Source organism: Xenopus laevis, chromosome 3S (assembly GCF_017654675.1).
Source record: "Xenopus laevis strain J_2021 chromosome 3S, Xenopus_laevis_v10.1, whole genome shotgun sequence".
NCBI classification, from domain to species: Eukaryota; Metazoa; Chordata; class Amphibia; order Anura; family Pipidae; genus Xenopus; species Xenopus laevis.
The window spans coordinates 99,458,680-99,576,642 of NC_054376.1; the positions used below are offsets into that span (position 1 = coordinate 99,458,680).

General features: G+C 39.8%; 7 protein-coding genes and 1 long non-coding RNA gene across 12 annotated transcripts; 2 read left to right on the top strand and 6 right to left on the bottom strand.

Moving 5' to 3' along the window:
• Positions 1 to 6,471: 6,471 nt before the first annotated feature.
• On the bottom strand, positions 6,472 to 17,604 carry b4galt7.S (xylosylprotein beta 1,4-galactosyltransferase, polypeptide 7 S homeolog). 2 transcript variants are annotated; one of them, XM_018254372.2, is made up of 6 exons: positions 17,487 to 17,604; positions 12,191 to 12,541; positions 10,426 to 10,651; positions 8,695 to 8,778; positions 8,470 to 8,574; positions 6,472 to 6,877 (listed from the first exon to the last, which is right to left on the bottom strand). In XM_018254372.2, exons 1-6 carry the CDS (start codon positions 17,522 to 17,524, stop codon positions 6,722 to 6,724), a joined length of 960 nt encoding a protein of 319 aa, XP_018109861.1. In that variant the 5' UTR covers positions 17,525 to 17,604; the 3' UTR covers positions 6,472 to 6,721.
• A 2,586-nt stretch (positions 17,605 to 20,190) lies between these two features.
• On the bottom strand, positions 20,191 to 25,355 carry tmed9.S (transmembrane p24 trafficking protein 9 S homeolog). The gene is given in 5 exon segments (NM_001094622.1): positions 20,191 to 21,288; positions 22,041 to 22,187; positions 23,116 to 23,243; positions 23,776 to 23,872; positions 25,202 to 25,355. Coding segments are annotated over 4 exon segments (429 nt in total). The 5' UTR covers positions 23,780 to 23,872; positions 25,202 to 25,355; the 3' UTR covers positions 20,191 to 21,138.
• A 4,525-nt stretch (positions 25,356 to 29,880) lies between these two features.
• lman2.S (lectin, mannose-binding 2 S homeolog) lies at positions 29,881 to 40,586 on the bottom strand. Its single transcript, XM_018256089.2, has 8 exons — positions 40,454 to 40,586; positions 38,787 to 38,905; positions 38,592 to 38,709; positions 38,425 to 38,504; positions 37,615 to 37,776; positions 37,408 to 37,522; positions 37,166 to 37,285; positions 29,881 to 30,731 (listed from the first exon to the last, which is right to left on the bottom strand). Exons 1-8 carry the CDS (start codon positions 40,578 to 40,580, stop codon positions 30,571 to 30,573), a joined length of 1,002 nt encoding a protein of 333 aa, XP_018111578.1. The 5' UTR covers positions 40,581 to 40,586; the 3' UTR covers positions 29,881 to 30,570.
• LOC121402203 lies at positions 33,117 to 37,159 on the bottom strand. The gene is made up of 2 exons (XR_005966689.1): positions 36,261 to 37,159; positions 33,117 to 36,161 (listed from the first exon to the last, which is right to left on the bottom strand). It is a non-coding gene; the product is annotated as an uncharacterized LOC121402203 (long non-coding RNA).
• A 55-nt stretch (positions 40,587 to 40,641) lies between the features above and the next one.
• Positions 40,642 to 46,475, top strand: higd2a.S (HIG1 hypoxia inducible domain family member 2A S homeolog). Its single transcript, NM_001094359.1, is given in 2 exon segments — positions 40,642 to 41,205; positions 46,130 to 46,475. Coding segments are annotated over 2 exon segments (282 nt in total). The 5' UTR covers positions 40,642 to 41,099; the 3' UTR covers positions 46,306 to 46,475.
• A 2,415-nt stretch (positions 46,476 to 48,890) lies between these two features.
• On the bottom strand, positions 48,891 to 66,918 carry XB5729191.S (uncharacterized XB5729191 S homeolog). 3 transcript variants are annotated; one of them, NM_001095924.1, is given in 7 exon segments: positions 48,891 to 51,168; positions 53,076 to 53,186; positions 58,907 to 58,975; positions 60,469 to 60,588; positions 61,275 to 61,370; positions 62,977 to 63,103; positions 66,240 to 66,415. In NM_001095924.1, coding segments are annotated over 7 exon segments (810 nt in total). In that variant the 5' UTR covers positions 66,264 to 66,415; the 3' UTR covers positions 48,891 to 50,905.
• A 7,095-nt stretch (positions 66,919 to 74,013) lies between these two features.
• cltb.S (clathrin, light chain B S homeolog) lies at positions 74,014 to 92,469 on the bottom strand. Of its 2 annotated transcripts, XM_041587634.1 has the most exons (6): positions 92,099 to 92,469; positions 77,911 to 77,960; positions 77,487 to 77,604; positions 77,059 to 77,170; positions 75,568 to 75,621; positions 74,723 to 75,190 (listed from the first exon to the last, which is right to left on the bottom strand). In XM_041587634.1, the coding sequence occupies exons 1-6, from the start codon at positions 92,262 to 92,264 to the stop codon at positions 75,019 to 75,021; spliced, it is 672 nt and encodes a 223-aa protein (XP_041443568.1). In that variant the 5' UTR covers positions 92,265 to 92,469; the 3' UTR covers positions 74,723 to 75,018.
• Positions 92,470 to 97,461: 4,992 nt separating this feature from the next.
• On the top strand, positions 97,462 to 108,964 carry faf2.S (Fas associated factor family member 2 S homeolog). Its single transcript, NM_001093644.1, is given in 11 exon segments — positions 97,462 to 97,530; positions 102,818 to 102,886; positions 103,081 to 103,215; positions 103,292 to 103,368; positions 103,459 to 103,597; positions 105,331 to 105,416; positions 105,507 to 105,598; positions 105,685 to 105,862; positions 107,252 to 107,423; positions 107,590 to 107,733; positions 108,729 to 108,964. Coding segments are annotated over 11 exon segments (1,338 nt in total). The 5' UTR covers positions 97,462 to 97,467; the 3' UTR covers positions 108,912 to 108,964.
• Positions 108,965 to 117,963: the final 8,999 nt, after the last annotated feature.

Below are 117,963 nucleotides of genomic sequence, written 5' to 3' on the forward strand. Positions count from 1 at the left end.
ATAAGCCGAGTTTTTCAGCATCCAAAATGTGCTGAAAAAGTCTACCTCGGCTTATACTCGGGTCAGCGGGCAGTAGCTGAGATTGCAGTCTCTTAATCATTCCTATACCAACAGTTCACTTGGGGAGAGACTGCAATATCCCACAATGCCCTCTGTTGGTTATATGAAAGAATAACAGTGCGCCCTCTGTTGGTTATATGAAAGAATAACAGGGACTGCAATATCACACAGCGCCATCTGTTGGTTATATGAAAGAATAACAGTGACTGCAATATCACACAGCGCCCTCTGTTGGTTATATAAAAGAATAACAGTGCGCCCTCTGTTGGTTATATGAAAGATTAACAGTGACTGCAATATCACACAGCGCCCTCTGTTGGTTATATGAAATAATAACAGTGACTGCAATATCACATAGCGCCCTCTGTTGGTTATATGAAATAATAACAGTGACTGCAATATCACTCAGCGCCCTCTGTTGGTTATATTAAAGAATAACAGTGACTGCAATATCACACAGCACCCTCTGTTGGTTATATGAAGGATTAACAGTGATGGCAATATCACACAGCGCCCTCTGTTGGTTATATGAAGGATTAACAGTGATGGCAATATCACACAGCGCCCTCTGTTGGTTATATGAAAGATTAACATTGATGGCAATATCACACAGCACCCTCTGCACATGGTAGTGGGACAGTGGGACAATGCACACAGTAATCTGTTTGGCAATTCTCTGTCACCATCAACTTTGCAAAGAAGTCCGGTTGATCGCTGGGGGGGTCGCTTTGGCAGAATGTGCGCTGCTGGGAGACAGGGCTGTAGTTGTGTCTAGGCTTATACTCGAGTCAATAAGTTTTCCCAGTTTTCGTAGGTAAAATTAGGTACCTCGGCTTATACTCGGGTCGGCTTATACTCGAGTATATACGGTATACTAAATATAAACATGAACTTACTGCACCACAAGCCTAATCAAACAAATAATTTATGCTTTCAAAGTTGGCTACAGGGGGTCACCATCTTGTAACTTTGTTAAACATCTTTGCAAGACTAAGACTGTGCACATGCTCAGTGTGGTCTGGGCTGCTTAGGGATCGTCATAAACAAAGCTGCTTGAGTTCTGTATGGCTGGGAAGTAAGGCCGGGGCTCCCCCTGCTGTTCATAAGTATGATTGTTTCCCTGCTCAGCAGTTGGGGACCATCTGACAATTCCTATCCACAGTAAATGAAGGGAGAATTTCACTGCATATAGTCAGGTTTCTTATAAAAATGGTTAACATTTTTTAATTAGAAGTATATTGGTTTCTTTTTCATTAAAGAAAGTAAAAATGGGATTTTATTTTTTTGCCTTTACATGCCCTTTAAGGGAACAGTCAGGTGCTTCTCCCTGAAAAACAGGCAGTTCATGTAGGTTTAATATAACAAAAAAAAACATTGTTTTCTTAATCCCTGCGTGATGCGCTTGTGTCTCCAAAATGAGCTAGAAAGGAACTTGTTAACCAATCAAGCACAAACTGGCTCATGGCAAAGTCATTAAAGGAGCAGTAACACCAAAAAGTGAAAGTATTTTAAAGGAATGACAATATAATATAGTCCTGCTCTGCACTGGTACAACTGGTGTGTTTGCTTCAGAAACTCTACAATAATTTATATAAACAAGCTGCTGTGTAGCCATGGGGACAGCCATTCAACGATGAAAAAGGAGAAAGGGCAAAGGATACACAGCCAATAACAGATAAATTCTGTAGTATACATTGGGATTCTTCAGAACGTATCTTTTATCTACTGTGTATCCTGGCTGCCTCCATGGCTACACAGCTGCTTGTTTATATAAACTATAGTTGTGTTTCCGAAGCAAACACACTAGTTTTATCATAGTTACATAGTTAAATTGGGTTGAAAAAAGACAAAGTCCATCAAGTTCAACCCCTCCAAATGAAAACCCAGCCTCCATACACACACCCCTCCCTACTTTTAATTAAATTCTAACTATAGAGCTTAGTATCACAATAGCCTTTGATTTTATGTCTGTCCAAAAAATCATCCAAGCCATTCTTAAAGGCATTGAACAATGCAACAATATATTGTATTGTTATTCCTTTAAAACACTATATTTTTGGTGGTACTGTGAATGGTCAACAAAGTTCCCCTCTTGAACACCTCTAATCACTATAATCTTAAATTAACAAATTAAATTAAAGTAGCTGGTCATATTTAAGGGTGAGATAGAAACACTTTGTTTTACAAATACACTGTGTGGAATTGTGCTCCCTCTGCTGTACAGACTTCCCATTACAGTTAACATTTTTTCAAGTTAATTTAAATAGTTACCTACCTGCAATTATATTACCATAGAGCATTAAGTAGAAACTGAAGTCAAGGAAAACTATACCCCCAAACAATATAGGTCTCTATAAAAATATATTGCATAAAACAGTTCATATGTAAATACATGCTTCATCTAAATTAACCATTTACCACTAGGTAACCATAAAGAATGTATAGAGTTTGTATTTATTCCTTATACCAAAAAGTTTGTTGTTTGTCCAAATATCAGAACTACAGTATAACACTTTAACATTAAAAAGGTGTGGGATTAAGGTAATCCAGAATGTAAAAAATAAAATACAAAATGAAGTCCAATAGCTCCTTTTGCCAGAAGAGGTATTAGAGCTCACTCTATTCAAATCACTAGAAATCCTGTCTCTCTACATGCAGGACTTGTGCAAAAGGCAGTTATTTTGTTAGATTTTGTTTGTACTGGAATCAGTTATTTGAGTGAGCTCTAATTCATCTGCTATAAGATATATTGGATCATTCATCTGACACCCAACTGCTGCATGAAGAAAGAATGAAGAGAAACAGAGAGGAATAGTAAATATAAACTTGATTATTTCAGAAACAATGCAGATTTTTTTAATTGATTGTATTTACAAAGTTACTTCAGTATGAGGATGCTTATATTAAATTTTCATTTTTGCGATAGTTCCCCTTTAAGAAGCACAATGTTCCTTCTAACGAATACCTGGATATGTGTTCTGTATATTAGCTCTAGGCAAAGCTTCTTGTGGTTTGTAGCACCCCATACCCACCCCTTTAAACAAATGGTGATCCTATGCTTTTAAAAAATGGGCGTTGGTTTGGGCAATCACTCTCTCTTAAAAGCCGCAAAAACCAGTGGCGGGGGAGGATCTAGCCCTCACACTGAAAGCAAGGTTCAGGAGACACTTACTCCAAGTAATGCTACTATGCAGAGAGGTACAACCTTTTATATTATGACCGGAGGTAAACAAGATAGGGACCACCGTGTGGGGTTTACCTTGACGTGGTATGGTGGCTTATCAACTTTATGATCATAACTTTGTAACTAAAAACCCCTGTTTTTGTAAACACATGCACTTGCATACAGTATATACTGAATTACTTATGAGACAGGGGACCAGGGAATGTGCATTGATTAATTGGCCAAATCACTAGCAGTTCCATTGTATTTAAACATATTTTAACTTAGCCTTGGAGTGCAACCACCTTCTCTGTATATTAGCTCACACAAGGTTAATGCTAAAGTCTAGGAAGGGTCAGGGCAGTTGGCTGCTGCAACCAATTTTAGCCAAATACAGCGGTGTTCAGAAGAATAGCAGTCCAACATCACTAACCTAATCAATCAATGTTTTTGGTAGAGGCAAATAATTTACAAGTAGGTGTAGTAGAATAATATAAAACCAACAGACCCAACAGTAATGAAATGCATGCCGCTGATTCTGCGTAATTGAATCATTAATTGAGGCTTTTGCCAAATAATAATAACTTGTTCCAAATAATAGCAGCTTGGAGTTCAATTAGTGAGGTCATTCATTCTGGGAAAATACAGGTGTCAATTATGACCCTTATTTAAGGAAGGAAGGCAGCAAATGTTGTGCATGCTGGTTAATGTACATTTTTCTAAGCAAAATGGGTGGTTCCAGACATTGTTCAGAAGAACAGCATGCTTTGAGTAAAAAGTTGATTGGAGAGGGGAAAACATATAAAGTGATAGGCTGCTCAGCTAAAATTATCTCAAATGCTTTAAAATGGCAAAATTAATCCTGCAAGATGTGGAAGAAAATGAAAAACTACCAATCGAGTGGATAGAAAAATAGCCAAAATGGAAAAGACTCAGCCAGTGATCAGCTCCAGGAAGATTAAAGAAGGTCTAAAGTTACCTGTGATACTGTTAAGGTGGCCATAGACACACGGATCCTATCGTACGAATCGAGGATTTTCGGAGATCGGTCGTTTGGTCGATTGGTCAGGTTTGATTTTGACCCGACCGATCCCGCCGGAGCCCATGGCACATCGTAATCGGATCGTTCGGCCATACGGCCGAACAATCAGATTACCCCCGATATAGCCATGTTTGTTAATGGAATATAGGGGAAAGATCCGCTCGTTTGGCGATGTGGCCAAACGAGCGGATCTTTGCATCTATGGCCAACTTTACAAAGTCCCATTGATGAAACAAAGACGTTACTTTTAGTATGTTCTAGAATGGGAAACTTTTCCATTGGTCAGCATAGTTTTTGAATATTTGCCTTATTTTGACTCTTTCCAGATTTCGAATGGGGGTCACTGACCCCATCTTAAAAATAAGTGTTCTGTAAGGCTACACATTTCGGGGCAGTTTTATAAAGGGTTGAATTTTGAATTTTTTTAATAACTCCCTAAACTCCCATAAATTCAAATTGACCCTAGCTATTTGGACCCTAGCAACCAGATTGCTGAAATTGAAAACTGGAGAGCTGCTGAATAAAAAGCTAAATAACTCAAACAACACAAATAAAAAAATGAAAACCAAATGCAAATTGTCTCAGAATATCCCTCTCTACATCATACTAAAGGTTTACTCAAACATGAAACGGTGCCACATTTTGTGGACGGATGAAAGCAAGATTGTTCTTTTTGGGTCTAGGGGCCACAGACAGTTTGTTAGACAACTCCCAAACACGGAATTCAAGGCACTGTCACATCATGATATGGGTATGTTTCTCATACTGTGATTTTGGGGCTATTTATCACATTCCAGGGATCATGGATCAGTTTCAATGAGATCTGACTGCAGCAGGCATCCTTTTCTTGGCTGAGCCGTTCCAGTGCCAATGGTATATATACTAGGGGCTCGGGTGGGGGGTAGGACCCACCAAGTGGTGACCTCCATGCAAAAGCCAGATGCACAAACGGGAGTTTACCTGTCTCTGCTCCATGTCTATCAACCAGGGAACTTTCCACTAAACACGGATAGCGCAGGAGGTTGTAGCCGCGGTGGGCGGTGGGCTTTGGGCCAGAAGAAAACAGCATGTGCAGGCGTGAGCACGGACGTAGACACATGCCCGTGCACACAGCCGGCGCAGGGAGGGGGGCCCTGAGGTGGCAGCCCCGGTGGGCCTTGCCCCCCCCAGTCCGACCCTGAATAAGCAACATCTTGGTTACAGACAACAAGATTGACGTTACGTGTGGCCAGCCCAATCCCTGTACCTTAATCCAATAGAAAACTTGTGGGGTGACATGAAATATACTGTTTCTGAGGCAAAACCAAGAAATGCAGAAGAATTGTGGAATGTAACAGGTGCCAGAAGTTGGTCGACTCCATACATCACAGATGTGCAGCAGTTCTCAGAAACACTGATTATACAACTAAATATCAGTTCAGTGATTCAAAGGAAAGCAAAATCTTGAAACATTTTTCAGTTTATACAGTAAATGTTAGAGTTTGTAAAGAAGAATGCAGACACTGCTATTTTTTTGGAACAGCCTAATATTCCCCTTTCTTCACTTTCTGTAAAGGAATAACACAAATGTGATAAATGTTTTTTCATGTTTTGATTTGGAATAGAATGTGCAGTGTTCCCAATGCATTTGTGTGTATGGAAATAAAATCTATTAAAAGGATGTTCAGCTTTATTCACTTTTTTTTTAAATATATTTGTATTATTCTGAACACAACTGTATGTCAATTACAGATCCCTGAAACAGGCCTGGACTGGGATTCAGCGATGGGCCCAAACCACCCTCCCCCCACTAGCCCACTAAATAGTGACTGTCTATGGCACCTTAGAGCAGCACCTCTGGCATTTGCCAGAATCCTGGAATTCTAGCCTGGGAGTTACAGATGTGTTGGGTTCACCAGCTAGATGTCTGTTTCTTACCCCATAGGGGTAATCTGTTTATTGCCTCAAAGCTGCTAAAGATCACGAGGGCTAACAATTTAGCAATGCAGTTCAAGTATTTGGAATATTTACCTTTATCAGTTTTAATATTGCCTGAATATTTTTTACACTAAGGGGCATATTTATTGACAAACATCATTGGTGATGTTGCCCATAGCAACCAATTAGATATTTGCTTATGTTAACGTTTAGGTGACTGTTTAAATCTAATTGCAGATTGGTTAAACATGTTCGTCGCCAATGTTAATAAATACACAAATCTTTTTTATAAAGTAACAGTCTTTTTACCAAACAGAATGGCAAGGCAACTTTCATGTAGACATTAATCCCGTAAATAAACGGTTTTCCTTCATTGTTGGATACTTGCAGGTCCATGTGGTAGGTCATTTGGTGTAAAATCCCAAATAAAATATGAGCACTCTGTAGAATTGGGTGCTGTTTATTATTGTATAAAAAATGTCTCGGAGTTCATTATTGGCTAAAATTTCATCAGACTTGTTGGAAATAGCTGTCGGGCCTCAGTTAAAGACACACCATGGTGTGTGCCCCAAGTCACATTCCAGGAGAACATTCAGTACTGTGCAAGGGGCTCCACTGATGGTGACCTCTGACCTTGATTCCACACGATACTTAACACTGTGCAAACCTCCTGCCCGATCCACTTTAAACTGCTCCTGTGGTACACCAGAAAAGAAGGAAAGGATCAGTGAAGCAGCAAATGAATCAAAAAGAGATACAAACTACATAAAATATCTTGATAAACATAGTTAACAATCCCATGGCATGTGATATCTTATAAAGTCAAACTCATTAAAGGAGAATAAAACCCTAAAAATGAAGATGGCTAAAAATGCCATATTTGTATCAGCCTAAAGTTTCAGCTTGTCAATAGCAGCAATGATCCAGGACTTCAAACTTGTCACAGGGGGTCACCATCTTGGAAAGTTTCTGTGACACTCACATGCTCAGTGGGCTCTGAGCAGCTGTTGAGAAGCTAAGCTTAGGGGTTGTCGCACATTTTCAAGCAGAAAATTAAGTTTATCTGTAATATACAGTAAACTGATACTGCAGGGCTGATTATTAAATTGTGATGCTAATTGCACTTGCTTCTTTGCTGCTGCGTAGTAATTATCTGTATTAATTACTAATCAGCCTTATATTGTGACATTTATATTCTATGTGTACTGTATATTGTGAGTGGGTCCTTAAGCTTAGTAAGTGACAGTCTGTGTAGTTTATGCACTCTAAAGCTGGCCATAGACGCAAAGATCCGATCGTACAAATCAACGTACGATTGGACTTTCCCATTGCCCGACCCTCCACTAACCATTCAGATCAAAGTCTTACCATTCAGATCAAATAAAGAAGTTAAAGAACAGATCAGCCGATGTTCTGCCCCTGACAGCAATCGTACGATATATATGTCTGACAAAGCTAGTGACAGTCTCCCACTGAAAATCATAGGATCGGCAATATACGCAGAGATGTTATCAGCAGCCGATAATATTATTTTCTAACCTGTCCGATCTCCGCCGGACGAAAAATGTCGGGACTCTCCACACACTGTCCGAAAATCATACGAATCGGATCGTTGCGTCTATGGCCAGCTTAAGGCTTAAACAGTCAAGGCCCCAACTCAGTCAATTTTCACAGAGAATTACACATGTACATAAGTCATAGCTCCCAACATTTTGAAAAAAAAAAAAAAAGAGGGACAAAAAAGTTGCCGTGCGTAGCGCATCGAAAATGTGTTTGGGCACGCCCATTTTTTGTGGCCACACCCCCTAATTACCATGTTCATTTTACAAAATGTGTCAGGTTATGAAAGTTTGAACATATTTCTGTAGGTTTTTTCAGTTATTAAAGTTTTGCTAAAGAAGGTGAATTGCCCTTTAAGATGTGAGTCTAACTTTTCCCAAGGGACCGGTTATCTTATATTGTTACAAATACTTATTTGCTTATCTTGAAATTGTTACAAAATTTTGGTATATTCTGCTGTTGCTGTTCTGGGCTCTCTGCCAAAAGCCAATTAAGTTAGAAATGAAGTTTATTTTTCTAGTTGTTCACTGCATAGAAAAACGGGACTTTTCAGTACAAATGAGGGACTGCAGATTGAGCTGTCAAAAGAGGGGCCGTCCCTCTAAAAACGGGACAGTTGGGAGGTATGAGTAAGTGTAATATGCCCACAAAGAGAATTCATATTCCCCTAACAGAATGTTTCATTTGGCATATTCATTTTTAAATTCAAAACTCTCCTGTGCTTCACCTGCTTCTGAGCAGCAATCCTCTTCTGGTCTCGCTTCCTCCATGCAGGGTCATGTATGTGACGGAAAGTTTTGTATCCTGTGCTTATTCCTGTCGGACGAAAGAGCTGCAAAAAGACACAGATGTCAGAACACTATAACAAGCATGAAGTCAACTTACAATGAAACAGGGAAAATTGGATCTTTTCTATAAGGTGCAATCACAAATCATACAAAACTAAGATCACCTCTAGTTCAGCTCCTTTTATCCTTCTGTAAAACTCGTCATCTTCCCTACCCCATCCCCAGAATCGATTGGACATTCCATTGCACTAAAATAAAAGTAAAAAAAAAAAGAACAATGTTGAAAGGACAAGGAAAAGCAAATAAATAAAATCCAGTTTTTACTTTCTTTAATGAAAAGGAAACTTATCTCCAATATACTTTCATTAAAAAATGTGTACCATTTTTATAAGAAACCTGACTGCATGCTAGAGTCCTGCAGCGGGTCGGGTACCCGCGGGTTACCCGCAAAAACCTGCGGTACCTTTCAGGTTAAGGGGAGACGTTCTGGGTGCGGGTAAAGACGCGGGTCGGTGGTTCTGCGGGTTTGCAGGTCTACTAAATAGCGATATTTACTCCTTTTTTCTGGTCTCGGCTATTTCATGAGTAAACAGGATTATGCATGAGTGAGTGGGAGTGAGCGGGATTATGCATTAGTGAGCAGGATTATGCATGAGTGAGCAGGATTATGCACGAGTGAGTGGGATTATGACGGATTATACATGAGTGAGTGGGATTATGCATGAGTGAGTGGGAGTGAGTGGTATTATGCACAAGTGAGCGGGAGCATCCATCCTTACTGTTAACCTTTTAACAACCAGAGTGGCAGTTCAGTTATCTTAAGATTTCAAAGAGGCGTTCACTGATTACATTTTTATGGGGGGGGGGGGTTAACATGTCCTTTAAACAATACAAAAACTATAAAATCCACATTAGATTACATGACAACACAGGACCCAGTGCAGTCTGTATATTCTGATTATTAATCAGTCTTGCTGTATCGGCTTCTGACAGATATTATTTGACTTGTGCTCTTTTGATAATTTATGACGATCCCTAAGCAGCCCAGAACACACTGAGCATGTGCACAGTCTTGTCTTGCAAAGATGTACTGTATCACAAAGTTACAAGATGACAGCCCCCTGTGGCCAACTCTGAAAGCATTAATCATTTGTTTGATTAGGCTTGTGGTGCAGTAAGTTCATGCTTATGTTTAGTATACAAAATACAGCATTTCTAGCCTTATTCTATATTACACTTTCCTTGTTACAAACAATAAAGTAGACAACTCGATCAAGTACATGACCAGAATTAAATCAACAAGCAATGCAAACATATCAATATGCCAAGAAGGGATATCTTAATTAGCACTTCATGAGAAACTGAGGAGATGTTTTGAAGTTCTACATGGGTATAATATTTCTACAGAAACAATAAGTTTATCACACTGAGCCTATAAAACTCATAACAGTCTATCTAACAAACTGCTGAGCAAACTGTTATTTCCCAAAATTGCAAACAGTGAAAAATGAAGACCATTTCTAGACTAAAGGTGGCCATACACGGAGAGATCCGCTCGTTTGGCGATGTCGCCCAACGAACAGATGCGGCCGCGATCCGACGGGATTATTAGTCTCATCCGATCGAGATCTGGCCGACTTTCAGCCAGACCTCGATCGGGGAAGCCCGTCGGGGGGGACCCCATACATGAGCCAATAAGCTGCCGACTCGGTCTATCGGCAGCTTTTATCGTCCCGTGTATGGCCACCTTAAATCATACTGAAAGGCAGCACAGTGGTTCAGGATGCCATCTTGGGAGCTGTCTGCAACTGAACTGTTTTATGGCAGCCAGGTTATTTTGTATAATACTTGTTTTCATTTATACAAATCCATTTGCAATGATTTATTGAACTCACCATTTCATAATGCTGTTTGGTGAGCAGCAGAATCCCTCCCACATATGTCTTGTAATGATAAAGTGGGTGCAGCTCTGGGGAGGCCACGTGGAACGGTCCCTTATCCGGGAAGCCATAATCCAAATCAAGGTTAAGAGGCAACAGGTCCACATCATGCATTGCTATGTAATCCGTTTCATTCCCGCTCTCCAGGAAGCCCACATTAATCAGAGAAGCTCTATTAAATCTGCATACAGAATAATAAAACATAAAAATATTCTCAGTTTCGCGTATATGATCAGTATACTATTGCAGTAGTATTCAGGGCCTCATTTTGCAAGGGATTTAAAATACAAATGCTGCACAGGCAGGGCACTGAGTTCCCAGCACATGGCCCAACTCATCTTGCATGAGAGTATGGTGCTCTGTTTTCAAACTATGGGAAACCTTCCACCATGTCTGATGAGTTTCCTGGCAGAGGGAGGGCAGATACTACAGCTGCACATTACAGGCACTGCAGTTATAAAAGTTCATAGCCATGAAAGGTGTCCTCAATCCATAACCTACTAATCAGCAGTCTTACAACATTGTTTCAGGAGTCAAGCTGCACAGAATATAAAGAGCAAACAAGGACTATAAACTAAATTTTTCAAATAAAGTTGAAACTATTGAAAACAATATTTATTCATTAATGTATATTGGAAAGTTGCTTAAAATTACATTTTCTTTCACTATAAAAAAAAAAGGAGTTTTTTGTCGGAGGACTCCTTTAAAGGAGACATAGCATAACTAAATTGCCCATGGAGAAAAAGTCTGTTTTCCAGATCAACAAAAGAAAGCGCCAATGCCATCAAAACATAATCTTTACATTATGTTTAATTTCGAACTAACCATGTTTCTCATATTCTTTAGAAATTGCCCAGCAAGGTAGCTATATCCCTAGGACAATACCCCATACATAGAGAAACCTCAAGAAAAATGTTGCAAGGCCATTTTAGGGAGATACAAGTTACATTCACACTGCAGTGCTAGACAAATAACTAAAGAGAAATGTGCTCATCTGGTTTACATTCAGCTACAAGATTTACTCTTTACTGCTTTCCTTCCAAATCCACTATGAAATAAACATTATAAATTAAATTACGTCAGTCATCCTGCAAAATCATAACTATTATTAAAAATATTGGAAAGCTGCGTACAGTTCCAAAAATGCATTGTCTGGGTTTGCATCCCTTTTACCTGGCTCCGTTTTATGCAGCTTACCTATGCAATATAACAGCAGAAATCAGAATGGATGATGCCAAAAAGGCAGCCTTGTGTGTTTACTGTGACTGGCTGCTTTAGAATGAACTGGTAGTTGCCCTGTCTGAACACATATCTAGTAGTCCCACGGTCCATAAACCGGAATCAACTCAATTAATTTTACTAGTGAGAGGCAGGTCGTGCCAAGACATAAACTGAAATCAGAGTGCTCATGTGTTTCACATTAGCAGGAAAGGTTTCAGGAGAGACTGTGCAGATAATGGGCAACTGATCCTTCTCTGTATCTTGTAAGAGAAGTGCTCTGATCCTGAGTGTATATTAATATCAGAAAGCAAGACACCTTATCTGATGTTTTTGTGAGAAATAAACCTCATGCAAACAACTTCTAAACAAAACAATAAACATTACTTTAAGTTAAACCATTTTGAAAGTAGTATATCATGTCAAAGGGTGACTCTTGTTATAAATAAAAAGAGAACAATCACAATCACGGCACTCTAGAAAAATTCAACTGCATACATACCGAAAATGATCCACTTGATTGATGATGAAAATATGATGAAGGATTTTTTTCTGTATCAAGTACTGATGCATATGAGGAACAAAGCTCATAAGTTCTTCAAATCGCTCCCGAAAAGGGATCAGCAAAGCAAGCCGGTGAGGACCCCATGAGGGATCTTCATTCACAGTCCTAGGAATCTGGGGGCAGGACTTCTGAGAAGAGACTTCATCCTGAATTGCTCTCTTGTTCACATCACCACCAGTACAGCTGAGTTGCAACCAGAGCATAGATAGAAAACCCAGGATCAAGCAAGTCAGGAACAAATTAAAAATGCTGCATTTCCGAGGCAGAAACCCCAAAAACAAGCTTGATCTGAAAAAAGGGAAATTAGTGAATCATTCCAGCATCTTTGACAGAAATAGTATGTGTTTAAACAAGTAACTGCTGCTGTGCCAGGTGTCATATTTGATGGTGGGATGAGAGGCAACACAGAATATGACATCAAACACAAAAATTACCACTTTTTATCAACAAAATGATCTAATGCTTGATATATGGAACCTTATTTACTAACCATTGGACAAACCATGAATAGTTACAATAAGCAATGGCAACCAGTAAGCAGTGGTGGATTTTTATCTGGTGCTGCCAAAGGCACTTGCCCGCCCTTCTCGTACATAACTTGTCACTTGCCCAGTGCAGTCTGTGTATACGCACCAATGATATAGGAAAAACAATGCCCCCCTCAGGTCAGGTGCAAGACTTAAATGTAAGTGTCTGGCGGCAAGGCATTCAGATTTTTAAATCATTCCGACAGAAGTGCTGCCTTAGTCACAGACCCTTTAAACATGGCCATGGCACTTAACTTTGAGTGATCTAGTTGCAGCTACAATAACAGCAGCAAATAAGTATTTGCTTTGATTTACTGCACCAGTGCAAGTTTATATATGAGGGCCATAGATAGTTGACACATATCATCAATCAACCCACAGATTACTAAAATGATGTCAACTGTCCTAAAAAAAAAAAAATTGTAAGTCTGCGATTGCCCTTATGCCTTGTTCAAAAGTGAATTATAAAATCCAACTTCGTTGGGTGTCAGAATGAGATGGTTTGCATTTTCCGTTTAGCTTGTTGTACAGGTATGGGATCCATTATCTGGAAACCCATTATCCAGAAAGCTCAGAATTACAGAAATGCCGTCTCCCAAAGACTCCATTTTATCCAAATAATCAAGATTTTTTAAAATGATTTCCTTTTTCTCTGTAATAATACAGTACCTTTAACTTGATCCAAGCTAAGATATAATTAATCCTTATTGGAAGCAAAACCAGCCTATTGGATTTATTTAATGTTTACATGATTTTCTAGTAGACTTAAAGGAGAAGCAAACCCTAAAGTTAAAAACCCCTACCACCCTACCCTACATAGACCTCCCTCCTCCTCCCTCCCTCCTCCTGTTACCCTTGGCAAATGCCCCTAAGTCTTTACTTACCCCTCTGTGCGAGTTCAAGGGCACCATCTTCTTTTCTTCTGTAATCATTGGAAAATGAGTGCCGTATTGGCGTATGCGTAGTTGGAACAATTTTCTGTTTTGCGACAACTGCGCATGCACCAAAACTCACGGAAATTGCCGAAGCGCAGGGAAAAGACCTGAAGATTACCTAAGTGGCTGAAGATGGCGCTCGAGAACTCCGCTGGACAGAATCTGCAGCGAGGGGTAAGTAAAGACTTAGGGGCATTTGACTGGGGAAGCAGCTAGGTTGGGGGGACGAGGGAGGGGGTCTATGTAGGGTAGGGGGTAGGGTTTTTTTAACTTTAAGGTTTGCTTCCCCTTTAAAGGGGACCTGTCACCTTAAAAAAATATTCCAAATCCTATTTTATCACGTTAGTCAAGCAAAATAAACTTTAATTACACTATATAAATTATGTGAATCTTGTTTCCTTCGGTCTGGGAATTCATATTTATTCATAATACATAATTATTCATAATTATAACAAGTAGGCACGAGCCATTTTGTGGACACTGTTATTTAGAAAAGCCTTGCATCATCTCAGAATCTTGTTTCCTTCGGTCTGGGAATTCATATTTATTCATAATACATAATTATTCATAATTATAACAAGTAGGCACGAGCCATTTTATGGACACTGTTATTTAGAAAAGCCTTGCATCATCTCAGAATCTTGTTTGTGCACCAGAATGGGGAACCTGATGTCCATCCCCATGCACTGGCTACACAATTAAATGATAAAGAGAGAGGGGAAATGTGGGGAGAGCAGTGAGATCTAGGAAGCACTGAATATAAAGTGAAAGTAATTGCAGCTGCGCCTCTATGAATTGATTGACAGCTGAAATTTTTAAACGAGTTTACAACAGCTATGAATGGTTTAATAAAATAAAAAAAAAATGGATTTCATGTTTAATTTGAAAAGGACTTTTATTATACAGCTTTTTATGTCTGGATGACAGGTCCCCTTTAAGGTATGAAGATCCAAATTACAGAAAGATCCGTTATGCGGAAAACACAGGTCCCGAGCATTCTGGATAACAGGTCCCATACCTGTATGAATACAAGTATGTGTATCTATTATCCATAATAGCACGTGATGTTCTAGATTGGAGCTTTTTCTTCTTGATTTCGATTGCTATGTGCAGAGAGAGGTGATAGACTCCCTATGTAAATGATGACCAGTTTAATGAGGCTGTATTCTTAAATCCCCCCCCCATTTATATTTAATATTTTGCCTACAGAGGAGTTTTTTTTATTCCTTTCTGCCTTGTGCCTCAATGTCATTTGTATTTAGTGAAATAGTATAACAGTGTTTCATTGAATCTTGTCAACCTTACAGACACTAATCAAATACAGTTGTGGTGAACAGGTTTCCTTACCTGCTGTCCTCTCTGAGGTACAGAGCTGGCTTTCTCCGTGTCATATACATCTTCCTCTGACAAGTCACAGTCCTCTCCCACTTCATAAATAACAGTTTCTTAAAGCGTTTTCATAATAACCCTCCAAGCTCAACCCTAAAGGCATTGCACAGAGTGGCCTGTATGTACAAATGAACAGCATCGCCTCCCACGGACTGTACCACTTGTCATCAAGCGCCATAACCGTAACATTGTATATTTTTAATATAAAAAATAAAAACGAATACTACCCCATCCAAATAATACCCATGTCCTACAACATTTTACTCTCCGTGTTCTGTAATGAGTTTTAATACTGCTGTGAAGCTACGTGCCCCCCGACGTCTTTTCTCCTCACAGGAAATCCGGCTGTAACCGGAAGTCAGTCTGCAGTACACCGGGGGGATTCACATGTGGCGCTTTAGTTCTCCCTCTTGTGGAACGTAGTTTACTTTTGGGCTGGGGGAGGGAAAGGCTGTGTCAGTTAAAGGCTGGGGGAGGGAAAGGGAAGCAAGGAAGGAGCCACTGATTATACTAAAGTCCTGCGGCCCATTCACCATTCACTCAGGCGGTCAATGCCTCTGCTTTTTGTTATTTACATTTGTTGCTGGAGTTTTTCAATGGCTACTGGTCCTGTTAAAGCCAGAGAGGAGTGAGGGCAGTAAATCCTGTAAAATAACTGTGCCACCCTGCTATAAATTCTGGGGGTATTAATACATGGAATTGCCTCTGTTCCATCTTGTTATGGGTTTGGGGTATTTATACAGACAATTGCCCCTGTGTCATCCTTTGTTTTAGTAAAGTGGGTGTGGCATTTAGGATTGTGGTCAAAGTGGGTGTGGTTTAAACATCCTTTGCTGAATGTTTTGGGGCCCACCTTTTGGATCTTTGCCCAGGGCCCAACAAGGCCTTTAAATGGCCCCCGCTGATAGGAAGGCTTTGTACATGGAAAGGCTGTGTGTAACAACAACACTGTCTGAGGGTTAGGCTTTTTAGAGTGAAAGGCTGGGGAGGGGGGAGAAGCTGTTTGAGGGAAATGCTGTGTGAAGGGGAACCCTGTGGGTGAAGGTTGTTTGAGGGGAAATGCAAAATCATTATTTGGGATGTACTGTATCCTGTCAGTAAGTAAAGATCCCTTATCCAGAAAGCTCCATGTTAAAGGAAGGCCATATAGACTCCATTTTATCCAAATAATCCAAATTTGTAAAAATGATTTACTTTTTCTCTGTAATAATAAAACAGTAGCTTGTACATGATCCAAACTAAGATATAAGTAATCCTTATTGGAAGCAAAACCAGCCTATTGGGCTTATTTAAAGTTGAAATGATTTTCTAGTAGATTTAAGGTATGAGATCGCCCGGGAAACCCCAGGCCCGAGCACTCCGGATAACCATTCCCAGACCTGTATTGTTCAGTGGGTCCAATAACATGTATTGGACAGCTAAAAAGAGTGTTTGCTCTTTGCCTTATTGTCATTGGAACTTTTTTTTTCTTTGTATACTTATATACTAGGGATGCACTGAATCCAGAATCCTTCTGCCTGGCCGAAGCAAATCCTAATTTGCATATGCAAATTAGGGTCTGGGATGGAAATCGCATAACGTTTTCTGTCCCTAGCATTAAATATCAATATTACACCTTCTCCTTTCATATGGATACAGTTGTGTGCCACGTGATCCTGTACTACACACACACACACACACACACACACACATATATATATATATATAAATAATAAATATATATAGTAGCACATATACATATAGTAGCATTGCCTCACAAAACCATGAGAAACTGTGCAGAAATACTGCATGCATACTGATACTTGTATTTCCACTTATATAGATATACACTCATACTCGTTTAATAAGAGGTATGACTGTGAAGTCAGGGTCGTTAAGGCAAATACAATGTAATATTGTATTTTTAATACGTTTTTTAGCTTTGCATCTGTTTGCTGAACTACATTTTTTCTCACCATTAGGTGATATTTCCGTTGTACACCATCTGTCCAGAGGTAGTGCCTGGATAGACATCAAGGGGTATATTTATAAAAGAGTGAAGTTAGAGATCACCACAGTCCGCTGCAGTTCCTCCACTCTCCATTGATTTCTATGGAATGAAAGTGAAAGTACATACTTTGAAACGATGTCTTTAAAAAATCCCATAGAAATGAATGGAGAGTGGCGGAATTTCACTCTAGCAGACTGTGGTGATCTCTAACTTCACTCTTTGATAATTATACCCCCTGTGTTTACATTTTCCACTAGAACAGCATTGTAGTTTTTGTAAGAAAAAGTTACAAATGAGAATCAGTGATCCATTTTTACCAACACCTTTGCTCTGCGAAAATACAAAACAGAAAATATCCTCTGCCAGTAGTTCAAATATAAATGTCTACTTACTTCAAAGGAAACTCTGCTAGAAGTGCTTGTCGAGGCATGGAGAAGTCCACGGTGCAATAACCACATGTAATGGAGGAAGAGTTTTTGGTTCAGGTAAAGAAAAGGACATTTACTTACTGGAAATACCTGTTATTCTAGTCTTTCAACCAGCACTGTTACTTGTGAGTAAGGGTTACTCTTCCAAACAGAAAAACAAAATATTACTTCCCTTTCCCCATCTTCTATATTTGCAATGTCTTTTACAATAATACACCTGAAATTCTTAAGGGGAATTATCGCAAAAATTTAAATTTAATATTACCTTCATCATACTGAAATAAGAAACTTTCTAAATACCGTGCAATCAATTAAAAATTCTGTACCGTTTCTGAAATAATCAAGTTTATCTTTTTTCTTATCTTATTCCTCTCTCAGCATCGGTTTCTCTACATTCTCTCTTCATGCAGCAGTTGGGTGTCAGATGAAGGATCCAATATATCTTGTAAGGGGCTCCTTCTGAATAGAAGATGTATAAGAGCTTATTCTATTAAAATCACCAGAAATCATGTCTCTCTACATGCAGTATTTGAGCAAAAGGCAGTTATTTTGTTAGATTTTGTTTGTACTGGTATCAATTATTTGAGTGAGCTCTAATACATAATACAAAATAATTTTATTAAGGAAGGTTAATTTACTGTATATTTATCAGTCTAGGCAGCTTTGAGGTCTTTGCACTTTTATTTGTGATATTACCTGGCTACCCCCTGCTGCCCTTCTTATTCCTCAATGCACCATGCTGCATCAGCTATTTTTTCAAGGGATTATTTTTGCAGCCTATGGGAAGGGATGGGATCAGAAAACCCTTATAAGGCGTAGAGAGGGCTGAACAAATGGAACAAAATTGTAAATGCAAATTCAACTGGACATTTTGCAAGGACTGGAGTGATATGCCCTATGATAAGCAAATTAATTGGATTCCTGTGTAAAGGTGGTCATACACTGGCCAATAAAAGCTGCTGAAAGACAAATCAATGTTCAGGCAGGCTTATAATTCCCATTTGATCAGGGACCACATTGGTTGTTGCACTTATCGATCCTACCGCCTGCATTTATGGCCTTGTGATCCAATTGTTGGGCCCTAGGGCCCATGATCAGATCAGTCTGATATCTCCCACTCACAGTAGGCATATTGGTGCAGATCCGATCGTTTGGCAACTTCCCCAAATGAGCGGATCTACCCATGTATGGCCACCTGCTGTGCCGTTTAGCCCTATTTTAACTTGAATGGCTGCCCCGTGTCTACACAGCTTCTGCAGCTTATTTTTATAAACTATTGCATGAGAATGCACCATTCAGACCTATATTTTACGTAGAGCTTATCTAGACCCGTGACCCTACAACATTTTCACAGAGACACAGATCTGCGTTGCCCTGGATGCCACTCTGACTGCCCTAATAGTTATCACCTAATCTGGTCCTTACTACATCCTGGCAACAAGTGATCAAGTTCATACATCATGTGATGGGCTCCTCAAGACAATCCTAAAAAATTGATGGGCTCCTGGAGACAATCCTTAAAAATTATGTTTTGAAGGATTGTACTGATTGTGTTTAGGGGAAAGATACTATCCCAACCAGTCACCAACCAAACCTTTATCATCTGGGTGTTTCGGATCTGCCCTCTTTCCCCATTGAGAGCAGGGCAGCATAGTTGGCAACTGCCAGGCTTCCCAAGTCCATCTGTCCCCACACTTCTGCCCGGCTCACTCGCATCTGTTTCCCCCTTGCAGAATTAAATCTCCTGCATGCCCAATTTTGCAATATTGGTAGAAAAGGTAGAAGTGGCATGCCACTCAAGGCCTGGGCCTTTCCACAAATCTGGGCCTTGCAACTGCCATGTTTGTTCGCGTCAAATCCCCTGGCAGTGATACCAGAGCAGGAGTATTCACACTGGTAGCCAAACTGGAAGTTTTCACTTTCCAGAATCACTGTGACTATCTGATGCTATTACACAAGGGAACATTGCATGTGGAAATTCTTAGAAAACTTCACTAGTTGCTTGGGGAACACAGAATTCTTATGACTGTTATTTGACTGAAGACAACTACAAGGGACAGAGCCACATGCTTGTTCCTGAAAAATGCAGATGAGGTTGTGTAGCTTGTGACATCTTGATTTGCTTATTCTGCAAAAAGCTGGAGCACAGTTAGGCCTAGTCCATAAATGCATGGAACAGTAACTTACACAGAACTGGAGTGCAGGCAGGGGCAACGGGTAGTCATACTGATGCAAATTTATTACCACTATTACTTGGGTTGACCTTTACATTTATTTAAAGAGTTGACGATTCCAACAATGGTACCAGAAGGAATAATGAAAGCAGTAACATTTTAAAGATGCACAATTAGGAGTATGAACTTTGCCTAATTCCCTTCATTGGCCTATTTGCAACTAAGATAATAACTACATATACATAGTGAGCAATGTTCCCTCTAATTCCTTCTCGGCTATGCGAGCAAAACAATAATGTTGTGCGCACATTTCAAACTTGTGTGCTCATTCTTTAAAAACTGAGAACACAAGTTTTAAAACGGTGATAGAATTGATATGTTTTGTGTTTTTACAAAATTCTTTGTGTGCATTTTGCTGTGTGTGTGTGCTGGCCTCAAAATGTATGTGCACACCTATGGTGATTCATCAATAGTGACTATAATGTAGACGCAAATTTAAATTAAACACAGGTTAAAACAAATCTTTATTATTTAAAGCCAAATTTATATATTTTTTTTAAAAAAAGAGGAGATCAGTAACAATAGGATCCATGTAATTGTTAGACCCCAGTGGCTAAAATCCCTGAAAACAATTGAAGCCCACTTTATGGCAGTCCTCTGAGCCCTACTGTGAGTGGCTTAAGTACTTGGCAAGTGCAATGACTCCAGAGATAAAGCTTTGAATCTCACTGTGACATAAAAAAGGAGCAGCATCGGAGATAGGAAACTGCATTTTTCACTTGGTCGGTGACAAGCAACCTTTGGAACTTCTGGGTCTGGGAAGCTATAACCCATAGCATAGGGAATGCTGGGGATTGTAGTTCCTTAACAGCTGGAGCACCAAAAGTTTTCACATAAAACAGTGCAAAGGACTATATAAAGGACTTAGTTCTGGACTTTCTTTCTTCCACTGCCTTGATATCTACTGTACAAAGTCATCAGGTAGCAAAGAGTTCATGACAAAATAAAATAAATCAACAACCCACATACCCATATATCATTTGTTAAATTACATGAAATAAAATTACAGAAACCTTCCTCACCCTGTAGAAAAAAAGATCCCCTGCACACAGATTGGGCAGAAGGTGTAAGCGGTTTGGGTACCTCCAGCTGAAGAATGCAAGGCAGTATATAGGGATTTAACTTTATAAAGTTGGTTTTCTGTAGGATGTAAAAAAGGGAATAGCAGGCATCTAATACTAGCAGTGCAGGGGAGAAAAGGTACAATCTCATTCTAAAAATGGCAAACATAAAATCCAAACTGGGTGACTGTAACACATTGTTCTGTTTCCACAAACCGGTGTCACCCAGCCTTACAATCCCATCCTGAGAAATCCTGCCAATGATGGAAGACACAGGATTAAAGAAAGGCCAAGCCCTTCTGTAAGAAGCCCAAGGTGAGTTTATACAAGTTTCTTCGCTTCAAAGAAGCCCTTTAGATGTTTCATCTGCCAAACGCCAATAGTCACTAGGATTAAAGTCTGAGCGATGGACCACCAAAGGACCCGCTGACTGGTGCTGTCACTTGTCTGTCGGAACCTCTCCTCTCGCCACTGAAGGGGGGAAATGACAAAGAAGAATATAATTGAGAACCAATGCAGAATGCCAAGAAAATGTACTAATCTACAGAGAGTATTTTCCATATTTATATGCAAGCATGAGATCTTACTCTTGCTTTAGTATGCAACTATGAACTGTAACAAAAATGTATTGGTTTCAATATATTTAATATATAATATATCACCTTCACTAAAAAGTGTCATTGCAATGACCCCAGTGAGGCTCAGTCTATAATTGCACAAATCGTAAGTTATTACGCATTGGAAAAAAATTGTATCTTCATGAGTTTCGCTGACCCCCCTCTGTTTTGATACCGTTATCTCTAGCTTGATGCCAACAGACAATTTGCAATTGGCAATTACTATATTTAGATTTTTTTGTTTTGGTTTGGTTTGTCCCAAACATTTGTTTCAATGTCTGAGAGAAGTATAAATAGCAGATAGCCAAATAATTCACTGATTCTATCAACAAGAGAGCAGTATAATTTCATATTGAAATTAAACGGCCGAGATCTTTAAAAGAAAAGACCCAACAAAAGGAACACACAATACCTGAACATGGAAGCTAGAAGAAGAGTTTCCCCTGTGTTTATTAGGCCAGGGGATAGTCACATTTCAAGACTCCCCTTGTACTTGCTTCCATGTATTAATAGGATTACTTTTGCCTATATCCCAGTTATAAAACAGTACTGGACATGCAATCACTAGGAAAGTGCTCATTGGCTTCCTAATAGTCATTTCCTTACTCTCTGGTAATTCTGTTCCTTCTGAATCTGTTCCACTTGCTCTACGAGTTGCCTGACACGTAATTGTAATGTGTTTAGCTTGTCCTTGGCAGCAATATCCACATAATCATTGGCATGCTCCCCAACCTGGATATCAAGGTGAACTCGCTGAAAAAAATAAAGAGTACATTTGAGGACAACATTAATTGTATTTGTATGTATATTTTACAAAATTGGGTGCACTCACTGAGAATTCACCAGCCTTCTCACAACTGAAACACGAGTGTGATACGAGTACATGAAATATTTTGCTGTAAACTATAGTTTATCCCCATATCAATGACGCATAACTAGTTAGTGTGTGCAGGGATATCTGGATTGTTACAAGAAAAGCTTTGCATCCATTCGACATGATAAATAGATATTGTGCATTTCATACTTGCAAATTAGACCACAGGAAATGACTGCATTGTAACCACAAAACTTGTAAAATGTAGATTTCCTTTTTCAATCACAAGTCTTTGCATTTACCTTGATACAGAGCTGCAAAGCATATTCACATCAGCACCATGTAACTGTATTTAGATCTTATCTAGCTCTATTCTAACACTGTCTGTCATTATGTCCATGTACACAGATTCTCAAAGGAGACATTTTGTGTAAAAAATAAGAACGTACCAGTGCGTTATAATCATTTAGATATAGAAGAATTGTGCTTAAAAAATTAGTGTTTCAGGCTGATTTATTGAATATTTCTGCATAAACCCTAATAATCCCTCCCTTCCTGGCACTGTAGGACAGGAACCAATCAGCAGCTAGCAGGACCTGATAGGGAACTGAAGCCTGTGCTTGTGTGACTGCAGGGCTGTGATTGGCTGTCCCCCTCCTACTGTGCTTCTGGCAAGGACTGTTAGGACACACCCACCCCTCATTTGAAACAGGGACCAGTGAACATCTATAGGGAACTCCAATAAAGAGGCTATTTTAAACATAGTATTCATTTTTAGCACCATGTAAAAGCAACACCATATATTACTCATAATTGCCTATAAAATTAGTTTTTTTATTTATCCTATATGTCGCCTTCAATACTTACCAGCATACCTCCAGCAAAGAGGGCAAACTTAGTGGAGTTAGAATGCAGACAGATCTGATGCTCTCCAGGAGTATGAGAAGTAAAAGTGAAACGTCCTTCAGAGCCATACTGGCGAGAGAGAATGACCTAAAGAAAAAAAAAAAAAAGTCATAACATTGTTGTATTCTTTTTGATTGGCTACTGGTCTTAGGTCCACATGGGAAATACTCTGACTGCTTTCAGTCCTACTGCGGCCTCAGCTCGGCAATGAGCCAATTCAATGCGGTAAAGAGAGGAAGCTACTGCCTGTGACTGGGATAAAATCAAGCTTGTGATTAAGTGTCAGATGGACACGAAATGTGTAAAGCTCGAAATGTTGGTCTAAATAAAGGTTTTTCAATTTTTAACAAATACCTTTTATTGTTCTATACGGATTGACCTGGGCCACTTCTCTACCTTGGTGAGTTCTCTACTGGGAATAGATAGATTTGTGCTTGCTCTTCCATTTTGGACTGGGCTGAAATCAGCCATTGTATTTCAGCTAACTTATTTCAGTCCTTTGTGGACCTAGCCTAAGGCAGCTCCATGTTCCTTGTCAAGATGCATAAGCAGACAAGCTTGGTTTATAGCTAAGGCATAATAGAACTGCACACAATCAAACCCTAACATGCTCTTACCTTATCATCCGGATCCTTCACCTCTACAAACATGCCAAGTCCAGGTGTTGCCGGCAGATACTCCTCTCTCTGCTTATCGTACAACTGGGTGCGATAATTCCCTGCAATGCCAAAGACACAGATGAGATCATCTATAATATACAGGGTAGAGTAAATGATGCCACAAAATGTTGTATGATTATGTGTGTTTATAGTGTTTACTAGCCGTACTAATTAATCAGATCAGAATGCCTCCTGTGTCACTACCCTAAATATCTTGTGTTTTAATGTTTCACGATGATCAGATAGTAGAAGCAGAAGTAGCTGAATAAAGGGGTTGTTCACCTTTATATTAACTTTTAGTATGATGTAGAGCAGGGATCCCCAACCTTTTTAAACTGTGAGCTGCATTCAAATGTAGAAAGAGTTGGGGAGCAACACAAGCATAAAAAGTGCCAAATAAGAGCTATGATTGGCTGTTTGGTAGCCTCTATGTGGAGTGGCAGCCTACAAGAGGTTCTGCTTGGCACTATACTTAGTTTTTATGCAATTAAAACTTGCTTTCAAGCTTGGAATTCAAAAATGATCACCTGCTATGAGAATCAACATCCAATTGGTTGGAGAGCAACATGTTGCTCACAAGCTACTGTTTGGAAATCACTAATGTACAGTGATATTTGGAGGCAATTTTCAATTGGTTTTCATTTTTTAACTATTGGTGCTTTTTGATGTATTTCGCTTTTTATTCAGCAGCTCTCCAGTTTGCAGTTTCAGCAATTTGGTCGCTAGGGCCCAAATTAACCTAGCAACCATGCACTGATTTGAATAAGAGACTGGAATAAGAATAGGAGAGGACCTCAATAAAAAGACGAGCAATAAAAAGTAGCAATAACAATAAATGTGTCGCTTTACAGAGCATTTGCTTTTCAGATGGGGCGAGTGACCTCCCCATTTGAAAGCTGGAACAAGTCAGAGGACAAACTTCTGCTACATTGTTTCAAGAGTCAGAACCAGAGAAGAAAAAGAGTATAAACAAACAATGTTCCATTAAAAAAACAAATAGCTTTAAAACCATTGAGAATGTGTGTAATTAATATAGAATTCATTTAAATTACATCTTTTATTACGTGCAAAAAAAAGGTATTTCCCTTTGAAGACTTCTCAGACCTCAGTAGATTGGAAAGAAGAAAAATCCAGTCTTTAAAGGACAAGTCTTTTCTAATTGAATAGGTAGTAACACAAGGAGTAATGCTAAGAGCCCAGAGCCCATCATTATCTGACTCATGGGATTTGACAAGCCTTCATCACAGATACTTAGAAGCAGCACCTATACAAGTCCCAGTATTTCCTGTAGCTTTAGTTCCATAGTTGTTCTTGATAAAGCAAACAGGACGAATGTATAACGTGTAAGAGCCTTGTGCACAAGCTTTCCCCTTCCCAAGAGGACTCACCTACGACCATAGTCTCATCGGGAATCTCTTCTATAAAACATTTCTTTTCGGTCTCCCCTATATGGAAATAGAGAGAAAAGGCCGGGCCAAAGCAGGCAGCGAGAAGCAGCAATAATCCAGCAGCCGCCATCTTCAACTGGAGGCGGAAGCCCACAATGCAATGCGGCTCGCCGGCTGCCACGTCCTCCTTTGGAACCAATCAACGAAGGCCGCGCAGGGGGATCTCGGGAAGTGTAGTTTATACTCACACAAACGCGTCCTCGCTGTCAGTCAAAGTATATCCTGCTGTCAGCCTCTATCATCATTTGCAGGAATTTATAAATTTATACCATCTGACGTGACATATTTAATACAATCACTTTCAGGTGGAATAGAACTCTATGTAATTTATTTTTAATTACTTTGAAGGATGCTTCTTATAAAAACAATTGCATTTTTACCATGCTAAGTCCCTCATGAATAGCGTCCCTTTACAGAGGCCCTGCCACAGTTATTGTTTGAAAAGACCTTTATTTGGCTTACCCACTTAACTATTCTGTTCTGTTCTAGGTAGGGTTGCCACATGCCACTAGGGTTGCCACCTTTTCTGGAAAAAAATACCTATATATTTATCTTCTTTCCCAATTAATAACATTGGGATCAGCCCTCATTTTTACCGGCCAGGCAGGACCCTGGACCAACAGGATTATCATAAAGTAGTAGTGGCCTAAATACAGTTTTGTGTTTTGCCCCTACTTCTATATGCAGGGTCGCCATCAGGGGGGCACAGGGTTGAGTGTTGTCCCAGGCCTGAGCAAATTTGGGTTCTAAGGGGGGCCCGGTAGTGCGACAGAAGAAGCTCTGGAAAAGAACGTAGAAAAGCCCTCCGGAAAAGAACAAAGAAGAATGCTCCGGCAAAGAACGAAGAAGCCGGGATGGAAAAGAACGAAGAAGCCGGGATGGAAAAGAACGAAGAAGCCGCAACAGAGAAGAATGAAGAAGCCATGACAGAAAAGAACGAAGAAGCCGGGATGGAAAATAACAAAGAAGCCGCAACAGAGAAGAATGAAGAAGCCACGATGGCAAAGAACGAAGAAGCCGCAACAGAGAACAACGAAAAAGCCACGACGGAAAAGAACGAAGAAGCCGGGATGGAAAAGAACAAAGAAGCCGCAACAGAAAAGAATGAAGAAACCACGACGGAAAAGAACAAAGAAGATGCGAGGGAAAAGAACAAAGAAGCAACAAGGGAAAATAGCGAAGAAGACCGCTCCGGAGAAGAATTAAGAAGCCGCAACAGAAAAGAACGAAGGCAACATGTCTGCTGGTGGGCCACCATGACATTGTGGGTCCTGGGCTAATGCCCCTTTTGCATATTAAAACGGCCCTGACTATAGCTGTAATTCTGAAGCAGAGTTTTTACCAGTTCAGGCTAACAGTAAATTATCTTTCAGTGCATAAAGTAATGCTCATTATTAAGTGTTAGAAGTGCTTAAGGAAGAATAAAGTGCTGTGTGGGCACAATGAACACCATAGCTGAGAATCGAGGTGCGAAAAAGCCCAGAAATGCCCCAACAAACTTGTATTGGAATTGCTAGAAAAACACCTGTGTCAGCACTTGTCAGGTGATAATTACCTGGAAATCCTGGAACATATTGAATGACAAGTGCTAGCACAGGTGTTTGTTGGTCTACATAAGGGCTCTTACACATGGGTGTTCTGGGCTGAGCTCTCCTGCATTCTGTTTAAAGTCATTTGACCGCAGGGGAGTGCAGGCCCAGAGGCACTCAATTCTTACCTTTGGTGCTGTCCTCACAACCTATATAAGCACTTACTTGCATTGAGGACTGAAGCATAGGTAAGAATTGGGTGTCTGAGCCACTGTAGTTGAACAGCTTAAAGGAGAATTCAACCTGTGGGAAAAAAACCCTGTACCACAAACCCAGGTAGACCCCCCCACCCTCCTCCCCCCAGGCTAACTGCCCCCCTGAGGAAATGCCCCATACTTTATACTTAACCCTCGGCGCAGATTCTTCCAGTGGAGTTGCAGGCATCCATCTTCCGGCTCCACTGTAAGCTGCTTCGGAGATCGGCAGTTCCGCGCATTCGCAGTTGTCGCAAACCAGCAAACTACTCCAACTGCGCAGAAATATCTCCCAGTCAGCTTACTAAGGTGCCGGAAGATGGATGCGTGCAACTCCACTGGAAGAATCTGCGCCAAGGGGGTAAGTATAAAGTATGGGGCATTTCCCCAGGGGGGTTAGTTAGCCTGGGGGGGGGTCTACCTGGGGTGGGGGAAGGAGGGTTTTTTTTCCCACAGGTGGAATTCTCCTTTAAAAAGGAACACAGGGGAGCACAGCCCAGAACACCAGTGTGTAAGGGCCCTAAAAAACAGTGGCAGATTAATGAGATGTGAGGCTCCTAAACGAAATTTTCCACAGGCACCCCTATGCTATCCTGATCTGGAAGTATAAGTTAAATGTTAAGTGGACCTTTACAGCCTCTGTAGCAAGCAGGAAAGGGTGGATTAGGGTTTTTACTTAAGGGTATTTTTGCCCTGCCCTGCGTTCCATTTAAAGCGCAAGATTAGACACATCCAATTCTTACTTATGGGTGCATACTCAGAACACCACATGTAAGTGCAGAACACGGGTAAAACGCAGCATGTTACATCCCACCAGTGTTCGACATTTAAGTCATGAGTAAGTGCCAATAAATAAGAATCAGGTGCGTTTAGTCCTGCGCTCTCCTGCGGCTGAACAGATTAAAACAGAACACAGGAGTGCAGGGCAAAAACGCCCTAAATTTCAGTAAAGGACTCATTCTGTCTTCTTTCATTTGAGCAGGTCAGGGACATGGGTGCACCTGGAGACACAAGAAGCCTCTCTAGCTCCATTTATTATTTGTATTTATATTATTTTCTCATTCTTTTATATTTATTTTTATCTAAGCTGCTGAGCAGGGGTCACGAGTATACCAGGAGTCACAAGAGGTCATCTAGGTTTTTTCAATTATTATTTTCTCTTCTTTTATTTTACTTTTATATTTATTCATATCTGCACTTGCACTTGCCAAACCCAAGAACAAGACTACAAGTTGCTGCCTTCCCTTTGCCTAATCTTCTCCCAGTAAACAGGTACTAACCATGCACAGCACCCGACCTAGGCCCAGCAAAGCTAAAAATAAAATTTTTAAAGAAAATAAAAATAATAATTGAAATAGCTAGATGGGCCTCTAGGCCCAACCCAGTTAAAACATTGTGTTCAAAGCTCCTAAAAAAAGCCAAATGCAATAAATCTAAAGATTCAGATTTCATATTTTTATATGATCGCATAATTATACTTATAATCACACATTGAGCAATTCCAGTAACACTGCTGGTGAAAGGCCAAGCACTGGGAATTACTCCAAACTGATGTCAAAGGCAGTTGCCTGTCTCCCAAATGCTCTCAAGGGTCAAATATTCTGACCAGTGATAACAATGGTGACATTGGATTACAGAAAAGATATAGGTATAGGATATGGAATGCAAGTGTACTGGAATCTTCTAAAGCCTTGAGACAAGGTATGGGCCGAATTGAAAAATTTTAATTTTCAAGATTTTTTTATGGTCAAAACGGTCAAATTCGACAATGAAGTTATTCAAATTCGATTCGAGTTTTTTTAAAAAATTTGAATTTGATTTTCGAGATTTATCAAACTTAAATTTAACTATTCGCCACCTAAAACCTGCTGAATTGCTGTTTAAGTCAAGTCAAGTCTAGGGATCAATTTGGAGTTCTTTGCAGCCTTCCTGACAAAAAACTCGAATAGAGTTTGATAGAGTTTGAGTTGAAAAATAATAGATTTTGATAATAAATTTCGATTGGTCAAGTTTATGGGCGTTTTAAAAAAAAAACACGAAATTTGACCTTTGATAAATGTGCCTCCCAAAGTCAACTGTTATTTGAATAATTGTTCAGTAGTAGAATATGCATTTTTTTTTTGCAGTATAGTGGCTATGATTGGGGCTTTTTCGCATCGTAATATTCATGTTCTTTGGTTTGTGCTGTCGCAAATACACAATTGTGGCCATTAGTTTGCCTGGTGAAAAACCACCTGAAATCACCCCACATGTATTTCTATGCATTCCCCATCAGATCTTGTTTATTCTCAAATCATCATTATCCGTGAAAACTTTTCCAGACTTTTATTTCTATACATTGTATAGATACTTGTATACATTTACTTTTAATCATAATAATGTCAGGGACAGGTGGGAGACATTATGTAAGGATGTAGCACAGCTAGAAATTCTCTAGAACTCCCATGCAGGGTCCCTTTCGCTGAAGTGCTCCTATATATGTTCTGGTATTTCTTACAATTTGTTAGGCTGCTGGTAACAGAAAGAGAACTTTTTCTAATATGCACAGGGAGTGGGCTCATAGCAATAGGTTGTACTGCCAAGTGTCATGGTGCAGTCCATCACTCACTCACATTTATAAGGTCCAGTTCTAGCCATAGAGTCAGCAATTGTCATTAGCACTTTGGCATTAGCCCAGAGACTAATGTATGCAGCCCTTCCTGTGAGGGTCTCAGCTGACACTCATACTGCAGTCATAGAAACAGTTTTGGAGGAGAATTCAAAGTTTCCAGTCTGGCTGGGTTAAACATTGCATTTTGTTTTGTCAAGCAAAAAAGAAAAAAAGCGAAGAAAATGGTTTGTTTTCCTCTTTTCTTTAATTGGCAACAATCTCAGTCACAGTCCAACTGTCCATACTTTTACTAGACTCACCTCCATTCATTTTCTTAAAAACATAAAGCCCGTCCCCAAAAAGCTTGCATTGCATCTAGTGGCTTCAAATCATTCCCAGGATATTGAAGGAATATGTAGTGCAGACAAAAGCTGAAAGTCCTTTTCCCCAATTCATTTCATGTAAACATTTTGCCACCAGCAAAAAACCAGAAGAGGACTGAACAGCCAAGCCTTTCTCCATGAAGGTTCCAGGGATGAATTTGTGCTTTCCATAACTTGCTCAATCCGAGCAGCAATATCCACAAAATTCTGCTGCTGGGAAGCTGAATTACAGAGCAGGTGGTACATGAGTTGCATGTAAAGAATGTAGCAACATCTAACTGCAAAGCTGGCATTTCCTTTTGCTTGTCCAAGAGAGTTTCATAGCAAATGCAAGTAAAATGTAGGTTGTCAATATATAATCAAAATGGATCAAATAAAACAGAAAAAACAGCTCAGCTCGAGCCTTTCCCACCCCCTTCTTAATATTATGATTCTTTCAACCATCAATGAAAAGTTATGACGATACATTATTTTTTAGCCTACTTAAGAAATCTGTCCAATCCATATGTTCACATTTGCATTATGGGCATTTACTTCATCTGCCAGAGTCTGATCAGTAGAATCTTTTGTTCCTTTCCTGACGTTTTTGGAACACAACAGCTCCTACAACAGCGCACACAATAATACCCAGAAGGGCAGCAAGCAGTAGCAAGAAAACCTTCCAGCCTGTCAGTGGGCCACTGCGGTAATTCCCAGTTGGGTCATCGACATTATCTAAAGAAAATAAAACACGGGTAAGTTATTACAAACATGGAAACGTGTATATAAGCATGTGTACCTCTCATGTAAAGAGGTACACATGACACCAGGCTGCAGTGATTTTCCCACACACCCCTCCCAATATTAATTTATAGGTTTGTTTATTGAAGCTTGTCAAGAAATATTTGGGGAACAAGCTGCCATTACATTAGGGGGGTGGATTGATTAAGTTATCTTCCTGGACTGTAAGATGGGGAAGCAATGGCCAATGTGAAGTACTGTTATTCAATAAAATAATAATTTTGGCAAGTTTGAATTTCTCTGATAAACCCCAAATAAACATCATGACCTTTCCACCATATCGATGTTTTTTTTTTTTTTTTAAATAATGTTTTTTTTTTTGTTAGAACTTCCTTCTGTCCCATGCTTTAACATCTCCTCCTTTAATTTTTCCGTACATAGAACAAAAATTTTTTTCAGAATATTCCTTCATTTGCAGTTTTGCATAACAAAAATCTGCCATATCAATAAAACAGCACTACTAATAGTGCAGGTGGACACAAAATAGGCTACACCCTCATACTTTGTCTAAATTGCTAAATTGCTGATGCTCAAAGTGCAAGAAAATATAATCATCTTCGGATTGAGCCATTAATATAGATAATAGTGTACATATAGTTTCAGTGGGTGTGTATAGGTATGTGCGCTAGGTTTCATTTGGGGGTGTTGAACTTGATGGACTTTGGTCTTTTTTTCAATCCAACTTAACTATATAGCCACAACAATTATCATACTCACAATTCAATACACCCCCTCCCCCCTGTTAAAACAATTGGCTAAATAACTTGAGTTAGTTACAGGCAGGTAAAATTAAAATTGCTTGGAGCCTGTTAAGAGTGATGGCACACAAGATTGTCACTATTGGGAAGTCTGCACTACCATGGATGATAAATATCATGAAGACGCATTTCCCTTAACTGACGTTGCAGCAATCATGCTTAACTGTGAAAAATTGTGGAAGAAGGCATTTTGTTTGATTAAGTCAAATCACTACATATAATGTGTTTAACATGCAGCAATTCAAATGTTAATGAAGGGAATTGGTACCCTTTGTAGCACATATTCACTGCAGGTACATACAGTGACAGCTATAAGTTATTGAACAAATCTAATAAAAAGCAAACATGATGCTGCATCATACTTGCTTACCATACAACTACTGTCCACAACATAGCAAAGATGCATTTTATGAGCTGTGTGACAAAAACGATTTTGCTTGCACCCTCAGGAGGAACAAAAAAAAAAAAAAAGAAAAAAAAAAAAAATCACACTACTGAGTTTTATGATATAACGATCACCAAGTTTTTCCAATCAGAGAACTCGGCATAAAAAAACCAAGGCAAAGCTACTTACAGGGAAATATATTCTTAAGATGGGACACAGGCACCATGGGGACATCCCAAAGCTACCCATGAGGGTGGGACTTTTTACCCTTAGTGTTCATGGAATTACCACCTGCAACACTTTCCTCCCGAAGCCCGCTTTGGCTGAGGCGAATGTATGCACCTTGTAGAATTTGGAAAAAGGTGTGTGTGGATGACCACACTGCAGCCCTACAGACCTGTTCTGCTGATGCCAAACCGCCCAAGAAGTGCTGAGCAAACGAGTAGAATGAGCTGAACCCGGAAGGGTGTGGCCTTACCTCATAGGCCTTCAAGATTGCTGACCTAATCCATCTTGGCAATGGTGGTCTTAGATGCCTTAAGGCTTTTCTGTGGTCCTTCTGGTAAGACAAAGAGGTTGCCCACCTTCCTTATGCTCTTGATAGCCCTGGTGTATGTTCTGAGAGAACAAACCACATCTAGGTTGTGTAACTTCTGTTCCAACTTTGTCTTTGGTTCAGGACAAAATGAAGGAACCACCAGTCCTTGTGAAAAATCAAAAATGGTGGCGACAGGATAGAGCGGCTAGTTCAGAAACTCATCTAGCTGAAGTGATGGCTAATAGAAAAACTACCTTAACAGTCAGCAGAGGTAATGGAATTGACCCAATGGCTCGAAAAGGTTGCTCCTGCAATATGGAAAGTACCATATTGAGATCCCAGGGAGGGATTGGATGACGGTATGGAGGCATCATCCTCAATGCTCCCTGGAGGAAGGTCTTGATGTTGGGCAGCATTGCAAGCTGCTGCTGAAAAGCGATGGATAAGGCTGATACCTGAACCTTCATTGAGCTGAGCACCAGCCCTTTGTCTAAACCCTACTGAAGGAATAACAAAAGGCTACCTTCGTCCCAAGACTGTGGGTCTTTTGCTTTAGATTCACACCAGGATATGAATGTCCTCCATACCCTATGGTAGATGCGTGCAGAGACGGGCTTTCTGGCCCTTAGTAAGGTTGGTTGGAACTCCTGATCTGGCTAGGATTAGGGCTTTAAATGCCATGCCGTTAAAGCCAGCCATGGTCAACTTGGGTGGAAGATCAGTCCCTGAGATAACAGATCCCTTCTGTCTAGAGTGGAATGGTGCGTCCACTGATAACTTATAAACTCTGCGAACCAAGTGCGGTGTGGCCAGTAGGGTGTCACTAGAAGTGTTTTTACCCTTTCTTGTCTTTTCTTGATTACCCTTGGCAGAAGTACCAGCGGTGGGAAGACATATGCTAGGTGAAACTGCCACGGAACCACCAGTGTGTCCACTGCTAGGGCCAGCGGGTCATTGCTTCTTGCGATGAACCTCGGAAGCTTGTTGTTGTAGCTGGATGCCATTAAGTCTACTTCCAGAGTGCCCCACCTTGCCAGAATCAAACCTCTGGGTGTAGGCTTCACTCGCCCTGATCTAAGGTCTCTCGGCTGAGAAAATCTGCTATCCCAATTGTCCACTTCTGGGAGGGCCGCTTGACTTCTTGTGCCTCCTGTGGTTGATGTAAGCCACCACTGTTACATTGTCTGACTGTATTCTTACAAGTAGATCTTGAAGTCGGTCTGACCAGTGGAGCAATCAGAGGTTGTATTGCTCTTAATTCCAGTATGATGATGGGGAGTAGTTGTTTTCTGTGACCAACATCCCTGCACTGTTAGGTCTCCCAATACTCCTCCCCAACCTTGTAGACTGGCATCTGTTGTGATGACTCTCCACTGGTGATTGAGGAAGGGTTTTCCTGACTGAAGTGCTGTTGGTCGAAGCCACTAATTGATTTAGGTTCAAACTAGTTCTGATAGGGGAATCCTGTGGTTTTGGTCCGCTCGGTTCCTCCTCTGTAAGGCTCTGGTGTGGAGCTGCGTGTATGGAATTGCGGGATGACACCATAGTCCCCAGCACTCTCATGGCAAATCGTAAAGGCACCTGATCCTCTTTCTGCAGAACGGACAGGAGCCCCTGCATTGAGGTGATCTTGGATTGGGGAAGGAAGGCTCTTCCCACTGAAGAATTTAGGACAAGCCCTAAATAATCTGTATTCTGAGAAGGTATGAGTCAAGATTTTTGGAAGTTTATCTGCCAGCCTAACAGCGTTAGTATTTGCATCACTGTCTGGAGAGGAGTTGCGGCCAGTGCCAGTCGCAGGTCCTCTAGAGCCGCATGCATGACCTTGGTGAATACCCTTGGCGCGGAGGATAGTCCGAAGGGGAGTGCCACAAATTGCCAATGTTCTCCTGCCACTGAAAAGCGAAGGAACACTGGTGGTGGTTGGGATGCAAGTGTGCATCTTTGATGTCAATCACCACCATCAAATTCTCTAAGTCCAGGGACATTAGAACTGACAATGGATTCCATATTAAAGTGTTGCTTCTTTACACTGTACTTTAGTGCCTTTAGGTCTAGCACTGGGCGAAAAGATCTGTCATTTTTTGGTAACATAAATAGGTTTAAGTAGAAACCAAAACCCCTTTCCCTTTGAGGGACCGCCTGTACTACCTCAGAGGCGGTCAGGGCATGTAGAACCCCTTGGAACACTGAGTGCCTGGGTTCTCCGATATGAGCGAATTCTATGAGATAGCCCTGGGATATGATCTGTAGGACCCAGGGGTCCAGTACTCTCTGCCGTCACACCTCCCAAAACTGACTTAAGCGTCCGCCTAAGGGAGCTTTCGGGGGTGGGCAACTCCTCATATGGAGGCTGTTTGTCCTGTATGGGCTTAGGTGCAGCTCTGCTTCCTGACCAAGAAGTGCTCTCCCTTCACTGGAATCTGGGGCGGGTTGGAGCTTGTTGTTTTTCATGTTGGGACCTTTGCCTCTGATTTTGGTGATGAAAAAATGGTTGCCTTTTGAAGGTAGTCCTTTTGGGTCTGTTTTGTGGAAGTTAAGTGCTCTTGCTTCCTGTAGCTTGAGAAATTACCTTCTCTGGTTCAGTACCAAAAAGTTGTTTTCCGAGAAATGGGAGAAAATCTGAGAGAGACCACTTTGAGGTAAGATCTGTTGACCATTTCTTTAGTCAAAGGAAACGTCTGGCTGCAATGGATTGTGCGCCAAAGTCCTTGCATTGAGTTTAACCGCATCCAAGGCCACTTCGCATATATATGTGTGTTTGTGTCCGCTATCTGAGCTGGAAGGAGGTCTGTGGAGGGGCCTTCTGAGCTAATGAGTTGGGCCACCTGTTCCACCCAAACCTCCATTGCCCTGGATACCCATGCGGTGGCAAAATAGGTCAGAGAGCTCCGCCTGCTGCTGTGAAATTGCCTTGCAGAAACCCTCAAGATGTTTGTCGACAGGATCCTTAAAGGAAGTCGCATTGTGTTCTGGAATGGTGGTGGTCTTTGACAGTATCGAGACTGGTGGGTCCACTGCTGGGGGTGAAGACCAAAGGACTTCTTGACTCTTGAAAATGTTTTTGGTTGGCTCTGCTGAAGGCGGGTTGTCTACTAGACATAGTGCCTGTAATACTGCCTGAATCAGGCTCTCAACCTCTCTTTGTGATCTAGGGGCATTCATCTCCGGATAGGATCTGTCCCTCTTCCCCTGATGCCTCTACCTGTTCATCAGGCGATACAGGTGGGGAAAGGGGAGGTCGCTTTGTGGCCGACTGCTGAGTGACCGGTCTGTGAGGCTGTGTAGATAGGTGCTGTAGGACCTTATCTAGAGTCTCTGGTATTCTGGCTAGGTTCTGTAGACCCGCTAGAGATAGCACACCAATTCAGAATCCGAGCTCGTTTGATTAGCCGAAGCAGAGCTGGCTGGTAGGGCTGTGTGGGATTGTAATTGTGCAGTGACTGCTACAGGCTTACAGGCTTCATATATTGGCTCAGCCAAAACGCTAGCAAATTTAGGTTTGCAAGTAGCACATGCCAAATACGAAATTGCATTGGTGGTACGTGCAGTTACCTGCTTGGGAAGGGACTGGTCATCCGTCCTGCCTGTCATGGCTATACTATGTAGTGCCACCCAGTAAGGATATTGGGGGATATTAGGAGAGTCCAGAGGAGTGAACCACCTCTCCCTTAGAGTGTGATCTGTGGAGACAGATGGAAGTAATGAAAAAACCCCACAATAGGTCTCATAGAGAGAGGGAAGTGTTAAGATAGAGAGAGAGATAAGGGAAGTGTAACTACCTGTTCACCAAGGTACGAAGGAATGGTGCCCTGTTGTTCCCTGTGAGAGACAGTGAGGCTGGAAACTCAGTGCTGGAGAAATGCGGATCCCAAATGGCCGCCAGAGAAGTTTTCCGGGCTTTGGTATAGTACCTTAGTAGGATGGCGCCCGTGAGGTGCGTGCGCAATGACAAGATGCAGAGCCAGATAGTGGCGCAAAAGGTCGCTGGGAACCCGGGAAGAAAGGTAAATATGCAGTCACAGGCGCACGAGGGAGAAAAATATAGAAGAAGCTGTGTCTTATGTCCCCCTGTAGGGAATTCTCTGTCTGAAAATAGAAGTGAAAGTGAAACTAAATGCCTTTCTGCAGAGCTAACATGCAACCTCCTCGTTCCAGCCAGGAATGCTCAATAAAAGGTGTACCCTCCGTTGTGGCTACTGGTGCAGGGTCCGGGGAGCGGGAACCAGTTGCCCAGTGTAGTGTGGGGGGAGCCCCCAGCCTGCAGCCTCCGTAGAGCGGGAAGGCTACAGAGCATCTTCAGATCAGAAGTCCTTGGCTGGAGGGGTTCTGGAAAAGAAACACTGACCCCCAGTTGTGGCATGATACTGAAATCTGTACCATTGTTCCCAGCCACGAAGTGTCCGTCTTCCTTCTGAGGACACTAAAAGAGATCTGGGGATTGAGGAGGTAGGCGGGGATGAAGCCCAGAGCAGGAGCCACTTTAACTTTTTAGTGTCCTTTCTCCAAGCAACAGGATCTTCATCCCCATGGTGCCTGTGTCCCCCAATCTAGGCAAGAGAAAAGTGCCCTGCATTTGGTCAACTCATATCTGTCTTGTCTCCTTTCCCAAGTAGATATCAAAGCTCCATAAGCAAAGTGCCATGTTATATCCATGTTTTATTGATTCACTAAATCTTATACTCACCCTTGGGAGACTTTAGCAGGCTTACACTGGGCTCTATCTTAGTCCAGTCAATGTTCTCATCATCTGATGAATGGTCAACCATCAGCTGGTAAAGCTTCATTGAAATTATATCATGATTATCTAATAAGAAAAGAATACAACTTAATTTAAAAATGTGAAGCATTGTGATAAAACGAAAACATAAAAACAAAGTTTAATGACAAAGGTAAAACTGGACTGTGGCCTCATAAGTAATCACCAACCTGATAAATCTCCGGTTGCAGCAGATGCTCCAAAATAATAACCAGTTGGTAAGCGGACCCCAGATATATCTAGACAATTCTTCCATTCATTCTTATCTTCAATATCAGTCATCACCTTCAAGGAAACCAGGGCGAATAGTGAATAAAACAAGATTTTTAAGTGGAGATTATCATTGTCAGCTGTAGCAGAAAATAGGGCTTCCTCACCGTAAGACGCCCCTGAGAATAGCGAATAGCAAGGAAGGTGTCATGATTCTTGTTGCGGATATCAACTGTGCAGCCTGCCAGTTCTATTGTTCGTCCATCTTTGCTGTGGTCATACTCCAGGGAGCCATTGTTCACCATTACAGAGATGTAAGGGAAAACACGCTACAAAGTTAAATATATGAGTGAGAATCAGTTTGAAGTGGGTTTGAAAAGGATGAATTTTTTTTTATTTATTTATTTTTTTTAACCAGAGTGCTGCTCCCTTTTTTTCAAATGGGAACATTTTTACCTCAATAACTTAATTGATGCTTGGAGCTTTGCAGGGAAGGTCACTTCCATTTCATAATCATATTGCATTGATAACATCTATGAAATTTTCATTTTAGTGATACACATGACTGACTTGCTGAATAGTATAGAAGTCGCAGAACAAGTGTTTAGAAAGCGAGGATAATAAATGTTGTGGTGAACAGTGTCATCATTGCAATGTTTTCCAGGAAAATGTGCAGTGCCAAAACATTGAAGATACATTTCAACTGGCTACTACTGGAATTGTCCTGAAAATAGTGCAGGTTGTACCTTGCATACAGCAATTCCCATTATAGTCAAAACCATTTTAGGTCATTTGGCATTCAAAATGCCTTTTTGAGGGATAACCCTAAATGAAAAATCTTCTGGGTGGCTATACGAACATTATTTGTATGACAACCTTTGTTTAACTATAAGAAACATATACTTTAAATAAAAAACAGGAATCCTACAATATTCTAGTCACCCACACAATACCAACGTAAAATATATTCACATCACCTCTGTTGTTTCATCATTGGGATAAGTGTCCAAAAACACTGCCAGACCATGAAACTTATCTTGGTTTCCAAAAACAGGCCCTTTAAAACAAAGAGATAAGATGAGTTTATTAAGTACACTGCCAAACAGAAAATACAAATAAGATACAAAACTCCTATGTTACTTACCAGGCTGTAATCGATCCCTTGCATACCACAGGGCAAAACCATCTCCATGCAGGTTTTTCTTTCCAGATCCATGGATCCGGAACTGAACATGCAATTCCCAGTCTTTCAAAAAGCAGGGCTAGGACGCAATAAAACATTATAAGAATAAAGTGATGCACTTTACCTATGAATCTAAACTAATTAGATGCTTCTTACTAATCTATTCCAGATAGAGCCTTCTTTGCTCCTCTCATCAGTAGTGAGACGAACATATTGACTGGTTAACATTGTGCTTCCACTGAAATCCCACATTGGCATTGCGCCGGATCCCACTCCTGACAAAAAACAAATGAAAACAAACATTTTGACATTCAAAGCATTGGAGAGATATTTCATTCAATGAGGTAAAATAACCTTTTACCTCATAATAGCATGAAAGGTCATTTTGACCTTGCTCTTATGGTGTTTATAAGACCATAAAAGAACCAAAGGGTCATGTCCCTGTAGGGGATCAGACAAATTCTTCTCCTGTTTTTCTGTCTGTGACATCATCCTACCTAGTTACAGGCTGGGGAGCCATCCAATTGGCTGGGCGCCCAGTGCATCCTTGGGAGAGAGGGAGTGCCTGACTTTGGAGCCTTTTGTACATGGTCTCCAACAGAGCTTAACAGGGGTTGTATGCTAAAACATCCAGCCAGAACCAGTTCTTGTGAGACTGACCAAGCTGTTGCATCAGTATAAGTACAGAGAGAGCCCATCCTGTTCCCTGCCAAGCTGCTAGAGACTCAGGAGGTGAAAGGTGCCACTGGTGAGATTGATCCTGCTGCAGAGTTGCCTGTATTCACCAATGTGACTGCCTCTGACAGCACCCTGGTGAGTAAGCCCCCAAGGGAGGATACTGGCAAGGATACAAACGTGGGGCCCCAATTTGAGGACAGGTCTTGTGAATTTACCTGCTACGTTGGAGCGGCTGTTAAGATCAAAAGGGAGAGGTACTTTTGGGAAAGGAAGTGCTACCTGGGGTATAAGAGCTCTTGGGAAGGGGCATTTCAATTGAACTGTGTGGTTATTAACCCTTTTCAGAGGTTTTGGACTTTAATAATAAAAAGAACTGTGTTAGAGAAATGGTCAGGTACCTAATAGAAAGTTAAGTAGGTCCCTTGTGTCCCCAGTGCAAGAGTGCATTGTGTATTAGATTGCACAAGTTCTTTCACTACTGTTTTATATAAAGTTTATATTTGTTCGATTTACAAACTGTGCGTTTTATTTTCCTAGTGGTGTGCTCCTCAGTGTTCCCTAGGTGGAGGCACTGTGCTGTAAATTACAGTTCCCAGTACTTTTCATAAGCAAAGGGGACTCAGAGCCCCTGGATTGCCAAGGGTAAATTGCTTTTTAAAGAGACAGTAACCAAATTAGGGGTTACATCCCTTAAAATAACAGGCTGCCTATGTTTTCTCATAGCCTATGATAAGAGCATGGAGAGTGCATATCTTCTCTGTGCTACATGGATTTATTCACCAATCTGTGTAAAGCACTGCAACTTGTCAACTCTCCAACAAAAACATTTCAGAAATAACAAAAAAACAAGTTTTCTTGATTCCTAGGTAGGATGTCCCCTAGATTTCTAGCATGACAAGGCCTGAAGCACACAGCCCAGTAAATGAAATAGACATGCTACTTCTGCACACACTAGTTTTAGGGCTTTCTGATTTTACGGATTCGTTTTGGAAATAGGTTTTACTAATGCTGAAATACGGTCTTATAAATGCTGGGACTGGATCATAATCACTTTCATATGGGTTTAGTTAACATAATGACATCTCTGATAAGGAGACATAGTCTGCAGTGTGTCTGTGCAGAAGGCAAAGCACAAGTTCCCTTACCCTGATATGGTTTGATAAGCGAGTGCTCCCTCTTTAAGTATTCACTGTTTCCATCTGTCAAATCAGCAAAAGCCTTAAGTCCCATCACGAACAAACTTAGAAACCTTAGCTGCCACAACGCCGCCATCTTTACCGACTACCTGGAGCGCACAACTTCCTACTTCCGGTAGACACACTTCCGCACATTACAAGGCGCTCATAAACTGAAACATAATTGATCCCAGCAGTACAGTAATCACCGCCGTTTCTACTCTGATCTCGGCGCGCTGCCGAGCGGCTCGACCTGATATTTCTTAACAACGAGTATGCGCTTAAAAGAAGGCAGAAATAAAGTATTTCCCAAATCAAACATGGCCGTGTAAAGCGCAACGTCAGGGAAACGCAAAGGCTGATCTAACCAATAGCAAATAAGCGAGTAATCACTTTTACCTAGTGGGAGCTCGTTTCTATTGGTTGTTGTCTCCAACACCACCCATTTACTTAGTCTATCTGTGACGCCTTCGATTGCTTTTTTTTTTACTGGGCAAGTCATCTGAATGCCGTATCTGATTGGATGAGAGAGCGACTCGGCTCCGCCCTGCGGGAGTGTGTTTGTCCTTGACTGTGTGCGTTTGAGAGAAGCAGGCACAGGCTCAGAAGTGTTAATATGGCGCAGCCGGAGATTGAGGGTTTTACTCCTAGTACGTATGACAGTGAGGGCTTCAAGAGCAAATTCATAAGGAAAGTGAAGGAGAACCCGTTTGTACCTATTGGTGAGTGTGACATTAGGTGTGGGAGATAATTGGGGGCTGTTTAAATCAACCACAGGTTTATTAAAGGGGTTGTTCACCTTTAAATGAATGTTTAGTATGATGTAGAGAGTGATATTCTGAGACAATTTGCAATTGGTTTTCATTTTTTATTATTTGTGGTTTTTGAGTTACTTAGTTTCTTATTCAGCAGCTCTCCAGTTTGCATTGTCAGTTATCTGGTTGCTAGGGTCCAAATGACCCTAGAAACAATGCATTTATTTCAATAAGAGACTGGATATGAACAGGAGAGGTCTAAATAGATGAGTAATAAAAAGTAACAATAACAATACACTTGTAGCCTTACAGAGCATTTGTTTCTAGTTGGGGGTCAGTGTCTCCCCGTTTGAAAGCTAAGAGAGTCAGAAGAAAAAGTCAAATAATTAAAAAAACTATCAAAAGTCAATAATGATGCCGATTGAAAAGCTGCTTAGAATTGACATAGAATATAACATACTAAACGTCATCTTAAAGGGGTTGATCACCTTTGAGTTAACTAATAGTATGATGTAAATAGTAATATTATGAGACAATTTGCATTTATTATTTAAGGTTTTTTTTAGTTATTCAGCAACTCTTCAGTTTGCATTATAAACCATCTAGTAGCTAGGGTCCAAGTTACCCTAGCAACCATGCATTGGTTTGAATAAGAGACTGGAATATGAATAGGAGAGGGCCTGAATAGAAAGATTAGAAATATAAATTAGCGATAACAATAAATGTATAGCCTTACAGAGCATTTGTTTTTTTTAGATGGGGGTCAGCGACGCCCATTTGAAAGCTGGAAAGAGTCGGAAGAAATTTATATAATTATTTATAAAACTATAAAAAAAATAAATAATGGAAAAATTGCTTAGAATTGGCCATTCTATTACACACTAAAAGTTTACTTAAAGGTGAACCACCCCTTTAATGTAATTTCCCTTTATAAGAAATACCTGCTCCAGCACTAAAACCCTTACATTTATGTTAGCACTCTCTATATTTATGGAATCTTCGTGTTCATGGCAGCAGACATCTCTGTGCAGCCCTGCTCTGTGTTTTTTTATATATATATATATATATATATATATATATATATATATATATATATATATATATATATATATATATATATATATATATATATATATATATAATAGTAACCACTGGCTGCCTCTGCTGCATGTTATATTGACCCATTACTAAGGAGAAGCAGGGTCCTGTGTGGGTGTCCTAGTACAGTAATACCTTATTGTATAGATAATGGTTTTGACCCCCAATCTGGTCATTGGCTCAGTAGACTACCTTTTCGTAATTGTTTGTTTTAATACAAAATAACATTTGAACATGTGTAATAAAAAATAAGGATGCACCAAATCCTCTATTTTGGATTCGGCCGAACCCCCGAATCCTTCACAAAAGATTCGGCCGAATACTGAACCGAATCCACATATGTAAATTAGGGGTGGGAAGGGAAAACATTTTTTACTTCCTTGTTTTGTGACAAAAAGTCACTCGATTTCTCTCCCCGCCTCTAATTTGCATATGCAAATTAGGATTTGGTTCGAATCCGAATCCTGCTGAAAAAGGCCGAATCCTGGATTCGGTGCATCCCTAATAAAAAAATGACAATTTTTTTTATCAAATGCCTTTGCCCCCCTCTCCAGTTCTCATCATCTGAATTCATCTAAACCAGTGATCCCCAACCAGTGGCTCATCCAACCCCTTGGATGTTGCTCTCAGTGGCCTCAAAGCAGGTCTTTATTTTTAAACTCCTGGCTTGGAAGCAAGTTTTGGTTGCATTAAAATCATGTGTACAGCCAAACAGAGCCTCCTGTAGCTGCCAGTCCACATATGGGCAACCAAAGAGCCAATTTACAGCCATTATTTGGCAGCCCAGGAACCTTTTGCATGCTTGTGTTGCTCACCAACTGTTTGCATTTGATTATGGTTCACGGGTAAAATCTGTTGGGGGGCCCCTGATCTAATCCTACCATAAAAAAGTCATATAAGCCCTCCCCGGTGGATCTGACACACAAGCAGCACAGAGCAGAGTTGGGTGTGTGATCGGCAACCTGGTCAGAAAATAATAGGGTGTGGTCACCACTCTCTCAAAAAAATCTCTGGCAAGTGCCCTTCCATGAAATAATAAAATTATCCCACCTCAAAGTATAAGGCAACAATATAACTTCATGATCTCTTTCTCCATTATCTCTTTGTTTGCCATTATTGATACTGGTTTCCTGTGCTTAATAGCATGTTTTTCTTTACATCCATACAAATTAGAATATTAAGAATAACAGGCCCATACGATGTGCTAGTCTGCACCTTTTCAGTACTGCAAGGTAGAGTCCTGCATCGGGTCAGGTACCAGCAGAATACACGAAAAGTGGTCGGTTTTCGGGCTAAAAGTCCCAGATTCTTTGGCCGTGCAGGCAGTCCACGGGTAACCCGGCTGGGTACCCAACAAAGGTGTGGGCTTGATCCCTCCCTTGTGGTTCTAGTTTCGAAGATTTGTCGTCGGAGTGGTGGCACTTCCGGGCAAATGTGACATCACTTCTCGTTTCGCGTGTCCCCCGCATCGGACGGTTAGTTGGCCTATTGCAAGTCGGGTAGCGGGAACATGCTTGTTTGGGGTACGGGTTTCAAGAAATGTATCTGTGCAGGACTCTACTGCAAGTAATATAATAGCATACAGATGCACAAGTCAGATTCTGGATTATTAACTCCATGTGTACCCCCAGAAATTTTGATGGTAAAAATCATCGCTAGCCTAGAAATGCTAATTCTTGACTCCTAGGGCTAAAATACTATTCCGTATTACATGTGAGTTTTCCGTTTCCCTTTATTTACTTTTTACTCTCTTTCATTTTTAAACCCCATAAAAAAAAAAAACACATTTAGCAAAATTAGTTGGAACAAAGTTATCGAAAAAAAGATCACGGCACATGAACACCTTTTTTCTGCCAGAGTATTTCAGCCCGTAGAGAAATGTTTAAGCCTTTTTGTCATGATTGGAAGCTGCCTGCCACTGCTCCCCACAAGCGGATTTGTCCAAAAATTTACATTTTTGCTCTTCAGTGGTGGCATTCTATTTCCTTTCATATCAGTGACAGAAGCAATGAAGGTATCTGTCAATTAGCCTAATGTTACAAAACAAGTGCATTTAAAGGATGTTGAATAACCATGTTGTCCAAAACTGATCTCTTGGGATACAGGGATGGAGGGGAGATAAGAGAAAATGGTTATTTCAGGTGCTTTTTTGCCAACAGGAGAGGAGATTTCCAGCAGGTGACAGCCAATAAAAAACATCACATCCTGCACACCAGTATTATTTTATATTAAAGTGATTCTGTCATGATTTTTATGATGTAGTTTTTATTTCTAAATTATACTGTTTGCACTGCAAATAATTCTCTACAATATAACATTTAATTCTTGAACCAACAAGTGTGTTTTTTTTTTAAAGGTTTTTATTTAACATTTTCACAACACAAACATAAAGTTGCAATGCTACGACCATACAAATAAAATTACATGTTTAGTTATACACTTCAGGAGTATACAGTAAGACACGTTCCAGTAGTCAATGGGAGGAAACTTAGAGGGGAATAAGTGGCATTGGAAGAGTAATTACGTGAGGCGAGTTCCTATGTAGTCTTAGAGGGTTACCCCTGGATTGACATCCAGCCAGGGGTCCCAAACCTTTTCAAACTTTTGGGGGCACAGTCTGGCCAGATAGGTTAGTTTGATAACTGGCAGGATACTGTTTACTAATCGGACCCATTGTTGAACCTTTGGGGAAAGGGGGCTCATCCGCTTCATTGCCACATGTTTTTGGCATAGAAGTACAGTAATTTTAGTAGGGTGTAGGACTTAATCAGTGGGGCCGTGTCCTCTAACACTCCCAGCAAGCATACCTCCGGGGCAAGAATGCCAGGTAAAAGGACTTGTTCATTAATGTATTGCACTACTTCTGCCCAGTATTTATGTACCACCGGACATGCCCATAGCAAGTGGAAGAAACCTGAGTCTGGAGAATTGCATTTTGGACATGATGCGGTAGGGTTCCTACCCATTACTTTTAGCCTTAGCGGTGTGATATACGTCCTGTGAATTATTCTGTACTGTCCATCTTATCTTTGGTGGAGATTAGATAGTCATATAGCCCCTCAGTTGCCTCCGCCCACATCTCATCACTCAAATGGGGCATGTCGACAGTCCATTTACTCCTTGCTTTGACAGATGGTTTAAGTGTATTTTTTAAATAGTAATATTGTTGTGTAGGCAGCCATCTCAGGTCACTTGCCTGGTCATGTGCTTTCAGAAAGAGCCAGTACTTTAGGATGGAACTGCTTTCTGGCAGGCTGTTGTTTCTCATACTCAATGTAACTGAATGTGTCACAGTGGGACCTGGATTTTATTATTGAGTGCTATTCTACCAGGGAGCTGTTATCTTGTGTTAGAGAGCTGTTATCTGGTTACCTTCCCATTGTTCTGTTGTTAGGCTGCTGGGGGGAAAGGGAGCGGGTGATATCACTCCAACTTGCAGTAAAGAGTGACTGAAGTTTATCCGAGCACAAGTCACACGACTGGGGGCAGCTGGGAAACTGACTGTCTAGCCCCATGTCAGATTTCAAAATTAAATATAAAAAAATCTGTTTGCTCTTTTGAGAAACGGATTTCAGTGCAGAATTCTGAGGAGCAGCACTATTAACTGATGAGTTTTGAAAAAGTTGTTTTTTTCCCATGACAGTATCCCATTAACTTCTGTTAGACTGCCTGCTTAGCAGTGGTTGATGTTCTTATGATTTGTTAGGCTCAATGCTGCATAGTGGTAGTTGGAATGTAGCATATTCAGGTTTTGTAAATGAATTCATCTGATATTGTGTTCTGCACTTTCCAGGGTGTCTTGCCACAGCTGGAGCTTTAACCTATGGCCTCATATCTTTCAAGCAAGGAAAAACCCGTCAGTCTCAGCTTCTGATGCGCACCCGTATACTTGCCCAAGGATTTACAGTTGCTGCTATCATGGTTGGTGTGGTTATGACTGCCATGAAGCCTCGTGACACCCTCAAGTGAGAGAAACAGTACCAAGCACCCACTGAAGTAACGCAATGTCTGACTTAAAGCTTTTCTTATGCTTGCAACATAGACTGTACAGTGGTTACAAGAAATGCAGCTTTGGTACTGGCTGCACTCTTATTTAAGAAGTGTATTTTATATGTTAAATAAATCTGCCATATAAAATATTCCAAACACTCATTGAAGTTGCATGTAACTAAAAATTCCTGAGAAGCCCTGGAGGTGGGTATTCGACGCCTCATTAAATTTCCTGAAGGGAAAAGCTGAGAATTCAACCCGTAATAAAAAATAAAAAAAAACCCTACCCTGGGTAGACCTCCTCCCTCCAGCCTACTTTCCCCCTGGGCAAATGCCCCTAATTTTTTTACTCACCCTGCAGATTCTGGCCTCTTGAGTTCACGGCAGCCATCTTCTTTCTTCATGCCTTTTTCTGAAGTTTTGGCGCATGCGCAGTTGGAGTAAACTTCCGGTCCCGAACCACTGCGCATGCACCGAAAGTCACAAAGATTTCCGAAAAATGTTTGTTCGGGAACAAAAATTTACTCCAACTACGCATGTGCCGAAAATGCCATCAAGACACGAAGATTACCGGAGAAGAAGATGGCTGCCGTGAACTCCGAGGCCAGAATCTGCATGTAGGGGTGAGTAAAAAATTAGGGGCATTTGCCCAGGGGAGGGGGGAAGGTAGGCTGGAGAGGAGGGAGGGTTTTTTTTTTTTATTACTATGGGTTGAATTCTCCTTTAAATTGCAGTTGCATCTGCTCTGCAATCCAAAACAAAACCCCATGCTCTGCCTGCCTCTCTATGAAAACATAAACAGTAATGATGAGATGGAAAATTAAATGAGATACTTTAATAAGAGAGGGCCTAATAAGAGAGGGCCTATTTCTGCACACACAAACAAAACAATATATGCTAGTTTTCTAGGTTTGACATGGGTTATTAGCTTTCCCTGGTAAGTATCCATTGTGCCCACAATTCACTTTTTACTCTGCTAGCTATCACCACATGACATATTTGTGGCCTATTTTCAATGGGCAGAGGCCCCTTGGAATTTTGTGTAGTTTCCCATCATGTAACTAACTTAAATAAGCTTGTCCAGTTCAGCTCATGGAAACCGATGTTCAACTTGTCACAGTAATGGAGATTTTAAACAGTTAGGAATGTGCTGAAATTGGCAAAATCATGACATAAGATTGTGCAAATTGCCAGCTACCCTGACTTTTCTTTTGCTGAAGAAATGACTGCTATTGTTTCCCATCCAGAGTAATTGTTATGTATTGAATAACATACAGCCTTGTATTGAAAAAAAGGACGTCAGTATTCCTGTTAAAGGAACAGTAACATCAAGAAGTTAGTGTTTTAAAGTAATGAAAATCTCATGTGTTGCTCTCAGGCCCAGACTGGCAATCCGTGGGTTGTGGCTAATGCCAGAGGGACTGCTCTAAGGTCCCATAGACAGTCACTATTATTGGGCAGGTGGAGGACTATTGGGGCCTCTGAGTACTTGGAATCCCAGGATCTATTTTGACTCCCAGTCCAGACCTGGTTGCCCTGTACTGGTAAAACTGATCTGTTTGCTTCAGAAACACTACTATAGTTCATATAAACAAGTAAGGAAAACAAAGGAAATTGAAAAAAGTCTATATGGCACAGGTTAAATAGAGGTAACACCATTATGCTCTACAGAGCTTATCTGCTGTGTAACCTGAGCCTTTTCTCCTTTGAATGGCTGCCCCCATTGCTACACAGCAGCTTATTTATATAAACAATAGTAGTGTTTCTGAAGTAAACACAGCAGTTTTACCAGTGCAGGGCAACACTTCTCCACTAAGAAGCCTCTGTATAATGAGCTGTGCCTTAGCTCAAAACAGACTGTTCTCTAGCTGAGGGGGAGGGAGTGATTAGTGTAGACGTACAACATCTCTGTGGACTGGGGATTTTTGCTGTGCTTTTAGGAGTCAGAAACTATAATGGTTTCAGATTTTGCCACGTATAGTGCAAATAAAAATAGCAATGCATATTTAATAAATACAGCAGGGGAAAAGTAGTATTCCCTGCTGTATAACAAGTAAGTGATACTAATGTTGATAAGGGGTATACTGCACCTTAAAACCAGGCACGGGCCTACTCCAAACCATGGAAAAACCACCCCAGATCGTTATTTTGCTTCACTCAGACTTTATCGTTTGCATTATGCATTTAGGTATATAGTGTTCTGTCTTCTGCCAAATCACATTTCAGCAGATGGTGTAATGCCATATCTTCAGAACATTCATTTCCAGTGTTCCATACTCCACAAAGATGCAGATTTGTACACCACTCCAGCGATCGCTTGCCAATGGGCATTGTAAAGTTCTCTTTGTTTGCCTTTGATTACCAATAAATTTTTTTTTTTAAAAAAAAGGTCTAAAAAATAGTCCTTGTGCTGATATTTCTTCTGGAGATAGTTTGGAAAGGTGTAGTGAGTGTTCCAGTAGAGGACACCACCCATATGGAATATAATCCTGTGAGTCCAGTTGATACTTGAAATGGAAAATTACCCATAGATAAATATTTTACAAACTGAGCAGCCTTTTGTATCAAAAGACACCTTTACTTTATTGGTTTAAGAACCTCCTTGAAGGACCAGTCTTTGTTCAGGGCCACCCTTAGCTAATATAAAGGTTACAGATATAGAAACACATTGGTGTATAAGCCGTTCAGGAACAGTTATACAGCATACAAGCATTCATCCCAAATCTCACCCATTGCAGTGATATCAAGGAAAGCATACAGTCATATGAAAAAGTTTGGGAACCCCTCTCAGCCTGCATAATTATTTACTCCACTTTAAACAAAAAAAAAAAAGACAACATTGATGTCTTTCATTTTTCAGGAACATCTGAGTACTGGGGTGTTTTCTGAATAAAGATTTTTAGTGAAGCAGTATTCAGTTCTATGAAATTAAATCAAATGTGAAAATCTGGCTGTGCAAAAATGTGCTAATTTGAATGCATGAAACTGCTCAACACAGATTACCGGCAACACCAAATTGGTTGGATTCGTTTGTTAAACCTTGATCTTCATAGGCAGGTGTGTCCAATCATGAGAAAAGGTACTTAATGTGGCCAATTGCAAGTTGTGCTTCTATTTGACTCTCCTCTGAAGAGTGATCGTATGGGATCCTCAAAGCAACTCTCAAAAGATCTGAAAACAAAGATTGTTCACTATTATAGTTTAAGGAAAGGCTACAAAAAGCTATCTCAGAGGTTTAAACTGTCAGTTTCAACTGTAAGGAATGTAATGAGGAAATGGAAGGCCACAGGCACAGCTGCTGTAAAACCCAGGTCTGGCAGATCAAGAAAAATACAGGAGCGGCATATGCGGAGGATTGTGAGAATGGTTACAGACAACCCAAAGGTCACCCCCAAAGACCTGCTAGAACATCTTTCTGCAGATGGTGTATCTGTACATCGTTCTACAATTCAGCGCAATTTGCACAAAGAACATCTGTATGGCAGGGTGATGAGAAAGAAGCCCTTTCTGCACTCACACACAAACAGTTGCTTGTTGTATGCAAAAGCTCATTTAGACAAGCTACCGTCATTTTGGAACAAACTGCTTTGGGCTGATGAGACAAAAATCTAGTTATTTGGTCATAACAAAAAGATTTGCATGGCGGAAGAAGAACACCGCATTCCAAGAAAAACACCTGCTACCTACTGTCAAATTTGGTGGAGGTTCCATCATGCTGTGGGGCTGTGTGGCGAGTTCAGGGACTGGGGCCCTTGTTAAATTCAAGGGTCGGATGAATTCAACCCAATATCAACAAATTCTTCAGGAAAATGTTCAAGCATCAGTCACGAAGTTGAAGTTACGCAGGGGTTGGATATTCCAACAAGACAAGGACAACACACTTGGAAATCTACAAAGGCATTTATGCAGAGGGACAAGTACAATATTCTGGAATGGCCGTCAGTTCCCCGACTTGAATATCATGGAAAATCTATGGGATGATTTGAAGCAGGCTGTCCATGCTCGGCAGCCATCACATTTAACTGAACTGCAGAGATTTTGTATGGCTGAATAGTACCACCATCCAGATACTCATCAAAGGCTATAGGAAGTGTCTAGAGGCCGTTACATTTGCAAAAGGAGATTCAACTAAGTATTGATGTAATATCTCTGTTGGGGTGCCCAAATTTATGCACTGATCTAATTTTGTTATGATGCATATTTTCAGTTAATCCAATATACTGTCACTGCTGAAATACTACTGTTAACATAAGGCATGTTATGTATTAAAAGGAAGATGCTACTTTGAAAGCTCAGCCAATTATAAACAAAATTCCAAAGACTTAAAGAGGGGTTCCCAAACTTTTTCATATGACTGTATTTGCATTATCCTCAAATGTCACCTTAACTGGCCTGTAGGCTGAGCCTCCATTGGAGGGCTGGCCCCACAGTTTCAAAGTACTGTTTTACAGATATGAAACTTACAACAAAAAAAATATAACTTGCATATCCAAACACTAAAAATATATATTGGCAAATAAATTGTTTTATTATAAAAGCTGTTTTTAAGGCCCCTGATGATTTGCACACAAACTCTTCTCTACCTGTGATTCCACTGGTGAACCATTAGCTGTGCATTGGATGGGTAAGATTTGCAACACCGATTACATTTAAAAGGTTTGTCCTGTAACTGGTCGTACTGGGGACAGTAAATAAAACTTGGCTTAATCTCGTAGACAAAGTTTAGTGTTCTCTGTAAGTAAACATTGTTTTTAGTAGGTTTATTCAAAATACTGGCTCGTTGTTTCACTGAATGTGTGGATGTAGATTTCTCTTCTCTAGTCACCCTGGAACTGGCAGGGCCTGAAAGAAAAAAGAAAAATATAAAATCTGTAAAAAAAAAAAAAAAACCTAAAAAAAAAGACTTGAAAGAGAATGCTCATGGAATCATGCAGAATTGCCATTCACTAAAAATGTTTTTGACTGTACTATACAATTATGTATGCGATGTATGATTTAACCTGTGGTGGGAAAGCTAATCACTAAATTAAAAAACTGGCCTACCAGTGACCAAATCTGGCACTCGTACTGTGTTATTAGCCAACCCTGAAAATAATTTGCCTCTATATGAGCCACCAATTTCTGTATGGATTGATTAGTGGATTTGAGCCATCTTGCTGCATAACATGTATTACTTATGGTAATGCAATGCAAACACATGCCACGATCAGTAAAAAATACTTTGTTACTGGTCCTTTAAAATTTACAGTTCAATTTTTTTTTATTAAAAAATGTTAGTGAAGAATGGAAAAAAAAAAGACATATTAAACTTTTAAATCCCTAAGTCTTAAGTAATAACTTCTTGAAACTCCGCTTGCGCTCCTCTGCAGAAAAGGCGACCCATCAGGCGGAGCTTGATTTCTCCTCCCTGCTTTCCTTATAGGAGATAGCCAGGGAGGAGAAATAGAGCGCCGCATGGTGGATTGTTGTCGTGTCTACTTTTCTGAAGAGGAGTGCAAGCGGAGTTTCTGTAAGTTATTTCTTAATAAAGAGACTTAGCGATTTAAACGTTTAATATGTGGGGGTTTTTTCATTCTACACTAAAAATTTTTAATAAAAAAAAATTGATGTTACTGCCAGTCAGCAAGAGGAAGGGCCAGCTAGGAATTGTCCTGAATTAAAAGGACTGACTATAGATTGGAGTTAGGAGTGGGTAACCAGTAAAGCCTCATCTAGAACAAGCAGTGCAGTCGTTTTGGTCTCCCATTACTTAAACAGAACATTACTGAATTAGTGTCAAAAGAAAAGCTACTAAGCTGCTAAAGGATATTGAAGGTCTTAGTTATGAAGAAAGGCTGGTCAAGTTGGGATTGTTTACACTGGAGAAGTAATACATTGACTGTATACACCCATAATATATATATATATATATATATATATATATATATATATATATATATATATATATATATATATATATATATATATATATATATATACACACACACACACACTCACTGTTGCTAAACAGAAGCCCAATTGGAACTTGAAAAGCCATTAAAGGAGAATTCAACACTTTAACAAAAAAACCTGTACCCCCACCCCACAGAGACCCCAACTGCCCCCCTCCCCGGGGAACTTCCCCATACTTTATACTTAAAGCAGCCATCTTCCGGGTCTTCGGCAAGCTGAGTGGTGCATGCGCAGTTGGAGGAATTTGCCGGTGTGCGACAACTGCGCATGCGCCGAAACTCACAAAGCTTGCCGGAAGAAGACACGAAGACCCAGAAGATGGCTGCGTGGAACTCAGATGCCAGAATCTGCGCCGAGAGGTAAGTATAAAGTATGGGGCATTTCCCCGGGGGGAGGGGGTATGGGATTTTTTCTTAAAGGGTTATTCTCCTTTAAACCTATTTTGCATACAAAAAATTATATATATCTCTCCATATTTTTGCCATTATGAAGCACTAATGGCAAATTGTTTTATTAACCCCAAAACTCAACTCCTTCCCCTAAAAGGTAGCTAAAAGTACTGTATAAATAAACTCTATGCTGCAACCCTTGTTAGGCTTTGAAACAACAGGGAACATCTCACTATACAGTATGCTTGTCTGTGAAATAGCAATTACTCCATTACTGTTCACTAGGGGGAACCAAGAAGTGACAAAGGACAAGCTAAATTGGAAGTAGTTTTGTCCAACTTCTATGTTATATAACCGTGTGCTTTTTATTTAAAAAAAATTATATATATAAATTGTAAAATAGCTTACTTGCATCCTTTTCTGTGAATCCCCTTCTCGATGGACAAGGAAACACAGGGTACACTTCCTCCTCTTCTTTTTTAATAGGTAATGGGAATATAGATAAGGCAGGAGCTGCTGCTAATAAAACGAAAAAACAGCGTAACTAACCGTAACAGACATAACTTTGCTTGTGAAAATTTAAAGACAGACACGCAGATCTGTGCACAGATGCTTTTAGTGTTGTCCTTTTACTTCACTATGAGCGGATTGTCTATTTCATGAAGAGGTTTGGAGTTTTGTAATTGGGAACCTTAGAGGGCCCTGTAACAGCCACTTCTCTGGGGGACACATACCTGTAGAGGTGTGGTTTCAGGTTTTGCCACATTTAACCAAGGTTGTTTCCTTCCTACCATTCTAGCACTGAATGGTTTCCACTGGAAATATTCTACACTGAACATAGTACTTTGACAAGAATTCATAGGGGACAGCTACTGTGCCACATATAGCATAGGCATGCTGTTTCCCTAATTGAGGCACATTACACAATTTACTAATTAAAAAGTCACGGATGGTATTACCTTTATTAACTTTTGGATCTTTTTATTGAACTTGTTTTTAATGAAGCTTATGAGCCAGGGTCCTTTAATTTCTGCTTGCTGCTCGTTACAATCCAACACGGGAAGGCACATTTATCAAGGGTTGAATTTCGAATTTCTGCAAGTTTTTTTTGTTTTTTTTTTTTTTAAAAACTCCCTGAAATTTGATTGAATTCGAAATTCATCTTAGGGAAATTTATTAGTAAAATCGAATTGTAAAAACTCGGATGAATTTAAACAACCTGAAAACTCGAATCGAATTTGATTCAAATTCGATTCGTGTTTTTACTCGAATGTCAGGAAGGCTGCGAACATCTCCAAAGTGCGAACTGGACACCTCCCGTTGACTTATACACAATTAGGCAGGTTTTAGGTGGCAAATAGTCAAATTTGATTTCTTAAAGGACAAGAGTATGATAAATCTCAAATCACGTGAGTAGGATAATTCCCTAGTCAAATGACAGTTTTGACCATAAAAAAAATTGAAAATTCAAATTTTCAGTATGACCCTTTATAAATCTGCCCCTTAGTGTAGCATACATCAAAGTGAAACCTGATGCCTCAAATCTTTGGTGTCAGCACTATGGTCCATGTCTGCCATAACTGTAGATTCTACTGCGGGTGGCACTTACGAGTCATTGCTCATAGATCTGCAGAGCTGACATGGAAGTACAGTGTGCCAGCTTAGTAGAATCTATATTCCAGATTATTTTTTCCTCCTATGGGGAAAAACACTGCTAGGTTAAAGGGGGTTATTCACCTTACAAAACTTTTTTCAGTTTTCAGATTGTTCAGCAGAAATAAAGATTTTTTTCCCCAATTACTTTCCATGTTTTATTTTTGACTATTTTTCCAAAACGGAAGTATACAGTTTAATGTTCCTGTCTCTGGTGTTTCAGTCGGACAGCTCAGTGATCCAGGGGCAGATTCTGAACTAGAACAATTGTTAGATTGCTACACAGTTGATACATTTCTCAGCAGCATCTCTGGAGCATTAGCAACAATTGTATCAATTCTAACAGCTGCCTTAAGGTCAAGGCCAGACGTGACGTTTTTACGTTGTGTTTTTTTAAAAAAAAAAAAAAAATCGCAAATAAGCATAAGCTGCACTACCACTGAAACTAATTGGAAAACGCCATGGCAATTCTCACAGGGCGCTTGCAAGCTGAAATCCGCCACGGGACGCCAGTATTGGCGTTTTTATCAGAAACGCCAATACGTCAACAAACTACCAAATCTATAGACTCTATGGGATCTGCAAGTTTGAAACCACACTTTACATAAATACGCAGCATATTTTAAAGGAGACATTTTGTGTTAAAAATAAGAATGCACAAGTGCATTATACTCCTTTAGATATAGAAGAATTGTGCTATAAAAAGTAGTTTCAAGATGATTTATTGAATATTTCTGCAAAATCCCTAATAATCCCTCCCTTCTCTTCCACTTCCTGCTCCCTGACTTCCTAGGCTGTGCAGGGGAGCCGGCTCACTGCACTGATAGGGAGCTAAAGCCTGTGCTTGTGTGACTGCAGGGCTGTTATTGGCTCTCCCCCTCCTACTGTGCTTCTGGCAGGAACAGTTAGGACACGCCCACCCCTTATTTGAAACACAGACAGGGACCAGAGAACATCCAATAAGAGCTCCAATAATGGGGCTATTTTTAAAGATAATTTTTAGCACCATGTAAAAGCAACACCATATATTACTGTATATTATTTGCCTATAAAATTAGGGTTTTTTCATTTATCCTATATGTCTCCTTTAAATATAGCGTCCAAATTCTCGCCAGATAAATGACGCATATACGTTTTTACGGCCGTTGACCTAATTACGTTGCGTATTGATGATCATTCCTGCTCCATTTTGCATGTAAATAGTTTTTCTATTTCTACATAGCTTTTCTATTTCCAGCCAGTGGAATTATGGGGAACGAGAACAATGAGAAGTGCATGTTGGGAAAAGAAGCCTACATGCTGAAAAACGCATAACGAAGGTCTCATGTGGTTTCAGCGGCGTGTTTACACCCGACAGAGGTTTTTTTTTGTTTTTTTTTTTAAAAGCAAAAAGCAACGTAAAAACGCCATGTCTGCCTTGCCCTAATGGAAACTCAGGGATTCTGCTCAGCAGGGCTAAAGATAAATGTATCCACTTAATGTATCAATTTAGAACAGTTACAGTGTCAGTGACTACCCCCCAGAGCTGCTTTAGAAAGAAAAATGAAACTAAATTTCAATATTTGAAAAATGGTTGCAAAAAGAAAGCAATTGAAAAAAAGTCTTTATTTCTGGTAGACTATCTAAAAACAACGGAACTGAAAGTGTTGGAAAGCAAGCAACCCCTTTAAGCTGAGCTGCCAAGACCTGCACTCAAAGGGTTAATTCTTCAGATGCCAAATGTATACCAAATTGCTGGTACATTTACCTGGTCTATCCTCATTGATTTTATACTTACCAAACAAGAGATTTTTTCAGCAATACATATTTTCCAGGTATTGGAGAGTTTTGAGCAGTTTTTTTCTAGGTGATTTTTTTTTTTTTTTTTTAACATGACAAATATAACCTCCCGGAAGCTCTGTTCTAAATACCTTTTCTGCCTACTAACTGGATCATTTGTCAGCCACTTGTCTCCTGCCTGCATCTTCCAGTATACTGCTCCTGTCAGTTAGGGAACCCAGCAACTTCTACTGCTACTTTTGTTTTCCATATCCCCTCCACATAGTACTGTACTAAGCTCACAGATCTGTACGAAGCTCACAATACAGACTAAGGTTCTTGGGGAAGGAGTGCCGTTTATTGCTCTGCTATGTGCAGAGGAAAACAGAGGCCCTGACTAATGTAAAGTTGGGTAGAGGTAGTGGGTGCAGTGCTCTGCGGTGAACTGGGAATGGAAAAGTTTCTAATGCTGTGTACTGTATTGGTGAAAAGCAGTCCTGTGCAGTGCTCTGCAGTGTTGTACTGTGGGAAGAAGCCTATGAAATGCTCAGCAAACATTGCTCTGTAGTGTACTCTGGGGAGATTCAGGTAATCAGTCCAAATTATAGTGCTAGGTTTGGTTGTGTTCACAATCCCCTGCCGGCTCTCACTTGTATCCCTCAAGTCCACAAAATAATACCTAAAAAAGAAGCCAGCGCCACAGGCACCGGGCAAAACAAACAAATATAGGGCAATAACGTTTTGCAAATGACCCCCTTATTTCTGTGCACAGGTTTTATTGTAGCTTCACCGTGCTATGTGTAACCCCTTCTTATCCACCACCACAATTATATATAGCCTTTTAGGGAAGAGGGGTTGCTTCTTGCCTCGTGGGCCTTATAGGTGGATACTCACAAACATATGGTTCAAATAGGCGTAAAAAATCTTTGTTGTCCCAGCGCGTATCCTTTAGAACTGTGAAGTAGATGCGGCAGCGAAATAGTGTAATATTGCCTTTAATATATTTAAAAATGTAACATTAAAATTGCACTCACATGGCATTCCGCAATAATAGCATGTATAGCATATCGTCCTAGAGAGGCTTTCTCTCCACGCCTATCCACAATCGGACGAAGTGATAGACGAAACGCGTAAGGCACGGAGCACGGAATAGCACGCCATAGGAGAGCGACCCGCCGATATACTGCAAGGGACCCTAAAGCCACGAGCGCTCTGGCAGCAGGATTTCCGATTGTGGATAGGCGTGGAGAGAAAGCCTCTCTAGGACGATATGCTATACATGCTATTATTGCGGAATGCCATGTGAGTGCAATTTTAATGTTACATTTTTAAATATATTAAAGGCAATATTACACTATTTCGCTGCCGCATCTACTTCACAGTTCTAAAGGATACGCGCTGGGACAACAAAGATTTTTTACGCCTATTTGAACCATATGTTTGTGAGTATCCACCTATAAGGCCCACGAGGCAAGAAGCAACCCCTCTTCCCTAAAAGGCTATATATAATTGTGGTGGTGGATAAGAAGGGGTTACACATAGCACGGTGAAGCTACAATAAAACCTGTGCACAGAAATAAGGGGGTCATTTGCAAAACGTTATTGCCCTATATTTGTTTGTTTTGCCCGGTGCCTGTGGCGCTGGCTTCTTTTTTAGAGATTCAGGTAATGTTCTGTACTGTGTAACAGACCCTCAGCACCCACACCAAATAGCAATCCTCTACAACGTACGGTGGGGAAGATCCTGTGGTGTATAGGGCGAGCAGATTGCCTATGCGAGGCTCAGCAGTGTGCTGTATTTTTTGGCAGGTTAGACTGTAGGCACTAAGCTGAAAAATGTGGTATATTTTTCCTTTAAAGGACAAGACAACCCTTTTACCCAACTTTTCAGTATGTTATAGAGCCCCTCTTCCTGCCCCTAATTGCTATGTTTTTTTTTTTTATTTGGTTTTGTAAAATACCACTTACAGGTCATGCAGAGCCTATTGCAAATTGAATTTCCCCCATCACTCTGAAGGGCACCATATTGCAGTCCTCTACGTAAGTAAGATGGCAGCTATGATTTATTTGCCCATGTGTAAAAACTGTAGAGATGAGGGTGAGGATGTTAAAGGAATTGTTCAGTATAAAAATAAAAACTGGGTAAATAGATAGGCTGTGCAAAATAAAAAATGTTTCTAATATAGTTAGTTAGCCAAAAATGTAATGTATAAAGGCTGGAGAGATTTGATGTATATTTGATGTATAACAAGGAGTCTACTTCCTGCTTTTCATCTCTCTTGGTTTACACTGACTGGTTACCGTGGTTACCAGGCAGTAACCAATCAGAGACTTGAGGGGGAGCCACATGGGTCATATCTGTTGCTTTTGAATCTGAGCTGAATGCTGAGGATCAATTGCAAACTCACTGAACAGAAATGTACCATATGGCCCCCCTTCAAGTCACTGACTAGCTCAGAGTTATAGAGCTGAAAAGCAGGAAGTTGGATTCTGGCTGTTTTATTAGACATCTGTTCACTCCAGCCTTTATATATTACATTTTTGGCTAACTAACTATATTAGAAACATTTTTTATTTTGCACAGCCTATCTATTTACCCAGTTTTTATTTTCACACTGAACTGTTCCTTTAAGGAGCAACTGAACTTTGGAGGTATGCTTGTCTAATAAGTTTGTTGTGCTCTAGAATTGTCTGTATGGAATCTAGAGCAAACACACCAACGTTTTGGTAGTACCAGTTGCTTAGTCATTTATTGATGGTTTTTATTTGGGCAATTAATCATTATTCTCACCTGACAAAGAGAAACAACCGTCACATTATCAACTTACTTTCCTGGATGTTTGTGCTTTCACATGTACTGTGACTAAGAGAACTCTGATCCTGTTTTTCTTCAGTTGCTAGAAGGAAAGAAGAGGATGTGCAGTTTATTAATAATAAAAATCATAATAATAACAGTTGATACACATTAACTTCTGTAAAAGGTGTTAACACATCTACATGCAGAGTCTGCCTTACACAGACTCCACTGTCCTCTGCAAACAAATCCTACCACTGGCCATTTTTAATATACAGTAATAATGGCATAAAGCTTAGAGGCGCATTTATCAAGGGTCGAATTTCAAATTCATGCAAGTTTTTTTAACTCGCATGATTTCAATTGTACTCAAAATTCGTTTATTAGGGATGCACCGAATCTACTATTTTAGATTCGGACAAACCCCGTAATCCTTCGCGAAAGATTCGTCCGAATACCGAACCAAATACTAATTTGCATATGCAAAGGAGGAAGGAAGGAAAAAATTTTTTTAATTCCTTGTTTTATGACAAAGTCACGCAATTTCCCTCCCCGCCCCTAATTTTCATATGCAAATTGGGATTCAGTTCAGCCGAATACGAAACCTGCTGAAAAAGGCTGAATCCTGGATTTGGTGCATCCCTAATATTTATTAATAAAATCAAATATGTAAAACGAATTTTACCGACTCAAAAACTCGAATCGAATTCGACCAAACTTGATTAAAGTTTTTTCTCCGAAAAAAAACTTGAATATCAGTAGGGTTACAAACATCACCAAATTGATCCCTGGACTTCTCCCATTTACTTATACAGTAATTTGGCAGGTTTTAGGTGGCGAATAGTCGAATTTTAGATTTTAAAGGGCCGAAGTATGATAAATCTGGAAAATTCACATTTTTTCAAAAACCTGAACAGAGTTTGGATAATTCCCTAGTTGTATTTGACAGTTTTGACCATAAAAGTTTTTTTGTTTTTTATAGAAAATTTGAATTTTCAATTCGACCCTTAATAAATCTGCCCCTTACGGTACCGTTTTAAAGCATCTTCTGCAGGAGCAGATGAAATCAAAATGCTGCTTCCAACTATTTCCCAACCATTTGAATAGGAAGGTAATCATCCATCCATAGTAAAGCATCAACAGGAAAATATCTGTATGTTTGGCATAGCCTGCGCTGCTATGTGCCAACTCGCCTATGTACTATAAAAAATTCTCTGCCAGAATGGCAACGAGTTCCCTACAATCATTGAATTCTAAGGTCTATTGTGTATGGATCAATACAAACAGCAATGTGACGGCAAGCCCACATTTGTAAATGCAAACATAAAACAGATGTGTTTAGTGCACAAAATAATCTAAGGTGGCCATAGACACACCGATTCGGTGCATGTATGGTGGGAGAAGAACAGATATCAGCATTGCTGCTACTACTGAATTGTTAAGATACAGGTAGAATCCTATTGTTTCCACCTGTATATCTGAAGATTCAGCTCTAATACGTCTGTGTTGAAAATGAACAATCTAGAAAAGATTGTAATTGTTACGTCTATGGCCACTTTTGGAGTTGGAAAACTCTGACCCCCGAACATTACTTACACAGCATCATGGACTTCATATTGCCTGCTCCCCTTTTCTCTCGGTAAGGTAGAACACCAACTGTCTTTTCATGCTCAACCAAGAGCAAGATATCTGGAGCCTGAACTGCATTGTGTAGCTCTAGCACATAAAAGGAGAAAAAAGATTTAAATTAAGTAACATTAATCCATAGGAGTTGTAATAGTGTATGATAATAGGTTGTGAAAATTAGAATATTAGCTCTAAAAACTCTTAACAAGGTTTTTATATGCAGCGACATATGGAGAGGCAGGTATTTTAAAAGTATTCTACAAAGCCCTTAACAGTGATTGAGCATTTTAAAATAAGTATCTGATGCATCAGCTCCCTCTCTCAACATACAGAGCAATAGCAGATACAGTAGTTGTTCAATACCAGGAGTCCAATAGTTGCCTGCCTTTCCCTAGCATATACAAATATTCTATATTAATTTACACAAATAGGTATAGGATCCGTTATCCGGACACCCATTATCCAAAAAGATTCGAATTAAGGAATAGCCAGACTCTATTATCATAAATAACTCATACAGTATAAAAACTATTCCCTTTTTCCTTGTAGTAATGAAACAGTACCTTGTACTTCTTCCAATTAATCTTTATTGGATGCAAAACAATCCTATTGGGTTTAATTAATGGTTAATTGATGTTTTAGTAGACTTAAGGTATGGCGATCCAGATTACAGAAAGATCTCTTATCTGGAAAACCCCCCGGTCCCGAGCATTGTGGAGAACAGATCCCATACATGTACAACAATTTTCCCCAACATGCAAACATAGTAGTCTTACTAGGGATGTCAGCATTCGACTTTCGTTTCTTTGTGGCCCCACAATTCTCTGTTTCTTCAGTATACATTAAAATATTAGGATTCATAATTCTGTGACCTAAAATGAAAGCATAAGAATGTAGGGTTACCTTTATGGTCCATCGTCACTTAACTATTCTAAAAGGATACAGATCTCCCTGCTCCATTTGCTTTTATTATTAGTACTGAATGTAATGTTCTCCTTGAGCACTGAACATACATATACATTTATATTTATATTGCAGTAGATGTGCGGTTAGTTATGGAGGGCACACACAAAAAGGATCCACCAACTGCCTGGGTGACAAGTGGTAGTTCAGCAAGCCCATCCACAGCAATAACTCGGCACTCAAAATACAGCACAGCATTCAAAATATGAAAAATTGCTTAATCAACTTTCGGTCACATATTCCGACCTTTATCAAGAACATGATTGCTCTTGATAAAGGTCTGAATATGTGACCAAATTGTTGATTTTGCACAATAAATATTTTTTTTCATTTTTTTTTTAAGCAAGTCCTGTGAGTGCCAAGTTATTGCTGTATATATCTTTCCTTGTTGCAAAGTGACCTTGTGATCTACAGTACCTTAAAGGAGAATTCAACCGTAAAGTAAAAAAAACCCTACCCCCCACCCTACATAGACCCCCCTCCCTCCTCCCCCCCAGCCTAGCAGCTACCCCGGACAAATGCCCCTTACTTACCCCTCGATGCAGATTCTGTCCAGCGGAGTTCTCGGCAGCCATCTTCCAGCTCTTCGGAAATCTTTGGAATGAGATTGCGTTTTGGCAATTTCACTGACTTTTTGTTGCAAAAATTGCTCCAACTGCGCAGATATGGCACTTACTTCACTAATATTACCGAACAGAAGAAGATGGCTGCAGTGAACTACACTGGACAGAATCTGCACCGAGGGGTAAGTAAAGAGTTAGGGGCATTTGGGGGGGAATGGGAGTCTATGTAGGGAAGTTTTTTTACTTTTCAGTTGAATAACCTTTAAAGAGGGGGGCCAATAGTGTGAATTTGGGTAGCATTAGGGCAAGAGCAATTTGGCTTACAATATATTACAACTGCAAATGATCTAGGAAAATAATTGGTTTTGTTTACAACCATATTCAGCATTGCCATCAGAAATGATCTTTCCCTTTCAGATAGTTTATCCTTGGCCTTGTACTTTTGCACGAAGGTGTTGCCAGTATCCCTTTGCTTTGGGCTGATACCGAAAGGGGAACTATTACGAAAAAAAGTGAAAAAAAAAAAAATTCCTCATACTGAAATAAGAAACTTTCTAAATACAGTCAAGTAAAAATTCTGCATTGTTTCTGAAATAATCAAGTTTATGTTCACTATTCCGCTCTCAGCATCTGTTTCTCTTCATTCTGTCTTCATGCAGCAGTTGAGTGTCAGATATTCATTGACAGTTACATCCAATATATCTTATAGGGGGGCTTCCTTTCCTAGCAGATGTATTAGAGCGGAACATCAGACGAATTAGAGAGGAATAGTAAAGATAAACTTGATTTCAGAAACGGTACAGAATTTTTAATTGAATGTATTTAGAAAGTTTCTTATTTCAGTGTGCTGAAGATTATATAAAATTTTTATTTTTGCGATAGTTCCTCTTAAAGCATCAAAATGAGCAACAAAATGCAAAAACACAAATCTTATTTCTGTATGGATCATTACCCATAGAAAGAAGAGTCCTGTAGATTTCTTGGATGGCATCTTTGTACATGTTTCTATCACTCTCTGTTAAAATTGCCCAGTCCTCTGTGGCAAAACAGACAGAGAGATTCCGGAATGTCACACTGACCTAAAATACAAAATAAATAGAGTAATGTAATTGCTTAGCCAGTGCTCATACTATCTGTAATATTAAACATGGCAGTTAGGGTCACACCTGCAGGGTCACCATGATTTCCTTTTTCTCTGTAATAATAAAACAGTACCTTGTACTTGATCCAAACTTGATATACAGTAGTAAATCCTTATTAAAAGCAAAACCAGCCTATTGGGTTTATTTAATGTTTACACGATTCTCTTGTAGACTTTAGGTGGCCATACATGTAAAGATCCGCTCGTTTATCGATTTTGCCAAACGAGCAGACCTCTCCCCGATATGCCCACATTGAGGTGGGCGATATCGGGCTGATCCAATCATACACCCTAGGGCCCAACGATCGGATCATAATGCAGCCAATACGGGCAGTCGGATCGCGGGACCACATCAAGGAATAGGTGCGAGTGCGATCCGATGGGATTTTTAACCTTGCCCGATCAACATCTGGTCGAAACATCGTCCTGTCGGCAGCTTTTATAGGCCCTTTAAGGTATGAAGGTTCAAATTACAGAAAGATCATTTATCAGGAAAACCATAGGCCCAGAGCATTCTGGATAACAGTCCCATACCTGTACATCATGTATTGGAGACTAAGCAGGTATCAAGTTTTTGTGCACTTCTTGGCAAATGATTACAGTGTACAATATTCCCTTTGCAGTCCAATCAGCTTCCAAAAATATTACGCAACACCTTAAAGGAAAGTAATCCTGCACTTGGGGGTGCCAAATCTTAGTCAGCCCCAAGTGATTGTATTGACTTACCTGCTCCTATCAGCAGAAAACTGCACCGGCCCAGGATTATACCAGTGAGCACCATGGAGCAATTCTCTTCCGGCTTCTTCTTGCTTCATATTTCCCGGGGCAAACGCAGTTCGGCTTTTCATTCTACCGCACATGCGCAGCGGCGCGAAGAAAGCAGAAGAGAATCGCTCCATGGTGTTCACCGGTATAACCCCAGACCGGTGCAGTTTTCTGCTGATAGGAGCAGCAGCAGCCTGGGGTTTCAGGTAAGTCAATACAATCACTTGGGGATGCCTAAAATTTGGCACCCCCAAGTGCAGCATGACTTCTCCTTAAATGCTTGAAATATCGGGTCTATGAGAAAAAGCCACTTATTTTATAAAATATATTCTAACCATTTTAGTGAAATACAGTAGAACCCCCATTTTACGTTTTTCAGGGGACCAGAAAAAAAATTATGTCAAATCAGGGAAATGTATTAGGCATAATATATAGGTGGGAGCACAAAACAACAATGTAAAATGAGGGGAAACTTAAGATCAGGGGATGTAAAATGGGGGTTCTACTGTATTTCACTAAAATGGCCTGAAAAAAAACGACATATCTATGGGTAGGGTTGCCACCTGTTCTCAAAAAAAATACCGGCCTTCCTATATTTTTTGGCATTGGCATCAAGCAACATTTTTTCCTGCCATGCCGGTAAAATGCTGGCCAGATGGCAACCCTATCTTTGGGGCATGTCTACCTGACAGCAGGGGGGGGGGGGGTCTAGCTAATTTAAGTTATTACAGCACAGCAGGGTCCCCCTAAACCCCCAAAAACCCACCAGTATACAGAAAGCTGTATAGGGTAAAACATGCAGGCCCCAACCTCATGCCCGCCCTTCAAGTCTGCAGCTCACAGACAGCAGGGGGGCTCAGATAATCCAGTTAAGGGACACTTCTTTGATTTTCATGGCAGGGGCACACGGCCAGATTCGGGAGGAGATTTAGTTGCCTGGTGACTAATTGCCTCTTCTTTGGGGTGACAATCTCCCCAAACTGCCTTCCCCCTGCTATAATGAGAAAACACAATGGCACCTACGGCGCTTCGATTTCCGAAGTCGCCAGAAGTTGCTTCACAAGGAAACTTTGAGCGACATCAGAAATCTAAGTGCCGCGAGTGCATTGCCGCAGGCGGAAGGCAGTTCGGGGAGATTGTCGCCCCAAGAAGAGGCGATTAGTCGCCAGGCGACTAAATCTCCTCAAATCTGCCCGTGTGCCCGGTTCAGGGCACACGCACAGATTTGGGGAGATTAGTCGCCTGGTAACAAATCTCCTCTTGTTTGGGATGACTAATCTCCCTGAACTGCGCTTTGTTTCTGAAGTCGCCTGAAATTGCCTCACGAGGAAACTTCGGGCGACTTTGGAAAACGAATCTCTGCCTGTGTGCCCTGACCCTTAAGCTGGCCATAGATGTAAAGATTTTTAAAAGATCCGATCGTCACCGTGAGACCACGATAATCTTGGAATGATCGTACAAATTGTCCATCAACTAAAAAGACCATTTGCCAGGAAATCAAAGGGGAGCTGCCTGCTTAGCCCTGCAAACAAAGACTTTTTAACCTGGCTGTTCAATTTTCTGACAGATGTCGGCTGAAAAATCGTAAGATGTACGATTGTTCGAATGCCACTAACTTCACGATAATTTCGAAGAATTGGTCGGACTTCGCTAAAATCAAGAAAAATCTTTGCGTCTATGGGGAGCTTTAGTGAGATCCAAGTGATCCAGAAGAAAGGGCTGTGTTTAATTCCCCTGCAGTGGAAAGCATAAAAGATCCACCACAGGGGTATCTGGGCTAAAATACCTATGTTAGACACTAAGGGTTCTTAGGGTCGGGGTACACAGGCAGATTTGGGGAGATTAGTCGCCTTAAAAGGAAACTTCGGGAATGAATCGACCCGAGTGCCATCCTGTCGGCGATTTAAATTCTAGTTGGCGGGAGGCAGTTCGGGGAGATTAGTCAACCCGAAGAACAGGAGATTTGTCATTGGGCGACTAATCTCCCCGAATTTGATCGTGTGACCTGACCCTTAACCTCTACACTGCTGGGGGAGGGGCTGAGGCCATAATGATATTACCCTTGTACAGGGCCCCATGGTTTCATATGACAGCCCTGCTTACCTGTATTCTCCTGTTGCAGCAGGTTATTGGACTCACATAAAATGATGTGGCTGTGAAGCTCACAAACTACTATTTTGTTCTGTAGGATCGCTAAGCTGGCTGTATGGTGTAACTAGGAGTTGTTTGATGGCAATGAGCCTACAGTGAGGGAGGACCAGGCAGGACAGGCCTTTACCTGTACAAAGCAACAATTGCTAATCGCTCACCTTAGGAAACACATTTGCAGCCATGGCCGACGAGTAGCTGGAGGACGCGGATTTCTGTCAGCAGGTATTGGCCGGGAAGGCACGCAAGAGAAATATAAGAGGTATAACAGTCGGGTACGGGGAGAATCAATTCATAAAGACAATGTTTAATTCAAATGCCTCCGACTTCCAGCTTCTTATCTGTATATCACGTGACCGTTACCACGTGGTACTTGAAGCGTTAACCAATCGTGTGTGAAGGACAACATACAAGCGCTCTGCTGCCATCTACCGAGGGGCTTTGCAACATGCACTCCATAATCCTTTATATTTATAGCGTTGGTCATCCTCATGCGTTTCACTCAGGCCTCACGCTACGCTACTACATTGATATTTGCTGTGCCCTGTCTGGGAAATGCTTTTGCCTCCCCCCAGTAACCCTTGATCCCTAGTGTACAAAGTGCTGTTCTCACAAGGGACAATAGTTATGAAAGAGTGAAATTAGGACTTGCAGCTATGACCAACCTCAAATTCATTCCTGTTGGGTTTTTTAGGGGCATATTTATCATACTTACTTGATTTGATAGATGCCTCTCAGAATCTCCTTGAGAGCAGTCACACTGCTGGACTGTGGGGAGCACTAAATGTACACTTCATACCGCCCAACATTTTGGAAACAGAAGGAGGGACAATGTTTTGACCACGCCCATTTTTGTGACCACACCCCCTAATTACCACGTCCAATTTACAAAATTTGGTAGATTATGAAAGTTTGAACGCATTTCTATGGTTCTACAGTTTGGCTAATGAACAGGGCCGGATTTACATAGTTTTATTCTCTGAAATTTTCATCATCTGGGCCAGAGCAATGGGGATTGGTGTATTTTATCTCTTGTGCATACCCAGTGTTTCTGAACTAATGTGGGTCTGGTTGGGCAGCATGCCGCCCCCTAAAATTCTGCCGCCCTAGGCCCGGGCCTTGGCGGCCTCTCCACAAATCCGGGCCTGCTAATGAAGGTGAATTGCAGCTGTCAGTCTTCGTTCTTATCTTATCTTAAACTGTTACAAAAATATCTTAAGTATGTATCTTAAGTTAGAAACTTTGTATCTTTTTCTGGCTGTTCAGTGCAACAGATCAAAGAGAAACTCGGGAAATATCAGTACAAATCCGGGACTGCGTGCTGAGCTGTCAAAACCGGGACTGTTTCACTCAAAACGGGACAGTTTGGAGGTATGATGTACTTCTTAATAAACATTGCCTCATAGTGACAACACCTGTGTTGTTTCTGTTCCTGATTCCCAGTTAGACTTCTTGTCTGGTTGTATTTATTTGTTGGCTGTCTTCAGACTAAATATTCACAGTAATATTAGAAAACAAAACTGTAACACATTAGAGTGAGTAAGTGTCATTTTAGGGACATGGTCCTGCACAGCTATGAGTGGAATATGCTTTGAGTCTGTGTTGTTTGTGCACAGGCCCGGACTGGCAATCTGTGAGTTCTGGCAAATGCCAGAGGGGCTGCTGCAAGGTCCCATAGACAGTCACTATTTAATGGGCTGGTGGAGGACTATTTGGGCCTTTGTGTACTTGGAATGCCAGGGCCTATTTTTACTCCCAGTCCGGACCTATTTGTGCTAGCAAGTTTTTACCAGCAACAGAGATTAAAAGTTACGTTTTAGATACACTGTTGTTGCATCGATTGCCTGAACTAGTTGGCTGGTTACATTTTGGATGGAATTGTGTCTTGTTCACATTCCAGCAAAGATTCAAAGAAGCAGACGGCACTTCTGAAAATGGGGTTTATTGGAGTACCTGCTGGTGACACCTTACGCGTTTTGGGAGTTATCCCTTAATCATAGGTAAGCAGTATACTTGTTACAGCTGGGTTACTTATACACAAAGTATTAGTGCCCTCTAGTGGGCTTACATAAAAATTACATCTTTATTTAAATCATTAAAACCTGAAACAAATGAAACATGAGGACATTTAAAAAGTTTTTTTGTTTCCTAAAAACTGTATACAATAAATTGTTCACATTCCACTCTAATGTGTTACAGTTTCGTTTCCTAAATTTACAGAGTTGTTTGCCAACTTGCAGGCTAATTGTTGCTGCATATATGTCTTGTAAATATTCACAGTGCATCAAATTTCTGTAAGGCCACTAGAGGGTTGGAGGAGATTTTAAACCAGACGTGGGGGGTAAGGTGCAATAAGGGATTCTATAGAAGACAAGATAGATGAGGTAGTGGGCAAAGGAAGGGAAAATAGGGGAGGAGACAGGGTTGGATTTGTGGCAAGGCCACAAAGGCCCGGGCCTAGGGTGGCAAAAATTCAGGGGCGGCATGCCGCCCAGCAGCATTCAAGTAAGTTGCGCATATTCGAGTTGTGCGCATGTACATATACGTGCAGGTACAAGTTTTTAAAATATATTAATAGTAAAAAGATGCAGGTTGAGAGTGTTGCTACTTTAAATAATGGTACCAGTATGGTTGTAACAGATACTGAAAAGGCAAATGCGCCAAATCAGTTCCTTTATTCAGTGTATACAATAGAGGAGTCTGAGTTCCAAGACCCACTTCATTGCTGCACTATTGGCTCACCTCAAACTAGTCAGCGGCTGACTCAGGATATGGTTTATAAAGCTTTACTCAAAATTAATGTGAACAAGGTGCCAGGACCAGACGGCATACACCCTTGGGTGCTTAGAGAGCTTAGTTCAGTTCAGTATTTTTGATTATCTCAAACTCTCTTTCATCTGGTATGGTACCTGTAATTCCTATATTTAAAAAAGGGATTACGATCTCAGCCTGGCAATTATAGGTTATTAAATTTGACATTTGTGGTGGGCAAATTATTTGAAGGCTTGTTAAGGGATCACATTCAAAATGCTGTCCTAGTGAATGGAATTATGAGCAGCAATCAGCATGGCTTTATGAAGGATAGGTCATGTCAGACAAATTTGACTGCTTTTCATGATGAGGTAAGTAAGATTCTGGAAAGAGGGGAAACAGAAGATGTGATCTATGCCCCACAAACAACTGCTTTCTAAACTAAAGTATGTTGGGTTTAAAGGGAAACTATTGCGAAAATTAAAATTTAATACAAGCTTCGTTATGAAATAAGAAACTTTCTAAATATAATTAATTAAAAATTCTGCATTGTTTCTGAAAAAATCAAGTTTATCTTCACTATCTCTCTGTTAGGGGCAAATTCACTAAAGCGCGAATCGGCTAACGCTAGCGTTCATGCCAGCATGACATCATTTCGTTACTTTGCCGATTTACTAACTGGTGCTGGCATAAATTCGCTATCGAAGTGGACCTACTCTAGCGCTACTTCGCACCCTTACGCCAGGCGAAGTTGAGCTATGGTGAAGGGAGGTAAATACGCTAATTCATTAACTTGCACATTTTATTGAATGTTACCTCTTGCGCCAGACTTGCCTTCGCCACCTCAGACCAGGCGAAGTGTAGAGTAGATAGGACTTGCTTCAAAAAAAGTTGAGTCCCAAAAAACGCTGGCGTCTTTTACTTTTTTAAGGGTGATAGGCTGAAAAAGATTGTAAATTTTTTTTGGGGGTACCCTCCTTCCCCCCTACATTTCCTAACATATGGCACCTAAACTATACAGTGGGCACATGTATAGGGCAAAATAACTCTATTTTATTTCATGAAGCTTTCCCAGGCTTGTGTAGTGTAATGTATTTGCTGCTACATATACGTCCATTGTACTTTAACTTGGCGCAGTATGCAAATTAGACATCACTGGCGTAACTTCTCTTTGCTTGACAAATTAACACTAGCGCAACTTCGCTACCTTTCGCCTCCCTGAGCGCAACTTTGGATTTTAGTTAATTTACAGCGCCCTGGCAAAGTGCAGCAAAGTGCCGCAAAGCCAACGCTGGCGCAACTTCGGAGGTAAGTAAATTTGCCCCACAGCATCTGTTTCTCTTCAGTTATTTGAGTGAGCTTTAATACATCTGCTAGGAAAGGAAGCCCCCCTATAAGATATATTGAATCGAACTGTCAATTAATATCTGACACCCAACTCCTGCATGAAGAGAGAATGAAGAGAAACAGATGCTGAGAGAGGAATAGTGAAGATAAACTTGATTATTTCAGAAACAATGCAGAATTTTGAATTGATTGTATTTAGAAAGTTTCTTATTTCAGTATGCTGAAGCTTACCGGTATATTAAATTTAATACAGGGCTCTGTATTGGGTCCACTTTTATTTAACTTGTTCATTAATGACTTAGGGGAGGGTATTGCAAGTGATGCATCAGTGTTTGCAGATGACAATTTGCAGCCCAATAAATTCCATTCAGGATGTGGCATCCTTGCAGGAACATTTTGACAAACTGGCAGTCTGGGCGGCTAATTGGCAGATGAGATTCAATGTAGGTAAATCTACAGTCATGCACCTGGGATGGAAAAATATGCGATCCATTTATACCCTTAATAGGACTTCACTAGGCAAATCCCCAATGGAAAAAAATCTTGGGAGTACTTTTAAATAATAAACCCGTCTGTAGCAAGCAATGCCATTCAGCAGCTGCAAAGGTCTTGAGCTGTATTAAAAGGGGCATAGATTCGCAGGAGGAGGGGGTCATTCTTCCACTGTACAGAGCACTTGTAAGGCCCCATCTAGAATATGCTGTTCAATTTTGATCTCCCATGTTCAAATGGGACATTATTGAATTACAGAGCTTCCACAAAAGGGGTAACTAAGCTGGTAAAGGGTATGGCAAATCTCAGATACGAGGTAACACTGGTCAAGTTGGGGATGTTCACACTGGAGAAGAGGCATTAAGGGGTGATACAATCACTATGTATAAATATATATGGGGAACATATTATAATCTCTTTGATGCTTTATTTATCAGTACATTTTTTACAGTGAGAGCCGTGAAAATGTGGAATTCTCACCCTGAATCAGTCATGACGACTGAAACATTAGATAGCTTTAAGAAGGGGTTGGATTGCTTTTTAGCAAGTGAGGGAATACAGGGACATGGAAGATAGCTCATAGTACAAGTTGATCCAGGGACTGGTCTGGTTGCAATCTTGGAGTCAGGAGGGAATTTCCCCCTCTGATGTAAATTGGAGAGGCTTCAAATGGTTTTTTTTTGCCTTCCTCTTGATCAACTGGCAGTTAGGTAGGTTATACATAGACCTAAAAGATTGTTGTTTGAAAGAAGCTAATCAGGGTTCACTTTCAAGGAGAGACACTGTTGCAATATAGGATCCTTTTTCCCGAGGCAGTGGTGTGGTAGGAAGGCCTGTAATTTCTAGTTCAGGGTTGCATATATTCTAAATGTAGAATTAAATGTGTGTGACTAATTCATATAGTAATCCCTGTTAAAAGTTTATGTCAACACATCACAGGCTCTCATATTTGCTCACAGCTACAAAGCTACAATCATGTGCCGAACCTCCAAATCCTCAATTATAAACGATCTTGCTCATTTAAAGCTTTTCCACACTTGTCCCATTACATATAATTTTCTTCCCACTGGTGATAAAAAGGGAAATTATTTTCATTGCCTATTTCCTTAGTGTAGAGCAGGAATCCCCAACCTTTTGAACCAGTGAGCAACATTAAGAAAAAAAGAGTTGGGGAGCAACACAAGCATGAAAAATGTTATTGGGGTGGCAAATAAGGGCTGTGATTGGCCATTTGGTAGCCTCTATGTGGATTGTCAGCTTACATCGATGCTCTGTTTGGCAGTGCACCTGTTTTTTATACAACCAAAACTTGCCTCCAAGCCTGGAATTCAAAAATAATCACCTGCTTTGAAGCCAATGGGAGCAACATCCAAGGGGTTGGAGAGCAACATGTTACTCATGAGCTACTGGTTGGGGATCACATAGATCAAACACTTTCAGCAGCTTCACCGGTCAGTTAATTATTTTAAAGGTCTCAAGAAGAATTACTAGATCAGTCAGACTTATTGGCATTTTATTGATCTGATACAGTGAATAAAGTAATACAGATGCATTATATATATGTTTATGGTTTTTTTTATTTGTTTATTTTTTAATGCAATCATTATGCACAGCAATGCAGGTGTTTCCATTGGTTCCATTTATGTGCGGTTTACTAAAAGGGTGCTTAATGAATGCTCACAGTTGGCACACATTGTATTGATTACATAAGAGCACAGATAAACAGATTATTTCAGACAATTTATCTTTGCCTTTAACCATGCTGCATTTTAGGGCTAGTCCACACGGGGAGATAGCCACGCGTTTGCGGTCGCGGCGACAAAGCGCCGCGACCGGCGCAGGCGACAGTTTTGTATGGGCGCCTATGTAAAAACGCCTGTGCTAACCACACGAGGCGATGCGCTTTTCAACAGTCACCTGAAAATGCCTCGCCAGGCTTTTTCAGGCGACTGTTGAAAAGCGCATCGCCTCGTGTGGTTAGCACAGGCGTTTTTACATAGGCGCCCATACAAAACTGTCGCCTGCGCCGGTCGCGGCGACTGGCGCGGCGCTTTGTCGCCGCGACCGCAAACGCGTGGCTATCTCCCCGTGTGGAATAGCCCTTGAGGAACATCTGTAGCCACAACAGCTCTGACAGCAGGCAATCGATTTTTAGAGCATGCTGAAACAAGGAAATTTTTGTCATATAAGCAAATCATTTACAAACCAATGCTTTTTGTAATTTATAGACCTATTTAGGTCTATACTCTGTATAACAACAAAGGGATTTGGATTCTGGTAACCCCATCTATTTTGAAATATATTTTTCTGAACAATTCCTGGCTTGTGAATGCAGCACATGTTATATTACATGGGTATATAAATGCATTACATGGTACTTGATTGAATCAATTTATGTTGTACTTTGATCTAGTCTTACAGTACTTATTTTTTGTGTATTTAATTTGCCACTCCATGAGCTCGACAGCTCTCCAGCAAATAACCAGCATATCATATTCGCACATACGCAGCTTAGTGAAGGTGTCCATATTGGTTACATAGGCAGGGAAAAATGGCAGATGCAATGGAGCTGATGCAGAGAAATACTATCAGAGGAGCAGCGACCCATGTAAGAGGTATCTATCTATCTATCTATCTATCTATCTATATATATATATATATATATATATAAATATATATAAAAAAAAACTTCAGCAAGGGGTGACTAATATACTTGATTCTTTAAATGAAGGGTTACCTTATCCTTTAATAATACCAGATGTAGTAGCAAGTGGGCGTTTACTTAAAAAAAAAAAAGATTCTTTATAAATATATTCTATCAGAATCATAAAAACAGAATGTGGCTTTAAATGGATTGAAGAGATGTGTTGCAGTGGGTTTCCAATTTTATTGCTCTATTCCATACACACAAAATAATACAACTATACTACAGCAATAAATTATTTCTATTACCAATCTTATCTTTATTTTTAGAATGTGATGTTTAGACATAATAAAAACATCCGACCCCCTGTCATTTAAAACAGAATACAAACAGAATACACTTAGCAAACACTGATGCAAAATGGCTCATTTGTAGAGTCTTTTAAAAGAAACAGTATATTTTCCAAACTAATCTCTAATCTGTTCCTGAGCCCCTAAATACAAACACTGTATCCTATATAGACCTTATTATTACTGGAACAGTTCACTGATGCCAGTATTAAAATGGTTGATATATATATATATATATATATTAATATATATATATATTAATATATATATATATTAATATATATATATATATATATATATATATATATATATTAATATATATTAATATATATATATATATTAATATATATATATATATTAATATATATATATATATTAATATATATATATTAATATATATATATATTAATATATATATATATATTAATATATATATATATATTAATATATATATATATATATATATATATATATTAATATATATATATATATATATATATATATATATATATATATATATATATATATATATATATATATATATATATATATATATATATATATATATATATTATATATATATATATATATATATATATATATATATATATATATATATATATATATATATATATATATGTCAACTATAGGTGCTTGATAAACACAGATTATAGATTTTAATAGTTATAGTTTGCTGCTTACACCCAGTCATTTGCCAACCTCTGGTTTAGAGTCTAGTCATCAATAAATCTAATTGGAATTGTAGTTCTTAATTATATTCTGCACCAAGTTAAAACTTATACAGAAGTGTCTTCCATCACATAACAAATCAGTTGCTGGTAGAAAGAAGGGTAAGAAATAAGGACTACCAAAGCCATGAACTTGTGTTGCTGGCAAAAGCTTAAAGGTGCAATTATGTGTATGTGCATCGGTTTGCGAATCCTCTGCTATGAAATGAAGCATCTCAACATGCAATTTCCACCTGTCAAGACAGACGATTTACACTTTATACACTAGGATCTTCCAGACAGGTCCTGTTGTGCTATATATACACACACCATTCGAAAAATAAACAATTTTAATTCAGGTACTGAATGAAAAACAAGGTTCATCATACTTTAACCTAGGAATCCTATCAAACACATGCCCCATTTTAAACTGAAACAACTTAAGATAAGGACAACTCTTTGATATTCTGGAACTAGTTTCTATTTCAGTAGACTTGTGCACTGGGGGGAAAAATAAATGGCCTGCTCAACAGAGGACATCATATGCTGTTACTTGTCCTGCCCTTTAAGTTATAGTTTCTTTGGTATTATGTAAAGCAGGGGAGTGAGGCGTAAAGTAAAGGTGAATCTAGTGAGATAGAGGTGTCTGCTTTAAGGAGATTAAAACTGATCGAAGACGAGAAACATCTTTTGACTGTTTGCTGCTCTTAGGATTGAAGTCACAAAGGCGGGCAACTCTCTCCCATTCTGTGCCAGTTTCCTCTTCCTTTGTATCCGCTGCCAAGGCTTCATCCGATGCTCTGTTTGAAAAGTAATTGGAAGAGGAGTTAAAACAATCATTGGGAAACATTGGGTCTGCTTTATGTTACATTGTTTAAATAACCTGAATGACTTAACCCAAACTCGACACGAGGAAACTGGTACAAAATTCAAGATACAACAGAGCATGGTTTATTATCCTGTGCATCAAAGCAGACAGGAAAGGTTTTGTTTATTTTTTAGGCAGCAGAAGAAATTTTGCAAAACTAAGTTATATATTTACCGTATATTGTTGCAAAAGAGACATATTCCATAATATTTTTAATCTGAAAAGGAACGTTATATTTCCCCTTTAACGATCTTTTAACAAATAATCCCATGAAAATAATAGCCCAAAAAAATGTAAAAAAGAACATACACGTAACCAATAACTTCAGCGTTAGGCTGCTGGTAAAAGGCTTTGTCTGCAATCCTTGGTTAGCAGTATGCAAAAAGGAGAAAAGGGAGAGGAAAAGAGGAAGATATTGGGTACAGGGGAGTAGAGATCAAGTTAGATGTCAAGAAGTATATGTTAGCAACACAAAGACAGAAACACAGTGCAAAGTTACAGGTTTTAGTGCTGTATTTTAATAGAGACATAGTAAGGGAAATAATAACAATTGAGCACAGGTTAGTAGATAACCATGCCCAGGCCACAGTCACTGTTTGACTCCTGAGATATATCACCCTTGTGGTATATTTTAAGCAAAGGCAAGCCTGGTTTGCCATTGGGTTTTGCCAGTTTGCAAACATTATACAAAATAGATGTATATTGGCTGTTTACAGAGGAGACCAAATCGGACGATGCTATCTTCAGTCTCTCATTGCATAAACGGACCACAGCAGAGGAATCGGTTCTACAAAAAGAATTGGGATTCATACCAGTGGATGGAATGTACATGGACTTTTGAGAATACTTTTTTTTTTAATGGCATGATGGAGACAGCTACTGTTGACACGGTATTTTACACTTTTAATAGCACCTTTTAACAAAGTTTTAATGAAGCTGTTTTAAGCAACATGCACTGATTAATTGGATGATTGAAATTCAAATGTGGAAAAAGTCTATTGGCCAAGATGCACTAGCATTGTGATGTCACTTTAGAGTTTTTTTTTTGTATCGTTAACACTATTTATAGCTTGTTTTGCACATTGGATGTTATCCTTGATAAAGGTCCTAACAGGGACCGAAACGTAACTAATTTAAATAAAATTTGGAGAATTTTCATAAAGGAAAGTGCTGGTCCTGGGATGATTCATGCCTTAACTGAACTATAAGCTTACTTACATATAAGATATAGTTATATTTACAGTTTACACATAAAGGGCATGTAAAGTCTAAAATAGAACAAGGCTAGAAATGCTGTATTTTGTATACTAAATATAAACATGAACTTACTGCACCACAAGCCTAATCAAACAAATAATTTATGCTTTCAAAGTTGGCTACAGGGGGTCACCATCTTGTAACTTTGTTAAACATCTTTGCAAGACTAAGACTTTGCACATGCTCAGTGTGGTCTGGGCTGCTTAGGGATCATCATAAACAAAGCTGCTTGAGTTCTGCATGGCTGGGAAGTAAGGCGGGGACTCCCCCTGCTGTTCATAAGTATGATTGTTTCCCTGACAATTCCTATCCACAGCAGTAAATGAAGGGAGAATTTCACTGCATACAGTCAGGTTTCTTATAAAAACGGTACACATTTTTAATTGAAGCATATTGGAGAAAGTAAAAATGGGATTTTATTTGTTTGCCTTTACATGCCCTTTAATAAATACAGGCTGCATATTGCTCTAGGCCAGGCTAGCAAACTTACTTTCCAGCTCCAAGCACTCACATGAGCCAGACACATTACAGGTGATACATTACCTGTTTGATACTTTACTTTTCTCAATCTGTTCACTTTGCCTCTGATACCACTCATCTAAATCTTTTTTTGCCTTTTCTCTCCACTCCTGCTCCATCACTTTTGAGGCTGCATCTGTATAGAAGAAAGGAGAGGTTATAATATTTCCAATGCCTCTTCAAAAGTTCTTATACAACTTTATTTCCTTTTTATCTCTATGTATATAAACATATACGATCTTGAATTTGTATATGATTTTTAATTTTCCTGAAAGTATAGTGGCTAATATCTATTGTGCCTGTTTATTATCAGTGGAAAATTGTCCTCCTATTCCCTCTATGACAGTTGCTTGAAAGCATCAGTACAAGTGCTTGTCATCCAAGATCCAACAACTTGAGCCAGGTACTAAATACACTGGATTCTCTAGTAAAAAAACAAAAACAAAAGTTACCCAGCTCCTCCAGGCGCGTTTTCTGCTCCTCCCTCCATTTCCTTAGGCTTTCTGGCTCCTGGGTCAGTCGATCAGCCTGTGCTATTGCTGCATATCCATCACTAAAATCTGAAGTCTCCTGGCAGTGGAAGACATAAAAACATGTTAGAAATATAACTGGAGCATAGCTAAAGTCAGGACACCTGGAAGGAAATAAAGTTGTAACGGCAAAATCTGCACCAGCCCCGCTCCCCTGCAAAACTGGCGGCCATAGGGTCTCTGTACCAAAGTTACAGCAGATTGACCTCTAGCTACTTTGGTCTATTATAACCAATATTCGCTCTGTGTACAGAATCTTCATCCAAGCACCGAGTGATTATTAGTGGATATCTGCAGTCTAACAGGGGCAATGTTATTGACAAGCTTCTTTTGGAGGTAAACTCACCTGGTAGAGTTCTCCATTCATTGGGATGGTCCCAAAGTCGTTGAAATCAACTGCAAGCACACAAAAAATGTAATTTCATTTAATGAATTGAATCAATGCGGTAAATTTTAACACAAACATTAGTGGTTTCAGACAAAAATCAGATCAACACAGCACATTTAATTACATGACTAACAACTGTGTTATTTAGAGCTACCCTTTTAATTTGTTGTTTTGTGCAGATTGCAGGGGTTTCATACACTATGCACAGCACAGTTGCATATTGTTTCCTACTGGAAAAACCTGGTGATTTTGTTTGTGTTTTTCATGCCTGCTCTCTGCCATTACTGGTTCTAGCCATGCACCCAGTTATGCTAGATTATACTAAGGACCATTATGCCAATTCTTTTGCCAAAGGACCATTTCAGGGCAGTGGCACTTACAGTAGTCCAGCGGTGACTTTGGGAAGCACTTTATCCTGCCACACGAACAGCACTGGAAACACACTTACTATGGCTAACACTTGCACTGAGTATTTCCTGGAAACCGAGGCAACAGCATTCTCTAGTGATGCTCTGCATTATTGCCAAAGGCCATGCATTCCCTGTTCAAGTGAATTAGAAGCAGCTGCTTGGGGGAAAAGGGCATATTGATTGTTCCAGTTCTTTCCTGAGAGGGCTACAGTAAATAATACAACCCACATGCTGTGGATTTATGGTCTACACAGCACTAATCGTTTTAAATCGTTTTTATACAGTGCTGTGTAATCTAAGGTAAATTCATTCTATAAAGCTCATTGGCAAAAGATATATCCCAAAATGGTGTTTATGTTCAATAAATAAGATATAATTGGATCTCTTTTTATTTTAATTAACAGCCAAAAATGACACAAACATGTGATGGTGCATATATACAGGTATGGGATCCGTTATCCGGAAACCCGTTATCCAGAAAGCTCCCATAGACTCCATTAAAATGAAATAATCCAATTTTTTTTAGTAATAAAACAGTACCTTGTACTTGATTCCAACTAAGATATAATGAATCCTTATTGGAAGCAAAACCAGCTCTTTGGGTTTATTAAGGGGCAGATTTATCAAGGGTCGAATTTCGAAAAACATTGAAATTCAAATTTAAAAAGAATCAAAGTTCTTTTTGGCCCAATAGGTCTGTTTTCGATCGAAGTAATTGCCCATTCAAATCGCACAATTCAAAGTCCCCCCCCCCCCAAAAAAACCTTAGGTTTTCAAATTCCACCAATTGACTCCAAATAGGATCTAGGAGGTCCCCCAATAGCTAAAACAGCAATTCCGAAGGTTTTAAATGGCGAATGGTTGTAGTCTAATTTTTATTGACACAGTACACGAAAAAACTTGAATTTTCAAATTAGAATTGAATTTGGACTATTCACAAGTTGAAGTACACAAAAATTAGCTCAAAATTCTAATTTTCACTTCGACCTTTGATAAATCTGCCCCTAAATGTTTACATGATTTTCTAGTAGACTTAAGGTATGAAGATCCAAATTATGGAAAGATCTGTTATCCGAAAAGCTCCAGGTCCCGTGCATTCTGGATAACAGATCCCATACCTGTATATATGTATGTATATATATTTACAAGAAAACTTAAATGACCATATAAAAGCATGGGCCCCAAGGCCAAGTGCTTTTATACACGTTGTGGAACTCCAAGGTGACTTCTAATATTTTCCAACTGCGGGGTACTTCATTTATAATAATACAAGTCTCAGGGAGTCATGGGATAGAAATTACATCACTGAGCTCTGATTATACACAATGACCTCACTAAGCACCATTACAGCATATTCATGGTTCTTGTGTATCATAAAATATTATTGTCAGTCTAGACCAGGGATCCCCAACCTTTTGAACCCGTGAGCAACATTCAGAAGTAAAAGGAGTTGGGGAGCAACACTAGCATGAAAAATTTTCTTGTGGTGCCAAATAAGGGCTCTGATTGGCCATTTAGTAGCCCTTATGTGGATTGTCAACCTACATTGAGGCTTTGTTTGACAGTGCACCTGTTTTTTATACAACCAAAACTTGCCTCCAAGTCTTGAATTCAAAAATAGGCACCTGCTTTGAGGCCACTGAGAGCAACATCCAAGGGGTTGGAGAGCAACATGTTGCTCACGAGCTACTGGTTGGGGACCACTGGTCTAGACTCTCTAGAGCGTAATTAGAACAGCTTGGCTACATCAGCATTACAGGCTCCACTCTAATTTCTTCTGTGCTTCTTATGAATGGCTACATAGAGTAGGGGCATATTTTTCAACTCACATAGTACTGCTGAATGTTGTACATGATTCCTATAGCTATAGGAAAACATACCGAATTCAGAATCATGAAAAGCAGGCTAATGAACCATAGGGCTCATCTACAAGTGCAAAGTACAATGGACTTGAGTAGGTTTTTTTTCCAGGGTTTCCCTTAGTTTGTTCAGTCTACACACAACTGACTGTTTGTGTGTAGTAAAATGCAAGCCAACAATTTCACATTGGCGCACCGATGCTAAGGAAAATAAAATAGAGCTTCACCTTGCCAGTTAGTGTGCACAATGTTAAACTTAGTGGAAGCAACAGCACAACACACTATTTTGCAGGCATTGATATGTTGTGCATTGTGGTAATGTATAGAGCCAGAAGTATCTTTTAAATAATATTGTTGTATACTGCACCTCCCTTGTAAAATTATGAGGATATCTGAAGTTACATTGAAGTTTCATGATCTGTATAAAAGCATTCAGCCCTTATAGGATTACAAAACTTCTTAGTAACATAATTTTATGTTTACAGTACTGGTATATGTATATACAGTATACATGGTTATTTGCATCTAGCACTCTGACCTTGCATTTTAAAGTATATAAATGCTACCAGAGACGACAGCAGTAATAGCACCTGGGGGACAGGAGAAAAGGGGAGCATGAGTGGGGCTTAAACATAATTTGAAATGATTGATTTGTAATGTGCTAATCACATTATTCCATATTCCATTAATCCTTGCTTGCAGAAATGGAAGCATGTTTGTTCCGTGGAGGTCACTGTGATATGTTCAGTTTACAGGCACTTATAACAAATCCTTAACCTGAAGCGCCATTTAGAGCAATTCATGAAACCCTTTTACTGTATAGACAGCAAGTTGATAGACCTAGATCTTTGCAGAAGGCCTGTATAGCTCAGTGTGTACTCAAATGCCACTGATGAGGAAGATTTCTATCTACATAATAGTAATGCGTCATGTCAAATCATGATATTCAGTGTGTCAGGTTTCAATAATGCTTCCTGGATCCAGCATCTTGCTGACATCTGAAGTACAGGGGGAGAGCTACATGGTCAAGATGCACAATTTATATCAATGCTAGTCACTAATTAACCTACCTCTGTTTAAATATAAAGATTTTAGAAGGAAACTGAAATATTAAATAATAGCGGTTGACAGCTCATGCAAATCAAAGGGCATTAGTGTTTCCAAGACGATTTTCTTCAAGGTCCTTTCTACTCAGAGACAGGTTAATTAGTGGCTAGGGAGCCACATATATATATGGACAGACATTGCAGTTGTTCAGTTGATCAGAACATTGCCTGCAATAACTGTATTTTCAGTTCAGCAGCTGAAGTTAGGAAGCAAGTGCAATAAACCACAAGGGGGTACATAATACCTACACTTTTTTCGTTTGTATTTCCATTGTGACAACACACAGCTAAAATGATGGGACAAATTAGTATTCATTGTCTTAGCAAATTCTGTGGAACTGCAGCCACACAGTACAAATATACCCCTCTGTCTGTATAGACGTATTTGTGAATGTTAAATATATCCTTAGATATAAGCAGCTTCTCCAGTTTTATCCAGTCATGAATGCTTGAAAATTAAAAATGTTGTAGAATCCAGGTTCCATCTGAAACAACATCAGGAGAGTAAAGCTGACCATAGACGTGCGGATAAAGTACGAATATAGTCGTGCGGCGGCGAACGTTCAGAGATCGATTGTTCGTTAAATACAATCGATCCACCATTAACACAAAAAGTATGATCTTAAAAAGATATCCTTTGGCAGAGAATGGTCGGTCGAACGTAACCATTAACATAAAGACGATAGTAGTTAGATTACGAAAATGTAAATTCCGGAAGTGACAAAGTTGTAGGCGGTTGGCGTGCATTTCAACGAAGGATCGTTGTGTCTTTGTCCAAACGAACGAACGATCTTGGAGAACGAAGGTTCTCAGCACAAGGGGAAAAAGGAGTTCTTTCTATCCTCCACGACACAGAGCAGCACTTGCAATTGCCCTGGTCTGTTCTTTAAAAAAGAAAAATAGAAGGAAGAGGTCAGTGTGGAGCAAAGAATGGCTTTTAAAAAGAGAAACCCTTTAACACATGGCACTACTGCAAGAACTGAGGGAGCACAAGCCTGAAGATCTTTAAAACTACTTGCGGATGTCTGATTCATGCTTTGAAGTTCTACTTGCCTCCCCCCCATTGTATGCAAAATTGCTTCCATTTGTGAATCCAAATAAATATAATAATATAAACAATATAATAATATAACAACAACAATGTAATAATAATAAACTAAAAATCCAAGTGCAAATATAAGAAAATGTAGCTTTAGCAATTTAAATGGGTATTGGTTTTTTTTTTTAAATATTTGTACTAAGTGGTATATACACCGTAACTTGACCCCCCCCATTGTATGAAAACTGGCTTCCAGTTGTGAGTCAAGGATAGATGAAGGGGTAGATGTACGTGGGGAAGCAGAGCCAGCGGTCTTGACTGATGTGTAATATTCAGGTAATAATCACATCTCAATCTGCACCAAACATTGTTGTTCAATCCTGTGTTTTAGCTCGCTGTTTCAAGAGTCAGTTAGGGGCTGACGATTTCTATTGTTGAGCACAAGGGGCAATTAGTTTATTCAAGCAGGGATATCACTGATTGCATGTAGCACAATCTGGAAAATAAATCAACTGAGATGCACATTAAGCTGTGAATTGTTTACAGGGGGTGATCAGAGCCCCACTGAGCACCACTAACAACGGAACATTTACTCAATTTATTTATTTTTTTGCTTATTGGAGGCCCCTGAGTAAACAATGCAGCTGTCAAGACATTGGAGTGATGTTAAAATGAATGGCCATGTGAATAATAGTGCGATAGAAACACACATGAATGTCTAGCAACTGTCATGGATTTATGTGCCTCTGGGCCAACCCTAATCTCATGGGATGACAATATACCCCCCATCCCCTAAGAAACAAAATACCAAGACTGTTCATGGAAATAGTGTTTTAGGGCAGCAGCTGCCGGCACACACTATGTGATGTTGCCGTTAGTCAGAAAAACAATGCCGGCAGTGTGCCGTGTTTACGGATAACAAAGACAGTTTGTGCTAGGAAGTACTGATAATTGTATCTGATTTTTCCCTTTCAAGGACTGAGCAAATGGACCAAGTTCAAGAGAAATAACACTGCCATCAGTAGTTTATGCTATTGACTACAAAGGCCTTATTGTAATATTGCCATTTTGGTGATGCAGTATGAGAATCTGCCTTCCTCACTTTTGACGCACTGGGAGCTCCATATCCAAGAAAAATCATGCAAGAGAGCTATGTGTTTGTGCAAATATCAGCTCCGGCGCACAATGTTGTTACTTGCAATTCATTGTTCCATGGAATCCTGTTTCCTTTTCAGGCCACTACAGTGCAAACAGCCAGGATGTTATGGCACACAGAACTCACATTTAAATAGAATGTCAACCCAAAAATAAAAATGTGCTTAATGAAAGAAAACACAATTTCGGTTTGGAAGCTGGACTTCCCCTTTAATTCCCGGTTGTTATCTTTTAAACATTGTTGCAAAAGTCTGAGCTCCCCAGCAAAGACAGGTCTGTTAATCAGCTGCCTTGTCTTAAGGTGGCCATACACTGAGAGATCCGCTCATTTGGTGATGTCGCCAAATGAGCGGATCTCTCCCCGATATGCCCACCTTGAGGTGGGCAATAACGGGCTGATCCGATAGTGGGCCCTAGGGCTCAATGATCGGATCCTAACGCATGGGAAACGGGGGTCGGATCGCGGGACCACATCAACGAAAAGATGATTTTTCGTCCCATCCGATCGAGATCTGGCCGACTTTCGGTGGGATATGCCCTCAAGGTGGTGATATCGGGGAGAGATCCACTCGTGGGGGGCCCCATACACGGGCCAATAAGCTGCCGACACGGTCTGTCGGCAGCTTTTATCGGCCGTGTATGGCCACCTTTACACTGTACACAGTCAGCCATCGGGCAGAGAAAAGAAAGGGACAAACACTGTTTTCAATAGCAAAACATATACAAATAACTCAAAAACCAAATAATAAATGTAATGAATAAATATTGCAAAGTTGCCTAGAATTATGTTTTAATTTATTGGGTCAAATTAAATTTTTTGGGTTGACATTCCCTCTAACTTTCACATCAATTTAGTCTACAGAAAATAATTGCAAATTGCCAAATCTAGTTCACCATAGGATATTCTGCATTATACAAAAAGAAGAAAAATATATATAAAGTGCACACATGAAATAAGCTGAGCTGAATATTACCTGTGTTTGTGTGGGATAGCATGTATAGTAGGGAGAGATGGTGCCTATAGTAGCAGTGGGTTAATAGTCTCTGGGAAGGGAGCGTGACAACTAATATAGCAGGGTAGGGTTACATAGATAAACCAGGTTGAAAAAAGACAAAGTCCCTCAAGTTCAACCCCTCCAAATGAAACCCAGCATCCATACACACACCCCTCCCAACTTTCACATAAATTCTATATACCCATACCTATACTAACTATAGAGTTTAGTATCACAATAGCCTTTGATATTATGTCTGTCCATATAATCATCCAAGCCATTCTTATAGTCATTAACTGAATCAGCCATCACAACATCACCCGACTGTCCTGACTGTGAAGAACCACCTACGTTGCTTCAAATGAAATTGAAGGGGTTACCTCTGGTACGGTGATCCATTTCATGGGTAAAAAGGTCCCCTGCTATTTGTCTATAATGTCCTTGTAAAGTGTAATCATGTCCCCTTGCAAGTGGCTTTTTTCCAGAGAAAACAACCCCAACCTCATAATAACCCCTCATAATTTAAGTCTTCCATCCCTCTAACCAGTTTAGTTGCACGTCTGTGCAATCTCTCCAGCTCATTTATATCCCTCTTAAGGACTGGAGTCCAAAACTGCACTGCATACTCCAGATGAGGCCTCACCAGTGACCTATAAAGAGGCATAATTATGTTTTCATCCCTTGAGTTAATGCCCTTTTTTATGCAAGACAGAACTTTATTTGCTTTAGTTGCTACAGAATGACACTGCCCAGAATTAGACAACTTGTTATCTACAAAAACCCCTAGATCCTTCTCATTTAAGGAAACTCCCAACACACTGCCATTTAGTGTATAACTTGCATTTATATTATTTTTGCCAAAGTGCATAACCTTGTATTTATCAACATTGAACCTAATTTTCCAGTTTGCTGCCCAGTTTCCCAACTTAGACAAATCACTCTGCAACAGTGGCGGAACTACCGGGGGAGCAGGGGGTGGGAGCGGGCCAGGGCCCGCACCCCCTCAGGGTCCCCTGGCAGCGCCGCACGCAACTAAATTCACCCCGCCACTAAATTCATCACTGGCCTATAGTTTTGAGGCTGAGAACAGAATCCTTTTTTGAATAGAGGTACCGCATTAGCAATTCGCCAGTCTCTCGGCACTATGCCAGACCTCAATGAATCCTGAAAAATTAAGGAAAGAGGTTTGGCAATCACAGAACTAAGCTCGCTAAGTACCCTGGGATGAATACCATCTGGCCCCGGACCTTTGTTAATCTTAACATGTTCTAGTCTCTTTTGAATTTCCTCATGTGTGAACCATGCATCATTAGTTGTATTACTAGAATTGGGACTATTAAGAAGGAAACCTCCATTAACTGGTTTCTGTGGCAGAAACAGGCTCTGGAGCTGTGTGGTTGGTATTCGCCACTGTACAAATTGACTTGCCAAATTGCATATTTTTGGCCTCTTTTTAAACAGGTATACTGGCCTATAGCAATTTCACGCACAATAAACTGTCCGCCATTCTGTATTGTAAGCTCTTGCAATTCAGACATATTTTCTAGCTGGATACATTGCTACCCACCACTTTTGTTAAATCCTGTCCCCAATATAGCACTATTTTCCCTCTCTGTATAACAGCCAATATTGAAAATTTAGAACATTTTTGGGCACACACCAGACCCAACTTCATCCATTTACTGGGTTTGAATTTAAGTGTGCCGCTATGCTAGGCTCTGTTCGTTGGTTACACCCCTTTTTCTCTGGTACCAAATTGGCACATGCACTTTATAGAAACTGTATTGCACATGTAATGGTAGAAGACATGTTCTGAAAGGAACCGTCATCCATTTTGGCTTCACTGCCAGGTTTTGTTGCAAGTGTGGGGTGGCAGGTGGAATGAGCATTTGGGGGGGGGGAGAATCACCACAGCTTACAATTTACTCCAGTCACAAAAATAATTCTTTACATTAATTGTTCCTGTTTCACAAAACGTAGTTGAAATTATTTCAGTAATGTCTAAGCCACTGTTGGGAAATATAGAGCCAATGGAAGTTACACCACAAAAATCTAGAGAACTATGATATAACAGTGCCAGTGATACATCAGCATGGGAAAGGGCATAACAGTAGTACAGTTTATATCAGAGATAACCGAGAAATGCAAGAAAGGTCAGGTAATCCAGGCTGGGTGTTTGCAAGCTATTGGGTTTTCTTTCATCGGACGTTAAATATTTTACGATTATGTGACTTTGTCAGCAGCAAGGACGGAGAACTAGAAATAACAAGGCTGAGCCACAAAGTATATAAAAGCATTCTAATGCTGCCTGTGTAGTTCATTGTTGTTACAATAAAAACAACTAAAACCCCGGATATTCACTTGTGCCATCCCATTGTTTCACCTGTATCCGCCTATTTAGCATGTTTCCGTGTTGTTTCCCAAGTCCTGCCTCTCTGTTTACTCTTCTGATTCTGCTGCAGAACTCTGCACTGTACCCATAATTTCAGTAGTTCTACAGAGTTAAACAGTACAAGCAACAAACAATAGTCCCAGTTTCTACCTAGGTAAGGGACATTGTTCTGGTTTTAGTTTAGGCCTCCCCTGTGGCAGAAAAATCTGCAACCTTTCTTCAGCTTGGAAAAACAATGTATTTCCAAAATGTAAGACAGGATCCCTGAGAGTCAACACTGCAACCTAAGCTATAGTTTTTAGAATTATTCACTTTAATTTAACTACTCTGATTATAGGAGGATATTTGACCATGTTCACCCAAATTCTAGCCATGTGCCAGAAGCTAACATTGCAAGGCAAGAAGAATATATTAAATGCTTTATAGAGCAGGGTTATCACAGTAGGATAATAGCATAATAAAAACAGCAAATAAACTGCAAGTTATTCTGAGCTCAATTCCAACGTCACTGCTGCAGATAACAGATTTCTATGCAGTCGCATGCATCCTTAATCAATGGCTAATTGTACATTTGGTATGCATCATTTATACGAATTAGGCTTTACCATAAGAATCTTCCAAACATATTGCAGTAAAATCTATGTTCAAAGCACATAGCTGCCAGAGCGGTGCATTATCAGACTATTCCAGATCTGTAATTCTTCCTACACAGAGTTCTACCCTTAATTATATGTTACATGTTGTTATGTGGCATTCCTGCCCACTACCGCTCCCAATTTACTTGCCTGCCCCCCAGCAGTACTTAGCCTTGTACAAACAGCATTTATCTTTCTACTCATCGTGTATTTCAAACAATGCAGTCTTCCTGTATGCTCGTGCAATGCAATACTGGGCTAGGCACAGGGCATGCTCACAAACAAGGTTCGACTAGTGTAAAGTCTGCCATTTTTTTCATCCCAATTAGCTATTTTATATAATACATTAATTAGTAAAAGAAAAGTGCTCCTAAATAAGAGAAGCTCCTCTTTTTTTTAAAATACATATTATAATAAATAGCCAACAGACTGGAAAGCAGATCCACTCATTTCTATTGGTTTCTCATTATTGTTATGTGTTTAAAAAAAAGAAAAAAAAAAAAAGAGGTTATAGCTAGGGATGCACCAAATCCAGGATTCGGTTCAGGATTCGGCTTTTTCAGCAGGATTCAGATTCGGCCGATTCATTCTGTCCGGCCGAACCGAATCCTAATTTGCATATGCAAATTAGGGGTGGAGAGGGAAATAGCATGACATTTTGTCACAAAACGAGGAAGTAAAAAATGTTTTCCCCTTCCCACCCCTAATTTGCATTTGCAGTTTGGTATTTGGCCGAATCTTTCTCGAAGGATTCCGGGTATTGCCCGAATCCAAATTAGTGGATTTGGTGCATCCCTAGTTATAGCAGGTGCCTTTCTTATTTAGGTGTACTCCCCCCATAGTAATTAAATGATGGTACAGGTTCCAGTGGCATAAGTAGATGTGATGGGCTCCACAGCAAATTATATTTAGGGCCCCCAACATGTCCAGAGGTAGTCCTGTTTCACCAATATGCTCTTTAATTAGAGACACATGGGGCCCACTATACCACCTGGGCCCCATCTGTCCTTTGACCTCACCAATAACAGATGTTGCATGTGTATCAAAATCACAAGAGGATGTTTTTGCTAACCATGTACTTACTGACAGGCTCAGACTGGCAATTTGGATATTTTGGCAAATACCAGATGGTCCGGTTTTATTGCTATAAACCTACTCTTTTTTGCAACACATGGGAAACACAACTATTTGGGCCTCACTATACTTACAATGCAAGGGTGTAATGCGATCAGAATAAGTACCAATAGGGAGAACTAGTTCTAGAAGCAATGCATCACAACACATTGCAGGGAGGAATTTTTTACTCAGATAGTATGGGGTTAAACAAAAGTGCCTGTATGTGGGGGATCCCCTTAATCAGCCCCGTTTGTGATTCCATATTGGCTAGTAAGAATCTATCCTTCCTGCGTGTTGAAAAGTATTAGATATTGATTGACAAAACACATGGTTGGCCAAATTGATCTTGTCTGTTCAGCCATCAGGCCAAACAATGACCAGGGTACCTGGAGAGATCGACACTAGCAAGTGACTCCCCATTCCCTGGCTTAAAGCAGGATTTGGAAGACAAAGTCTTCACATATGGCAGTCACAGCTTGCTTTATTATAAGGTTTGCACAGTGTGGTACAGACAGTTATAGTGTATGTTCCCTGCAAGGCAAACTGTTCTCATGCTTTTCAGTGGGTCTGTACCAAAAGGAAAGGAGATCAATGCCGAATGTAGAAAGTTAGCTTCTACTACATCGCTCCAAAAGGTACAACCCGATAAGTGCATAAAGGGACCAATATTACTGCTTTTAAAAGCAATTCCATGTACAAATATCTTCAAAACCACTGAAAATATTCTAATCCATGTGTATTTGAAAATTGCTTATAATTTTAATATTTTCTTTCATTATACAAAATAATTTGGGTGAACTTCCCTTTTTCAAGAGGTTGTTCACCTTCCAAACACTTTTTTTTCAGTTCAGTTGTTTTCAGATTGTTCACCAGAATTAAAGGCTTTTTTTTCAATCACTTTCCATTTTCTATCGTTTTTCTAAAATTGAAGTTTAAGTTTAATGTTCGTGTCTCTGGTGTTTCAGTCTGGCAGCTCAGTGATCCAGGAGCAGATTCTTGAACTGTTACATTTATTGGATACACGAGTTGATACATTTTTCAGCAGTATCTGTGTAATATTAGCAACTATTGTGTCAATTCTAACAGCTGCATTTAATGAGAATCAGGGATTCTGCTCAGCAGGGACAAAGATAACAAATGTATCAACTAAATGCATTAATTTAGCAGTTAAAGAGTCGGCGACCCCCCCCCCCCAGAGCTGCTTTAGAAGGTGAAAAATGAAACTTTACACTTCAATATTAGAAAAATGATCACAAATAGAAAATAATTGGAAAAAGTCTGTATCTGAAAACAACTAAACTGGAAAAAGTGTTTAAAAGTAAACAAACCCTTTAATTTCATCTAACTTGATATGTATTGTAGAATGAATACAGGAGTGTTAGCCCTGAAATAAAAGCAGAATAAGGATGAAGGATCAGGCAGAGCTATAAAAGTTTAGTGTAAGGCTATTGTGTATAAGGATGGGCACATTGGATAGGCAGGTGGCTTCTACTACCAAATGATTTACCTTGGCTGTGTTAACCATTTGTTACCTGTTAGACCAGCAGCATGTTCTGGAGAAAACTGTGTGTGCAGAAGGCCAATTCTGGCCCTCAGTAATATTTGATCCCCTCCCTTTCCACAAATAAGCTCTGTGCCTGAGCAGGCAGAACCATGAACTCCTTGAGCCATGTCTGTCACTTGATCATAGCCGGGTAAACAAGAACTGAGGCTACACGTTAGCGTCACGTTTACTATAAGTGTATTCTTAAAAAGGCTCATTTTGGGGGAAAATAAAAACACATGACTTGTAATACTGATGATGACAAGGGAAAACTGATTATTTCTTCTGGCAAATGGAACCTTGACTATTTCCCAGGCAGATACATTCTGCATTGCTTTGCAGAAGCCTAGGCAACCTCAAGTATTTTGAATGCAAACAAATGTGCAGCCCGGGAATCCTGCTGTTGTGAATAAAATCAGTTATACACCAGGGAGTTTTAGTTCAGCAGCTGGAGGAAGGAACATTTGATTCAATGTATCAACAAACAATAAAAACTAAAATCAGCAACTGAAAAAAATGACTAATAGATGCTACTGGAGTCCTAGGGGCAGATTTACTAACGAATTGTTGCCAGCGACTGCTTCATACCACTTTGCCAGGCTCAAATACGCTACAAATAAGCTAATTCACTGAATTGCAAAGTTTCGTCCAGGGCATCGAAAGCTGGCGACTTTTTGCTAGCGTTAGTTTGGCTGTGCGAGAATTTCATAGGGAAGATGTGCTAGCATTCATTTGTGCCTAGCGAATGATCTTGCGCTTAGGTCAATTTGTATAGGGCAAGAAATTTAAAGTTGTATGGACATCTTCATTATAAATGTTGCTGCAAATGGTTTAAGTTACCAGTTTATATTACAAATGTCCAGGGAACCTTAATAAAGACAATAGAGTTAATATAATGCCCTACACATGAGCCCACTGTAAAATGAATGTTCCATATGTTAGGAAATGTCTTGAAAAACTGGTTACCGAAAAAAGTTTGTTAGGACTATTGCAGGCATTCATGATGAAAAAAGGAAAAGTCGCCAGCGTTTTTTTCGGTTCACAAGATATGATGTAAGTGACAGACTGAGGAAGATCTAGCTGCTTTTTAGCACTTCGCCTGGTCTGAGGTGGCGAAGGCAAATCTGACGAAAGAGGTAACGTTCAGTAAAATCCGCATTTTAGTGAAGTTGTGGAGTAATGTCAGTTCGCCAGAGCGAAAAGTCGCCTGGTGATAGAGTGCGAATGACTGCTAGCGACGGTCTGTTTCACTAGTGAATTGTTTTTAAATTGGTGACCTCCCTGCAGGTGGCAACGCTGGCAAATAGTCGGTAGCGTTAGCCACTTCGCTCTTCAGTAAATCTGCCCCCTAGAGTATTGACCAGCCCTTGGTCTGCCATCCCTTTTGCAAATATTGATGGTATGGGGCGTAACTACAGAGAAAGCAGACCCAGCGGCTGCAGGGGGGCCCAGGAGGTATAGGGGCCCCACGAGGCCCTAATTCATATAAAATTCCAATAAATACTGGTAAAACAGTTCAACCTCTAGACATTTTGGGGGCTTGAAAAATAATTTGCTGTGGGGCCCAGTACTATCTAGTTATATGACTGTTGATGGGTGTTAGTTTACACCCCCCCCCCAACTATTTTATAATTGTGCTTTAAGACCTCCTGCTATTTGATCCAATGTCACTAATTGAGAAAGGCAAGGGGGGCAGAGGATGGTGCAAGGTCACCCTCAGTAATTATTAGGAACACTCCCACTCAACGTACTCCCACTGCAACCTGCATATTTATTCATGAACGTGATGCCTTGGTCTCTGTGCACTAAAGGGTAAGCTCTGAGGGTAAGAGGAGAAACATAAAAGTGTGATTTTCCAAAATAGCAAAGGCTTTATTAATTAAAGGTGCCACTTACCCATGTCAGCCTCTTCGACAGGGCTGTCCCCTTGCACTACCCCAAAGCCTTCATCATTCTCTATCCCGGCAATTTCACTCTCCTGTTGGGCCAGGAAAGCAGCGGCTGGATCTTCCTCCGTCTCTCCTGCAGCTACGGTTTCAAAGAAGCCAAAATCGTCAGACATGATTGCTTTTAATCGCTCGCTGCTGATCTGCCTACAAGCGCTTGGAAAGTGTGAGTCGTGAGCGGTGAATCCAGAGATGAGAGGGGATCAGACACAAGCCATTCCCAGCGTACAGGCTGCAGTTCCTGCTCTGTGAATACTGCTTATTGCTGCTCCCCAGAAAAGGGAGGTACCGTAGTGCGTGACATCACAGCAGCAGGGTTGCAATTGTTATTATGTCCCAGCAGGTGCTGCTTCTCCCTTTAGCGTCACTGCCTGGCCTCCAACACAAGGTGGCGCTGTGTCCTTGAAAACAAGCAATTGCTGAATTGACAGTTGCACAGCCCAAGGCTCCATGCAGCTACAAGACAGGTTTCTAAGCAACTTGCCAATATACATTCATTAAAAGGGAAGTTAACTTTGTGTATGTTCTAGAATGGCCAAAGAGAAGTTCACTTTTACTAATTTACTATGTTATACAATGGCTAATTATTGATAACTTTGTAATTCATCAATTGTATCGGTTTTTTTTTTCACATAGTTTTTTAATTATTATTATTATTTACATGTATTTTTAGAGTGCCAACATATTGCTCAGCACTGAATTGTGTGCCTTCTTTTTCTGCCCTTTTCCAGCTTTCCAACGAGGGTCACTGACCCCAGAAGCCAAAAAAAAAAAACTATTGCCCCATGAGGCTACAATTCTATTGTTATTCCTACTTTTTATATCTTAGCTTCATATTCATACCCTCTCCTATTCGCAGGGCCGCCATCAGGGGGGCACAGGGGGTACGCCAGTACCAGGCCCGGGTCTGAAGCGGGGCCCGGCTGTGCTGCACTTTTCAAAAAACCAGCGCCCTCCTTAACCGCGCCAAAGCCGTGCCTCCTATTCCGTCCCGAATAGCCAAAAAGCCGTGGTGCCGAACAGCTGAAGTCCCGAAAGCGGCAAAAAGACCCGAAGTCCCAAAAGGGACAAAAAGACCCGAAGGCCCGAGGCGATGAAAATACCCGAATATCTGAAGCAGCAAACATAAGTCCTGAAGCACCGAAAAGACCCAAAGTCACCAAAACAGCTGAAATTGAAGTTCTGGAGTGGCGAAAAAACCCAAAGTCACGAAAACAGCCGAAATTGTAGTCCTGGAGCGGCGAAAAGACCCGAAGTCATGAAAACAGCCAAAATCGAAGTCCTAAAGCTGCGAAAAGACCCAAAGTCACAAAAGTATGCAAAATGGAAGTCCTGAAGCCACGAGTTCAATTCTATTTCTTTTTAATCCCCTGGCCACCAATGTATTATTTTAATACTTTATAGGCCCCTGCCACCAATGTTTTTTTGAAAAAATATTCTCTGGTGCCCCAAATTTTTTTAACTTGTAAGGGGGGGCCCTGGCGGCAATGTTTTTTTTTTTAAATATATTCTCTGGGGTACCAATTTTTTTTTTAAGGGGGCCCCAATGTTTTTTGTTTTTTTTAAAAAAACTTTTAGGGGGGCCCTGACCACCAATTATTTTACAAAAAAACTTTTATGGGGGCCTTGGTGCCACAGTTTTTTTTAACTTATAAGGGGGCCCTTACCATCAATAGCTTTTTATAACTTGTGTGTGTGTTACCTTTTTTAGTGCTGATGTCTGTGTTGTGTTTTAACTGTGGTGTGGAGTGGGTGGGATCTGGGGTGGGGCTTGGGTAGGGGGGCCCCGAAAATTTTGTTGTAAGGGGCCCCGTGATTTTTAATGGCGGCCCTGCCTATTAGTCTTCCAGTCTTACATTCACACCCACTGCCTGGTTGCTAGGGTAATTTGGACCCTAGCAACCAGATAGTTCCTAAACTGAAGAGCTGTCTAACAAAGCCAAATCATAACAAAAAACAAAAAAATAAATAAATAATAGAAAACGAAGAGCAACTACAAATTATTTTAGAATATATCATGCTTTAAAAGTTAATTTCATTGCAAAAAAAAAAACAAAACTGTTATTTGTAAATGGATTTGTGAGATGAACTGACTGGCCAACATCTGACTGAGCTCAGAATGGTCACTGCCAGGGCACTTGCCCGGACTGGCAATCTGTGGGTTTTGGCAAATGCCAGAGGGGCTGCTATAATGTGCCATAGAAAGTCCCTATTTAGTGGGCTGGTGGGGGCTGTTTGGGCAGGCATCTTGTTTACTACAGTGGGACAGTGAACCACATTTAATTATATGAGAAACTGAACTACAGCCAGTCTGGGAAATGAAACTGAAGGCCAGGGAAGCAAATGCTGTCAGTTAATATCTGGGATTGCTGGGGATGAAGCCCACACACATACACAGCAGGAAAATATGTACTATGTTTGCATTTATGTATAATTAAATACATCATAACCCTTGTGCTAGAGGAATAGGACCAAATTACCCACTAGATGAACTAACTTGCCTAGGGCGAGTCTAATGTAAGGGCATAGAATTGGTGGGGAATGTGAGTCCCTTTGTCGAAAATAAAATTTATGTTTCTCAAATTTGCTCTTATCTGTCTACCCTTCTATGGTCAACAAATACCAGATAATATCAGATAAGGCGATATCATAAATTTTGTTAAAGTATTGAATTTACAGAAAAATACATACAATTTAGCCAGTCAAATATATGATTAACAGCCTAATAATAATAATAATAATAATAATAAAAGTATATGCATGTATGGATATGATATATAATAATATATTATGTGGATAAGTATGTGTGTGTGTGAGAGTGTCTGAGAATGTGTGTGTGTGAGATGGTGAACGAAGACTCTCCTTTGTTCTTGAATATATATATATACCTCATTCAGTTACACTTCCCCCACCCTAATATATCCATAGGGCATTCCATATGTTGCTTAGTTACATTGCAGCTTTAAGGAACAATTGAATATATAAACTGATATGTCATTCAATATGTCTATGGCCAAGGCTGGAGTTCATAAATATCCAAAGCTATTAACTCATTCAAACCTGGTGTATAACCAACATTTTTTAAAACCGATTATCTTACAGATTTGGACAGGGCCACATTTAGTGGGTGCAAACTGTCCACAATTCAAAAAAAAATGACATTGACAGATCGGGTTCTGCTCACAATGCGCTGAGCATAGAAACATCTCTTTGTACAGAACTACATTCCAGCAGTTCATGCACAGAGAGAGGTTTTTTGATAAGTGCATTGCAAACAGCAGTTGGTGTATCTAGATGTTACTGGGCCCAACAGCAAATTAATTTTAGGGCCCCCAACATAGTAACATAGTAAGTTAGGTTGAAAAAAGACACACGTCCATCAAGTTCAACCTTTTTACTTTTTTTAACCTGCCTAATTGCAAGTTGATCCAGAGGAAGGAAAAATAAACCCCATCTGAAGCCTCTCCAATTTGTCTCAGAGGGGGAAAAATTCCTTCCTGACTCCAAAATGGTAATCGGACCAGTCCCTGGATCAACTTGTACTATGAGCTATCTCCCATAACTAGGGTTGCCACCTTTATTAAAAAAATTTACCGGGCAGTGGGGGGTGGGCACCAAAAGGGGGCGGAGCTACGCGGCACTACGCTAAAAGGGGGCTGAGCTACGCGGCGTGACGCTAAAAGGGACAGAGCAACATCGCACAGCGCTAGAAAAAAGGTAAGTTATTTTTGAATTGGGGGCAGGCCATGGGCTTTTTTTTAAAGGGTATTTCAAATTACCGGCAATTGCATTGCTGGTAAATTTGCAATACCGGCCCCGGCCTTGGCAGGTGTTTTACCGGCTAGGCCGGTAAAATACCGGCCGGGTGGCAACTCTACCCATAACCCTGTATTCCCTCACTTGCTAAAAAGCCATCCAACCCCTTCTTAAAGCTATCTAATGTATCAGCCAGAGGTTGTCCTTTTTTTTAACCAATATATGTTGAAATTGCTTATTATATAGGGCCTCATGGGGCTAGGCTTGCCACCTTTTCTGGAAAAAAATACCGGCCTTACTATATTCTTGCAGTTTTTTCCTATTAATAACATTGGCATGAAGCATCATTTTTACCGGCCAGGTGGCAACCCTACATGGGGCCCCTATACCTCCTGGGGCCCCCTGCAGCCGCAGGGTCTGCTTCCTCTGTAGTTAAGCCCCTGCGTGGAAAAGGAGATGAGCAGGATCGGACTAGGGTGCCTGGGGCCCACCGGGGCTTCTGCCTCAGGGCCCCCCACTAACGCGCGTGTGCGAATGCATGTCAGCGCATTAGTGCGCACTCACGCATTTGTCAGTTCGCACTCATGCATGCACATCAGCGTTTGTTAGCACGCGTCAGCGCACACACTGCACTGCTTTTTTGCCTCAAGTTTGGTCGCAGCAGGAAGTAAACCGGGGGGGGGGGAGCTGGGGGCCCACCAGCACTGTCTGACCCTGGAGATGGGACCCATTCATTTTTACTACACTGCTGCATGAAAAGGCTGTGGCTGATGATGATACAATTAGGCCAGTGGCAAACAGAGTGGATCATCCTATGTGGAGCTACAAGGAACGTATATCGTGCCACGGATAGCTTATCGTGTGCCCCTGGCCTTTGGGCTGCCACTAGTCAATCTGTCCCATTTCACTTTGGAGAAAAATTAGCAAAATGCATTAAAGTCAATGGGCGTTTTTTCTTGTGGCAACTTTTTTTTTTTGTCTCTGTGGCTTTTTGTCCAAATGCACATTATAGGCAATGGGCGTCTTTTTCCTATGGAGACCTTTTTTTTGCCGCAAAATTCTGCAGATGAAAATGATCCTTCATGGCAATGTCATCCATAGATCATAAAGATAGAAATATGGGAAGGCCAATATTTTGGTTTAGAAAAGGCTGTCAGATTCCTTACAATGAGAGTGAAAGAGATAAAAGGCGCAGGTGAGGTAAAGTAACGAGACAGGAGGAACTTAAATATATAGCTGAAATGTTAATGTGACTGGAGTGGAAGCAGCGCTTATGTATAAATGCAAGGGTACAATGGGATGACAGTGATGGACAAGCTCAGTGCAAACAGCGACATCTGGCGGCAGCACACACCGAATACTGAGAAACGTTCAGAAGCTAGGGAACAATCGGTGTAGTCACGCAGCAAGCGCCACACGTCACAAATTCGTAACACGTGACACGTTCCCCAGCGAAGCCATTAATAGTTGCTAAGCACCCAAGATGGCGACTGCGGACGAAAGTTCCGTCGGGACGTCACTTCCGCTTAATGGGAGTGACGGGTCAGAAGGCGGAGAGGGAAGATGGCGGCGCTGGAGGAGCGGGAGCTGAGCCAGGAGCAGACCGAAAAACTGTTGCAGTTTCAGGTATCGTAATTAGGAGGAGCCATTGAGGGATGATCAACCCTCGCACCGATTGGCTGTCAGTGGGTGGAGTAAAATGGCCAAGGGCCCGTATCCAGAAAAGTTGTCATCCTCAGCCCTTGTTTCAGAATGAAAACGAAGCTCTAGTTATTATTAAGCAAGAGGAGTCATTTGTAGAGTCAAATGACCCAGTGGATTCTATTTGTCAATGTCACGACAGTTGTAGTTGGATGACAGCTGGGAAGACGCAGGATGGAAATGACTCCATTATAAAGTTCTTGCTGAATGCCGGCTGAAGACTCACGTGCCCTGTTATGGGAGGTGTGTGAGGAAAGGCCTGCCTTATGCATGTACATAGAGTGGCTGCACTCGTGTTCTGTGGCCTTTTATAGATCAGCTGTGTATGTGCCATAGACTGGGCTTCTTTAGTCTTCATGTGCTTCTCTTCAGTGGCCTTCCATTCACTTCTTTTCTATGATCCAGGATGTCAGGGCCACAATATGTGTTTTCCTGACTCTTAAATCACATTCAGACTTCACTCTCAGTACAAAGTCAGTGTTGGACTGGCCCACGGGATACCAGGAAAACTCCCGGTGGGCCCAAATGTCAGTGGTCCCACCTGCTTCTAAACATTTGGCTTATTTCATGGCCATTCCCTATTTCTATGAGAATAAAGAGGTTAAATAGATGGAATAATATGTTATAGTATGAAAAGAGAATAAGAGAATAGAGGTTGAGTAAGGAAAAGTAGAAAATAATACTTAGAGTGGGCCCCCTAGTCTAAAGGTATTTGGGTGGGCCTCTGGTGTCCCAGTCCGACACTGTACAAAGTTACCTGGATACGCAGCTCTGTCAATTTGGACACTGTAGTAAAACTAAAAACGGAGCAATTAGTAAACATTTTCATAATGTCGCATGTTGAGACATGGGAGGAAGAAGTTTATCGTCCACAGAGCTTACATTCTGTCTTTAATCGCAGGGCCATGTACAAGTCAGCAGATCCATATCGAGGTGTTTCACAATGTTATTTCTGTGTCAGTTGCGGTTGGCAGTTGACATTGATAATGGATATTTACATTTTTTGGTGTGCTACTAATTGGTCATAGCATCACCCACTTCACAGTAACAGACAGATGCAGTAGTGATCATCAATGGCTTTCGCTTTAGGGCAAGTGCAGAAATAGTGGATAATAGTCTGTTAAACTAAGGCTGGTGGCACACATTGCATTTTGTAGCTGTCCTCATGAAAACAATAGGCTTCTACATAACCGGAATGGCTGAGTTTAGGGCTATTGAGAGCAGCTGTCACTTAGAAATGTAGACGTCGGCAGTTTGAGGGAAGTGGGTATTTTTTCATGCCATAAGCAACACAATTCCCTTTAAATGAGCCAATGGATTTGAGAGGCTTCCAGGCTTTTTGCCGCTATGCATATACATGATGTTGACGTCGGTGACAAGTAACTGTTTTACAAGTAAGTACCAATTATATAGTAACATACAGTTAAATGACAATAGTTATTTATGTGGAATGGATAACACACATGTACAGCATTTTATAGAGGTGCAAATATTATAAAGATAGGTAGTTTGCTTTACTACTCCATTTTTTTAATCTTAACTCATTTTTATTGCCCCCATTATGTCCAAAACACTCTGGCTTGCTTTAAGTGAGTAATAAGTCTATCTAAAATAAATGAATGGCTTTGCTAGTCTTAGTCTAGATGCCTATTTAAAGGAACAGTAACACAAAAAAATGAAAGTATTTTAAAGGAATGACATTATAATAGTGTTGCCCTGCACTGCTACAACTGGTGTGTTTGCGTCAGAAACTCTGCTGCTATAGTTTATATAATCAAGATGCTGTCTAGCCATAGAGGCAGCCATTCAAAGCTGGAGAAAAGGCACAGGATACACAGCAGATTACAGGAAAGCTCTGTACTATACAATGGGATTCTTCAGAACTGTTATCTACAGTGTAACATGTGCTTGAATGGCTGCCCCCATGGCTACACAGCAGCTTGTTTATATAAACTATAGTTGTGTTCCTGAAGTAAACACACCAGTATTTCAATTGCAGGGCAACAGTACATTATATTGTATATTTCCATGATGAACTCATTCACCAGCTTTAGACATCTCAGTTGCAAACTTGTGTAGCAGGATTCCTATGAGGAATAATATTGTATAGGACTGGCCCGCTTACTATTTAATAACTAGAGGTAATGTGACTATACCTGTTGCATTGACAGCACCGGCACTACGCAAACACAATAATCACCCAAGAGCTGGTCTGGTTGCCATTAGTGAAAAAGGTGTTTTTTTCCTTTTTATACATATTGGAGGCAGTATCAGATTGATTTTCCAACATTTGTAGGTCAGCTCAAAGTTTGGGAGGCTTTATTTGAAGAAAAGGTTTAAATTTTGTTTTTTCAGCCTCATCTGCTATGCAACTATATATGTGGAAACAAGCTCTCATTTTGAATTTTGTGTGGTTAAAAGGCTCATCAGAACACCATCCCTAAAGCATATTGTGGGATTGTTTTTTTTTTTTTTGGGCAGGCACTGGGTCAGGACTGAAAAGTTACACAGGAGTGGCCCAGACCTCCGTCAACTTAAACTGCTTTTCACAAACACCCCATTCAATCTGAGTTTGGGCAATTTTGCTATGAAGAATGAGTAATAGTAGAAACTGCAAAAAAAGGGCATTTTATAAAATATATATTTTGAAGTGCCGTTTCCTGGAATGTGGCAGAATGGCAACACAACTAATGGGTACCCAAAGGTTACATTTAAAAAAACAATGGTGGTATGCGGCTATTTTCTGTGTGAAAATGGCAGGCTTTTATTTACAACTTTTCAGTTAAATTCAGCATAAAGGCAAAAGCCCCATCCCTCTGTTTTTTCTATAGAACAGTAACACCAAAAACTGAAATTGTTTTAAAGTAAAGACAATATAATGTACTGTTTTCCCTGCACTGGCAAAACTGCTGTTTACTTTAGAAAAACAATTCTAGTTTATATAACAAGCTGCTGTGTAGCCATGGGGGCAGCCATTCAAGCACAGGGCACAGAATGGCTGCCCCCATAGCTACACAGCAGCTTGTTTATATAAACTATAGTTGTGTTTCTGAAGCAAACACGCCAGTTTTACTAGCACAGCACAACAGTACGGTACATTTTATTTGCTTTAGGACACTTTCATTTTTTGGTGTTACTGTTCCTTTAATTCTTTAATCTGGCCTATATTCATTTACCCTTTTAGTGATTATCACTTTCACAAAAATAAGGCAGAAGGAGCTTAGTTATTAGGAGCCTGTGTATTGCCTCTCAAGTGATCTGCCACATTTTCCTGCCAAAAAGTCAAGTTTTATTTTATACCACGTTTACGGATTCCTGCACAGTTTGCCCGATTTTATGCACTTGGCATGTGCCGACCTCGATTTCTGCCAGTTTGCTTTAACTGGAAGCAGAAGTCTCTGGATGTACAAAAACTCACTTTCCAGTCTTGTCAGTATGCCAGTGTAGAGGAGATTTTTGTTCCAAGAATCTGGAATGGTTTATAAACAGTTCCCCAGAGCTCTGAGGCTATTTCTGCAGCAGTCATTATGTCTCTGGCTAATATGCGTATCCCAGTGTTAGAAATACAACCACTGCCTCATGCCCCATGTTTTTGTGACTTTTATGAAGAAGTTGTGGAGATCTAAGTTGCAGGCAAGATGCCTTTTGGCTGTGCTTCCAAACTGAGCACATCTAGTGATGCAGGAGTGAACTGCTCGCATTCCAGCTTTTAAACTTTTATTAAGTTATATATTTTGGGTAGGATTCCTGTGACTTAAGTACAGTTACCTAGGGCTTTAGTAAAATCTGTAAAACTTGTCCGTTCTGTCAAATTAGTTTTAGGGTAAGCCCTTGGCCTATGCTGGACTGTATGTTGCCAGTAAATATGCAGTGACCGTTTGCTTCCCTAATTGACAACTGTCCGAGAATTGCACAGAGAACAGGTTAAAAAAATCCCATTGGAACGAGCACTGCTTCAGTTTTGTTAATGCGGCTCCAATCATTTCTATTCCCATCATCGTTTGCTGATTTCTGGGCACTAGGGCAGGAAATGAATGGATTGCCCACCTCAAGTTGGGCATATCAGGGAACGATCTGCTTGTTTGGCATAAATCAGGTTTTACAGTTGTTGAGTGAATCAAAGAAGGATGTGCAGTGCCTCTGGCCAGCAAGGGTTCAATATTTACTCTCAGAATGAAAAGCAGAGGTATATCAGGAATACATCAGTGTAATACAATATTGTGTAAAGTGGTAGTGTTTTGTCTGAGTAGGAGTGGATTTATTTACATCTGAAAAAAGTAGTATCTTTGGGGTTTCATGTGGAAGTAATTTTCCTGTAATTCCTTTATTGCTAACAGCAGCAGTCCTGTCTTGCTTTATGGCAGAATCTAGACATAACACTTGGAGATCTGCTTGTTTGCAAGGATGCCAAACAAGCGGATCTTTCCCTGATCTGAGGTGGGCGATACCGGGTTGATCCATTTGTTGGGCGATGTTGGGCGATACCAGGTTGATCCATTCCTTGGGCTCTAGGGCCCAGCAATCGGATAACGATGATGGGAATACAAGTGATTGGAGCGAAGACCACATCAGCAAACTGAAGTCCTTGCTCCAGTGGGATTTTTAAACCTGTTATCTGGGTAATTCTTGGACAGTTAGGGTCACGGCACATAGGCAGATTCAGTGGGATTAGTCGCCCAGAGACAAATTTCATCTTCTTCGGGGCGACTTATCTCCCCGAACTACCACCCCTGCCTTCCTGCGAAGTTTCCTCGTCAGGCGGCCACCCCGCTGGCGATTTACATTTTAGCCGTGGGGAGGCAGTTTGTGGAGATTAGTCGCCCCGAAAAAGAGGAGATTTGTCGCTGGGCAACTAATTTCCCTGAATCTGCCTGTGTGCCCTGAGCTTTATCTGTTAGGGAAGCCAACTCAGTCTGTTGCCAGCTTTTATGGACCTTTGTATGCCTACCTTTACTCTTTATCTGTTAGGCTGATCCGAGTGAAGTAGACAAGAGCCCCCACTCAGGCATAACAAACAAACCACTGCACTCTTAAAACAGATACATCTGAACCTCTAGATGACTGAAAATAGCACAGCATAATATCATTTATGCTTTATCTTTCTTAAAACATTGAGCCTGTTTAGTGTTCACCTAACATTAATAAATAGAAATGTTTAAAACATAATATACATTTATTTTTGAAGATATAGTATTTTATATGTCTCTCACAGGACCTGACAGGTATCGAATCAATGGACCAGTGTCGCCAAACTCTGCAGCAGCACAACTGGAATATTGAGGTATGTACTTGAACCAGCAGGGAAGGATCCAGAAAATGATTGGTCAGCCAGCAGACTAAACAGTTTTCTGCAATATGAGCGTGTGTGTGTATACGTGTACTAGTGGAAAAAGTCTGAGCATACAGATAGTGGATGATACAATGATGGAGGGGAAACTGTCTATAGACTTCTCTGATGGTCTCTCTTTCCTGTAGGCTGCCGTCCAAGACCGTTTAAATGAACAGGAAGGTGTCCCCCGTGTTTTTAACAACCCTCCCAACCGTCCTCTGCAGGTGAATACTGCCGACCATAGAGTATACAGCTATGTGGTGTCACGGCCACAGCCAAGGGTAAGTTCAGATTTGTTATCGTAGTCCGGTAGAAGTGAACTGTATGCAAACTTCTAATATTGTTATCTTGTTACAGGGGCTATTAGGATGGGGTTACTACCTGATTATGCTTCCATTCCGCATCACATACTATACACTACTTGATATATTTAGGTACGTTTTTAACTTTTGCTGTGAATGTAATGTAAAGTACCTGTCCGTGAATTCGGAATGTCTTCAGCCGTTCTTTATCTCCTTTATTAGATTTACTCTTCGATTTATAAGGCCGGATCCTCGCAGCCGAGTCACTGACCCAGTAGGGGATGTGGTCTCCTTTATACAACTATTTGAAGAGAAATATGGCAGAATACATCCTGTATTTTACCAGGGTACCTACAGCCAGGTAAAACGTTTGCATCAAACCCTTAGAATAACAAAAGCAAGAAAAAAAATTCTGTAATTGGTATAGGGATTAAACCTGATTTTCTCCTCATGAGGTTATGCCAAACGGTGCACCTTTGTTGGGAAACAAGTGAAAATAATAGATAAAAGAAGAAACTTTGTCATATTTAAATTATGTAAAACTCACAGAGAATTGCCACTAGTGTAGAGGATATATATTCATCTATATATCTATATAAAGTATATGCCAAGTTATCACTACCTACATATAACTTTGTTCTGCAGATCATTATATACATTTAATTTTGGGATTCATGTGCCAGAATACAAAGGGATAATACACATAGAAGTATAAATGACTTGCTAATGTGGTTCCATTTTTTTAAAGTGGAACTATCGTGAAAATGAAGATTTAATATAAACTTCAGCATACTGAAATAAGAAACTTTTTAAATGCGAACAATTAAAAAGTATGTATCGTTTCTGAAATAATCAAGTTTATCTTCACTATTCCTCTCTCAGCATCTGATTCTCTTCATTCTCTCTTCATGTAGCATTTGGGTGTCGATGAATGATCCAATATATTTTACAGGGGGGCTCCTTTTGCCTAGGAGATGTATTAGAGCTCACTCAAATAACTGATTCCAGTGCAAACAAAATACTTGCCTTTTGCACAAATCCTGCATGTAGAGAGACATGATGTCTGTTGATTTTAGTAGAGCTCACTCTATTAAAATCACCAGCCATCATGTCTCTCTACATGCAGAATTTGTGCAAATACATCTGCTAGGAAAGGAAGTTTCCCCTATAAGATATATTGGATCATTCATCTTACACCCAACTCCTGCATGAAGACAGAATGAAGAGAAACAGATGCTGAGCGAGGAATAGTGAAGATAAACTTGATTATTTCAGAAACAATGCAGACTTTTTAACTGATTGTATTTAGAAAGTTTCTTACTTCAGTATGAGGAAGCTTATATTAAATTTTCATTTTCACGATAGTTCCCCTTTAAAATTGTATTCTATTCTCAGCCAGGTCAATATTGGCCAGTTAGCTAAGGAGGTGAAATTAGATATAATATATTGGGCTAGAAGGCACAGAGGGCTACCAATTAAATAACATGGTGAGCCGGCTGAAAGATTGCATAGAGTGGTAATACATGATTTTTTTTTCTAATTGGGCTAAAGTTGCACAGGAGTACCTCATGGGCCCATCCTTGGTCCATTGCTTTTTAATTTGAGAGTGATCTTCATAAATTGGCAAATACAGTTCAACATTGGGAAGACCTAGGGTTATGAATTCATGCAGAAGCAGCATCAATTCTAAATACACTAAATGGGACTGGGAAGGAGGCCTACTTAATTGACAAGGATTTGGGGGCTGGTATAGATGAAACACTTTGCAGCTTTAATGTATGTCGAGTAGAAGTGCTGATTTATTAAGACGGGTGTTCCATTCATCAGTGTCTTTAGCCTTAGTAACCAACAAACAATGTATTCTCGTCAGTCTACCACAAGCTGTAAAATGAAACTAGGGATTGGATGGGTAGCATGGACAGCCACATTGGTGCAGTTTACAGAAGATCTACAGTCTTTGCAGACTATCTTGCAGGATCCCATCACATATCAGTTAACTGAAACTAATAGACTGCGATCTGCACATTGAGGTTTTGTGTATTCTATAAATATATTTTTTTACTCCTGTGAGTAAGGCCTTTATCTCGTTGACAGGCTTTGAATGATGCTAAACAGGAGCTGCGCTTTTTGTTAGTTTATCTGCATGGGGAAGATCACCAGGACTCTGACGATTTCTGCAGGTAAGTGTATTACATGTATTGGAACAACTGTTTTTTTGAGTACAGTGGATCAGTGGTTTGTACTCCTTTTTTTTTTTTTTTTTTTTTTAGAAACACCCTCTGTACCCCCGAGGTCACCCATTTTATTAACAGCAGAATGTTGTTTTGGGCCTGTTCTACCAACAAGCCAGAAGGATTCAGGGGTGAGTCAACTAACCATACTTCTATTCTACTGCTGTCCTACCAGCTGTTATATTAGCTGCATCATATACATTCTTTCTCATGTTAGTTTCCCAGGCTCTGCGTGAGAACACCTATCCCTTCTTGGGTATGATCATGCTCAAGGATCGCCGAATGACTGTAGTGGGGAGACTAGAGGGCCTGATGCAGCCACAGGACCTTATTAACCAGCTGACATTTATCATTGAAGCCAACCAGACCTATTTAGTATCAGAGAGACTAGAGAGGTGAGTGCTTTCAGTATAAGAACTGCAAACTCAATAAATAGTTCAAATCAATAGTTGAGTGAGTGGATCTCCAGTGTAAATTTATGCTCAAGTAATTAACCCCGGGGCTCCTCTCCAAATATTTGCTTTCATTGTAGACCTCTCACTTCAAATATGATATTTGCTGCCCACCTAAGGGAGCAATTTGCTGAGTTGCAGCCTAGTTTTCCTTTACATTTTCCTTAGCGCCTTCCCCATACAGATATCTCACCATTCCAAACTCTAATAAAGTTTATGTTCATTCAGTTTCTGAACAATAGAGGAGACAGGTGTTAAGTGAGTCACAATGTTATAGATTATATTTCTTGTTTATTTAGGCAGGAGGTTTACAAGTTCTAGTGACAATTTTTCCAGTGACAATTTTCAACACCAATCTGTAACCCCTAATGTACCAGTGGGTACTGTAGGGGTTACAGATTCTGAATGAAAAAAACTGTTTGGTCTTCATATTTTAAGTGGGAAGTTTTTCTGTATTTCTTGTTAGACAGGGATAGGTCATCTGCAACTACATCTGATACAGTTTGAGGTACTCTCAGTGATTGTGTCCCCCAAGTTAAAGCCGTTGATGTTTGACTCCCCTACATTGTCAGTCATTTGGTTCAAACTATAGAGGTTTTGCATTTGTTAAAGGGGAACTATTGCAAAAATTAAAATTAATATGAGCTTCGTCATTCTGAAATAAGAAACTTTCTAAATACAATGAATTGAAAATTCTCTATTTCTGTTTCTGAAATAATCAAGTTTATCTTCACTATTCTCCTCTCGGCATCTGTTTGTCTTCATTCTCTTTTCATGAAGCAGTTGGGTGTCCGATATTTATTAACAGTTAGATCCAATATATCGTATAGGGGCTCATTTTGCCTAGAAGATGTATTAGAGATCACTCTATTAAAATCACCAGACATCGCGTCTCGCTACATGCAGAATTTGCGCAAAAGGCAGTTATTTTGTTATATTTTGTTTGTACTGGAATCAGTTATTTGAGTGAGCTCTAATACATCTGCTAGGAAAGGGAGCCCCCCTATAAGATATATTAGATCTAACTTAATGACTGACACCTAACTGCTGCATGAAGAACGAATGAAGAAAAACAAATGCTGATAGAGGAATAGTGAAGATATTTTTCATTTAATATATTGAGAAAGCTTCTTATTTCAGTATGACGCAGCTATTAAATTTTTATTTTCGTGATAGTTCCTCTTTAACACATACAAAAATTCTATTGTTTTACCCAAAGGACTGACAATATAGGGGAGTCTAACATCAACATAAATGGTTTTAACTAGGAGGACACAAACCCCCTAAAAAGAAGAAAATCCATTAAGGTACTTAAGGTGTTTTTTTTTACAGAGAAGAGCGAAACGAGACTCAGGTGCTGAGACAGCAGCAAGACGAGGCATATCTTGTATCCCTTCGTGCTGACCAAGAAAAAGAACGCAAGAAGAAAGAGAAACAGGAGCAGAAAAGAAGAGAAGAGGAAGAGGCACAACGCAAACAGATGTTAGAAGAGAGGAAGAAAAGGGTAATGAATTTTAGTCCCTGCTGTACTGCACACTCAATGACACTGCTTTCAGTATTCCTTCAAATGTTTCTCCATATTTTAGTTTTTGTTTATTTATGTATTACTCTCTATGTTTTATTTATGTACTGTTCTCTATTAACTGCCGATATTTTATCCCTCTCAATAGAATCTGGAGGAAGAAAAAGAGCGCAAGTCTGAGTGTCTCCCTGCCGAGCCAGTTCCAGATCATCCAGATAATGTCAAAATTATTTTTAAGATGCCAAATGGTACCAGGGTAGAGCGGAGGTTTCTCTTCACCCAGTCCCTGTCAGTAAGTATCCACTTTACAGTGGCAGTTTGGATATGGCTCCAGGATCAGACAACTTTATAAGTAGGTCAGGATATTCTATTTAAAATTTCGTTAAAAACTGAATACGGTGGTACTGGGATTTTCTAAGAATGTCTTCAGTCTGCTGCACTTCTCTGAGTATTGCTCACATTTTACATTGAAAGACAAACTGGAAGAGTAATAATGTGCTTCTGCTGAATCTCTGCAACCATTGTATTAAATGGGAAGTTATTATTATCTACCAGTGGGTCACTTAGCCTACTGAGCATCATTGTTTTGCATGATTGCAATAGTCTGCTTTCCTAGTTATTGTAGAGGCACACAATGCTATTTGAGGGAGATTAGTCGCCCAGCTACAAATGGCCTCTTCTTCGGGCTACTAATCTCCCCACAATGCCTTCCCGTCAGCTAGAATCTCAATCGCACTCGGATCGCTTTGTTTTCCGAAGTCGCCCCAAGCACTCAGAGTGCCATCCCGACGGCTATTTAAATTCTAGCCGACGGGAAGGCATTGTGGGGAGATTAGTCACCCGAAGAAGAGGTGATTTGTCGCAGGGCGACTAATCTCCCCCAAATAGCATTGTGTGCCTCTACCCTAAAGGGACCGTAACACCGAAAAATTTGTGTTGTAAAGGAAAGACAATGTAATCTACTGGCAAAACTGGTGTGTTTGCTTCAAAAACAAAACTATAGTTTATATAAACAAGCTACTGTGTTGCCATGGGGGCAGCCATTCAAGCACAGGACACACAATAGATAACAGATAATGTCTGAAGAATCCTATTGTATACTACAGAACTTATCTGTTATCTGATGTGTATCCTGTGTCTTTTCTCCTTTTTTAGCTCTTAATGGCTACACAGCAGCTTGTTTAGATAAACTATAGTAGAGTTTCTAAAGCAAGCACCCCCGTTTTAACAGTGGAGATCAAAGATACATTATATATACATTACTTCCTTCCACCCCTCTGTTTCCAGGTTATCCATGACTTCTTGTTCTCTCTAAAAGAGACTCCTGAAAAGTTCCAGATAGTAACAAGTTTTCCCCGCCGGGTGTTGCCGTGCCTACCCAGTGAGGAAATACCTGTGCCTCCAACTCTGCAGGAGGCTGGACTGAGCCAATCACAACTGCTTTTTGTACAGGATCTGACAGACGATTGAGGAAAAAAAAAGTATATATATTTTTCTCCCCTAAGAGAACAAGAAAAAAAAAATCTAAAAAAATAAATAATAGAAAAGCAAGTAGGGAGGAATGAGAGATTACCTATTCTCATAACATTATTATTATTTTTTTTTTAACTGCTGCTACTGACTTTGGATCCGAGCGTCCTCGCTCAGGCAAGGAGGGGGAGGCAGCGAGTAGCAGTGAATTGGTTTTCCCCCTTGGAGGGGGATAAAGGCCAAGAGAACCATGTGTTCTAGGAGAATTTACAGAGCTCAAATTGGCATTTTTTTTTTTTTAAAGTAACAGGAGAAATTGATCAGCAGGAGGTGCTTGCATTCCCTTGACCTGGGAGAAGGAAGAACCATCTCTGCGGAGGAAACATCCACGCAAAGCGTCTCTTACAGTCGTTAGGGAGAATAGTTGTAAGTGTATTTTTGTTGAGGAACAAGAGGACATGGCTTTCCTTACTCTGTAAAAAGCATTTTTTTTAATTTACTTTTTTTTTTCATGCTTTCTAAAATGAAAAACAAAAAAAAAAGACCAAAGGTGAGAGAATGGGAGTGGCCATGGCATTTAAGCAGATCCTGTTTGTAGAGAGGTGCGCGTGAGGTGGATATTGCTATTGACAGGGGCATGACAGCCCCACTGTGTAATAAACGCAATATCTAGTGACTTTACATGCCTTTTCTTGTCACTAGTATTCTCTATGTCCAGACTGACTTATATTCCAGATAATTTATTCCAAATATAAATTAAAAACCTTTTAGAATTTTGCTGTGTGTTAAATGTCAATATTGGATGCCTGTGAAAGTAGGGATGACCACACGTTACTGTGAAAACGGTTTTTTTTCTCCTGCGCATGTTGCAGTTCAGTCAATTAAAATAGTTTCCCCTATTTTTTTTTAATTAAATGATGCAACAATTGCTAAGACAATGTGTTTGGCACTTCTCTGTGGTATGAAATGTTGGCTGCAAGTACACATATGGGATCTGTTATCCGGAAACCCGTTATCCAGAAAGCTCCGAATTACAGAAAGGTTGTCTCCCATAGACTCCATTATATCCAAATAATCAAAATTTTTAAAAATGATTTCCTTTTTCTCTTTAATAATAAAACAGTACCTTGTACTTGATCCAAACTAAGATATAATTAATCCTTATTGGAAGCAAAACCAGCCTATTGGGTTTATTTATTGTTTACATGATTTTCTAGTAGACTTAATTTATGAAGATCTAAATTATGGACCGATCAGTTATCCAGAAAACGGCAGGTCCCGAGCATTCTGGATAACAGGTCCCATACCTGTAGTAGTTACAACTCTTAAGTAATAGCGACACCTTCTTATGGATTTTCATAGAAACGTGTCTGTATTTCTTTAATGCACCAACTTCCATGTTGGTTCCAAGCTAAATACTAACTTATATGCAGACTTTATATTATACAGGTTGATTATGAGTCCAAAAAAAATCCACTAAAATGCATAACATTTTTTTTACAGTGTGATATAGTGAACTATTAATTACACTAGGAGATGTGTTTGTATGAGACCCACACACTGCATAATGACTAAGAAGGAACAGTAACATAAAAAATAAAAGTGTATTAAAGTAGAGATGCACCTAATCCATTATTTTGGATTCAGCCAAACCCCCAGAATCCTTCGCAAAAGATTCGACTGAATCCTAATTTGCATATGCAAATTAAGGGTGGAAAGGGGAAAACATTTTTTATTTCTTTGTTTTGTGACAAAAAAATCACGAGATTTCCCTCCCCGCCCCTAATTGTCATATGCAAATTAGGATTCGGTTCTGTCTGGCAGAATCCCGAACCGAATCCTGGATGCGGTGCATCCCTATTTTAAAGTAATGAAAATATCATGTTGGTAAAACTGGTGTCTTTGCTTCAGAAACACTACTATAGTTCATATAAACAAGCTGCTGTGGAGCAATGGCGGAAAATGAAAAAAGACTATATGGCACAGGATAAATAGTGGATAACAGATAACACCATTATGTTCTACAGAGCTTATCTGCTGTGTAACCTGAGCCTTTTCTCCTTTGAATGGCTGCCCCCATTGCTACACAGCAGCTTATTTATATAAACAATAGTAGTGTTTCTGAAGCAAACACAGCAGTTTTACCAGTGCAGGACAACACTGTATTATATTTGTATTACTTTAAAACACTTTCATTTTTTGATGTTACTGTTCCTTTAATACAGTTATGTCAGATAGAAAAACTCTCTCTTTGTGGCTGAATGGTTTGTGCAAGGAGATGGCTATATTGAGACAGAGGAACAGAAACACCAAAAAAAAAAGTGTTTTAACGTAATTAACATACAATGTACTGTTGCTCTGCACAAGTAAAGCAGATCTGTTTGCTTCAGAAACACTATTATAGTTCATATAAACAAACTCCATGGAGCAATAGAGGTGAAAAAGGGTAAAAAAGGCACAGGTTAAATAGCGGATAACAGATAAGCTCTGTAGAATATAATGATGTTCTAAAGAGCTTATCTGCCATGGAACCTGCGCCTTTTCTCCTTTGAATGGCTGCCCCCACAGCTACACAGCAAGTTATATACAGTTGTGTTCAGAATAATAGCCGTATGTGTGTAAAAAAAAAAAAAAAAAGTGAATAAAGCTCAAAATCCTTATCATAGCTTCTATTTCCAGACACACGCAAAAGTATTGGGAACACTGCACATCCTATTTCAAATCAAAACATGAAGAAAAGTGTATCCAGTTTGTGTTATTCTTTACAGAAAGTAAAGAAAGGGGAATATTTGGCTGTTGCAAAAAAAAAAAAAAAAAATAAGCAGTGTCTGCATTCTTCTTTACAAACTCAAACTTTTACTGTATAAACTGAAAAATGTTTCAAGATTTTACTTTCCTTTGAATCACTGAACTAATATTTAGTTGTACAGGTATGGGATTGGTTATCTGGAAACCCATTATCTAGAAAGCTGTGAATTACGGGATGGCCATGTCCCATAAACTTCATTTTATCCAAATAATCCAAATCTTTAAAATGTATTTAATTTTCTATGTAATAATAAAACAGTACCTTGTATTTGAACCCAACAAAGAAACACAAAAAATGGAGACCGCTCAAGCTCACCGTTGCCTTCTGCCAGGTGCTCGGTCTCCAGTGTCCCTACTGTATTACACACAAAATAAGAAATAGACGCCACTTCTGTGTACTGTGTGGGGTTGAGGTTTGCGCGAACACTTAAAATTATACTAAAGCTGCACCGCTGATTTTTGTGGATCCACCTGTCCACTGTGTTCAGATTTGGATATTGTGGGGTAGAGTGCGCTAATAATTGCAGAAAAAATATTTCCAGGGACCTGTGTGGAGAGACAATATATAGAGTAGTACGCTCAAAAGAAAATCCTTACAGACTTTTCATGGAACTACTCACAAATTTGAAGTACAAATGCGTGTATATTGTCTCCGATGTAATCCTGCAATACAGAGGCTTCAAATGGTGTTATATCGTCGGAACCGCCGGTTTCACCCTGCGCTATATTTTACACTTACCAGATCGTAGTGCAATGAAAGCATGTAGTCTTGCGTGTATTCCTTAGGGTGCGCTCCCTTGTCGGCAGACAGGGAACGGTGTCATCCACTTGAAGCAGCTGCTAGGCCTGGTAATTACAGCTCACCTCTTGTGCTGGCGTTCGTGCCGATCTTGAATTTCTCTGCCTTGCTAACGGTCCAGTATGTTAGGGAAAAACTTTTCACCAATAGTTTAAGGATCAGTTTCAAATAGATTTTATTTAGTTAATATAAGCCCAACGCGTTTCATATCTCCTGATACTTCCTCAGGGGCATCACACGTGTATTTTCACGTCACAGAATAAATAGTGGTTTCAACACATTAGCCTAATTGGCAATTAGCTAATTGGTAACAATACCTTATGGTTAAAAACAGTTAAATTTATATGCCTTAAATAGGTTAACAATAAATAGGTTAAAAATCACAATAAAGAATTAATACACAATTAAATAAATAATTATAAAGGTGACAATCGATCAAATGCATAAAAAACTTATTCCATTAAAAAACATTTTAAATCGATTTCTATATTCAGGCCCTTTGGAGTGAGTGTTTTAAGTTTGTGTATCCAATATGTTTCTTCACGTGATATGGCCTGTACAATATCATTTCCTCTCCAGTGTTTCTTTTTTTGTGCAATGCCCATAAATTTTAATAATGAAGGGTCTGAATTATGGTGCGTTTTAAAATGCGCTGACACGCTGTGTGTCAGTAATCCCTTTTTGATGTTATTCATATGTTCCCTTATTCGGATTTTCAATGTTCTGTTCGTCCTTCCTATATACTGTAAATTACATGGGCATTGTAGTAGATAAATAATATTCTTGCTATTGCATGTTAAAATTGTTTTTATATTAAATTCTTCTTTCGTAACATTTGATATGAATTTATGGACTTTTTTGTCATTGATTTTGCTGGTTTTGCATCCTTTGCATGTTCTGCAAGTAAAAAAGCCATTTTTGCTTTCCAAAAACGATTTCGATATTCTATTGCTGTCTATTGGTGGTAAGCAACTTGGTGCCAAAATCTGTTTTATTATATTTGGCTTTTTATATACAATTTGTGGATTTTTCGTTAAAAATTCTTGTAAATCTTTATCTTTTTGAAGAATATGCCAGTGTTTTTTTATAATGGTTTCTAATTCTTTGTTTGAATTATTATAGGTAGTAATAAAGGAAATGGTATTTTTCGAATGTTTTTTTGCTGTTTTATGAGTTATTAATTCCTTTCGATCTTTCTTATCACACAAAGATTTTGCTTCTTGTATTAATTTCTCATCATATCCTTTATCTATCAGTTGGCTACTTAGAATTTGGCATTCTTTTTCGTAATCGCTTGGTTTGCTGCAATTTCTTTTTATTCTGTTAAACTGGCTGTATGGTATGCTGTTAAGCCATTTTTTGTGGTGACAGCTTTTTTTAATAATAAAGCCGTTACAGTCAGTTGGTTTTCTATACAGACATGTTTCCAATTTCTCATTTTCTGCCGATATGGTCAGATCCAAAAAATTTACTCATTTTCAAACCAAAAATAGTTTTTTTGTTAGTATAAATTCTATACTGTCGATTAGAAAAAGCCAAAAAGATTTTCTAATCGACAGTATAGAATTTATACTAACAAAAAACTATTTTTGGTTTGAAAATGAGTATTACCTTCAAACCAAAGGGACAGCGATGGGAACTCGTTTCGCGCCGAGTTATGCAAATCTTTTTATGGGTAATTGGGAAAATACAAACATCTTACCCTTACTGAACGAAAATATGAATAAAAATGAAGGCCTTGTCGTCTGGAAACGCTACATAGATGATTGTCTGTTTATATGGAATGGCACGGAAAATGGACTAAAAGAATTTTTAAATGGCCTAAATTTAAATAATCTAAATATCCATCTAACCAGCAGTTATAGTACTGAGTGTGTAAATTTTTTGGATCTGACCATATCGGCAGAAAATGAGAAATTGGAAACATGTCTGTATAGAAAACCAACTGACTGTAACGGCTTTATTATTAAAAAAAGCTGTCACCACAAAAAATGGCTTAACAGCATACCATACAGCCAGTTTAACAGAATAAAAAGAAATTGCAGCAAACCAAGCGATTACGAAAAAGAATGCCAAATTCTAAGTAGCCAACTGATAGATAAAGGATATGATGAGAAATTAATACAAGAAGCAAAATCTTTGTGTGATAAGAAAGATCGAAAGGAATTAATAACTCATAAAACAGCAAAAAAACATTCGAAAAATACCATTTCCTTTATTACTACCTATAATAATTCAAACAAAGAATTAGAAACCATTATAAAAAAACACTGGCATATTCTTCAAAAAGATAAAGATTTACAAGAATTTTTAACGAAAAATCCACAAATTGTATATAAAAAGCCAAATATAATAAAACAGATTTTGGCACCAAGTTGCTTACCACCAATAGACAGCAATAGAATATCGAAATCGTTTTTGGAAAGCAAAAATGGCTTTTTTACTTGCAGAACATGCAAAGGATGCAAAACCAGCAAAATCAATGACAAAAAAGTCCATAAATTCATATCAAATGTTACGAAAGAAGAATTTAATATAAAAACAATTTTAACATGCAATAGCAAGAATATTATTTATCTACTACAATGCCCATGTAATTTACAGTATATAGGAAGGACGAACAGAACATTGAAAATCCGAATAAGGGAACATATGAATAACATCAAAAAGGGATTACTGACACACAGCGTGTCAGCGCATTTTAAAACGCACCATAATTCAGACCCTTCATTATTAAAATTTATGGGCATTGCACAAAAAAAGAAACACTGGAGAGGAAATGATATTGTACAGGCCATATCACGTGAAGAAACATATTGGATACACAAACTTAAAACACTCACTCCAAAGGGCCTGAATATAGAAATCGATTTAAAATGTTTTTTAATGGAATAAGTTTTTTATGCATTTGATCGATTCTCACCTTTATAATTATTTATTTAATTGTGTATTAATTCTTTATTGTGATTTTTAACCTATTTATTGTTAACCTATTTAAGGCATATAAATTTAACTGTTTTTAACCATAAGGTATTGTTACCAATTAGCTAATTGCCAATTAGGCTAATGTGTTGAAACCACTATTTATTCTGTGACGTGAAAATACACGTGTGATGCCCCTGAGGAAGTATCAGGAGATATGAAACGCGTTGGGCTTATATTAACTAAATAAAATCTATTTGAAACTGATCCTTAAACTATTGGTGAAAAGTTTTTCCCTAACATACTGGACCGTTAGCAAGGCAGAGAAATTCAAGATCGGCACGAACGCCAGCACAAGAGGTGAGCTGTAATTACCAGGCCTAGCAGCTGCTTCAAGTGGATGACACCGTTCCCTGTCTGCCGACAAGGGAGCGCACCCTAAGGAATACACGCAAGACTACATGCTTTCATTGCACTACGATCTGGTAAGTGTAAAATATAGCGCAGGGTGAAACCGGCGGTTCCGACGATATAACACCATTTGAAGCCTCTGTATTGCAGGATTACATCGGAGACAATATACACGCATTTGTACTTCAAATTTGTGAGTAGTTCCATGAAAAGTCTGTAAGGATTTTCTTTTGAGCGTACTACTCTATATATTGTCTCTCCACACAGGTCCCTGGAAATATTTTTTCTGCAATTATTAGCGCACTCTACCCCACAAGACGCCACTTCTGGGCATGTTTTATAGAAGCAGGACCTGTACAAAACCGAACGAGTTTCGGGATGAAATCCGTTAATCATAGGTTATCATTAAGGGATTTCATCCTGAAACGCTTTAGGTTTGGAAGTAAAACCAGCCTATTGGGTTTATTTAATGTTTAAAGGAAAACTATACCCCTCAAAGATATTGCATAAAACAGCTCATATGTTAAACCCTGCTTCATGTAAATAAACCATTTTCATAATAATATACTTTTCTAGTAGTATGTGCCATTGGGTAATCATAAATAGAAAATTGCCATTTTAAAAAATAAGGGCCGCCCCCTGGGATTGTAGGATTTACGGTGCACACAAACAAACCATACATGTTAGGTTCTGTCTTTTGCTTCCACACTTCTTCCTGTTACAGTTAGAGCTGCAGTATTTCTGGTCAGGTGATCTCTGAGGCAGCACACAGACCATCACGAAATGGTGGTTCAAGGCAAGAGATGTAAAATGGCAAAATTTACTTAAATATATATTCCAGTTTCGTAAGTTTCTTTAATATGTCACTTAATTTGATATAAACTAACTGTTGCTTAAGTATTCATTTTGGGGGTATAGTTTTCCTTTAAATTGTTTTCTAATAGACTTAAGATCTGAATTGCAGAAAGATCTGTTATCCTGAATGCCCCAGGTCCCATTTCTGGATAAACCGCATTCTTGATGTCACCCCACATGTTTTCTATTGGATTAAGGTCCAGGGATTGGGCTGGCCCCTCCATAACATAATCTTATTGGTCTGGAACCAAGATATTGCTCGTTTACTGGTGTGTTTGGGGTCGTTGTCTTGTTGAAACCCCCATTTCATGGGCATTTTGTCTTCAGCATAAGGCATCATGACCTTCAAGTATTTGAATGTATTGAAACTGATCCATGATCCCTGGTATGTGATTAATAGGCCCAACACCATAGTATGAGAAACATCCCCATATCATGATGCTGGTGCCACCATGATTCAGTCTGCACACTGTACTGTGACTTGAATTCAGTGTTTGGGGGTCGTCTGACAAACGGTCTGCTGCCCCTAGACCCAAAAAGGACATACTTGCTTTCATCCATCCACAAAATGTTGCATCATTTCTTTTCAAATTGTAAGCTCTTCAGCACATCTTTACTTCAACAATCAGACTTTAGGGGGGCTTCTTGCCTATAGCTTGACTTCACATAGGAGTCTTCTAATTGTAACAGTATCACAGGTAACTACACTTTCTTTCATCTTCCTGGAGCTGATCATTGGCTGAGTCTTTGCCATTTTGGCAGTTCTATTCTTTATCCACTTGAATTGTAGTTTACCGTTTTATTCCACATCTTCCATCAGGTTTTGGTTGCCATTTTAAAGCATTTGAGATCATTTTAACTGAATATTTTCTGCACTTCTTTATGTTTCCCCTCTCCAGTCAACTTTTTAATCAAAGTATCTATTCTTCTGAACAATGTCTGGAACAATCCATTTATTGAGATTTTCAGAGAGAAATGTATTATTACCAGCATGTGCAACATTTGCTGCCTTCCTTCCTTCAATTAGGACTGTAATTGACACCCTTTTTCCCCAAAATGAAATGACCTCACTAATTGAGCTCCACACTGATATTAGTTGACACAAGCCTCAATTAATGATTCAATTACACAGAATCAGCAGCATGTCATCACTGTTGGGTCTGTTGGTCTTTATATTACTCTACTATATGTAGGGAGTTATTTACTAAACTCCGAATGCAAAAATCATGAAAAATTCGTTTTTTGTTTTTTTTATAA

What these genes read in the sequence shown, in the direction of transcription:
- b4galt7.S (XM_018254372.2), bottom strand. Translation starts at nt 17,524, where the DNA reads ATGCCTCGACAAGCACTTCTAGCAGAGTTTCCTTTGAA. An exon ending in AATCAAGTGGATCATTTTCG is followed by an intron (nt 10,652 to 12,190) that starts GTATGTATGCAG and finishes TTCTGTATGCAG; the next exon opens with ATTTAATAGAGCTTCTCTGA. An exon ending in TAAAAGGAGCTGAACTAGAG is followed by an intron (nt 8,575 to 8,694) that starts GTGATCTTAGTT and finishes GTCTTTTTGCAG; the next exon opens with CTCTTTCGTCCGACAGGAAT.
- lman2.S (XM_018256089.2), bottom strand. Translation starts at nt 40,580, where the DNA reads ATGGCGGCGTTGTGGCAGCTAAGGTTTCTAAGTTTGTTCGTGATGGGA. An exon ending in CCAATGATGAAACAACAGAG is followed by an intron (nt 37,777 to 38,424) that starts GTGATGTGAATA and finishes TTAACTTTGTAG; the next exon opens with CGTGTTTTCCCTTACATCTC. An exon ending in ATTCTCAGGGGCGTCTTACG is followed by an intron (nt 37,523 to 37,614) that starts GTGAGGAAGCCC and finishes GTTTCCTTGAAG; the next exon opens with GTGATGACTGATATTGAAGA.
- XB5729191.S (XM_018254436.2), bottom strand. Translation starts at nt 66,263, where the DNA reads ATGGCTGCAAATGTGTTTCCTAAG. An exon ending in CTGCAAATGTGTTTCCTAAG is followed by an intron (nt 63,104 to 66,239) that starts GTGAGCGATTAG and finishes TTTGTATTTTAG; the next exon opens with GTCAGTGTGACATTCCGGAA. An exon ending in GTCGAATGCTGACATCCCTA is followed by an intron (nt 60,589 to 61,274) that starts GTAAGACTACTA and finishes TTTATGTGCTAG; the next exon opens with AGCTACACAATGCAGTTCAG.
- cltb.S (XM_041587634.1), bottom strand. Translation starts at nt 92,264, where the DNA reads ATGTCTGACGATTTTGGCTTCTTTGAAACCGTAGCTGCAGGAGAGACG. An exon ending in TGTCGAAGAGGCTGACATGG is followed by an intron (nt 77,961 to 92,098) that starts GTAAGTGGCACC and finishes GTGTGCTTGCAG; the next exon opens with TTGATTTCAACGACTTTGGG. An exon ending in AAAAGTAAAGTATCAAACAG is followed by an intron (nt 75,622 to 77,058) that starts GTAATGTATCAC and finishes CTGCTAACCAAG; the next exon opens with GATTGCAGACAAAGCCTTTT.